This window comes from Excalfactoria chinensis, chromosome 2, assembly GCF_039878825.1.
Source record: "Excalfactoria chinensis isolate bCotChi1 chromosome 2, bCotChi1.hap2, whole genome shotgun sequence".
Lineage (NCBI taxonomy): Eukaryota > Metazoa > Chordata > Aves > Galliformes > Phasianidae > Excalfactoria > Excalfactoria chinensis.
In genome coordinates, this window is record NC_092826.1 from 101967256 (window position 1) to 102101412 (window position 134157).

The 134157-nt window shown below is 36.5% G+C and overlaps 1 protein-coding gene and 1 long non-coding RNA gene across 5 annotated transcripts; both read right to left on the reverse strand.

Annotated features, from left to right (window-relative positions):
* Positions 1–12606: 12606 nt before the first annotated feature.
* On the reverse strand, positions 12607–22136 carry LOC140247854 (uncharacterized). Its single transcript, XR_011902783.1, has 3 exons — positions 22028–22136; positions 14679–14773; positions 12607–12722 (listed from the first exon to the last, which is right to left on the reverse strand). It is a non-coding gene; the product is annotated as an uncharacterized lncRNA (long non-coding RNA).
* Positions 22137–34511: 12375 nt separating this feature from the next.
* Positions 34512–100345, reverse strand: ETV1 (ETS variant transcription factor 1). 4 transcript variants are annotated; one of them, XM_072329187.1, is made up of 13 exons: positions 100045–100345; positions 99477–99610; positions 98640–98727; positions 96863–96910; positions 87846–87899; positions 67849–67978; positions 66134–66322; positions 62292–62539; positions 50591–50659; positions 48075–48143; positions 44876–45045; positions 41159–41260; positions 34512–38637 (listed from the first exon to the last, which is right to left on the reverse strand). In XM_072329187.1, the coding sequence occupies exons 2-13, from the start codon at positions 99519–99521 to the stop codon at positions 38416–38418; spliced, it is 1434 nt and encodes a 477-aa protein (XP_072185288.1). In that variant the 5' UTR covers positions 99522–99610; positions 100045–100345; the 3' UTR covers positions 34512–38415. The 4 variants fall into 4 exon arrangements, with proteins under 4 accessions (XP_072185288.1, XP_072185286.1, XP_072185287.1 ...); XM_072329185.1 differs by having other exon boundaries at positions 100136–100344; XM_072329186.1 differs by lacking the exon at positions 100045–100345 and adding an exon at positions 99767–99999.
* Positions 100346–134157: the final 33812 nt, after the last annotated feature.

Here is a 134157-nt window from a genome sequence, read left to right on the forward strand (position 1 = left end):
TTCCTGAAAAACTCAGAACTATTTTTTTTTTTTTCAGGTACTATTATCTATGTTGTTGCGTGCCTTTTTTATAAGTCAATCAAAGTTGGTTTATTTCCTGTGATGTAAATTTCATAGTTCTGAAAGAATAGAACTCCTGTTAGAACTTATGTTTGTTTTATCATGCAAATTACACTTTTTTTTCTGACCTATAAGACATAGTTTGCAACAAGAAAAAACAGTCTCACTTTACCTTCAAAATGATTTGTGCTTTATTTTGCTCATGGTCATGTCCAGAGATGCTAACATCCAAAAAAGAGTTGAAGTGTAAAACAACATCATTCACTGGCCACACAAAATATGGGCAACTGTACTGTTAAGTCTTCTATCATTTCTGCTTTTCACTTCAGAAAATATTTACATACACAGAAAAATATACAACTCTTAGGTCATCCTACCCCATAGGGTAATTGAACAATATCAGTATCCCTGCAAATGAGTGGGCAGCTTCACAGATCAATCACCAAGTTGAAGAGTTTGCTCAATTTTTCCTCACTTTATTCCATAAATCTTAAATATGAAAGGGTTGTCATTTACAGTTTGCTATAGTATTAATCTCAGCTGTTAGTAGGACGAGGGAAAAGGAGAGGATCATCCTTCCTTTGAACTCTAAATTATGCTCATGTTCAATAAATTTTCCAGCTTATATATTTGTCAGATTTACCCAGAGCTAAAGCATTTTTATAGCACTTCAATAAATTGTGAAAAAAAAATTTCTTGTCCTCTCTCATATCCAACACTATTCAAACTACTGAACAGCTGAAAATGCTAATTCACATCTCTGAGCCATTAAAATAGTTCAAGCAAGTACAATGAAAAGGAGGTATTTGTCAAACATCAGTTACAAATGCACACAAAGGCCAAAAGGCATTTATATGCTTCAATTTTTGAAAAAGAATCCCAATTTCTATTCAAGCTTAATAAGCAGCAAATATTTTCAGACTAGGCCCCAAAAGTCCAACATAACTGTAGGCTCTATTAGCATCAAAACATTTTACCTCATAAGGTACCCCTTCTTTCTTACCTTGGGCAAGCTACCATTCATGTATGAAGGCATAAAAATTTACACAGCTGACAAGTTATTAGGCAATGCCAACATATTGCACATTGCTGCTCTATCTCAACATTATAGGTTTTACACTTTAGTGTCAATTTCAAGACATGCTGTGTCTTCTGAAAAGATGATATGACAGGTCAGAAAAGAAGTCAAGATCAACTGTCTAAAAAACAGATCAAGAAGACTCTTCAGCAAAATGAACGGCATCCAGTTAGAATTTCTCTTAAATCTAGTGAGTGTTCTTTTCCTTTTTTTCACCTGCTCGTTTTCAGTCAGGAAAGGCAAAATCTCAGTGTCAGCTTTGCACATACTTGTCTGAAGCTGATGCAAATGAAACCTGTTATTAGCGCTGGATAAAGGAAACAACTTGACAAATAAGGTTTTTTGCCAACTCCATGTAAAACCTTTATCTGATATATTCACAACTGTTTTACATCTAGATGTACTTCTCTCCTTAAGCACACACAGTAGAGTACAAAACAAGGTTTTATTTTTTAAGGGACAATCTGCAGATGAATGAACAATTCCTGTGATCTTATCTTCCAAAATATGAGTGCTACATCAGACATATGACTTAATTTGGTCAAAAGAAGTAACTTTCTGCTCCTCTAGTTACCGAGTAGATGGTTGTCAGCCAGGTGCATTAATGTAGATACTACTGCAATGATCCTAGCATGTATTTCTGAAATCAGAAATCTCATACTGAGCAGGTTTTATCCCAGCAGTGGTTTGTATACAAGGAAATATCTGTTAAACTGTCATTCAGACCAAACCAGTCTGAATACATCCAGCCTGGTAAGTCTAAACCAAAATGTATAGGCTGATAGGAAACAACAGAGATTTCTAGCATTTTCTATCACTCAACCCACTGATAACTGCTACATGACAGGTTTTCAGCTCTGGGATAATTTCAAGTTTCATCTATCACTGCAAGTTTCTGTAGTACATTAGAAAGACAGATGAGTAACATATATATCAATGATATATGGGCCTCAAAATGTTTCACTATCACTTTCTTTAACAAACTATCTTTAAAAGAGGAATACACTTACAAAATAAATATAAATATAGCACTATTAATGAAGTCTTAACTAAGTATGGCAGTAAAAATGTGATTAACACAGAGTATAGCTGTTGAAAAAAATACTTCATAGTTTTTTATTAATACTCAACAAGTTGGAAAAATAACATTTGAACAATAAAATAGAATAGGAAAATAAGTTTGAAAAGGTATTGCCTACAACATTGCTTACTTCTAGCATTTTGAAAATTGTCTTTACTAATTATGTCAAAATCACATAGGTTATCCATGGTGATCCTAGTTGGTAGAAGAAAGATAAGCATGTACCCTATAGTGTTAGTCTAAATTAAAACCACTGTCATTGTAATTGGTAGAAATGTGAACACAGGCAAATTCAGCTCCCTGAAATTTAGAGCAATCATCTATTCAAGTCAGTGAGTCAGCATTAATTTTAATTTAAGCTTGTAATTGCAACGGATAATGATTTTTTTTTAAAAAAGAAGCAGAGAACAATATTACATGGTTAAAAGTTTAAATCCAAACAGATACATACAGCAAGCCCAATGTCACACTATCCCAGCTCCCCCTTAAAATCTATCCAACTCCTGTAATGTGTTCAGGTTCCCCTAGATGCATACACTCACTTTTTGTTGCTTTCTCTCTCAATATCTTGGCAGCCTGATGATCTTTTTACATATAGACTTCCCAGTCCACAACAACTGCTGACATAACAGAATTCCAGTAGTTCCTGAAGGGAAACTGACATCCAAAACACCTTGAAGGAGCTGATGGATAATCTCTTTTCTCCCTACAGAACTATTTTGTGTATCTATAGGCTACTACTCTTCAGCTTCATGCACCCTCTATCACTCTCACTTAAAGATAAAAAAAAAAAACAATAAGTAGTTCAGTTAACTTTAAATTGACGGTCGTTTAGACTATTTACTGGTAAATGCTAGCAGTCCAAACAATCACTGTTGTTTTGAATATAGTCTTCATACCTGAAAGAGAACAAGCACATTCAAACCCAAGCTTTGCTCCAAACAAAGCAGGGCTATCCTATAGGCCACAAGAACCCTACTTGGGCCAATCTACATATATGTGTGATTTAGAGAGAAAAAGAATTCAATTTCGTCACCCAAAATATAGGACTTCAGTCACCTTGATAGTGCTCTGTTTTTACCTGATTTCTGCTCTGCCACATAACTTCAGGGTGAGTATAGTTAAATTCATAGCCCAGACTGCCTCAGGTATCTTGTATTTAGAGCAGAGGCTGTACTTCCTTGCATTTGGAGGGTTAAATCTTTTGCAGCCAATCCATAGCTGTAAGCAAGCTGGACTGATTAAACATCCCTCATTTGCCTTGAGAGCAAAATAAATTAGCCAGTATGCAACCTGAAACTATTGCAGCTGGACTGCTCCTAATTCCTCTTTCAGAAGTAGTTCAGCTTCCTCCTCATGATGCTTTATATTCACAGGCCTTGCTACATAGGCTCGGGAAAAATATAAGACCTACTCTCCTGCTTATCTGAGATCAGCTGTTTGCCTTTTTTCCACTCTAATTGGAATTAGACAATGTAAGTCTGACAATTACATTGGTTCAGAGAGAACTGGCCCCCCACCCCCTCCAGTCAGCACCAGTGCACTCAAACTCATTGAGTTCAATGGAAATATTGCTGCTTAGTTCAGTGAATGTAGGGTCAAAATGTTATATTCAGATAAGTAATTAACAGATGAAGAATAAACTGAGGCACGTTCCTGAAGGCCTCAAGGAGAAGAATGGGAAGGAAGCATCTTTCACAGTTCAATTATCTAAGGTTAAAAGCTTAAGATATCTGATTTCAGGACTTCTAAGCCTCATAGATCTAGGACATACCTGCACATTAAGCAATGAGAAATCTTTTGTTTAATTGATCCTAATTAGACATGAAACATAGAGCTGAGCCAGCTAGTCGTTGAACTCTGCCCATACTGAAAATCAGAAGTCTAGTCTCATTTATCTGATTTTTTCCTTTTACATTTTACTTTCATTCTCTGAGTTTCTCCCTATCCACAAAGAAGTCCTAGCTCCTCTGCAAACTAACAGTTAGATGCAAACATCAGTCATTCCAAACTCAGACAATGCAAAATCAATTTTGCTTCCTACATTTGCCAAGCCCACAGACTATGTTTGTGTCAGCTTTTTAAATCATCTGACTTTTTTTCCCTGTTGCTCTGTTTGCAACACTGAGGGGCTCAGCAATTTTTTTAGGCAGGAATTTTTTCTTTGTGCTAGTACAATGTCTTTGATCCAGATATCTAGATGTGAGTACCAGCTAGTTATGTGTTATCTTTCAACAGAGTTATATCACTGGAGACCCTGGAACAGGTTGCCTAGAGGAGCTGTGGATGACTGGATGGGACCTTGGGAAACCTGATCTAGTGGATGGCAACCCTACCTATGGCAGAGGGTTGGAATTAGATGATCCTTAATGTCCATTCCAACCCAACTCATTCTATGATTCTATGAAATTATGAAGAAAATTGAATTCATAGTTGTAAAATATTTGACTATATCTGAGTAAGAGATCCTGTATGAACTGTATGAACTATCACCATTATCCTTACTCATACATTTAGGTAAACTGTTGCCCATTGTAACTTTCTCAACATTATTCATCAAATTATGAGTACAACTGGAAAAAGTAGAACTTAGCCATGAGACACACTTTATTGTTAACAAGGTACTGTATTTTGGGAGATGGAAGGCATTAATGAGGGCACTGATACAACCCAACATGAACTACAAATCTGCTACTTTCTTTTCTTCATTTCCTCATTTTTCTGGCAGAGACATTTTTTTTCTAAGCTTTTATATTCCTCTTGTAATATAGTGCTTCAAAACAAGTGTGTTGGAAAGTTAAAGTGCAGGAAGATCAATGAAGCTTTTTAAATGGTTTCTAAAAATGTGATAAATCTTTCCTCTAGTTTCTTCTATAATAAGCACAATATTTAGCAAAGTAGTTAAAGCAATTTTGGGTTCCTGTAAATCTGACTTAAGCTACTCTAGCATTAACATGGGGTGAAACATTAAAGAATTAGAGACATATGTCTTAGTAACTTTGAGTCTACAGCTGAATTATTCACAACCAATAAGCATATTGTAACGCACTCAAAGTTTTTTTTCATTTTGTTTTGTCTTAATTAGGGCTAAGAAAATGCATAAGTTAAATAGTTCGAGTCTCAGATTTGTAATCAATGTTTGGTAAGGTAGTGTGCAGAAAAACAGTTATCAGCAAGGGATTCACTGACATTCTGTATTACCTGCACTTCAGTATGTTTGTATCACAGTTTTGCAGTTGTTCCAGCTATCTTTTGGTCATTGCATGCAGAAATGCTATTAAATACAGTTAAATTAACACTACTTTGCAGACTATGTCATATGGTTTCCAAAACATCAGATCACCTGAATAGTATGAATTTATTAATGTATTTTATGACTGAGCTTTGTTAATGAATATTAAACATATTTTAATAAGGTTTTTTAAAAACCCTCAACATGCTAGGCTCAATAGTTAACTGCTGGAAAACTAAAATGCTTTTCTGTGCTTAAAAACAGAGTCATCTGCCTGTTTGTTACTGTGTGAATATGAATATTCTGATGAAACTGGTGCTGCTTTCTATTGCTCTATGTTACTGAGTGGTTTCAGAGCCTGGGAACAGATGGCGCACCACCTGACTCTGCACACTCTAATGTAAGATTCATTGTGCTTCACAGGAAATCAAAGATCAAGCAACATTGCAGAAGGTGAAGCAGCACCTCAGCAACCAGCATCACAGTATGATACATTCAAGTGGTGGAGTGAGAAAGTAGAAAGAGAGAGAAGGGGAGAGAAAGAGGGAGGATAGAAGCCAGAATGACTTAGCTTAGCTCTGGTAGTATGTATTTCCCTTCCTTTTCTCCTTCTTTCTTCTTTTCTGTTTTTTGTTTGTTTGTTTTTTCCTTTCTGGGTTTTTCTTTATGTTTGCATGGAACTACCTATGTTCCAGTTTGTGCCCATTGTCCCTTTATTCTGTTGCTGGGCACCACTGAATAGAGCCTGGCCTTATCCACTTCACTCCCACCTGTTAGATATCTATGAGCATTAGTAAGATCCTCCTTCATTCTCCTCTTCTCCAGGCTGAACAGTCCCAGCTCTCTAAGCTTTTCCTCAAAACTCTCTTTGCCTCTCTTTATAGTCTTTTCTGATTCTGCCCATATTCCACCTTCCAGTGTCATTCATGCCTACATGGAAGAGCAATAGTGTGTAGTAGTCTGTGCTCTTGACAAGTTTCATCACTCTCTCGGCAGTGTCCTGAATCTTGATTCCCAAGAGGCAGTAAATCCCTCAGGACGCCCAGTCAGGCCAGCAGAGGGGAGCCTCAGTGTCTCTTAATAGGGAGACATTCACTATAAGCACTAAGCATTTATTTTTAATACATAGACTGCAAGTTGCCAGTACAGTTTCTTCTTGCAGACCTTAGTCACAGGTGACTTGGGTGCCTGAAGATGTAAGAGCTTCGTGTCTGTTTTTGATAGTGAAGCTGGAGAGTGGGGACAGAAGCGGACCCCTGCATTTGAAGGTCACCAGGGACCAAGGTGCCTCCTCAATATTGTCTGCTGCAGGTGTATGATTCTTAAACAATCTGTCTTTCCCTCTCAGCACCTCTAATAGTACAAAGCTGTTTAACTGCTCCTTGCAGTTGAGCCTATTGTAAAAGATCACCCACCTGTGTGCATCATGTTCAGCTATTCACCTTTTCACTAGAAGCTTTAAGGCTCTTGGTGCAAATGACTGCCTGAAGTCTCCTTTCTTACCTTTCTGTCTGGGTGAATGCATCTGACATCTCCAGGGATTTCCCTGAAGGACACCAGACTTTACCCTCTGGGAAACACCCCCCACTATACTGGCAGAGATCAAAAACACTTCCCCTAGTTGTGAACCTGCAAGCAAAGTAAAGTGCCCGTTCTGTGCAAACAGCTGTGATAGAGTGCTACTCCCAGATAGGAAGAAAACAGCCTGCCTTATTCCCTCCCTGAGCACACTGCTGTGCCAACTGCCATGCTACACCCTACATTCATGCCATGTTTGCCCATCCTGATCACCACATTCCTGGGAGCTGCCTATGTTGGGGGGTGGGGGTTATGCCATCACTCCTAGCAATTCTCCCTGTTAGGTCAAAAATATGGGACCGTCAGATCACAACCAAATCACTGTGCCTTCTCCTCTTTATTACTGCCTTCCCTCCTTCTCACTTGTGCTGGTGTTTCTGTGACCAAAGAATGACCTAGATACGCAGCTGAGCCAGCAAAATACCACTTTATTGTAAGGGCTGGGGGAAGGTAGGCAGGTTTGTAAGGCCTAACAGCACCCTGAGCTACCAGGGTACACACCAAAGGTTTCAAACTTACCTGTGAATTTGCGGGAATTCATTCCTCATTATAGTGTACAGCCTGCTGTTTCAGGAACAGATATGAAGAGGAATAGGAGAAACTCTTCCAGAGACTCAAAAGTTAACTTTAAAATTATATCTGCTCTGATATTGACCAGTTATTCAAAAGTGGTGTTCATAACACCTTGTTTAATGCTACCAGCATGTCTGAGCTTATGCCTATTAGGATGCCTTGTGAATAAGTGCATGCTCTTTAACTAGACTCATTAAAAACCTATGGATTTTGAAGGATATCAGTAACTTAAATATTGAGTCAGGATCCCAAGTCGTCTTTGCTGTGGTTTAACCTGGCAGGCAGCTTAGCACCACACAGCCATTCACTGTCATAAAGACAACTCCCTACAGCTTTACAGCCCTTGCATGTTATTGCATCGTATGGAATATCCCCTTGGCCAATCCAGGCCAACTGTTCTAGCTCCACCCTATTCCTTCCCCCATCCCAGGTCCTGGTGTGTGCCACAAGGACAGCATGAGATCCCCTTCTCTATGCAGTACTGCTCAGAAACAACCAAAACATTGGTGTGCTATCAACACTGTTTTTCCCAAATCCAAAACACAGCATCATACCAGACACAATTTGAAAAAATCACCTCAGTCTCAGTTGAAACCAGGACAACCTTCTTAAAAGCAAAATATTTTAGAAAGTTGATGCCAGGGACTGCACTGTTTGTGACCAAGTTGAGAAACTTCAAGAAGAAACTCATTTAGTTTTTCCCCTTCTTACCAGAAATATGTTTATTATCAGTGCAAAGCAGTCTGCACATACCAGGTTCCAAATGAATACAGAGGACTGGACTTGGCAGGAAGAAGTTGTGCAGTTGTCACAAGCAGGGCTGTGTATTCAGCCCAGAGTGCTCCTTCTGCTTCATCTTTTGTTTGTACACATAGCAAGGCTGAAGCATAGAATTAACAGATTGCAATTCTTAGAAATCTGAACTGTACACTGAAAATAAGATCAAAAAACAATAGAGAGAATAGAGAGATCCTTTCACAGGTAGGTAGTATAATACTGCATCTAATTTTGATGTCAGAGAACTTACTTTGGTTATACAGTTCTTGAAGTACTACTGCATAGGGTGAAGTGATCAAACTAATGAAGAATTTTCAGTGAGAGGATTTTAGAAATTTGGATAGGAAATAATAGTGGGTTCTCCTAATCTGAAGTTACTGTTAGATCATCTTTACAACAGCATAGCTTAATCTAACATAGGAATGCTAAAAAATGAGTGAATCAAAAAAATGAACTTTCTGCATTCAGAAATGCTTCACAGGTCTTCACTATTATCTTCTTGACACTCTATGGAGTAAAAAATATTGAAAACTCCAGAATTTAACCCTCATGAATCTTCACGTTCCATTCTCTATAATGACTTCCACTTTCCCTCTTTCCTCCTACTATTATCTCTTGCCTTCTCTGTCCTCCTAGCTCTCAACCGGTAATTTTTTGTGTTCTGCCCACCTGTCCTGCATGACTTACACAGATTTCCTATCTTCCTTCATATATATCTCATCATCCACACCTTATTTGTCTTTCTCAGACAAATATTATCTCACTCCAAATATTTGTCATTCACTCAATCAAACCAAATAGCCTTTCCGATACCCTGGCCAAACTCAGACAACAACAGCAAAGGTACACCACTGTTCTCACTCACAGAAGGGGTTGTGCACTGTAGGTTTCCACCTACGTGTCACTGCACATGTTACCTCTGTAGATCAGATTAGCTCATTGAAGCCAGTGCTTCAGAACACCAATTGTTCCCAGAGGTTCAGGACAATTCTACATCAGTCCCCAAGGAGATTTGCTGCCAGCTAAGCATTATCAACAAGTAGCAATCTCTGCCTACTAGGAGGCAGTGAGGAACCTCAGCACTCCTGGTGATAGAATCTTTGTGTTGGCCCTCAAGCTGAAATGCCAAATGATTGCTACCATGCTGCCAGATACTAGGTACGGCATATGCATCATTCATGACTCACATACTTTTTATTGCGCGAACCAGAATAGAGGAAGGTGAGGATTTCAGAAGACTACTCAGTGTATTTTTAAAATCTATTTACTAATTTTTAGGACAGTATGGATCTCTCTTTTACATTTTTCTTCTTGGAAAGAAATTACAGTAAACGAATATGGGACTAACATTTCAGGAGTCACCGGAACATACCTAGTGTTGCTTCATATGAGTGCAGACAGATTGAGGCCTCAAACCAGAAAACAGTAAACATGGAGGAGTTGCCTGTTTCTCAAGATTTCTCTAAAGACAGCTTAACAGCTCTGCCTTTGTGAAGGGATGAATTTTATCTGCAGAGAATTGATGGAAGTCACAATACCAAAAAGAAAAGACCTCTTTGAGAAAACAGGAGCTTCTTCAGAATAAATCCAGATGAGATATTCTTGCTCCAACTTCTTCTCATTCTGGCATGTTAACAGCCTTTGTAACTTTCTGCCATTCAAGTGAACAATTGCTCAACAAGGAACTTCTGCTTCATGAACTCCAAGACATGGCAGCACTGCAAACCTGACTTATGTTCATATTTCAGACAACACTTTTAGAGCTAGAGAGAATGGATATGATAATGAAAGGTCACGACAACCTGCTGTTGTTGTTGTTGTTATTTTATAAGTAATTTTCATACTGTCCTTGGAAGTTATAAACAGAAAATAGCAACCAATAAGTCATTTTTCTGGAAGTGTTTACCTTCTGGAACTCAAGATTTAAGTTCTGAGTTTTCTTGTTATGTTGTCAGTCTGTTCACAGAGCAAAGTGGTGACTTGCCAACTTTGTTTCTTGGAGGATAATGAAGTAAAGCAGCTGAACATCAGAAACAGAGCTCATGATGAGTTTGTCATTTGAGTTTAACAGCAGGGGTCCTGCACTTGGTAATCATTACTACTGCCTAATCTACTGCATGTTTTCTTAGTCAGTAGGGATTACAGCAATAGTCTTCAGACTCTACTGGGAATAGAGCTAAAAAGGAATCATGAAAATTATGTGTAAAAATAAGAATGTATAATATTACACATGTTAATATTTTTTTGCTGAATGTTGTTGTCCTAGTAAAAATGCTGCTTCCTGGAGTCCCACCTTTGGGATTTAACTGCAGACGTTAACAGCAAAACAGAAACTGGGCTTTTGAGGCTTCTATAAATTTAGAAACTCATTGAGAACACTTGCCCACATAGGGGGAAGTTTTCTAAGTTACGTGGTTGTGATTGGGCTGCATGATTGCCAAAAATGTTAATGGGAATAATTTATGTCTCTGAAAATATCAGCCTAACTTTGTAACAAAGTAATTTCCTCCGCTATTGGCTTAAACACTTCATGCCATATTTCTGACCTCATTTACTTATTTGAAATCCAAGGTTGTTTTTTGGATTGGTTTGTAATGAATCAGAGCCTGCAGGCAAGAGAAACAATTACTCAATAACATTTGGAGACATCCAGTATATCCAGGGCTAATATTGTCTGCTTCTAATATATATTTTTCTACCACTCCACGAATAAACCACCAGTAGGGGACATTACGTGCATTATAAATAGAAAGCCTAGGAAATACCCTCAATGACAAATAAATAAATAAATAAATAATAGAAAAAAAGGTATCAACTAAGGAAACTGTGAGAGGAATGAAACCAATAGTTATTAAATATTTGTTTCTGGCCCTTTTCCATGGGGCTGGCAGAGCTGTTCAGTGTGACATACAAGGAGGCTAAAATGACAAATGCCAGAATTCCAGAAAGACTGGTACCTCTCAGGACACTGTGGCTTACAACCACATCGCAGTGAACCAGCCACTGGCCCACTGGACCACCACAACAATCTACATGGGCTTTGAGAGGCCATTTTGCTGGTCTAGAAAAAAGTTCACTAAGTTACAATGTCTCTGACAGACCAGGAAGGAAAGGTTTTGAAAGATCTTTAGGAGTGGAGAGATCCTCTAAACCCAGGAGCCTGTATCAGAACTTATCACAGCTCTAAATGGGTGAAAACTTGAAACAAAATTACTCACACAGTATAGTACAAAGTCTTTTTTTTTTTTTTTTTTTTTTTTTTTGTGGTACTGAACTGAAGATATTTGCTTCTCATCACTTAATTTCACCATGATACTGCATTACGGCAAGCAGATGTGAAGTTAACAAACATTTTTCCTACTATGGATCTGTATGTCTAGTTTGTTTATGCCTCATAGAGCCATGTGGTATCTTCCTAGTCTTTTTGGATTTCTGAAGATGCTGCAATTAGCTGGGATCAGTGGAAATCCACATTTCAACCTGGACAAAATAAATGCTCTAAACTGTTCAGGCAATGTGAATATCAGCTGTTTGAACAATCATTACCAGGATGCTAAGACAGAATATTGTTTAATATTAAACTTATCTCAGGATAAATAAATTTTACTTAATTTAAAAAACAAACAAACAAACAAACAAAAAACCAACAACAAAACACACACAAAAAAAAAAACAAACATGTTTTTATTGGACCATAATGATACACGTAGTTTTGATTTCACCACCACAACCATCTTGCAAAACTTTATTCATTCTTTGTGTGACAATTGCATTTTTCAGCAGAACTGACATTTTAATGAAAAATATCTGACTAGAACTAGTTTAAATCCTATAAGCATTTTAAGCATCCATGGTGCTGAGCATCCTGGCCTTTGTCCAGTGAAACATAAATATACTTAAATTTAAACACAAGAACAGTCCAGAATGATACTGCACCTGCATTTTTTTATAATCCAGTCTGGTCTCCATTCGACCTGACATTTCCCCACCAGTGGAAGTACATTCAGTAGGCTACAACACATCCAGGTCCCCTAATTAACCACAGATACCTGTTCAAGCCACAGATGCTCCCTTACTTCCTGTGTATAAGTGTTCATCCCAAAGAAAGCAAGAGTCCATGCTTATATCCCATCTCAATATTGTTGGAAGTATGCAGATTAAGGGACATGCTTGAGAAGGAGCATAACATGTTTACAGTGTAATGACATTTCCCAATCATTTCAGTACAACTTTGTGTTAAACTACACTAACAGTGTATCTTCTGATTAGGGGAAGCGGTGACAGACATTGTCCCTGTAGCAGTCTGGGATGTGTTGAGAAAGGTTGCCCAAGTATTCTTGCAACTGCCAAGGGAAAAACAAAACAAAAAGGAAGTCATAATGCCACACATAAAAACAACGAAGCTATGAGGGCTGCTCCGAAAGTAATGCCTATTATTTTATTGACCCACAATATCAGGAGTGGATGTTGGTGATATGAGAGTAGAGGCTGAACCTTCCCACTAGTATTCCCTTACATTTTGTTGCTTTGCAACAGATAGCAGCAGAGGGGTAGTCTGACAAAATGGCATCTGACATGGAAACGAGTATGAAACAAATGAGCTGAATTTAATTCCTCCATGCAGAAAAAATGGCACCCACTGACATTCACTGACCTGCTGAACGTTTATGGAGACCAACCAATGGATGTGAACACAGTGAGGTGGTAGGTGGTGTGTTTCAGCAGTGGCAACAGCAACAGTGGGTCACTTCTGATGGTGCAGACTTTTATGCAGGCTCTCGTTCATTGCTGGTCAAAATGCATAGCTGAAGGTGTTGCCTATGTTGAAAAGTAGTGTGTTGCAGTCAAGAATTTGTATCTGTTTTAGCATTTAGGAGGTATTACTTTCAGAGCAACCCACACACATTGCAGTGGAGGAGACACAGAGACAGGTTTTAGCACATGTACTGCACTGTGAGACTGAGATGAGGCTGAGATACACCCAAGAGAACAAATAGTTAAAGATGTCATAGATTATCGATCAGACAGGAGCAATTGCTGCAGTGCACACAGTTACTTGGAATGGAAAGAAGGTCCTGTATTTATTATGCTGTTCAGCAAAATGTCAATTTGAGAAAATTAGAGAATTGGCAAGAATTAGAGTTAGTAGCAAGTTAGTAGTACTAAATTTGTCTGCTGGGAAATTTGCCTTCTGTCAGTTTCCCAACTAAAAACTGTGAAATTGCAAGTTGACTAGACTGAGCAAAGAAGAACCAGCATTTCCAAAGGGGGATGTTGCCTTGTATCGGCTGATGAAAGACTAGATCTTTGGTCTTCAGTCTTTTTACAGTATGTTATTTATGGTGTTCTCTCATGTCAGTCCTTTTATCTCATCAGGTTTCACATGAATTATTCACAGAAGCTCTGGCTATATGATTTGATTGCTCTTCTAGAATGTATGTTAAATTTAGTTATGCTGCACTTTTCTTAGTGAAGCCTTATTACTGAAACTCACAGTTTAGGAGGATTCAGTCCCCTCCTCCCACTTTCCAACTGTACTTTTTTTTTGTTGTGCTTTTTTTTTTTTTTCCCAATCAGAATGTCACCAGCATAGTGCTAGACAGATCCTCCATTTATACTCTGAGGATGCATTTTCATCTAGGTTTTCACCTCTCAAAAGGTCTCAAATGTCTTGAACTGTGTTCTATTCAAGTGTATTTCTTGTAGGATGCCAGCTGCTTTCCTGGCATTAGGCACAAACGTTGCTGCTAAATTATGCTCTCTAACACAGTTGCTGACATCTTGAATGCAATCTTTATAACACTGACCCCTTGTCTGAATTGAGAGGCATGATGTGGATTATTTCTGTTCTGGACTATTCTTTCTTGCTTTCACTTGTATTGTGTTAGGTAACTGAACTAATTTCTGTGACTCAAAAGTGTCACAATTTTGCAGCTCAGGTTTTGCTATGTTCCTTCCAGGCAACTGGCATCATTATTGATGTTATATGAGGAAGGTTTTGAAATAAGGATGAATTTAAAATATTGTTTCTAGCAGTGAATAAAGAATGTTTTTTGGAAGATCTCTCTGCAAATGTCTGCCTAATGAAAATTGTATAGTGTCATATAAACATTTTGTATCTCTTTCTGCTCATATTTTCTGGACTATAACCCAAAGACAGAAAAATATGCCCTCTGTGAAAAAGAAAAAGCTTTTTGCATAACCACTCATTCAGATGAGGGTGGCCAATAAATTCTGTTTGTAAATCTTAAGACTTACTCAAGTGCCCTCACCTCTGACATTAGTGGTGCTTTACATACCTGAATTTTCTATGCCGGCAAAGCTTGAAGCTTCTTTTTCTGACCCAAACAGTGTGGAAAACATGGCACTTCACAACACCTTCAGTCAGGAGTGCCTTCCAAGAGAACGGATATACAAAGGAAATGAGTGATTCATATTAATTGCAGTAGTGCTTCAACATTTTGATTATGTTTGAGTTTGTGTGCTTATGTTGTCCAGGATTAGCAAGATGAAGAAACAGTGTTCTTATCAGGAACTGTAACTAACTTTCTTTTAAATGATTCAATACAACTTTCTTTTGTTTATAATTTCAGTTTGAAATCAAGAGCATCTACAACCCCAAGCATCAATGCTCTTCAATATCTAATTTCACAGTTTTCTTAACACATATCTCATGTTATTTATTATAGTCAGTGTCATCCCAACACCTTTGTCTATTCTTGCTATATTTTAAATGGCTTAGCTCGTAAGCCATCAATCATAAAACTTGAAACATATTTTAACTTCAAGTAAGATCGGTTTAGAAAGAAAACAAGTCTTGTATGGCCTAATTGAGTACATTACTCACATCTCTAAGTGATAAATGCCTGTTCTGGAAAAGAAAACTTTATTTTTGGAGTTTTGATATATATCAATAGACAGAAACAAAAATTTCAGTTTCTTGATGGCCCAGAGCCATGCAAGCTTTTGATAATTCTAGTACTTTTAATACAGGAAAGGCTCTTCAGAGCTGAGTATCAGTGTTCAGAAGTATCTCAATTGTTTAATCAAATGTAAGTATTATGTTTGTTTGTTTTATTTCAGTCAGAAGTTGAATGGAGGAATGATCATAAAATCATGTAATCATTAAAGTTGGATAATACCTCCAAGATGATCTAGTCCAGTGGTTCACCTACCACCAGTATATCCTCAATAAACTACACTCCCTAGTATCACACCTACACATTTCTTGAACACCTCCAGGAACAGCAACTCCACCACCTCCCTGGGCAACCTGTTCCAGTGACTCACCACTTTTTGAAGAAGTTTTTCCTAACATCCAACCTGAACCTATCCTGGCACAACTTGAGATTTTCCCTCTTCTCCTATCAATATCCTATATCCTATATATCCTATCTTCTATCAATATCCTATTAACTGCTTTGGCAGGGGGGTTAGACTCAATGATCTCTAGAGGTCCCTTCCAACCCCTTCAATTCTGTGATTCTGTGATCCTATGACATAACTTAGGAAAAACAGAAGTCCCTCTTCTAAGGACATTAAAAAAGTCAGAATCAATGTTTTCAATTACTTGGTATGTATTAATGCCTCCCCTCCTATAAGCTACCATACACAAATATTTCTTCGTTTGATTTTCTCTGAACTTGCTTCTGACGCTATACAAAAACAAAGTTATTTTTAAATTACGAACAGATATGTGAATTGATCATGTGGTTCTGCCTCCCTGTTATTAAGAAAAATAACAGTACATCAATAAAAAACCCAGTATTGAAAGTTATGAAAAAAAGAAACAAACCAAAAACATTCAGCTCCGTAGTAAAAAGTATTGAAAACATAGCAATCATTTTTATAATGCAATTTTAATTCAAAAGAAAATAGACAATTTTACTTATTCCATCAAGTCAGTTGTACTAGCCACATTTACCAGGTGATGCTCATTTCATTTTACAGGTAATTTATTGCAACTGCAACACTGACTCTGAGACTGTTCACAAAAATAATTTATCTTAAGTAAACACCATTTGCCACTAATGATGGGGCAAAACAAACTTGCAGAGCATTTATGAACAGTAACATCTCTCTCTTTCAGTACACATTTGCGAACCGATCTCTGCTGTTTGCAGATGAATTAAGCATGGCTTGAAGAATCATTAAAGCCATCTGCTTTGATGAGAAAAAAAAAAAAAAAACAAAAAAAAAAACTGCTGTGATCATTTTATTGAACTGACAGAAGCTAGAGACAATTTTATGTTATTTTTTAGCATCATTTACCCTAAATTTGACATCCTGTCTAAAAAATGAGCATTGTTATCAGTTCTCACTGTACTTATTTGGAAGCACATTTTCAGAGTAGGCAGCTTATACAGGTGAGTCAAGGTATTTGTTTTGCTGGTCTGCAACAGATGGATGAGCCTGTTTTTCAACCATTAAAATCTGTAGTTACAACAAACTAAATGTTTATGAGTTCTGTGGAAAGCTTAATCTTATTCTGAAATGATAAGTACTAATAAACATAAAAATATCATCAATGTTTCAGTTACAAATTAGTTCGCATGGTCCATTTAAATATATTATTTTCCACAGAATGCTCTACAGTTACACAAAGGGTAACAAATCAGTATGTTAACATAGCAGGTTTTTAATTTCCAGGTACATACTTTTAGACTAAATCCATCTCATTTATCTAGCACCAGCTTCTAACAACTTTCAGAATCATAATACTTCCCTTTTATAAGACCCTTTTTATGTTTTAAATACTATGTTTTCAGTAGATTTTGTCTCAGAGAGCTTTCAGTGGTATTTCACTGAATCCAGTATTTGACTTATTCCACCAAGACTGACTCACCTGAAAAACATTACATTATTCATAATAGCAGCATTCCTCAACCACTAACAACAATGACTTATTCTGTGTTTAGAATTTCTAGGATTGAATCTTCTGTATTTAGGATACATTGCTTATGATATGGCCAAATGCCTTCTCACATTAGAAATTATATGTACTATAATGCTCTTATCAATTACACAAGGAGAGTGGTGAATGTATCTCTAGAAAATGTCACTTTTTTTCCTTTGGGATCCTAAACAAATAGTGAACTTCAGATTTTTTTTTTCCTCTAATTTTCTTTATTTATATAGATTTGAGGGTGTTTTTTGTTGTTTGTTTGTTGTTGTAGTTGTTGTTTTCATGAATAAATTCAGCTTTGCTTTTCTCATTTTTCACTTTATCCTCACACTTGTCAACATTAAAAATATAAATATCTTTATCGACTTACTTATTCTTCCATACTTTGTGGGCTTGTGGTCTCATATTAAAGGATTCTGAAATCCTTTCTTATGAGCTCCTCTCATCCTGTCCTACCTGTCCAGAATGTCACAGAAGACAACCTTTAACTTTACCTACATATTATCCTCTCTATAATAAAATTCCTTAGTTCCTCAGGCATTCAGTTTAGTAATATCTTTTGCCTCTGGAAATGAAGAATCTTCACTACAAATCTAGTTTAGCTTCTTCTTTCCTTAGATCAAATGATATAAATTTTTGAGGCAAGTTGTCTTTTAATTACCAGCTCTTCTAAGACATCATTACTTTTCAAGTGTAAAAGAATAATAAAAACAAAAAAAGAAAAAATAATCAACATTCATTATTTAGAATAACTTAACCTTGATTTTTTGCAGCTTTTTCTTCTGCAGCCTCTACTCAAAAGCTTAAATCCTTTAGAATTTGGATTTTGGGGGTAAAAAATATTTCAAGAGGACAAACTATGTTTTGAGATGCATTAAGCACAGCATAGCCAGTCAGTCAAAAGAGGTGATTCTCTTGCTATAGACTCATCTTCAATATTGTGTGCAGTTCTGGACTCTGCAATATAAAAGTGATGTTAAAATACTTGAAAGTTTCCAGAGGAGGTCAGAAAAGGTCGTGATAGGGCTGGTAGGCATGTCCTATGAGGAGAAGCTAAGGGCACTTTCTGTTGCAAGGCAACTGTATTTCTTTCTTCAACTTCCTGAGGAGGGGAGGCTCTAAGCTGTCAGGCAGTTGGACTTGGTGATGATATCTGTAGGTCCCTTCCAGCTGAACTATTCTATTCTATTCTGTTCTATTCTATTCTGTTCTCTTCAGTTCAGTTCATTGGTCTGTGTAGATTAAAAACATTAACCCAGGAATGAAGATGGCAAAAATCTGTACAAACTTTGTTTTTAATTTCAAACATGTGCTGTACACTTTCCAAAATACTATACCAATATATTGAAACAGAGTCAATCTGTCAAAAAGTTCTTATTTCATAAAACCATTTATCATGTAGTAGAATATCCCATAAGCTTTTCCCACTACATTAATCCTTATCTCATTTTCACACTTCTCAACTTTTCCAAGGGTTGTTAGAACATGACTGATGTTCACTTGAGCACTTCCATTTTTAAAAGCTTTGACAACTTCTGATGCAGCTGTAATGTATTCATTCAGGTGATAATTTGTCCCAACACGAAGGACAACCAGTATCCTGAAAAATAAGGAATGCAATCTGTATTCTATACAAACTGTTGCAAAGCTAATGGTTCGGAAAGAAATTAACAATAAGGAGCATCTGCCTCTAATTCACTCACATCTCTTAAGTTTGTTTCCCTTCATTCTTAGTCTTTTCTATATATTCTCCTAATCTCTACTACTACAGTAACCCTTATACTTCCTTTAGCTCTACTCATAGAACAATCCTCTCCTTCTTTTCTTCACTTTATTGCCACTTGTTCTACTTCTTTTTCCATTTGTTTACCTCTTCAGTATTCTCAAAGGAATTATACATATCCTTCTACTTGTCCTCTACTTGCCAGTCCCCTACTTTCCCTTGTGGTCACACACTTCTACATCTTATGAACACCAAGAAACAGGCTCCAAAAGTTGGTAAGCTTTGAGTTTTCAGTATTTCTGGGATGCTTATTTCTTTTCCCTCAATATATAGGTGGTGGAGTCACCATCCCTGTCAGTGTTCAGGAGGCATCTGGATAGGGAGCTAGGAGGTATGGTTTAGTGGTTTTCTGTAGGTATGGTAAAGGGAGAACAGTTGGACTAGATGATCTTGTAGGTCCTTTCCAACCTTGTGATTCTGTGAAATATGATTCTATCTAGAAATCTGTGGTTCTCATAAAAGGCTAAATAATTAGTTTCCATGTTTAAAAATAATACTTTTCATTTAGGATTATCAAATCAATGCACATTTTGGAGCTACAATACAGAGAAAATAATACCATGACCAGCTCTGTGAAGTAAGTCAAATAAGACTGGAATGAAAGGATAAGTCTCTGGGAACAAGAGCATTGAAGCTCATTCATTTTTCCTAGCCATCTGTAGTTCATACAGTCATAGAATCATTAAGGTTGGAAAAGACCTCTAAGATCATCTACTTCAACTGCCCGCCTACCACCAATGTTGCCCACTAAACTATGTTCCTTAGTACCACATCCTTATACTTTCAGGGACAGTGACAGTAATATCCAACCTAAACCTCCCATGATAGAACTTGAGGCCATTCCCTCATTTGACAAATTTTTCACACACAGAAAAGAGTATATTTTTCCTGGTAAATATTAAACAAACATCATCTGTTCTTTCATACTAATGTAAAAATATGCGAACCATTACATATTTAACAATTACAGTAACTATTACAAACTATTACACTGTGAAGTGTGAAAACATTACATCACTGATAACATCATGCCACCAAAGGAGCTAAACTGACAAGGAACACAGCATTCCACCTATATGCACTGGGTTAAGAGCTGAGCCCTTGGGCTCATTCATTTCTCATCTTTTCTCATATGGTTGACCTGTAATTTCCAGCACTCTGCCTTCCTGTCGGAGAAATATATTTGCTGATACAAGATACAGATCTTTGCCAGGTCCTACAAACACAATTGTGCTGTATTTCTGCTAGTGCAGAGGGACTAAAAACAGATCATTAGAGATGTGTTTGATTCTGTACAAGATTATATGAAATATTTTATGAATGCATGAGAAAAGATTTGACATTTATCTCAGACACGAAATAGTATCTGTTAAATTCTATGCAGTATCGCCTGTGCAATCACAGCTCATTACCTAGCTCTCATTACCTATTCCATGATAATTCTAAGAATAAAACAATATATTTCTATAAGAATCTTTTCGCAGTTACTCAACAGCATTATAAAAGACAGAGCTGGATGTTACATAGTGACATTTTTAAAAGAGTAGAACATATGTGGCATGAAACAGTCAAACAGCAGAGACTTAGGTGAGATAAACCATGTACAATATTTTTATGTCACTAATTCCATAATTTTTATAAACTTCCGTGATCAGGCATCTGTACTCCTTCAGTGACAGAATTATGCTGTTGATTACTAAACATCTTAACTTGACTTTTAAAATTGACTGTTTCAGTTGAGTCAAGTGCTTTAGATCAGATTTATCCCAAAATATAGGCAACTTTCTCACACATAATCTTTCTTCTAGAAACTTTTCAGCTTGTACCATATATACATATAAAACAACACAGGCTCTCGTGATAAACTGAAGGTTCTTGCACAAGATTTGCTCTAGGAATAAACTGATCACTTTGCTACTATACCACTGTTCAGTTAGACCCTTTTGAGTGAGCTTACCCTGCCATTCCCAAAAAGAGCTGCTAAAAGGAAGATGAGTACTGAACTATTATGAACTATTATCTCTGTCTTACAGTAGAGATTCACACACTTAGAGGAAAGAGTAGTTGTTCCCTATGTATAAGTTGCAAATATACAATACATAATATACAGTATACGCTACTCAAATAACTTTATATGCATACTAGCCAATCTCAGAATTTCACTTCATCATCAAAGCATCAGTAAAAACAATTTTTTTTTATTCTGCTATCCAATGTAATATAAATATTCTGTATTCTAACTTATGTTAGATCCAACACTTTCCAGCTGGTTAAGATTTTAAGAAGAACTGCCAATACTTGCTGATTCACAAAGTCATGTTACTCATTCTCTCTTTGCCTGTCTTCCACATTTTTCCTACTTCTTCTCTACTATTTTTCATTAGTATTGTACAAAAGCAGCATCTTTTTCTATGTTTGTATATTTGTTTTGGAATAAAAAAATAGTGACTACATTATATCTTGAAATACATATTTCAGTAAAATTAAGATGCTTTTCTTTCAGCCTCACACCTTTAATGTTCTGTACAAACAAGAAACTTACTGAAGATTTATTTGATTTATTTTGAAAGGCTGCCATCTTTACATCAACACTGTTTACTTCAACATCCAACAATTTTCATTATTGTGTTCCTTTATTCTTCACTTTTCCCAACACTTGAGTTTTGGGAATTGAGTTTTCCTTGTGTTAAAATGCTGGGAGAAAAAGCTGCAACTAAAGTTAACAAACTAGGAAAAGTTAGAAACTCCAACTATAGGTTCCACAGTAAAGCTCAGTATTTCCAAAGAACATTACATCACTGTTATTTTTAGTGCAGCTGTAAAAAACAGATTCCAGACCTCACTTCACAAAATACTGCATAAGTGTAAAAGTAAAATAAAGCTGTTACTTCAGAAATCTTATTAACTCAGACCAACCTACTACAGACGTCAGTGGAAACAGTCCTAATAATTTTATTTACCTTCATGTTGATTTGTCCTTAATCTATAATTTGCATTACAACAGCTGCAACTCAGCATATTCTTCCAGAAAATACAAAAAGCTTTTTGGTAACTGCTAAGACAAAACAGAGGATATTTTACATTAGGCAACTAATTTATGGATGTGCCTTGTCAATGCTCCATCTATAAGTCAAAGCAGAATAGCAAGGATTGGAGAATTACAATGACTGTCAGCTGTGTGACAAAACCTCTGTTTCTCTCACAGGCTTGTAGTAATACACATGAAGAAAAAGAAGGTGACATTTGCAATTACAAGGGGAATAGAAGAGGACATGATATGTGGATTGGCATGTAGCTGGGGTACAGAGCTTGTCTCCTCATGGCATGCACAGCGAGCTGATTCATGATGGAACTATGGCTCCTGCAGTAGCCAAGCAGATCCAGCTGTCAGTGATAACTCAGGGAGGAGGCATCACCTTCTACAGGCATGAGAAACAACAAATGCACCATGGGCTCTTTGGAGGAGCTGCTGGAGAAGACATTTCACCATAAACCAACAGAACTTGTGCCTGAAGGATGTAGACTTACTTAGAAGGAAAAGATTTAATCACCTTGTAGAAAAGCCCAAAGGAACAGAATAAAAATTTTATGTCACATCCAATGATAATGAGTACAGTTATGCTATTTCTGAAAAATATGTTTTTTCAAAATTTATAAATATTTCCTGTTGTGTTACATTCCAACATTCTCATATTACATTAAAGCTAATAGAAACATAATGGCTTCAAGTCTGCTAAATTCTACAGGGATATTCCATATGGAGAACTACTATTATATTGATCTGTGATAAACTGTAGGATTATTGTAGTCATTTGGCCATGAGTACGTATATAATGCATAAAAACACACATGGTGCTCAGTGTTTTTCTCTATCCAAATTTGAAAGTTAACCAGTGAGTCATTTCTTCTCTGTGAATGTTTTACTTTGATAAATGAAAGAAACACTAAACTTCTGAGCAAACACACAGAAGACAAAATTCTAGGAACAATTTTCTATCCAGTGACACAAATGATTGAAATTAACAACGTTCACATTTTTGTGAATATAAGGAAGAATTTGACTATCTTGACAGAAATTGAGAACTCTATCTTAATCTGTTTCTGAAGATGAGCTAATTTAATTCCTGCATGGCACTGATTTCTTTGGTATTGCACAACCTTACAACTTACATAAACCTTTTTCAGTTAAAGTGTTTTGGAGTTGTTTTTCTAAAGCATTAATTGATGCTTATTGGAGGCTAAGGGGCTGATCTTTTACAGTTGTGGTTTCAGATGTGTCTTGCTTGTGGGTGTTTGCAACATAACAGCAAGTACAAAGACTATTAAAATCTCTTTGTGAAAACACAGAGAAATCAATCCTCTTCCACAAGGAGGTGCCCTCCAGCACAATCAATACAAACTGGTACAACAATACCTTATGACGTTTGTCAGCTTCTTTAAACCTTTTTGCTCAGTAAAACTCACAAAGTGCTGTTGCCTTTCATCTCTGCTGCATTGTGCCAAATGAAGATGTATTTCTAAATTAGTTGCAGGGGCAAATGCTACCATCAGTTAACCTCAGCTGCAAAGAGCTTTAAATTAGCAACATTTTAGAGGCTTGTATGCTGAATTCAACTTGGATTTTGTCCAGTATAGTTAGAGAAGATGGATTTGTTTACTGCTTTGAAATTTTTATTTCCTCCATTTTAATTACATTACTGGTCCTTGTTGGAGAGTTTTGTTCTACATCTTGATTCTTATATGTTAGAGAGACCAGAACCAAATGAATCTGAGTAATGACAATCAACAGCTTTTCGTCTGTCTTATATTGTTAATCAATGTTAATAGCTCTGATTACAAATCATTAGAAACAAATTCCTTGAAGAACTCTATGATTTGATCACATGAATGTATACCAACAAATATAATTTTGTTTTGTCTTTTTTAGGGTGGTTCCATGTCTGTCACCAGACCTTTAACTAATGTCTCTGGGAAACTTCTGCAGCAGCCTCTTGGAAATCAGGTATTTCACTAGATCACCATGAAGCCAGGGCAGTACTAGTGGAGCTATTTGGCAGCTAATGCTTGTCATCTAGTACAGTTTTATCTTCTAGTAAGCATTCTCTGAAAAGAATCACAAAGACCAGAATGATAAAAAGCTCTAGGTTTATCTGTGCTGCTAGGTGTTATAGAGAGGAAAACACTCCACTAGCCCAGGACAAGCAAGTACAATTAATAAATTAAAAATAATAATAATAATAATTTAAAAAAGGCTACTAATAGGCTTGTTGAGTGAAAAATTAAAAAGTACTCTCTGTTCTTTTGCTGCTTTTATTTCCGCAATGAAACACCAAACACCCGGTCTGAAACCAAATCCCATAAAATCTTGTTTAAACAAGACCAGTCGAATGAAAATCCTTTTTATGGAAATTAACCTTCTGTGAGAAGAAAACTCAACCAAATAGGCAGCTGCATGACACTGTAAATTAGTACATTAGCCTTTCAGCCTTAGGAGAACAGAGTTTAAGTTCTGGCATTAGGTGCAAAAGCAAACAAATTTTGAGGTCTCATATGAGCTGTGCTCATGCTGTATTTTTGATAGTTCATGTCAAAGAAAGGTCATTGTGATTTGGTTGGATCACGTGGTAAATCTTTACCTCCTGTTTTTATTAGCTATTAAATTCATTAATTAAAATAAGAGTGAAAAACAAAGGGCTGCCCTGAATTTATATCCTTTATGAGTAAAAACTGTGCTAACGCAACAGAACCCAATTTGTGATCAGGTATTGATAATAAAAATGTTTCTTCATCATTCCTTTGACAAAATACCTTGGTAAAAGATGGTATTGCAGGAGGACAAAGCAGCCTCCTAGTAAATGCAGAACATATCTGATGTACAAGCACAGATTTATCTTTTCTCTTTTTAAAGTTACAGTTTCTCCACAACCATTAAGTTTATTATTTTCAACTGGTGGGAGTTGTCATTAAAGGGTCCTGTCCCAACAGATCTACCCCAACAACAGCTCTACAGAACTCAGGGAGCAGACAGTACAGCAGGTGCCAGATGATTAGGACTAAAAGAAGAAAGTGGAGGACCTGGCTCCCCAGATTCCTTGCCTCCTTTGGCTTGAAAGGTAAAACAGTTTAGCAATCAGCATACTTTCTCTAGGCCTGGCAAAATCAGCACAGGCTTTAAAAGGTTCTGCCGGTATGTTTCAGAAGGAAGGATATATCCAGTAATGTATAATATCCTTGTATAGACTTACAGTGGTCTTCATGCTCAAATATCTCATATATCAAAACATCAAAACCAAATAATGAATATATTTGCTTTTTTTTTTTTTTTTTTTTTTTTTTTTTTTTTTTCCAGTGTTTCTCTGCCACAGTAGTCCCTGTAAGATGTGTACATATATTTGAATAAAATGATGTGTCCACCTTAGCTTCCTGAAAAAGGGGATTTTCAAAATGGAAGAGGAAAAAAAAAAAAAAAACAAACAAAAACAAGTGAAAAATATAGAATAAACTAGAAAATGAAGTTTCTAATCTGAATAAGTAGCAGATTACAGTGTATTCAGTATAAAGAATAAGAAGCAATAGACTGTTACAGCTCAAATAAAATAGAGAAAGAAAGATTCTTGGATGCAGAAGACAGCAAACAACTAGATGCCAGAGCCCAGTTCTTTAACTTTTGCTTTCATTTGCATTTGTGTTGATTGGTTTGACCTTGCTAGATTCAGACCCTTCACACAAGTGTAAATGTATAACGAATGAGCAGATCCAGGGTGAATCAGTGCCCTCACATGAAGCAAATAAATTAAAAAATAAAAGCATACAAGATTAACTTCATCCATATGATAATGAGGTAGAGTAGGGTTATCTGGGGCCCTGTTCTGATGAATTCAACTAACTTCAGAATTGTTTTATTTAAACTGCAGAAAAATTCTGAGGCCAGCAGAAGATGACAAAACCTGATGCTTCCGATTGTATTTGGCCCTTAATCTTCTTTCTCTTGCAGTTCAGGTTTCTACCAACCCAGAGAATGTCCACACATTCAGAAAATAATACATCAAAAGACAGAAGGACATAGACTGCACACACCTTAAGGCAGACTCAGAGAAATCATTTGAACTATGTATATTTAAACATTGTGACTAAATACTCACTGCTCTACATTCTTTGGACATTCACAATCCTAAAGTCTCCATTTACCTGCCATTACTATTATATTTAACCTTAAACTCACGGATTATTCTTTTCCTAAGTCTCGTGAAGATGTTTTATTTTACAGTTCTCAGAGGAAGCTGAATATTTTTTTCTATTATTATGCAGAATCATGGACTTTCTTATAAAAGTAACAGAAATCTGTTAAATGTTCTTCCTCTCAGAACTGCTTCTCCATCCTTTCCAAATCCACTTTGAAACTGAACAAAGGAGAAAGCAAGAGTTTTACATGTATTACACTGAATACATTATGTATTGGTACAGTTCTTCCTCTAGTATTTTCCTAGACATCTGACTTGTCAGTTTATTTTACATTTTCCTTGATAAACTTCTGTATCTTTTCAACCTGCTTCACCAAAATGAAGTCTGTGTGCTCCCTTTCTAAGGAAATGAGACTGGCTGCTTCTGAAATAGAGTACAGTTTTATTAGTAGATTTTATGTACTGGGAAAAATTTACAAAGAATTTACTCTTTCTTCTCCTTCTTCTTCTTCTTTTTTTTTTTTTTTTTTTTTTTTTTTGCCTAATACTGTCAGGCAGGAAAAGTGTTTTATGGGGATCACACTAAGTTGTACTTTACAGGTTCAGGATGGCAGGATCATTAATGACATTTCTTAATAGAAGCACTTATATATTAATAATGTATGTATTAATTACATGGCTATTATATAAAGTGCCTATAGAGTCTATGTACATGAATAGTATCCACGTAGTAAATCAAAAAGCTATATGTCAACTATAATTATCCATACATTTTTAACTTTCTTTTTTCCGGCTCCATTGGGCAACCTCACATTCCAGCAAAATGGATAACTTAGAAAAAAATAATAATCTGATAAAATTTCCCATTTCCATCCATTTCCCACAAAATCTGAAGTTCCCTCCCAGGTTACAACTGACTAATGATCAAAATAGACTAATTTGGTTAAAGCTTAAATCCTATCTAAACAGCTTTTCCCAGTGAAGAATAACATTCTGAATGTTAAAACTGACATCTTTGTTCTCTTAGATCCTGAGATATTCAGATAGGAAAAAATACAGTTTAAAGTCTTTTAAGTCATTGAGGACTACATTCTCAAGTCATTTCTAAAGCTTTATGATTTATCCTGATATGTTTCTAAGATGAGTTGGTTATTTCTGAGTTCTTTCACAGAAAATAAATGCTCACACTGCAAAAAAGAAATCTCCAAATCCCCAAATCCCTTATCCCTTCTCTCTTTTTTTGTTTGTTTGTTTGTTTGTTTTTTCCCTTTCTTTTCTTTTTTCAGATATACAGCTTCTTTCATCCTCCTGTCTACGTCTTTGTACAATATAACTGCTAAAGTTTGGGACTGTCCTCCTCCTGAGAAGTCCCCAGATTTCCTCAGACACGTTGGATAACCCCATGACAAGAGAGATTCAAAATCGTTTCTGTTGTTTTAGCAACACTGAGCAATAAAACAGCTAGAGATAGCTTCAACCACATTAATTCACCCCATACAATTATTAGCTAACACATCTGTGCTGCTTCCTTAAGCCACTCTTTCTTACTTGATCTCACTTCCAAATCCTTTGTCAGGACTTGAAAATTTCTGTCACAGTGATTGACCTCACGTGCAGATGAAGCCTACACTGTTATTTAAAAATTTATAAATGTTCTAAGAATAGGGTTTGTTTGTTTGTTTGTTTGTTTACTTTGCTTTACAGCACCAAGGCAGACCAAAAATAGCCAATGCTATGAGAACATTGCTAAAAAAGCCCATTTTGGGGAGGATGAGAAGGGGGGGGCAGCTGTAAATTGTACTTCTTCTGCGCAACTAAACGCCACGGTAACAACAAGCAGCTCAGGAATGAGTAATACATCTCCTTCACATCAGTGTCAATAAAAACATTGTACCATAACAGTCTACTATGTATTCTATAATTACGATGTAACAACTGCATTAAGTAAAACTTGAGTCACAGGTTTCAGCTTAAATCTTAATTCCATCTTTCCAAGAACAAGAACCATGAAAAAGGTTAGGAAGCTTGATATCTGTTGAATTTTTTAGGGAAAGATCATTTTTCCCTCATAAAACAAGGTCATGCAACAACAACAACAACAACAACAAAATATATACATTATATATATATAATCTCCTCCTTGCATAAACTTTAAAAAATATATATTTGAGGGACATTGGACTGGCTTGCTTTTTGATACATATATAAACTCATCTAGTTCCTTTTCCTCAGCAATATCATTGCTGTATTTTCTATGTTTTCTTTTATCTATCTTATCAATAAGGGTATGTGGTTTTTAACAAAATGAATATGTAATGTATCTAGACAAACATACTGGCTTTGTCTCATCAAATTTGATATCAGTTCATACAGAGCAAAAACTTTTTTGGCTTGAGTTGCTTCTGTTTCCACATAGAATGAGATTTTGGATGTGTAGTCCAGCACAAGTTATGCTCATCTCATGCCTTAAAGGTTGCCAAGCAAACCATTCTGAGCTGAATTTTACTTCTCATGAGTTACAATTTACTGCTTGCAGTTGCCAATTTGCTACAACTACAACAACTACAACATTCTTCTCTTTTGCTTAATGCTCTCGGGAGTCTTTCTCTGTCCTTCCCTACAAGATGCATACATATGCATCACAGTGTTCTTTTAATGTATGAAATGGCTGTCTTTTAGGACTTATATGAGAATGCAGCTCACACTTGCTGTGATATTTTAGACTGACACCATTTTGGGACAGTGAGTCAGCAGGTCACGCTTCTATAGCAAGATACTCATATAAATTTTCAGAAATACTGACTTCACATTACATTTTATGCACAGGGTCACCACTAAGTAATACTTAAATCAGACAAATAAACCTGCCTCTTGCCTTCCATAAATATTACTAAGTAAAGACACTATGCACATAGAATTTCCAGAGCTTTTTCTTTAGGGTCTCTTGCTGTCAGTATTTGTTATAACCAACCCCTCAAAATCCAAACATCTCATCATGAGAAATCTCTGCATGAATCCGCACCTGCTTTCAAAGAGTCAGATGCACTGGTCTGTTGATAGAATTGATATAAATGCATGAAGTCACCTACGTCTTTAAGAGTCCAAGTCTGATGAAATTAGGATATGTACTGCTTAATGTTATCTGTTGAGGATAGAACTCAGAGCATTATGGAATATGCTATTGATAGAGTTAGCGGTAATATGAGAAGGGAAAGATGTTCATTTGTGGTTTCTTCTCTCTCTCCATATTTTGGGGGGTTATAATTTCTGAGACCTGCTTCAATCCTATATATTATTAAGCAATCTTAGTTTGGTCTGCGCAAAAATGCCACAGAGAGAGAAAACATCAAAATGTTAGGCATTAAGTGGCAAGGCAGTAAAGTGGACATAACACTCACAAATTGATCTATTTGTGTGTGTGTGTGTTTTCTTTCTTCTTTTTCGAAAGATGTAAAGTTCCTACTTGAACACAAATGCTGCAGTGTTTCTCTTCGCCCTCTAAAAATAACCCCGTCCCCAAATCAGCAGCTTAGTGATCACGCGCAAGTTGACAATAGCCCTTTATAAAGGATGTGCTTGCTAGACATGGAAAACAAATTCTAGAAACAAAGAATTCCAGGTTCAAATTTATAGGTTTTGTGTAGAAACAAACTACTGAAGGCAGTTTTGTCATACACTTCTTTTTTTTTTTTTTTTTTTTTTTTTTTTTTTTTTTTTTTTTTTTGCAGTCACAGGGCACAAACAAAATGCAAGACACTGATCACCACCATGAGCCTACAGAACTTAGTGCCTTTGTTTTAAATAGTACTCACTTCCAGGAAATACCAACTCCTCTTGTTTAGCCAAAGATCTGTATGTCCCAGTATAGACCACAGTCAGTGTTTAGAAACAAAGAATGGTAACAGGGTGGCACATCCTTTGCGGGGCTGATACACTCTGTGTTAGATTCCCTGATTTGGAGAGTTCAATTTCCTCATCTCTGTGGAGAATCCTTGTTAGCCATTTCTTTCATATTTATTTCTAAGAAATTTATCTTAATTCATTTAAAACTTGTGACATCCCAAACAGTTCATGTAAAAAAAAAAAAAAAAAAAAAAAAAAAAAAGTCACAAATTAATAATGGTGCAGTGTAACAAAGTACTTCCTTTATTTTCTTTAAACGCCCAAATTGCTTTTTTCTATTACCCCCAAAATAAATTCTTGTCAGTAAATGATTCTTCTCTGTTTTACCCCCAGTGATTTATGGTACTGCAGACCTTGATTTTAGCCCTTCTCAGCTATCTGTCCCAAGGTGAATCTTTTTAAATTTCCACATTTCACAAGCCTTGCTCATTCTTAAGACCTCTCTCAGTAAAGGTCTCCCATAACCTAAGAAGTGGCGAGCAGAACTGTAGCAGCAGTCAGAAGGACTGTTTTCCCACCATTTAGCTGCCATTAAGCAATAGTAAGCCAAGCTTAGTTTTTGGAACTGGTTTTGCCACAGCCAGGCTATGTCACTTACCGATAAGTAAGGGTCATATAAACTACTCAGTTTAATAGATCGTATAGCTCCAGGAACTGACCTTTCCTTATGGGGCAGTGCTTCTTCAATCACTACAGCTAGATTCACACAGAAATGTTAGGTACTGTGAAGTAGTGTCTAACATAAATTGTTACTGAGTTGAATTTATGCATTTGGAATCTCATGCATTTGCAAGAGTTAAACACCAAAAAACAAATACATTAAAGACTGAATCTTGAACAAGTACATGCAAGCACTGTGTAAAACTAAGAGTCTTATCCTAAGATTAGGCATCTATTCTGGGTTCCAAGGACTACTTTAACTTCAATGAGCAACCTCCTGCAGTGTCATGCTGAAGCTCTTCCTTTAAAATAATAACACTAAAGTTCTCATCATTTTATTTCTCTGTGGATGCAGATCTAGGTCTTCACTCATTTTGTGTCTCTTTCCCACATTTCATTCCCAAAGGAAGCAGAGAAGCCCTGGTTCATCTGACCAGCATTTGAAAGAATTTTTGGAGGCCTTTAGATATCCTAACACTTACAGCTGATCTCACAGAGCCTTGTAAAATGGAGCAGAGCAGTGGCTGAAATTTCTTTGACAGTCTAGCCTTGTACATCTGCAGTATACATGAAATTTTATAATCCTGAGAATAGCTGGAAGCTTAGCGCACTCCTTAAGACTTCTAAATGGCCACAACATCTTCACAAAGAGCTAGAAAAGCAGTCTGACCTACAGGTCTCTACCACTGTCACAGAGGCCACCTGTAGCAGGGACTCCAGCACATACATTCTGTGAGTATTTGTCACAAAAGGCCATTGTAATATAGGGATGCACAGAGCTCCAGTGCAGAGAGCTTTATGTAAAAGTGGTGTGAGTTGTCTGTATTGGCAGAATTCAGAACACATACATTTTTTTTTTTTTTTAAATTTCAACTTTTTTTTTTTTTTTTTTTTTTTTTTTTAATTGGTCTCATGCTACGCCCTAGATCTTGATCATTTTCATCTCCCTGAATATTGTAACAAGTGAAAGTGTCCCATGTAGATACCACATCTAGAAAAGCATGCACATTACTAATAACAGGCCATGGACATGGACTCTGTAACTAGGACCGAGTTACATAGCTTTGCCCTAACTGTACTGATTTACAGCAGCCCACAATGTGATCCATTATCCTTGAAAGTTGTCCCTTTTTTTTTTTTTTAATATAGTGGGACAATAAAGTCAGTACATTTATAGCCCAGAACACTCTCTGCATATTCCAATATCTTGTTTGCTCTTTTAACAGCTGCCAAACACTGTGCAGATGGTTTTACTGAATTATCAACAATCACTCCAGAGGCAGTTCTGATATTCCTATCCTTGGGGCTGAACTAACCAGGGCCAGCCCGCCCTTGGTGCAGCCTTGTTGGCGCAGCACATTTGGCCCACTGACCACATAGTGCAATGCCTGCAATTACCTCTTCTCCTCCTCTTATCTCAGTTTACTGACTCTGTACTTATCTTGGTTCCTTACTTCCTTATCTAAAACACTGCAATCTTCCAGGTCCCCTAATGCAGCTCATGATTTGACTCCTGTTGTTCTCATCTAATATTACTGTCCCTTTCTACATTTTACTTTCTCTCTTCCTTTTCCTGAAGCACTCCCAAAAGCACTGAGGTCTTAAAAGTCATTGCTGTTTACAGAGTTTATTACTTTCCATCATATCTTATGATTCTCCTGCAGCTTGTCTTTCAAATAGTTATCTCCGTGATTTATTCTTACGGTCATATGGTAACCTCCTTCCTGTACAAATCAGCTCCAGTTTAGTTAGTTGGTAGGACTAGATCATGACTGACAGGCTTTCTCCCATTTCTGTGCCTCTCATGGGCATACTGGGATCATGCTCCTCTGCACTTCTAAATACATGTAGACCTCATCAGGTCTCTCAGGGCACGTTCACTGCAGCCAACTAGGCAGCAGCCATGCCTGTGTATTTGAGCAAACATCTCAATCTCTGAGGAGCTGGTACCTCTACAAAACCATCTCTTTCTGCCTCTGTTGGGTTGTGTAGCCCTATGCCTATTTCCCCATCCCAGGGAAAACTGCCTGAAAGCCACCAAAGACAGCTTTGATGGTGTCTCTAAAACATTCAACCTCAACTCCCATAACTGAGCTCCTATAAACTGCCACTGTTCTAACAAACACAGTCTTCACTAAAATCCTAACATCATGGAATATCTTAAGATGGGAAGGATGTACAAGGATCATGGAGTCCAACTCCTGTCTCCATACAGGATCACCCAAAAATCAAACCTTATTTCAGAGAGTATTGTCCAAACGTTTCTTGAGCTTCAGCAGTTTAGGTCTATGACCCTGGGGAGCCTGTTCCAGTGCCTGAACACCACCAAGTGAAGGACCTTCTCCTAAAACTGAACCTGACCCACTCCTGAGACACAAATTCATGCCATTCCTTTGAGTGAAGAATTGTTTTCAAATATCTTCAAATGGATCAGCTCAGTCAAATCACAGAATGGAGCAGAGAAATTGGTGAAATCATCTCTACTTTTTTTTTGGAGCTCTTGCAGCAAAGAACTGGCACAGCCTACACTACAGATCAAACAGCAACCATTATTTTGGACCCCTGGTTATCTGGAGTAAGGAAAAAGACACATAAAGGTAGCTGTAAAACAAAATGAACCAAGCTACTAGCGAACCAGCAAAAATAAAGATAATATCAACAGCTGTAGGAACCTCACTATGCTGCAAGCAAAAAGCATAGACATGAGCAGAAATGTCCAGAGAGCTTCGTAAAAGCAAAGATTGTATTTCATCAGGCCTAAACACCTGACTGTGAACCTGCCTCAGAGATACCGTCCTGTAACGTCTATTAACATCAGGAAGTTTCCAAAAAAAATCCACCCACTCTTGGGGTAGGCTGTGTTCTGTTGAGGTTAGTTCAATGAAAGTCTGAAGTATGGGTAATACAGCAGCAGTATAGAGACATCATACATTTCTAGGATACATGGTGCTATGGTTTTGGAGAACAGTATTCTTATCTATCCCTTCTTTTGGTGATGTTTTGGGTGTCATTTTCACACATAAAAATAGTTATTCGGGAAAATGTCAATGAGATTCTTCATGGGAATTTTGAGACTATTACACAAGATGGCATAAATATTTCCTTCCCACAGAAATTAAATTTGTATTCAGTAGGAATCCAGTATTTCAACCTCCTGAAGTAAGACATGAAGTTTCTGTACCTATGCTACCTATATGGTCATGAAAGCTGGGTGTCCATTAGCCCCTTGCCAATATTTTTACGATTCTTAGGGATCTAATAGATATTCCCCGGGTAAACCTGTAGTTTAAAATGCTACTGACCTTATCTTTACATTCCGCCCCCTCCGCCCCACCAGAAATTATCACTCCTGTAGCAGAAGCAACAGAAGATGAGGCAATGAAGTCCCCTCTCTATGTAAGAACAAGGAAGACAGTGCAGCCATCTATCACACATGCTCCAGTTCCTAGCTTGGTATCTCAGCAAAATGCAGGGGACTTTGAACTGGAATTCCTGCTCACAGCTGTTACCTTTCTTCCAAGCAGAGTAAACTCAGGATTAAAATAAATAAATAAATATTTAAATAAAATAATAATAATAATAATAATAATTAAAATATATATCTCCTGGACTCTTACAGCTAGATTCAAGTGGGGTATTTCAGAGTGGTGATTCTTAAGAAGGTAAAATACCACATTAATTAAGACTCCCAAAACATTTTTGAAGGAGGTTATTTGGAAAAATCCTCAGAGCTATTAACTGAACACTGGGTAGGGTTGTTCAGGTGTGCTATTACCTGTAGTATGTAAACTGAAACTAATAATCTCCAGAATAAAAAGTATAGCTATTAATAACTCAACAATTTCATCATAATACTCTTTGTACACACAGGTCTATTTCCTATTAATAACAAGAAAAATAAATACTTTTTTTTTTTTTTTAATAAAAAAAAACCAAAAATGTTTACTAGATGATATTGTCACATGAAGATGAATTTGCAGTACAGTCCAGTCCGATGTCCATACAACTCTGAAGCACTAACCCCTGGAAAATGGTCTCAAAGCACAAAGAGCCCTGAGCAAAGGGTTCTTCATGGGGAAATATAGGAGTAAATGTTCCCATACTTTCATCCGTCCTCATTGCCACAATATTCAACTCTAAAGAAAACCAGGCAGATATGGTCTGATCAGCATGTGAACTTCATGCTTCTAGAGAATGCGCTGTTAAGAACTGCACCACAGTTGTAGTATAGGGCTTACACTGGTGACCCTGGAGAGAAAAGACTTTGGCTCTCTAGCATGGAAATCCATATTCCTAAGGCAGAATTTATGCTACCAGTGTAGCTGAACTGCCACAGCAAAGGAAGAACGTTTGAGCACCTACAGCCATGACACTGTGCATGGGACCTGCAGTGATGTTTCCTAGGTTAGCTTCACAGTGGCACTACCTCATGCTGTCCGATGCTATTGGCCGCAAGCACGCAGAAGTCAACACGCACAAGCTTGTTCCTTTACAGTTTCTCCTTAAACAGGAGCACAGTTGAAGCCTGTGTTTTTCCTCCTGCTAATATACAATTGAAAACACACACAATCAAATTCAGTAGGATATTAAAATGCTCTGTGAAAATGTGTATGAGTTTTCAGTTGTTATCAGTCCCCTAAATTTACGTCAGCCATCCTTCTTTCTTTTCTCAGTAAAATACAGTGCTCTGTCAACCTTAATTCTATGACTCATATATAACTACAAGTGATTTGTATGTACTCCTCATTTTTCCCTCTTCCTTTCTTCCTGGGAACAGACCACCATTATCTCCTCTTCCAAAAGGAGAATGTTACTGTGCCTCTCCAGTCCAAATGTGTAGGAATCCAATACACAACAATCTTGCAGGAATCAGCTGCCAGATTTATTATTCTACCTGTAAACCCCAAACAAATAAACAAAACAAAACAAAAAACCCAAAAGCAAAAAAACAAAAACCAAAAAAACCTAAAAAAAACCCAAAAACAAAACTCAAAGAAATGAAAAAGTGGAATAAAAACAGACTTCAAATAAACATCTTACGTACATTTTAAAAAGGGTTAATCAGTTCAATGAAAGACTTTTATATCTTCTGCTGAGAGATCATGGTAATGTTGGTCTGATTGCTTGTTTTTTCAGTGAGTCACTACCGTATACAGATATATATATATATATATTTCTTCTTAAATATTACACATTTTATGCATTTTTTCCTTTTTTTTTTTTTTTCCCCCTCTCTTTTTCCTTTTATTTTTGCCCAACCCCTCTCCCACACCCACATCCTGCCACAGGCAGGAGGCGCTTGATGCTGACGTTAAAGAACCAAAACCAATCTATGGATTTTTCATCAAAGCATGTTTCATTCAAACCTTATTTCAATAGAAACTAGTTTTGTTTTGTTTTCCTTTAAACAATCGTACTTATCCTTTTCTCATTCCTTCTTGCTAATTCTGCAGTTTGAGACTTGTGATTCTGGGTTGATCACTGCAAATTTAAGTGCCATTAAGAATTACAGATGACAGAATTAGGTGACATAATAAGGCATATACACACTCCCATTAAATATGTTGTCTTCTGGATCTAACTAAATTAAATATCCGTTCAAATGTTTTTTACGCACCTGTGGTTTCTAGCGATCACTACTTCTTTACTTTTGATTAATAGCTTATTAAAATATTCATAGCTTAACTGATGTCTTAACTGACACAGGATGGAAAATTTACTCACAAACAAGAATTGCCTTTGAAACCCATCCACTGTGATGGAAATTACTGTTTTATGGTTATATGTTCATTTTCCTCCCACTTCTCGAGAATATAGGAAAATGATGCACTCCATCTAACACCTGTTTAAATTTCACCGGGCAAAGAAAGAAATCCTGATCTTACCAGCTCCCCCTCCCCTCAAACTAGGATATATTACGCTTCAGAAAAGGTGCTCATAAACCTTTAGAATTTTTTTCTTCCTTTGTCTTTTTTTTTTTTCTTTTCTTTTTTTTTTTTTTCATTGTACAGACAGAATATTGTGTGTGGCTTGTATTTAAGATTACCCCTCACAAAACACAAAACAAACCCAACCAAACAGACCCGATTTAAAAACATAAACAATGGGGAAAAAAAAAAAAAAAAAAAAAAAAAAAAAAAGAACTCAAAATTTGAATTGTCTTCCGAGCATATCTGATCACATTTACATTTAGTGTCCAAAACAAGTTGATTGGTAACATCAGTGCCAGCACTACAATGTCATACAGCGACTTCATGGTATTGACAGTTTGTCTACTCTCCGTTCCACCGAATATCACAAAAGGTTCTGCAGAGCTTTCCTCAGCAAGCTGAAGCTTACTAGTCATTTGTGGATGCGCATAAAAGCTGCTTATAGCACAGCTATGGCGTAAGCTATTTTCTAAGCAATAAATGGTTCAAGTCATCTATTTTGTCCTGAAATGCTACCTGTAGTTACAGCATTGCTTATAAATGGTCATAGTAAATTCAGCATCAAAGAGAATATTACAGAAAAAGACAGCAGCAGAAGCATTAGCATTATCTAGTATTTATATATGTTATCAACATAACACAGCAGTAAAAGGTTTAAATGCATATTAATGGGTACCATGTCTAAAAATTACTAAAGTACCTATTTAGTGTATTGGATATTTTTCTCAAGGAGTGCTTGCTGTGTCTAAACAGCATAATTAGATATGTGACTTAGTACAGTTAATTCCTATTGATTAAATAACTTATTTATGTACCAAAGGAAATGGAAGGATACGAAATGTTTTCTCCGTCCTGATCATGATCCAGTATTTAATGCTGACATGATCATCAGACATCCTATCACATGTAATTACTACCCTCAAATGGATCTTGGAATGTCCAAGTGATAGTACTGGCCATATATGTACAGCAACGTGACTTCGGTTACAGCTTGCAGCTTGCAGTCTGAAGTCAGAGATTTTGTGACTTAGTCCTTGCTCTTTAGGCTACTCTGCAAATAAGTGGGATTTTTATTTATTTATTTATTATTATTATTATTATTATTATTTTAGGCAACAAAGTAAAACTCTAGAGATATTTGTTTGCTTTTGGACACAAGCTGCACGGTCCACCACTTCAAACTTCTAAATTAAATGCTGCAGTATACGCTTTGCTTCTCTTTTATATCTGCAGAAAGACAATTAAGAATGGCAAGAAACAACTGCCTTAGGCATGCTGTGCTGATATTATCAGCAAGTGGTTATTTTGCACAATGAGAATTAACTGTACTATGGATACCCAGAGAAAAAGTACAATATCTTATGTTGATATGAAACAAAACAGACATGATATAGCTTTTTTGTACTTAAAACCTGTATGTTCCCTTCCCAAACTTAATAAAAAGCAAACCCACCCTTTTCCTCCTGTTACACACAATAATGTTTAGTTTCCAACCCTCCCCTTTCAAATAAAGTGCGCTGTCCATGGCAGACCATAGGAATAATGCAACAGGAAAAGCCCCTTTTAGTGTACTATTTAAAAAACAAACTGAAGTCGATTCAGCTTTCCTCTGGCTCTTGTGAAAGAGGAGAAGCCTAAGAGAGGGGGAAAACACCCCCTTTACTGTCAATGTTGTTAATAGACATAGCCTTCATTATATGGGTGGGTGTTGCAGCAGCCACTATCTTGCATGTAGACCATGCTCTCGTCAAAGTGAGACAGGGGAACAGTGTCCTCCTCATTGATGTGGCGCTCCATGTCAGTCTTCAGTAAGGGGCGCTGGTTGTCTGGAAAGGCCATGGAGAAAAGCGCTTCAGGGTCGCAAACAAACTTGTAGACGTATCTTTCTCCAGCAACCTTAGGATGATAGAAAAAGGTAGTGTAAGTCTTGATGTTTTTGCAACTCTACATTCAACAGATTTCTAAAGAACTCATCTTCATTACACAGTAAATAATGAGGCAGCAGAATGGTTAAGGACAATAGTAAAGACATTAGGGATCTGCAGAAGCAGACTATGCAGAACTGTCTTGATTCTGAAACACGTGATATCCTCTTGGAAGACATACTAGCTATTTTACTTTCCAAATTCGTTTGTGGTTGTTTCCTATACTTGCCACAAATGGAACTGTTAGTATAGGAAAATGTAAACAAATTGTCACTATAGAGGCAAAATAAAATGACTAAGTCCAACACTGTGCAAAGTGGAAAAAAGAATCACATTGCATGATAGAGATCTGAATTTCACTTTACGTAGATTGATTCATACCTAAGTATAAAAGCACTTAGTTGCACTGCATGCTGATTGTACAGAGACAGCGTAAGCAAATACGTAAGCTAATATGTACTTAGCAATTGCTCATGCAAAGCCAGGGACATTTAGATTTGCTTATGGAGTGGCAATTTGTCCAACGATCCTAGTTTTCCCTTATTCAGAAATACCACTAAATGTCTGTGCTTTGTCCACTTAAAAGTTAAAGAATGCTGTTTAAGAAAAACAAACCTAAACAAAACAAACAGAATTACTGCCTTACTAAAATGAAAAGAAAAAAAAAAAAAAAAAAAAAAAAAGCTACTCAATAGTGCCTCCTCAAATGCCCTATTTAAAGAATTACAGTAAAAAAAAATATGAGCAACACTGCTTTCTCATCACTAAAATTATTTGAAAATAAAAATCAGAAAGATTATTGCCTCTTGCAACACCACCTAGCAAGGCACTGAAAATGAATGAATGAAGGTGGAAAAGTATTTCAGACTTAACTGGATTCTTATGAGTGCAAAACAGTCCGTACCATCTCCTTAAATTTTCATCTTATCTTTTCTACGAATACAATGTTTTGGTAGAGACTGTATCTGCAGGAGAACTGAAGTCTGCATTCAGAAGCAGGATATTTACACAGTCTATTACCAGTGCTTAACTTAAAACTAAAGGGGGAAAATGTACATGCAGTAAAGAAACTTGCTATGAATTTATAAGCCCCATTAATTTTAGCATGGACTAAACTGACAGATAAGATGATTCAAGGGAAAGTTTCAAACATTGCTATGTTAGAAAAGCAAGCAATCAAATTAGTTTTTAAAATATGTATTAAATATGCTCATGTAGATAGTAAAGGAGTAGTTAAAGAGATAGCAAGTTAGTTGTCAGAAGAACTTTCCATATTAAATGGATATGTTCATATTATATTCCTATCCTCAAACTTTCAACTTATTGTACAATCTTTGCTGCTCGTTCTTGATTCTGGGCTGCCTCTGAATTGTCCATGCAGCCAAAACTATAAACTGCAATGAGGAACACCTCTGTCTGCAGCAGTACCCAGCAAATCCAAGCATTTCTGCTTCTCCCTGACTGGACCTAGTTTCTAGTCCACTTCACGGAAACTAAGTGCACAGGTAAATGACACAAAAAAATGGATAGGGCAGTGCTGTTGAAGTACTATAAGCACAGCTTGTACAAGCTGACCCCCAGAGAGTGAGACAGGTGATCACTACAATAATCCCTGAGTAACAGCAAGAGAACCTGTAGTAGGTAACTCCAAACACAGACTTCAAAAGCCCTACTGGAAAAGCTACCCAGCAACTTGGGCTGAGGGCATTGTTTTCACTCATGCAGCTGGCCAATGGAAGGTTTAAACATGTTAGTCATCATGGAGAACAAAATGAATGTGCAAAGATATGGAACAAATACATAACACAAGGTGTTCATTGTGATCTTTGACTGTATCTTATAGTTTCCTAGAAGTAGGAGGTCTCTCATGTTGTCAAGCTACCTAACTCTACATAGGAAAATTTTAAAATGTACACATAAATCAGCAAACCATGGAAAAATAACAGGTTGAATACTGTCAGCAAGACCAGGCTGTTTAAACATAATTTTTTGTTAACTATTTCTCATAGTGCAGTATATTATAAAATACTGAATTTCACTTAAAAATAGTATTATTACAAAACTATTATTACAAAAATTGGTAAAATAATTAGTATTTTAATAGGAATCATTTTTCTCCCTTAACTTGCAGTTACAAAAGTATCTAAGCACTGGTCAGTTAATTAAGAACTGTAAAATATTATTCTTACTGTACTCTGCTGTTTGCCTTTCCCACGTTCCAGGAAGCTCTGTTGGATATTTTTGAATGTTACCTCTTTCCCTTTGATCCTAACATTCATTGTATGAACTAAAACCACATATGCTTTTTACAAAGAAAAAGATATTGTGATGCATATACTAGATGTGGAAGGTGAAAAAAAGAGCCTAGTGTTTGTCTAAAGAGATGAAAAATCTGTCTAAACAATGTAGTTATAAGGCTTACTCCTTGTAAACTGACTTGTGGATTAATATTCAACATTTCAGTGAAATTTAATACAGAATTAGCTGCTCACCTTTTGCATGATTCCTTTTTCATAATAATAGCGAAGTGATCGGCTAAGTTTATCATAGTTCATAGCTGGCCTATTTTTCTGAATCCCCCAGCGACGTGCCACCTGCCACAAAAACGGATTAGCATTGATTTGTTAAATGCATTTCACAAGCAGATCTTATCATCAGATATTTTATTTGGGGATTGAGTGGGGGAACCCTGCAGGTAGAATGCATAAATAAAAGAGAAAACGCTGCTGTGACCTGAATTTCCCATGTACTAACACAATTTTTAATTGGACTCACCGTCATCCATTAAACTTGGAATAGACCTATTTATTTGCAAACCTAGCGATGGGCTGGTTTTCCTTGTTGCCATTGTTTTGTTTTGTTTTTTAAAGAAAAACTATGAAAAAATAGTCATATAAAGATATGATAAACATGATAAACAAAAAAATATTTATCAAGCTTCACTGGAAAACTTTAAAGAAAGATGAAAACTCTTATTTAGTTTGCTATAGGAATAACTGCACTATTTTTTGTTTTCCGTTAGAAAGCTAATAAATTATTAGAAAACAAACAAACAAACAAACAAAAACATACATACAAACTTAGTCCATGAACTAATAGAGGCCGTAACTTGGAATAATGTCAGTGCTGAGACCATTAGAAGATGAGAGTCAAAAGTAAGCCCTGAATACCACAAAATAAAAAGTAAATAAGAAAATAAGTAAATAAGTGAGGCAGGATAATCACTTGGAGGAACTATATGGCAGAATGATGAACCAGACAGAAACTACACAATTGAAGTTGTGTAATTTCCCTTAAAAATAACATCAAAAAGTAGACACTATCAACTAGCGAACCATTCCAGAGAATGATATGGCTTCTGTTCCTATGATTTCTACTTGCCTTTATTCCTCCTGTTTTATTGCCAAAGGTAGTTCTGGAGAAAGAGGCTTTTTGTTTAAAGAGCTTAACAGCTTATTCCCCACCCAAAATTATAACTGGTCATTGGCATCGTATCAATTACTGTTTGTACAAATGACTACCCATGTCAATGGAGGAGAGAAAAAAGAGGTGATGAACTCTTTAAAACACATTTTATAAAAATGTTTGTGAAGTTCATATGCATACAGCTCTGAAAAAGGAAAGAGTAACCACTCATCTTCTCTGCAGACATCTCTACAACACTTTCCCATAGGTGTCTGGTGTCTTTTGATGCAAACCACAGGCAACATACAGCATTGAATAATGAAGGGGACTAAATAACAACAGTAAAACCCATGACTTTGATCTCCATCTGGACAGTAATTATTTAAAATTTCTTTTTAAAGCATTATTTCCTTTCTATAGTTCAGATCTTCAGGCTTAAGTAAAATATCGAGGCTTTGCTCACTTTAGCCAAGTTTTAGCTGCATTGAAACATATCTCCAAATCATGTCAATTTATACCAGCTGTAGGTTTGGCTTAGATATGCAACTGTGAATCTCCTATTCATCCTTGTAACACATGCCTACATCTTTCTTTCTTCATTTCTGCCAAGTTTTTCCCTACATTAATCACAGTCCTAAAAATCACCATTGTATCAAGTTTGCATAATACAGCAAGGTGTTTGTAACAAAACCAATCATCACGATCATGTTAAACTGTGTGTTATTTTAACACACATGAAAAGGCAAGAAAGTCCAGAAGTAGCCTCTGTAAGCGAGTCTTCCTGTCCTTCATCTGCAGAGCATATATCAAATCATGCTTTGGGGAAGTGATTTGGGGTTCTAGCCTTCCACTTCATCTCATTGCTGAAGGTTACTGTGTCTATGACAAGGCAGCAGAAATGGCCCTATGCCAGTTCTAAACCACCACTATTTACAGTCACATGCTTTCTGAATGAACTATGATGCCCAAAAAGTTGATACATACTTGTTTCTGTCATCACCCCTTCTATAGGGACATAAATCTGAAGAAAGGGATGAGATACAAAGGTCGTGTCATTGACATCCTAACCTGCCACAGCTGAATCAACAAGCTCTTTGACTTCCCTTCAATTTACACTTGGCAACCAACAAAAGTGTGCAACTTCCCACAGGCTATTCTTATTTTAATCAACAGTTTCTGTTGGATCCATGGCATTCATGTGAAAACAACTTAGCCTCCTTTGTACTCACAGAGCACAGAAGAGCAAGTTTCAAGTCGTCTGCCTTTTCCAGATCTTAAATGCAACACTGCTTGAAAACACAAAGCAACTGCTGTGCATGCTGTGCAATCACACAAGCAGATGATCTGACTGAGTTATATCTATCTCTTTGCGGTATTATGCAATAAGGAACTTTTTGTTTTTTTTATTATTATTATTATTATTTTCCTTTCCATATCTAATAAAATCTATAATGTTTTTGCACCATCTGCTGGGAACCATTTTTCAATAAGTTTTTTTGATCTTTAGAAAATGTTGGGTACTGAGATTGGAGCAACGGATGTTCTATGGTCAAATCCTCAGATGCACAGTGTCAGTTATATTCAACTGCCAAGTTGAATATAAGTAGCATTGGAGAATGCCTGGAAAGAACAGAGCTGGCACATGGGTCTCTGCAGCAGCCTGCCCATCAGCCAGACCATGTCAGGAAGAAAAGGAGCATTAGTACTGTCTCAGACTCCAGCTACCCTTAGGGCGGTTGATGCATCATGAAGCTTAAATGCAAGAAAGCTATCAGATTGCTTATGGCAGCAGATGGATGGCAAATGGCAGAAATAGCTGGTAGAGTGAAGAAGCTGCCTTACACCCCCAAAGCTTCCTACTCAGCTCTAACTCAGAAAGAATCTGGAATGAGAATTTACTGTGTTCTCTTCTGTTGCTCAACCCCTTCCAAGCTGCAAAATGTCAACCAGAATTATATTGCTTTTCTACAATACTCATCACATCATCCACATCAGTACTACAATAAAATTCAGACACACAAGATTTTCTAATGGTTTTCACTGATGCCTAGAACACAGGATAGATTATTTAATGTTAACAAGTCAAGAAACTTTATGCAATAAAAGTTCAATTTATTCCTGTTTATCACACTAGTGAACTAAGTCACGGTTCAGCAAATGTTTATGTATACAAGTAATTTTATCTACCCCACGAGTCCTTCATGGTTCAGGGAAGCTGAGCATGTGCTAGAGTTTTTGCAAGAGTAGGATCTAAATGTGCAATAAGCAATCTAATGATACAGATAACCAAGAATACACTAAAGAGAGAGCTTTTAATATTATTTCAGTGGGCTTTTACTGCCTCACATTCTTAAATTTCTTTGTCATCTGTTTCAGACTTGGAGACTTTCATTCTACAGATAAAAAGTTCCAACATCCTACACCTTTATAGTGAAGAGTATTTGATACTAAAAAAACTATTCAGGTACAAGTTTTCAAAGGAATGTAAAAGAGGACTCTTCCTGGAAAATAATTCTGAAAAATTTGGGCCCAACAATTAGTACTGAGTATTTTGAAACTCTAGTACTTGCAATATATTCATTATTTCACGGGACTAGAAAATTAAATCTAAGCTCAAGCACACCTTTGTCTCAACACTCCCACTGTGAGTTCTTTCCATTACCCTTTTAAAGTGCTAAGAAATGAAATACTGAAATAAAACAATGCTTAACAATGAAATTAAATTTAAATGTTAAAATTACTGGAAATGTTAAATTTCCAGTTCAGGGCAGTGGACATCAGGACACTCTGTTTATCTAACCCACCTCCTCTGGCTCAATCAGCTTGAATTCCATGCCTCGGCCAGTCCATGCTATGAAGTGGGAGTTTGATGGGTCATCAAGAAGAGCTACCAAGAACTGCCACAGCTGAAGTGAGCCCCGCCGTTGATATGTAGGTCCCTCACGGTACATGCCTGGTTCCTGTTTGACGTCACCTGCACAAAATAACAACGTTAGCTTAGTGATCCACAAAAAGCATCATCACTCAGTTTGTCGGATAGGCTGGCAAGGCAATCATTAAGGTTAATAAAATTGAAGAAAAGAATGCTTACTATCCAACTGTCCACAAATGCAAGTCTTCTTTCTCCTGCTATTAACTGTAAACACTCTTACAATAACATATTCACATGCAAACAAGTACCTAAATTCAGTCACACTTTATGGTAGTCTCCCTAAGCCTATCCCCATTCACTTCTGATACATGCAAATCCTGCTTGCAAACTGTTTTGTAGCATCCTCTATCTGGAAGACCTTGAAATATTTTTGCAAGCAACCCTGATGTCCAAAGAACTCCATTTGTGTACTATACTTCGAACAAGCCCCAGTTTTGGAAATTCAGTGAGTGCTTCAAAAGCTGCAAAACTCTATTGAATGAAAATTCTTTTGCATGCAAATTCTCTAAAGGAAAATTTGATGAATTATTTGACTTGGATTTAAACAGCATATGCTTTACATTTAGGTATGCAAATCCTGCAGATACGTGAGTTCCTCTGTGGCGTATTGGACTTGCATATAAGCACACATTACTTTTGCTTGTATATACATATTATGTCAGTATTCCCCTGAAAAGAAGTAGTTTTTCTAAAATTTCAAATCCAGATGAAACTATTAAAACCAATAATATTCCACAAGCTGCCAATGAAAAATTGTTCTGCTTCATCCATACTATGTCCCTCTTGTTTTTACATAATATTCATACGAACAACTCAGACACCAACAGCTGAAATGTTTGATGCTGATTTTCTGCAAACAATGACAACAATCCTTGAAAAACTGGCCAAAAAAACCCCCAAACCTTCCTCATTTAAAGTACCAGACCTGCAGCCCGTGTGAATAAACAAATGACCTGTTTAGTACCAAACCACAGCATTAGGATGGTCATTACTGAATGGCTCCAAGTAGTGAAAATAAGAATAATAATATTAAAAATGGAGCACTTCCTTTTGTAATAAGGAAAGAAAATTGAGTCAATAGCTGTGGAAAACAAATAAATCAACACAAGGCTTTTTGGTTTATGTGAGGTTTAAACTCCAGTCCTGAAAGGCTCTCTTTTACAAGGACAGTATTTTTCTTTTAATGATAGCTAAGCAATGCACAAACAGCAAGTGCAATATTACAGAGTAATTTGTCTGTGTTGAGCTTTAATTTCAAATAAAGCAGCTAAGAATCCAGTTCTGAAACATCAAGGCTAGTCCTGAGTTTAACCCATTTTAGTTTTACAGACCAAAACATAATAATGTACTTGCTACATTTTCTTCAAAAGTCATCAGGCTACAAGTATAAACACAAACATTTGTGCCATGATATCGGTTTTCCAGAGGACAAGGTGGTGTCTCAACGAACACTTGTAGCAGCTACTAGCAGACTTAGTGCTTTGCAAGCACTCAAACATTTCCAAATGTTTTTATTTTTTATTTTTTAATTTTATTTTTTGTTAATTTTATTTGTATTTCTTTCCTATTTTCATTCTTTCCTCTTTACAAAACTCAAGCAAACAAAAAAGCTTTTCAAGAAAGCAATGCACAAGTACTCCTCACAAAGAATTTTAACTTTTTCTAGAACAGGGTCTGATCCCATTCCCACAAATATAAATATAATTTTGTTACCAGTACTGAAAACAGATCAGGCACACAATGGTTTGGGGAAAAATGAAAAACTAAATAAACAAAAAGACACAAACCAAAGCACAGCCACGTGACAGGATATGCTCCGTGGAAAATAAACAAACAAATAAACAAAAAACATTCCAAAGACAGCATATAAAGCAAACATCCAAATAAATCACCCTTTCAGTTATAATAATGGATTAAGCAATCCTTAGAATTAGGTGAAGGCTAATATTATTTAAATTTCTCTATTTATTTCCTACGATTCCTTACCAACTCTGAAATACATGATACTTCAGGTTGAAGAATGTGCAATTCTTTAGATTAATTTCACTTTGGAATCTCCCGTTCTTCAGTAACAAATGCTGGACTACAAACAATAGTTTTGTGGTCTACCTACGTAATTCTTGGGGAAAAACAAAAAAAAACAAAGCAGAAAAAAAAATAAAGGGCAGGAGTTCTCCAGCTCTCCTTTAGCTATGGTCAGAGAGCTGTTCACAAGTTTATCAGAAGGTATCTCACCCTTCCTGTTAAAATAAATAAAGCTGGACATACATACAGTGACTCAAAGAAGCCACTCTAGCAAATTTAAGTAATTGATTTCCAAATTACTTCCCAAAGTTGCAGACTAACAGAGTCATCGGCAAGAAATACTGAGTCCATCTACTTTGTCTATAATGAAATAAATCTGAAATCAACTGAGTTACATCAGGAAACTCATTTTACATTGGAGTAACTGAGGATAATTCAGGCCATTTATTTTACTTGACCCCAGAATCCCTCTTGAAAAAATTCTATAAGAATAGGTAGTGGGTAGATGATTTGTTTGTTATCAGTCCTACTGAGAAGTAAGTCACTAGTACAATCCCTAATGTAGCACAAAAATAATTATACCAAACAAAAATGCCCTATATACTCATTCCCTACTACTCATCTCTTCACAGACAAGAAAAGAGGATTAATCTACAGTAAAACTAAAACTGTTGCTTTCTCCTCTGTTTTGTTAATTATAAGAGATGCCTTCACTAAACCTCTAACAAGAAGAGGTATGTGATCATCAGTGCCATGGAAATCCTCCCATTATTAATAGTACAGGAACTGTGTTCCTCTGAGCCAGCTTTGAATACAGAATCCTTCAGTGGCAAAATCTGAATAACATCTCATTGAAAACGAGACTTTGGTTGCAAGAGACAAAGGTCAGCTTTCGTTGTGTGCACTGCAAATGGTGTGCTAATAAATCCTAAATTAGAATGTTACTGACCTTTTTTTGATCAGCAATAGAGAAAGGTCCTTCATCTTTTCCTTTTTTTTTTTCATCTCCATACACAAGAAAACAGAGGGAGATGTGTCATACATACCATCAAACTTCTCTGGAACAACGCAAGTGTCATCATAAAACTGCCTAGGTCCCTTTTCATACATACAACCTGTAAGTTAAAGACAAAGAGGTGTTTGTTTAAAAGATTCATGGAGAAAGACGAGACCATCGGCTTAATGCCAGAGGGAACACTAAGTCATACAGGAATCAGATTAATATCCCACATCCTTTACACGCCACCCAATCACAACATTTTGGCCACAGTACAGGAGTGCTTAATTAACGTACTCATTCCCAAAAGACTGCTAATCGCAACCTGAAAAAATGAAAAAGCACCCATTTTTCTTTATGATTTATTTCAAAATGTTTGCCTCATTTCCTATTTGAATTATCATGGCTTAAACTTTTAACCCTTAGTTCCTGTGTGTCTTCTGTTCGCTAGACTAAAGCCCAACTCGGGATTTTTCTCCCCATCCATGCAGAAGACAGGCATTTGCTCCAATTCAGGCAATTCTATTAAATTTACTTTTGTCACTAAAAGACACTATAACTTTGCATTCTTTCTAGCACTTTCATCTGTGTACACTCCTACCTTGCAATATTATTTCTAATGTCTTGACTAACTAGAAATATATTGGATGCCAGTATCACCCTTGCTAGTGCAACCTGGTGAAGCAAAACATCCCCTTCTCTGGCCCTCTTTAACTGCGCAAATCTTGCACAAGGATTTTTTGCCATATGCCAGCAATATCAGCTCGGGCTGATTGCCTGATGTGAAGCCAAGGAGGAGGTGGCCAATCTCAAAATCTTTTTTTCCAATACACTGTTTCCTGATTCCACAGGTTTAGTCTATGTTCATCATCATCATCATCATCATCAAAAAAAAAAAAAAAAAAAAAAAAAAAAAAAAAAAAAGAGGAAAAGAAAAGAAATGAAAAAAACCTTTTTGTTTAATGCGTCCAGATTACCACACAATTAAATTCGCTTTGTGTGATTGCCCTGTCCTGCCCATTATTTACTGCCATGCCATAAAGTTATCAATTAACTTTGTTCCATATCTTTAATGAAAATATTGAATAGCAACACTCCTGTTTTCTACAACTGTAACAGAAACAAATCCATTCAGTGATGGTTGGCCAATGACAGCCACTTTTAGATCTGTCAGTAAGCCAGGTCTTAATGTATTTAATGTTTACTTTACTGATACTGCCTAGTGCTAACTCCTTAATCAGAATGTAATGTAGTGGCAAACTGAATGCCATTAAAAAAAAAATAGGACAACTATACAATACAAGAGACAAGTATCTTTACCAGTCAAACTTTTAATCTCAACAAAGAATGAAATCAGATTTCTTCGACATGACCTTTATGTCATAAAATCATGTTGACTGATTACTAAAGACCAAGAACAAATATTTACCATCTCTTTTTTTTCTGCGTCATTCATAACAACTTTACCGCTTCCAAGTACTTATGAGTGCATAACACAGCTAAGACTGTTCTTCCTCAGTCTAAGCTATGATTAAAACTTAGGTCTTTTGACCCTAGTCCTGCTTTTGTGGTCTTTTCCCTAATGTCTTTCACCTCCCTTAGCAAGCTTACATATTTCATATAATTTAATATACCATCACTGTTACAAATTTCCAGCTTCTATTTCACCTTTCTTGTTACACACCACTTTTTATTTCTATTTTCTTCCTCAGCAGAAGCAGGTGAATTTTAGCAACTTTTGTCACCTTTCCAGCTGTGTCTTTTCACTAATGAATGAAGTCTTACTAGAGGACTTTCATTCATAGATCTGTTTGAATTCCCATCAATTTCATGTTTCATTGGGTTTGTGAAATTAGTTCCTTGGAGGAAAAACAAACCAATTCTAAACAACAGAAAAAATCATATACTGACAAAAAAGATACATCAAAGCAGGAGAGTGGAAGTCATAACCTCTTTCTCAGTGGTCATTTTTTGCTTAGGTCTGCTGGTCTTCCTAATATGTATAAAATGCTATTACTCTGAATTATTAATTTTGACAATGATTTAAGCTCTGCCTTACTGAAGTCACTAAGAGCTCTGGTATACACGAAATGGCTTTACAAAATGAAAATGAACCAGAATACTGAATTTAAAAAATCCTAAAAAAACTGGGGGGGCGGGGGGAGAAAGCAACAAACAAACAAGCACTGAAATTTCTTAAGCACAAAATGGATTACTTAACAGTTAACTGAGTCTGTCACACCAGAAGTCTGCAAAATATCATTTAAGCAGAAGGAGTTGTATGGACAAGTTTTTAACTGTCTCTTCCTACCAACAGCTGTAGCCCTTGAAAAGCAGAACGAGTAAATTCATAATAATGTTGGTTCTATTCTAGTCAGCTTCTGGCACTAGAATCTACAAAACCTCATTACAGAAGAAACTCAAAACTGGGAAGTGAAAGACGACGGAGTCTTCCGATCAGTAGAATTAAACCAGTGAACCCCAAATTCCTCCAGGTTGTGTTCCCCCCCCCCCCCACCCATTTCTCTCATACAATACAGAAGCAATACATAATAGAAAACTTAACTTCTGTTCTGTTTGGGTGCGCCAGGAAGCCTTCTTGCCTCATGTAAATGGAATGGCAGCTAGGCACTTCTGAAAGGAGAAGACAATGCTGGTCAAAAGACTCTAGAATTAAAGAGTACAGGTTATCAATGAGACAGACTGCAGGTAAAAGAGCAACAAGGAAGATGCATTGCAATGAGGTTGCAACACAGTCAGTTTTTCAGAGTAGCATGCACAAGGCATGGTGAAAGAGAATCATAAAGTGAAGATCAGAGATTGCATTCAGTATAGGCAGTTAAACACAAGCCTATCTACCTACCTATCTAGAAGCTGAGCTCTGTGACATGTACATTTGAGATAATTTACATACAAAAAAATCCACACAAGGCAGTACGAGTATTTTAAACCTTGTTCTTGTATATCCATCTTTCTAACTAATTCAACACAATAATTTTTATCAATTACACAGTTAAACCTGCCCTGCCAATCATATTAGACACTTAAAAACTCTATAAATGCAGTCTCATGAATTTAAGTAATGTCAGGGTGAATCCGAAGTAGGCTACTGATTTTTAGAAAGTTGAAGACATTTTCTGGAATTGCTGTGCATTTAAACAGGAATTCAGCTACATCAGTTTCATCCTCCACCTATGCATGTGCACAGTTAACCAAAAAATAAAAAAATAAAAAAATAAATAAAATCTCCTAAAATAAGAGATAGTGTACACATTCTAAGTAATGCAAAAATCTATTTTCCATTCCACATTTCTACTCAAATATGCAGGAAGATAAACAAGGGAAAAACAACAACGACAACAACAAATCAGAGAAATTAATGAAAATTATATTCTTTATATGTCTTTGTTGCTGCTTAGGGACAGTGCAAGACACAGGGAAAGAACAATCTGCGCACAGGGACTTGCAAATATAAATAAACCATACATGTTTGCCCTTCTAGATCACGTTTAACTCACTACACAGATATCAAAAGTCTTGTTTAACTCAATCTATTAGATCTCATGATAAATTTCTACTTTAAAATATGCAATCTGTTACCAGTAACTTGTAACTCTAAGAGATGTAAATCATGGTTGAAAGAGCAGACATTATTTTTCCAACACTGCCTAAAAACTATTCCAGAATGTCATTCCAAATTTCACAGTTCAATGACTAGCGATGAGTATCAAAGATATGGCAGGATAAGAAAATAAGATTTTACAATGGCTTCACAAAACAAGTAAAACACAGGACAGCAGTAAGTTGACTCCAACAGTCCCTGGCTTCTCCTGAACATCTGTGCCAAACTCTTCATTACCTCCTCTCTCAATGAAATCCTCAGTGCCTGACTGCTCTCTAATGTCTCAGACAGCTATTCTGAGCAGCCACACGTTTCAACAACTCAGCAATCACAGAAGTCAAGTATAGCTCTGTAGACTAGAAGTCAAGGCTACAAGTAGTGGTTCACCTGCAAAAAATCACTCATCTTACCAAGCAGACTGAGTTTTAAGGAGAATGGAAAAATCTACGTAAAAAAAGAGGAAGCTGAAGAACTGAAACAGATGCTATTTTCTATTTTAGGTAAAAATTCCCTAGTATTGGCAGCAAAACCCTTTTTGACTCATGAACTCCACTCCTGCAAAGTGATACAGCAGAGTACACAGAACAAAGAATTGTGTATGCATCCAAGAAGCTACATTTTTAGCCAGCTTGGGGTTTCATCTCTCATGCTCCTAAAGTCAATTACAATTAACATCTGGAGTCTTTTTAAGAAAAGCATTGTTTCTACCAACATTACTTAATCTTTTGGTTAGCTTGCACTTAAACAGTCCACTGAGGACCGAAAAAATACAGCAGGCAAGTTTATTTCTCGTAAAGTAGCTAGAGTCTTGTTATCCTAAAGTGCTATCAGTTAATTTATGACTATCAGAGTGGGTCAGACTCTAATCAAATTGTAGAAACATTTCCAAAGTGATTATTCAATCAAATGACTAACATGGTTAATTAGGAGCCATAAACATTGCTCTGAAGTTCATCAAAGTAATGACTTGCCCAGAAAAATTACTGCTAATTAAATTGCCTGCTGCTTTCATTTCTACCTTATCTAATAAAAAGTCCAACCAATGAAATTTAGCATTGCAGTTTTAAATTGTACTAAATGCTTGACTAAAACCCAGAAGTATTTTTACTAGCTAAACGGAGCTACTTCAAAAGAAAACATTTTAGTACAGAAATTACAGAGCAATTACATGTTTTCTTCTTCAAGTATTGTTTCAAGACAACAAATGAGACAGAAGTGGGCATAAAAAACTGCCAGAGAAGGATACAAGCATTTGAGTGACTGATTTGACTGCCTTTTAGCAATCTGTATTCTTTGAGGAAGAATGTGCCAGGATTTAGGACATGCAACATGCTTGCTTCAGACTTCCAATGAACTGGTTCATATTGTGAAGTTGCAACATCTCAAGAACAGCCGAATCCAGTTTTCATTAAAAAGCAAACAAAAAAACAAAAAAACAACAACACACAGACACACATATATATTTATTTTTATAATTAATTTGAAATACTTAAGATGTTGTTCTTCATTTTTCCTCTTGATAACAACAACACAACAGTCATCTTAAAACACTGAATGTGACATTATATCATGTCGGTCTGAAATTTTTTTTCTCCAGGAGGTGTTATTTTAAAATTACTTGTAATGTAGACACTGCAGAAGTACTTTTGTCCCTGGAAATGTCACAGAGAAAGTACTAGAAATCAGCAAAAAAACAGAAAAAAAACAAATAGACGACCACAGGACAAGAAAACTCTGCTGTCAAATTCAGCCTATACAGGTTCTAGATATAATCATTGAATAAGACACTTGAGTAGACCTTGGTAAGAAAGTATTTCATGTTAATTATCATGCCAGAATTTAAAGGATTAGGCTGTCACAGCTCTGTATAACTATAACTGAGTAGGAAATTTTTAAATCCCCTTTTCTGATTGTTATTCAGAAGCAAGGACCAGATTTTAGACCCACAATCACACCCTGAACAGAAACTATTTTCTGCCAAAGTCACTTGCCAGAGAAGACGCTGGAAAGATTAAGCTTCCTCGGGTATCAGAATGAAGCAACTTTCCTCTCCTGAATGAAGCAGAAACTAGGAACCTGAATCAGGATTTCCTCTTCAGCTGCTCCTCCAACTCTGACATTACACAGCCTTCCTCGCTAAAGAACAAGTTGTCACTTTGTGCTCTCACTCTGAACTACTTTTCAGTTCACTTTAACAACAGCACCCTAAGATCTGGAAGTCAGGGGCAGGACCCATGTACATGTGAAGGAGCAAAGTGTGACATGAGTTGCCCCGCCACAGAGAGGCAGAGAGCAAGGCGCAGTAGGGGTCGTAGGCCAAATCAGAGTCACTGCAAATGCCAATGGTGCCAAAACTGGAACCCTCCTAACTCCTGCTCATCCACTTCTTCGATTTACATTTTACTACCAGCCCGGCCATATTAACAACAGAAGCAATTCTCAGGAAGTTTGGAAAGACTCCACTTGCAGTGGATACAGCCACCCACGTAACTTAACTTATACCATACCCTTCTGAATTGTTCTCAGTGCGGTCTGAAAAAGAAGTACAGGCACTTTGGCTCCTATTTCAGCGACTCAGTGTTGGTGTATTTCCATATACACTTTAATATGCTGTGCCACTTCTCTTCCTGTGGGCAAGAAATACAGCACGTGCAGGCTCTCACTAGTGCCATGGGGCACAAGAGGGCAGGCACAAAGCCCTCAGGTGCTGCCACGCGTGCCAGACCAACCCTGCCACTAGGCCTGACCAGCCCATGCTGCCAGCTGCTTTCCTGTGCTGCAGAGTCTCTTCTCTGGTACATGCAGAGATAGCCAGGACAGTGGGAGAGATTTCTACTGAGTGGAGAGACAAAAGTAGCCTTTTTAAAACAAAACGATCAAGTTAAAACACATCATACTTTTGGCCTCAAACTTGGTAACATCACAATCACGCTGCAAATAACTGTTCTGTTCATGAATTTCCAAGAGCGCTGACAAACTGTTTACAAAGAGATGCTTCATGCACCACCAAAACCCTTTCAGCCTCATGGTGGAAAGCAGCTGTTACAGCCACTGAGAGGCTCTGACCAGCTCAGAGGTGAAGAGCAATACACAGAACACAGATTTTCAGGAAGGAATGGCAGTTCTTCAAGCTATATCACATCTAAGGAAAGCTTATGATCTGTGTTGCACAGGGAGATGTACCAAGCGATTCTTTTCGGATACAAAACACGCAGAACACATTGAAATTAAAAGTCTTACATATCCGAACAAAACAAAATTTCTGCAGAAATAGAAAAACTAAAGATAGTTTTCTTAGACAGAACTCACTTGTGCATGTTCACAACTCAAAAGCTGGTGGATTGGATTTTAGTCCAATTACCTTTGAAAACACTACCCTCTCAGAAACTACACTGTTACAACACAGCTCCACAAACTGGTAAAATCTTGACAAAATGAAACTCGGCATTACTTTCTCATTAGCAAGGGCAGCACACAATGAAAATGCATGGTAGTTACAGAGATTAAGGAAAAAAAATTAAAAGTCATTATTTCCTATAAAAATCCATCTGAAAATTAAGCTTGTTTTTTTCCAAATCATTATGCTACTTAAAAACATTCAGAATGGAACGTTTTGCCTGAGTTCCATGACAAACAAAAACATCTACAAGTACGTGCACTCAAAGATAGAGACAACTCCTTTTAAAAGATTACTAATTAATATTTCTTATTTTCTTACATTTCACTTGATAAAAATCTACCAGGTTTGGCCCCAACAGCTCACTTCTAAGTGCAATTATCACACACAGAAAGAAAACCTTAAGCAAACAGCTTCCTTTCCACAACTTTGGTTTTTAGATCTATGACAGCATCTAATGCATTTTCTGAGACCAGATGTCAACAGCCTGTCTGGGCGATGTGTAACTTTTTATACAGCAGAACAGGAAAACAAAGGCTCATACATTCAGCACCGAAATGAAATTCCACATGGAACCAATCATTTGAGCATACTTTAAAATCACGTATTTGCTTTCATTAACCTCAGTAACTGTAAAATGTATTTCAAACATCGCTTCCCTTTGAAATTAAAAAAAAACAAAAACACACAGCATTATTTTTTCCCCCCTTTCTCCTTTTGTTGGTAATATTACAGCAAAAAAAGTCTGCGTTGCTTTTTCTCCCCCGCCCCATCCCCTGCCTGTAGAATGAAGTTGGACAAACACTGCACGGCTGAAGTGACATATTTGAATGGAATTCAGACCAACCAGTTCCTGTTTATGTTTCTGATTTGAGAATGTAGCCTTCCCATTCACTATACATTAGAAACACACCAAGGCCATAAATGGTGTCAAGTTACAGGCAGGCACAGCCAAGGAGCATTAATCATTACTTTAAGGCAACTGGCAAAAGCAGCAGCTGAGGGAACACTACACCCTTCAGCTCCGCATAAATGGACATTCCAGGGTTTGGTGTGGGTTTTTTTTTTTTTTTCCCCTTCAGCATCCATTTTATGAATGAAACTTCAGGCTGCACAGAGTCCATTCATATAAAAGCTGTGCTCACAGGGCTTGGTCTCCCGGGATCAATTGGTCTTGGGTAAGGCTGATGTGATTGGTTTAAGGCAGGCTTCAGCCTTCCATTACTGATTTAAAATGCAGCCTGTGTCCATTTGACCTGCTTTAATGCACAAAGAGTAAATCCAGACTGTGCTCTCAATCCTCAAATCAAATCATTAGCCAGTGCCACTTACTGTAACTGTAGATTTAGAGGATATTTATCCATTTCTTTGAAAAAACAGACTGCAGGACAATTTTTCAGATCATATTGTCTGCTTTGAAATGAAAAATAGATGTATGGCCTCCTGCCTATATGCTCTAAACATAGTGTTCAGATTTTCATTTCTTTATAAAGACAACATGACAAAATTAGTTTGTGTAACTGCAAACTTCTTTGAGACAGAATTACTGAGTAGAGGGAATTGGCTAGATGTGAAGCTAGAGAAAAGTTAAAATAGTGCCTGCCACAGCAATCTTCCCAAGTCCAGGTTTCCCGTGTTCCTTTCCTCATATGATATTATTTTCTACTGTTGTGTCATCCAACAGCAGATTTCTGTTTATGCCTTTTAGGAGCAAAGTGCAGCACAGCTTAACTGAATGAAATCCATGCTCATTCACTGAAACAGCACAGCAAAGACAAGCCCCTGAAACCAGAGGGCGAAATATTTTAAACCACAGAAGCGAAACTCAGGAAAACAGCAAAACCAAGAACAAGGAGGGGAGACTTCTTAAAATTCCTGAACTCGAGAGCAAACCTCTGGCCCCTATCCACTCCTGCCTTTATCCAATCCAGATTTTCATTGAGAACAATTCAGTGTGTAAAAGAATTTTTTTTAAGGTCGTAAGGAGTTCCAATTTCAAGGTATGCATACTGAAGTACTACATCCTGAAAAAGAATAAAATTAGTTCTTTTTCGTGTTTTATAAAATTATGTTGAAAGTACTTCAAATATTTGCAGCCTGTGCAAACACACACACACGCAAAACAAACAAGAAAGAAAAAAAAACAAACACCAAAAAAGTGGAAAGAAAATGAAAACCTGGAGAGAATTTGAGGGAAAGATTAAGAAGCTAGAGGATTTATGCAGCAAGATCTCAATGAGTCACATAGACAGGCTAAGAGTATGCATGCAAACTGTCTACAGAGATTTAGAGGTGGTACGTTAATACCAAGGAATTGTTTAGGATGAGCCAAAGAGTTGCAGCTATGAGCAGTGCAATGAGACTGATCAAAGGGAAAATTTAGGCTTACTATCAAGAAATATTTCTTAAATGTGAAGTCTATTAGTCTGTGAAATAATCTCCCAAGAGAATAATTGTAGTAATAATACTTAGCACTCACACACTTTACATTTTCAAAGCACTGTAGGAAAATTAGCCAATATAATTAAAAACAGTAGAAGAAGCACTGTGAGTTGTCATTTTAAATGCCACACTGGTCAAGGCACTAGAGAATATCCTGGAGAAAGAAAATCTGCAACGATTCTGACTGCCAACTAAGATTTCCTTTTTTCCTTCATACTAACATCTCCAAATATCTAAAGTGTATCTCCAAGAGGTACAATATAATATCCAGCTGTTGCAAAGAAAAAATCTGCAAACAGATATACTTGCAAGAAACACATTTAAAATCTATTTTTGCCTTGAAATTTTAATTCAACACATTCTCTAATGCTGTTCTTGCAACTCCCACATTTCAAGAGATGTCAGCTGATCTCTAGGGAAGAATGTGCTACTAGGAATCTTTTGCTTTTTCCATGTCAATTTGCATTTATTTGCTTTTCAAAGAACACCACATCAGGTATTTGAAAGGACTCCTGCTTTTATTCTGTTCCTGGTCATTAGGTAAATATGTATTTCTAACATGGATGGTAGAATTCTAACAACACCCTACACCTATACGAGGAAACTTTGATGGTTAAGAAGTGTCATAATTACAGCTTCCTGGGCAACTTTGATACAACTGCTTTGTTGCTAATGAACGCAGCCTTTTGACTCAGGACTTGCCTCCTGACTGAACAAATCAAGCCTGTTAGGGGGAGGGAGACCGGTTCAGTGAACAGATTTGCAGGTGGAAACTCTGCTTCATTTGTGAGAGGCTAGAAGTTCTACCATTAATGAGGCAGAACATTTCAAGAAAGGAAAAGATGACCTTAAGATTAATACAGTGGAATGGCCAATTTTAGGACCTAACATAGGCAATTTCAATTTTGGGGCAACGCAGCCCCAAGGTTTGCCAAAGTAGTTGTTAGCTCAGCCAGATTTTCACATTATTTCTTACTTTTGTGATGCTTTGATGTTCCTGTACTTTTTCACCTAAAAATTCAAAGGAAGTCATTTGAAATTAAGCCTTGAACTTAATGTAATACATAATGTTCTTTAAGAATTTTCTAGTCGTAGTTGGGCACCTAAATAAGTAGGTATATATCCAACGTATCTCAGTCATCTCAATCATTCTCGAATCCCAAAGATATCTGTCATTTGTGAGGCCTCAGGAGTTTGAGGGATGAGCAATGAAGAGAGCAACACATAAAGCCTCGTAACTGTGTCTTGACAGTTTATTACGTAAGTAACGTGACTCAGAAAACGTTCAAAGCAACAGGGATAGAATCCTAATTTTCTAGTCTTTTCTGCTGTATTAATTGTGAGACTACTCTGAGATGCAAGAATAGCCCTATCGATGCCTCCAGCATGGCTCTCTATCAACAGATAATTTCTAGCAATCAGTAATATATAGAAGCAGTAATTCCTCTACTTATCGCTGACTAACACTAACAGGTGACAAATTTCCAAGTTCTTAGTCAAAGACATAGGCAAAAAAGAACGTTCCAAACAAAATAACTAGTTCAATCAGGTAAAACAGAATGTGAGAATTTAACCTGCAATTTAAGATTTCATTGCAAAGCATTTTTAGTATTAATCTACATGGATGGTTTAATAACACAGTATATTAGCAAATACACTAATTAAAATAAAAAGGATTAAACCTGCAAGGGTCCTGCTTCAAAATAAAGCTCAAAATAGATTAAGCAGCTCAAGTTTGGCCTTTTCAGTTAAATAACTGAACACATGAACTGAATTATAGTAGTGGTAACAGTACAAGAATGATCATTATTAATTCTTGTAAACAAACATATTGGAAAGACTTCTGGGGTCAGTCATTAATGACATAAAATCCCAAAGTCCTACAAGTTCTTTGCTACACACAGAATCAAGTACTAACACCTGCAACAAGCAGCCAAAAAAAGAAAAAAAATAGTAGCAGAAAATGCCTGACTGAATGTATATGATGCACTCTGACTTCTAGAAGTGTGGAAAGATAAGAAAGACTTCTACTCTGTTGACATTTTTCTTTTTCCATTATCTCAAACATTCTGCAGTAGAAATTGCATACCTGCAATTACAATTACAACTAATTGATCTGCCATTTCCCATGTCATAATTAATGTCATGTTTTAATAGAGTTATAATCATTCCATAATAATGCTTTTCATTCACCAGCCTCCCACAAAGTATAAAGTATAGTGCACAAAAGCAATGAACTTTTATGAGGCTCTTTCAAAAACATCCCAAAAGGAACATCTTGGTGTATTACGATGAACTTTTTAAATACGTTTCTATATTCTTAGCTGAGCTGCAATAAAATAGCATGCAAAAAAAGACTTTTCGCTCTGGCACTCCTCCTTCCCTGAACATCCATAGGCGAAAAAATGAAATCAATGATTCAGTGACAAATACATTATGTTTCCTAAGGGCTTATTTAATGTACTTTTAGCAAGGATGGAAAATGATGGTTTCTAGAGAACAGATGGTAACAAGACAAAATATCAACAGACCACAGTTGTTGACTGCAATTTATGGAGTGTACAGATGTGTCAACTTAAATGCAGTGATTCTGAGGCCAATAAAAGTACTTCCTGATACCAACAGATTAATTTTTCATGACCACTGGTTACAAAGCTATTACATTTTTAAAAACTAATTACTCATCTGCAAAAGAAACAACAATTTTGCTTAAATGTCATTACTAAAAATTGAAATGTTCTTGTTGGCACACAAAAAAATAAAAATAAATAAAAAAAAACCAACAAACAAACAGACAAATAAAAACATGATAGGATTGGACACAACTATGCACATCTTTTTTTCAGAATCAAAATTGCTTTTTTGCCATAAAGAATATTCCAAGGAAAGACGGATGCTAGCAGACAAGCCAGACTTAAAGTAAAAGCATGCAATAAGGAGATCCCACTTCCCAGCCAAACATGAAGCATGCTTACAAAAGGGTCTTTTTTCACCCTTTAATTTAGAAGGATGAATAACGGTGCTTGTGAAGGTTGCAGGGGACTGGCAGTGCCTGAAGCTGCGGTCCCCTATTAACAACAGCCACATTAACTTTGCAGACAGTCTCTCCCCTGCTCTTTGCTAATACTAAAGGTACACAAGTGCCAGAACCACATTATCTCAGAACCTTCATTAGTGAACAGATTTAGTTCAAGATCTTACAATCTAAACCTATTTTCATGTTGTCATACTTCAGTTCTGAAGTTCTTCCTGTATATGCCTAACACAAACTATCTAAGGATTGATTTTCTTTTGCTTGTGAAGAATAAGAAAGGCAAAAGCAGCTCTGCTTTCCAAAATCACCTGTACTAACATGGAGTCGATCTTAAAACAGGCACATTACACCAATGCTACCACATAATATTTTACTAAATAGGTAATGTAAAGATAGCCGTAAAAAAAAAAACAAACAAAAAAAACCATAAAAACAAATTTTCTACTTTGTCAATTTGCAAGACAGTTTGCCATGGATTAAAATTTCAAAGGAGATCTCAACTCAGCAGCCATGCAGCTGCTAGAAACAAAACTGCCAAAGCATCTAGCCAGAGATCGAGCCAGGAGGAAAGCACAGGAAGAGCATTAGACATAGGTCAGTGAAGTGTCATCCATTCTCCCTGCTCCAACTCAGAGTGACTGGTGAAAGCAACATACCTTGCCTTAGGAGCACCATGAGAACTTGTTGAAGTCTCCCTTATGTATCACTTATGTATGTGTTGCATACATAAAGCAAGACAGAGACAGTGATTGAGGAGCTGAAGAAATCATTTACATAGGAACTGAAAGACATGTTTTGAGGGCATTTTCACAGCACTATACTTACCAAGATGATGTTTACCCCATTCACCTCATCCATTCTGCTCCATGCTGTTCTAATCTCAGCTTCCCTCCATGCCACCCCTCAGCTTCCCTCTCCTCTTTACCTGCTACTCAATGCTAAACTCTATTTCTCCTTCCTTATTTTTTTTTCTCCTTTCCTAAATACAATATAAATATTTAAATTGTAGCAAAGGAATCTAACATTAATAATAATATTCCCTTGATTCACATTTTTATCTTTTCTGACCAGAAGCTATTCAGAATGGGCCACCACCTCCTCTATTTCATACTATCTATAGAACAATAAGGCTTCATTTCTGTTGCCCTACAAGCACGATAATAATAAACATTATTAATAGCAATAGTGTATTCTCTACATCAGCAACCTGGCATCACAGATTATGTACCTCTACAAAACACACGAGTATGCACAAACTGAGAAGCTGACACCAATTTGCCTGATTCTTCTCCCTCATTGGTTTTATAGCTGTATAAACCCCACCTCAGTGGAGTTACTTCTGATTTAAGGTAGTGCAAGCAAGAGGGGAAAGAGTCCTCTGCTACTGGCAGGCAAATAAAAGAGCTCGTAAAATGGAACACACAAATTTAGAGGTCAGAGTTGAGATAGTACAGAGCAAGACCCTGTTTAAGTAAAGCTCAGTTTTACACCCACAATTTCTACATTGCTGGCTTCTTTAATTTGTACAATGTCAGGACAGAGAGTTCTAGGAAGTGAAATTTTCTGCTGACCAAGACAAGGAAAGGGTGGCATAAGACACATGGTGCTACATGGCAATCTTACTATTTCGTGAGGCGCACTGGACATAAATTACTTTGAGAAATTTAAAGTCAAAAAAGCAAGTTTCAATTAATATGATCAAAACACCAATAGCACCACCTTGGACTCATTTACTGATTTACTATGCAGAAATAAATAGAGTCTCACCTACCTGAATCATATGCAAAATCTCTAGGTTCCTGTTTAATCATCAGAGGAGGGGGGAAATTTTGACTGGCTGCACTGCCAACCATGGCATTGTGTTCATAAACTGGATCATGATACTCCTGCTTAAAACCTTGAGGCGGGAAGGGGATGTTAGGCTCAGACATCTGCCGCTGATATATTGGACGTCCTTCCCTCGGCATTGCAGGCAAAGGTGGAAAAGAATTGCAAGGTTCAGAGAGCTGGCGGCGAAATCTAGGACACAAGTTAGAGAGGTCATGTAAAGGACTTAAGCTACATTCCATTTCACAAAGATCTCCACAGATTATGGTTAGCAGGAGGGAATGGCTTTATCACTTTCTCAGTAGCAAACATTTTGTTTATGATAATGCCAAATGCTCCCCACCAGGATTATGATCATGGCAGTGCTGCAGAACAGCAAGAAGCAAAGAAATAAACCCCCCACTTACTAATACCAACTCTAATACCACCTGCCCCCACCACCACATTCCTTGCCTTCAACATCTCTCAGCAGAGGAGGCCAACCAGCAAAAAGATTGATGTTATACTACAACAGTAACATGGAGTTATCTGTTCTTTCATGAGCATGAATAGCATATTGCTTGTACCCTAATTTACTCTTGCAGTTTTGTTACACAGAAACTATGCTGACCACTACAACAAAGAATACTGTCTGTCCCAACTCCTGGAATCATGCCTGGGTAGAAGCATATGATTCTGATCCCTTGAGGACTAAGGTCTACCTGCAAAGGTGGCACTGCATTTTGGAAGGGAATTTAAGCACTCCAGAAAAAGGATAGGGTACAGATTTTTGCTAAGAGAAATAAAGCATTCTTGCCATGATTATTTCTACATGAAGGAAATAGTCCATGCAGGTCACACTGCCATTCACTACTCCAAAATGCTACTCAGTACACATAAAATCTGATCATTCAATTATAAATCAACTTTATTTCCATGCAACACTACTCATGAACTTGCATTTGTTGCTCTCTTCATAAGACTAAAAGTTTTGAATTTAATTAGTTGGACATCTGAGGGTTCAGAAGCCTACAGAATACAAGAATACTATTTTGCCACCCTGCTCTGATGAGACCCCCCAGTCTTCTGTGATCTACAGATTACTAGACTGATGGTAACTATCACCACCAGAATTATGCCCTTTCTAATCCACAGTAGGTGCAACAATGTTCTTGCAACAAAGTGCTTACTGGCCCTATTAGCCACTCATTATTCCTCTTTTTTAAAAAAGAAATTAGTCCCTTTCTCTGCAAGCCACACTAAAAATGAAGAACTAGTCATTCTTCAGCTTCTTTTACTTTGCAGTGGAACTGACTTTGGCTCATGCCAGCAAAAGCAGGCATTCTCTTGGACAAAATGGAGCAAGTGACAAAGAAAGCAGGGTTTTGACTTCATAAATAACACAGTCCTTGTAAATCATCTTGTATGTAGTACATGTTTCTGAAATAATTGAAACCCTAACATCTGTCGAAGTACTCCAGTGAACTTAGTCTGAGAAATATTTACCATCATAGCTTAATTACAAATACTATGGGAGCTACAAGGATAGAAACTATTACAATGTAGTACTAGAGACATTTTATTTATTTATTTATTTATTTAATGCTGCTGTAAATATTCGATTCTGTAGTACAAAGAATATTACACTGCAACATTGGTTTTTGCAATTCCACCTACACCTGCAGAAAATAAACTTAGAAACTCAAATGTATTATGAAACAGTTAGGCTGACTGGCACTGCATTCATTTCCCTCTTTTCCTTTTTTCATTAGCCAAAAAAAGAAGCAGAAATTATCATTAAGAACTGTCAAGGAGTGAATCAGAAAATTGCAACTTGAAGTTAAAATAAGAAACAGACTCACTCACAAAGCCTCAAAGGAAGTTAATAATACTTGTTGTACTGGAAGCTTTGTATGGAATCAAGTCATTTGTTTACACAAGTGGATTTGATTCCTGTTGGTACTTGTTAGGACCACTTATCGCTCATATATTCATGCCCAGTATGAAGATGTATGGGCTGTATCTTCTAGATACTGATTCCATCTTTTACACCAATGCATGTTCCAAAGAAATATGCTTGGAGTTAAAGATTTATATACGAACTTTCATAGGTAGACCATTTGTTTAAATGACATTTTCTGAATGCACTCGTCACAGCTACCATCTTGTACATCAGGAAGATTTGAATTGGACAAAAATATGAAGTGTACATTTGTTACAAAGAACAGCAAATGAAAAAAATTCAAAGTAAAGAAGGAAAAAATGTCTTCCACTACAATTGCACTTTTCTTTGTAAAGGTTGAAAAAGAGATTTTTGCTCCAGCTAATTAGATATTCAATAAAATGTGATATTTTATCACAGAAGGGAAGGACTAGTGCAACATTCACCAAAGAAAATGAACTTCAAAGACACAGGAAAAAGAAAAAAAAACTGTGCAAAGAACCCATAGAGCTTGTGTAGAAGAATTATTACAGTTACAGAAAGATAAACTAAGGGCTATGCAAACCTCTATAAACATTCAAATTCAGACTGACAGTTTCAGCATTCTCTTCACAAATTGCTCTAAAGTAACAGTTAAATAAAATAATTATTTTTAAAATCCCATAGAATACTCTCTTACACAGAATCCACTTATCTTTGGCGGATTTCAGTCTCCTGACAATACACAAAGACTTGGGTGTATATAGAGAAACACATTTTATCACACTCCTGCAATCAGAACTGCAGCCTGGCTTCACCAGGGGTCAACTTGGTTAAACTACAGTGCAAGGAGGGGAAAACTATACACACTGCAGTCGAAGGGGCCAATTCAGTGCTCCTTCAATGCTAGACACGCCTATAGGAACCCTGGGTGATATTTAATATCTCAGTAGAGCACAAAATAGCAATATAAGCCATAGCAACCTCCTTCAGAAGTGATCTGCGCATATCCCTGGAGATAACAGCCCTTATTAGAGAAGAAGCATGCACGTCAAACTCCCAAAATCTGTGATTTTCTTTTCAGGTACAGTTTAACAATTTGTTAACAATTGGTTAAACTGTAAGCACTAAGACAAGTCCCTGAACTTACATATCTATATATAGCTGAAAATCAAAACGCTCTGAGAAACTGCACAATTAAGCAAACACAAACAGGTTCATGTAACAATGGATAAAATGAACAGAATTTCACAAACAAGTGTCTGGTCTCAAAAATAAGGGAAATGCACTGAGCATATTTGTTGCAAAACAGAGCTAAGAAAGACAGTCAGTTGTCTAGGGATTTCTAACATCAAAACAAAACAGGGTGACTTAAGGACAGTTTAAGCTTTAATTCTAGTCTCCAGCTCTTGTGGCTTTTACTCAGACTAATGTTATTTAAGCGCAGTTTATGTTGGCATCTTAGTTTGTTTGAAATGTTATATTTCAAAAGCAGTTGGAAAAACGATCCACCCTTCCAAAGAATATTCTCAAGCAGTAACATCGTAATACAGCCACTTATCTGTTTGTAGGTACATTTCTTAGGAAGATGCAAGACACTTATAGCAAGGATCTTGTCTGCCAGTGACTTCATCACCTCATGGGGCTTACTAGCCTCAAGTGAGCTGCCCTCACAAGGCAATAGAACCAGCTCATTAAAACTGTGTCAGTGTCAAGACCAACTTCTACTGAAATCCATCAAGCAGATTGCCAATCTTTTACACAACACACGTATTTCTGACATTCTGAACTTTGCTGGCTTAAAGCCAGAGCTGCCCTATATGAGAGACATGCAGCCACCACTGAAATGCCTTCTGGACAGGTCCTGTATATGTTCTGTATTTTACCTGTGATCCATAGGGAAGCTGTTGTCTTGAATGGATTGGGATGGAGGGAGATGGGCAGGGAAAACCCGGTCAGGTTTAGGAGTCTGAGCTGAATTTGGGGAGGCATGGTGCAGTGGTGACACAGGAGTGCTGGATGGCGTTGGTGGGTTGGAGGGCCTCATTCCCACTTGTGGCTTCTGATCATAGGCACTATCAGTAAAGCAAGAGGATGGATAGTCAAGTTATTTTCTCAGCAAACACAAGAAGCACATTAAGAGAATAAAAAAAGAAAAAAAAATAGCATCACATACAGGCTTTCTATTACAGATACTTTATTAAGCAGTTTAGGGAAGGGAAACTCTTTACACTGAGAAGAGAACAGAAAAAAAACCACTTTGGAAGTAAGTGGCTCAACATAGCATTTTCTTCTCTGGAACCTAGAAATGTAGTTTTAAAGGATTCAGTCTTACAGTGACATTCTAACAAGGGATACATAAAACACGCAATTGTAAAAACACCTGGACTAGAGCATGAAGAGCTGGCAGTGCCTGTCAAGATGCTTTTTAGAATGTGTACAAACCACAAAGTGAGACAGTAAAACAATGAATGCAGCTAGAGGGAAGGGATCTGACCCAGAAAAACAATGCTATGCTGGCTTTGCTACCCACGTAGGATGTCAGTAGCCTCCCTTGACAATTTTTTTTTTTTTCCCCTCTCAAAAACAGCATTTGAGTCCTGCAAATACAAAGGTGTCCCAAACAAGAAAAGGACATGAGCACACTTTGATCATTCCTGTTTCCAGCAATAAAAACACAGATGCGAAGCAGACAGTAAGCAAGAACTTTCATACTTTCCTATGTCAGGTACCCCAGCATCCACCAGATCCATTAATACACACATTTGATTTTTGTAACCAAAACCATTCTTGTATGACTGGTGAAGATATCATTCTGTTTTTTAATTTTCTTCCACACATAAAAAAGTTACTGCAGATTATTTAAGCGTTTTTAGTTTCGGTAATACATAAATGTGAACAAGAACTCACCAGCTAGTTTAAAGATTCGAAAATAGACTCAATTGTCAATAAGAAACCCTTCATTGTTGACACTGAAGGTAGGAGTGACATGTAAGTGCAAGCCAAAAGAAAATCAATAAAGAATGCAGTCATATCAAGCCCCTTAGAATTATTAAAGCTTTTACTGTTTACTCATATAAAAGATGACAATTTCCTTTTGAAAAGATAGCAAAGATGCATATTCTAATGAAATACTATTTCAAATTGCAATCATCCTTGAATGTAGGCATATGTCATTTCAAAACATGTCAAATATCTAAGGTGCTGCTCAGACCTGCCAGTCTGTTACACAGAGCTTACTATCTTTCCTAATGTATGTCATGCATCTTGAAAATATTTTCAACACAACTCACAGAAAACCAGACACTCCTTCCATTTCATGCTTGCACTATAGGTTTTAAAATTCTGGCTATCTCCCATGGAGAAGGATTGGAGAATATGCATTTTGATGAAAAACACTGCTTTAAAGTGGTTATGTAAGTGTTTCATACAACTGTAAACAACATCATCGGTGTTCATCAGCTAAAAGCATTATCTCATCAGTCTGTTATCTGCTGAAGAGGTAACTTTTATAAGATCTCTATTATGGCTTTATTACTCTTTAGTCAGTCCTCATTTAAATCAGCAGTTCTCACTGTAGACATACTCCTGATTGCTTTACCTGACATTGTACAGGCACTTTTCCCCATAACTGAACTTGAATGGTTGCTCTTGACTGCAAGCAGAGCCAAGTTCTGAACATGGGCTATGGGGTTCCTTCTTGATTTTCACAGGGAGACCATGAAAAGCCACTGGAAAGAGAAAGAGAATGTAATTAAAAACCAAATACAATATTAACAATGAGCTTTCTCGAGTAAACTAGACACTGTTAATTAATCACATGATTAATTAGACCATTGCAATACTAAAAACAATATAGGAAATAAACATTTCAAGCATTTCTTTGGGTATCTGAAAACTACACACCAGAGATCCCTTGCATTGGCTATTAGCACTTTTATTGTTTAATAGAATGATGGCCAGGATCCCATCTCATTAGTAGGAAAATAACAGCCCACATATATTTGGCTTAACTACTGTAAATGTTGTCAGAGGCAAAATACTTCCCAGGCACCAAATGTTTCTAAGTAATATTTGTGAGGTAGCTTTTATCTATAAATGCAATAGCAGTTCACTTCAATGAGTGCCACACCAATTTTTCCAAAGTAAATTTCTCATGTATATGATCCATTATCTTTTTGTCCCACAGAAGACATGCAAATTTGTAGTGAAACTTAGGAAACTGGGTGACTATATTTCTTTAGTTATAAGCAATAGCTGAAAAAATACACAAGAAACGCCTTGAGTAATTTTTCTCATAAATACAAAAGACAAAATTCTGGCCTCACCAAAGTCAATATGAAATGGGATGCAGAAAGAAATGGAGAAAAAATTATCTATATTTTTTTTACATGTATATATAGCAAAAAGAACAGAGGGAGTATGACAGAAATGCACTGTCAAAGAAAAGCACAAGTTGGTTTGAATTAAGGAAAAGGACAGAGGTAAATATAAGGTTAACCAGCAGATTAGTTTATGCCAGCCAACATTCCTTATTCATAGCCAACATTAACTAGAATTAAAGCAGAAGAAAATTCAAAGTTCACCTAACACAAGCAAATCTAAATTAAGTGGCTAGGAGGACGAAGGACTAAAGACAGATATTTAATGGTGTGATAACACATCCTCCAATTTTTAAATAAAATGAGGTTTCAAATCAATTTTTGGACTCTGAGCAGCCCAGAGTTTCGAGATGAACTCTTATGACTGATTTGCGGTGTTGTCACTGAGATACCACAGCTCAGATGTCGCACTGCAGCCTGACAAAAGCATCTGTGTCTCTTGAGGAAGCTACACACATGCAGAACACCATTAGAGAATCTTCAGCACAAAATTAAGTCCCTGTTACATACTGTTATGTAGTATCTTGTCTCTTTCCTTGCACCTGACCATAGGAAAGACAATTGGTTACAGGCTATTTTTTACTACTGCACAGGCACAAACATGGATATGTTTGACTGGTAAATCAAACACTACAAGTAAACATCAGAACCAATAAACCCTTATTTACAAGTATGTTAGAGCTTGATTTCTGATTCTCACCACTGGTCTTCCTGCAACTGGGTGATGCTCAGAGAACTCTCTCCCAGACAGGTCCTCTTCTACCTGCCTATTTAACACCTCATATTATTAGCTCTCAGCTGAGACATCATGTGAGATACATTATGTTCCCACATATATTCACAAAACTCATAAGTATCGTCTCTAAGACCTCTTCTCAGTTATTATATTTGATGAACAGCAGTCATTCATCATGGAAGGACTGTGTGGTAAAAGAAGAGAGCAACGCAGACACGGAAACACGTCACAGTAACTTACAGAGGTAAAAAGTAGTGAATATCACAGTAAGAAATCTTTCTGAATGAAATTATATAAATTTGCAGTAAAATAAAACATTATTTGGCCTTCCTGAATAAAGCTTCTCAAATTTAATAATAAAGCAACCCTCAGTCCATGGTCAGCTTTCCACTCTCATCACAAATCAGGCTGACCCCCAACTGTTTGCTTCAGGTTTTCATGAGAGAACTTTCACTGCTGGCTATCCTCATGTGCCTTGGTCAGTGCTGCATGTTTCAGAGTGGGATGGAAGCTCTATCTCCAGAACGACGGCTTTAACACAGAGGTCGGCAAGCTCCCTGACTTGGATCACAGAATTAAACCACAACTGTAACAAGACTCTTCTCTAAAGCCAGTATCACATGTTTGCACTAAGGCCACATGCTGCTCGACTTTTTATTTTTTTTTATTTTAACTTTGCTACTTCCTCAAAGTTAATCTGTTATGAAAAATTACTTCCCTTATTTATTTTTAAATAACGGGAGTACAGAGACTCCCACACCACAGCCCTGCGCAGAGAACTGGCTGGGTATTTCATCACGGCGCTGAGAGCCTGAACGTCTGCTAACAGGCAGTTTTCCAGCTCACTGGCACAGGCACAAGTGAAAGCAGCACATTCATTTTGTGCAATTTGCTTTACCTTCCCACATGGAGTTGGTGCATGTAAAAGGCTGTTAAGTACTAAATTATTCCTTATCAAATCACCATCATCTGGAGTCATGATCAACACTAATTAAATTACTTTCACTGAACACGGCTCCAGCCTGCTGCCTCGGCTGTGAGGTACATTTTTATTTTGCTTACTGTACAGTCCTAGCAAGGTACAGGGCACGGTGCTAGGAGGCATCTGTGCTGTAGTTTTAATTAAAGTTTACCTCACCTTCCTCTCAGCTTTATAAGCCAGGCTAAAGTGTATCAAATCAAGTAGGTTAACGCCTTCATTTTATTTAAGGAAAGCATTACAGTTCAAAGTGATTTTATATTAGATCTTTATCTTAACTATGGCCAGAAAGATAATGTAGCTGTAAAATTTAAAGCCTTCTCCAGGCAGTCTCCTGACACAGTCACCATGCTAAGCTTTATCTGTAACTTTTAAGTGTACACTCTTAGAGGAAGAAAGGAAAAACACTTAGTACGCTTTGGGAGGGCATTCTCAAATGCCTCTTGACCTTTAAAACCACATCTGAAGTGTGGTTGAAGATGACAGGCTTATTCCAACAGTAAAATTTCAAGCATTCAAAACAGGTCCTCACATCGTCACTGCCACCTTCATCCACTGCTCTTCATTTTAGTACAACACTCGTTTCATAGACTACTGATAAAAACAGTTTTTAAACATACACGGTTTCACTAAACTGGATTTCATATGACTTTTTTTTCTATCAGTTTTCTACTGATAAGAGCAAGGTTGCTTATTTATACAGTCTAATTTTAGTACAACACCCCCAGCTACCAACCCATCCAAATTAAAAAATCCCCATTTTGAACACCCGGCTCTTCACCACTTCATTCTTCTTGATGGTAAATTCATTTTGCTTAACCCCAGAACAGTCTGAACCCTTTTACAGTTAACAGGTACTCTACTTAAAAACAATCTTTTTAAGAAGTGACCAAGGGCCAGGATTTTATCCCAAGTGATTACTTACAGATAACTACTTCCCAACTTGATAAGCAAACAACCTTACAACCTGTATTTAGATGGCCAGCTTCAACACTTCATCTCAAGCACTGGAAAGTCAGGCGTGTCAGCACCAGAACGAACTCAAAGCACAGACCCTACCTCTGAAGTCAACATGCAGACATAAGGCAAGCAGAAGGACTGCTACCATCTGTAGCAAACCGATTATGCTGTAATACATATAGCATACTCACTGTGTATAGGTACATCTATCTAGATCTGCATAGTAGAAGAGCTTGCATGTTGTATCTAATACAGCATGTATAGTCTTACGTTAGCTTTCTGTGTTTTTAAATGTTTTTATGTACTTAGGTTTTACACAAAGCAGTGACAACATCACCATGTAACAAACACGCACAGAACACGCAGATACCCCTTGTTTTCAAGTGCCACTCTCCTTTGACGGGGGATTTTGCTACTGACAAGTAACAAACACTTTGTCCATAACACTCAGTTTAAAACCAACGAGAACACTATTATTAAGAACTCGGAAATTAAAAGAAGGAATCTGTCTGTCTTTGAGGAGACTTTGTGTGATTCCTAGGCTGGCAAACAGGAACTGTACTATCTCCATACAGACAGAACGGAGACTACTCTTTTGAGAAAGCCTAAGAAATGCACTACATCAAATATTAAAGCCAAGACTCCACAATCTTTTCTATTAAAAAAAATGATTATTCAAGAAGAAGAAACAATACATATTTTATCTGGAATTGCAAGGCATTTCACCGTTGAACAAAAAAAGAAGATATTTTAAAATTTTCAAACTTCAGATTCCTACCAAGAATGAAATATAACATCAGATTTTGCTTTGTGAAGAACTGATTTAAGCATATTTTTAAAAGGCATTAAATAATACTGGTAATTTTATGGTGCTGGCAAACAGCAGGTCTTAATTCCACAGTCCAAAAAAAGACAAAAATGTCTTATTATCAACACTTGTGTGATAATTTATTATATAAAATCAGAAGCAAAATTGCTTCTTAGTTAAATCCAGTGACCCTGGAAGTAACACTACATTCATCTGTTTTAAGTCTGAGAACTTTGTATAGTCGCAGAGAAAAGGATGCAACAGCGAGGTCACTAGAAGTCATCATGCCTTGAACATTTCTGATTTACATTTTTGATTTGCTTTTCAAATTTATGTCCTTACACCACTGTCTAAACCCAACTTTGCTAATAAACTGATTCATTTTTATGATTGACTGAGACAAAACTGTTAATACGCAATGTAAATATAGAGAGATTTCATGAACATGTTTGGATAGAGGGGATTTTTATAACAGCAACACAAAAAGTGAAGCTCTGAAAAATTTTCTGAGTTAATACCACCACAACTCCAGCTGCTGAACTAACCAGGGTAACTCAAGTTAGAACTCAGTAAAATTTCCAAAGCAAGAAAAGCAGGCCCTTGTACTGATAAAGCCAATACTGTCATACTTTAAATCTACCTCCCAACACACGCAGAAATGCAGCAGGCACTCCAGATACATCAGTCTCTCAAAGATTCTTTTCCAGTACATTTACTTCTGCCAAGCCTTCCCCTTCCCCCAGCACACAAAAATCCATTACTAAAGGGTCTAATCTCAGCTATCAGCACAGAGTGCCTTTTATGGAGCCATTAAACCATTTCTCTTGTTTACAGTGCCTGAAGAAAGATGTGAATTATGTCTGTGACAAAACAGGCGATAACATTTCTAAACTGCTATCAAAATGCAAACTGAAATACACTTAAGGACAGGGACCCTAATACGTGTTTTTGCAATTTTCCTCGCTCGGTCTAACTGAGTAGCACTCACCTGATGATTCAGAGAAATTATTTATGTTTTAAGTACAACAGGTAGGCATTTTCATAAAGGAAAAAAAAAAAAAAAGAGACAAAATCTGGAACTGTTCATCCAGGAGGGTAAAAGCTGGTTACTTCTCACCTGATAGTAACGACTCCAGATGCTCTTATTTATTTATTTATTTTAATGTCTGCTACTAACAACAAACACAACATTGTGGTCTCATCTGACACCTGAAATTCTTTAACTCTCCAACAGTAACTTACCATTTAAACTGCTCATTCAGTATAGGTATTTGCAATGAGCTAAAATACTAAACACTTCCTGCATGGTTCCCAGGTGGGAATGTCAGAATTTATATATATTTTCTATGGAGGTTTCAAAAATATGCATTTATCTTATGAAACAACTGCCTTCTGCATTCCAGAGGTTATTTATTGGGTCTTTATTTCTATGGGATTTTGATTTAAGCTACATGCCTTTGCAGACAGATACATTCTGAATTTTAACAAACATTTAATAGGTATCAGGCTAAAGACAAAAGGATTCCAAAGCACGGTGTTTTTTCCACTTATCTCCACTATATACTAAGATGAAAAGTGTTACTGGCAATCTTCAGGATGTATGGGAGGAATTAGCTGAAACAGGTACAGCTGACCACTCCTTCATACTCTGGAGGTTTCTGCTGCTACAGCTGAATGCAGCATTCAGCGCAGCATAGGAACAAGAACTTAAATAAAAACACCACGCTGAGGAAGTGACAGGTGAGGAGAGGTCACAGGAGAGAAAGACAGTTAAGGGTGGTAACTGAGTCTTTCCCATTAAACAGTGCCCAGTGATTTTCAGTGAAAGCTGTGTGCACAAAAGACTGCAGTGGCTGAAGACAAGTGACTGTAATCATGGATCAAGACAAGATCTGCAATTGCTTTCACCATATGCAATCTCTTGGCCAGACAATGGCAAAAAAAAAAAAAACTTTCTGTTTCCGACCACTGGAACAGCTGCAAAGAAAAGCAAGACTATTTCAAAAGTAGCTAAGCAGATTACATCTACATAAACTCCACCAAGTTCTCCACCATCTGATCTATCAAAGTCACCACTATCAGATCTTAGCTGAGTTGCAATCAACTGGATTTCATTAGGTCCCACTCTCTGCCCCGTACTGGAAGAAGCTGGTGACAAATTGGATATCTGACACATAGATGTGTATCATCACTGTGATTTCAACTCAGCTTGTATAAAAAGTGAAACTTCAGACAAGAGACTTCAAGGAACTTAGGCAAGAGACCTGAGCTGCTAGCATCTCACAAACACAAGATGCCAGGAAAGAGGAAAAAATATATTCCTAAGCAATTTTTTTTTTTAAAGAAATAAATGATCTTGATATGACATTATTGCCAATCTTAAGCTTGCAGCTACAAAATCAAAAGTACAGAAAACATAGAATTTGTCCCAAAAGACAGCTGACCTCCATCTAGTCCCACTGAGTAGTAACCGCTCACCTGAATCAGAGCATGCATGCATGTTTGGGTGTCTGTGTGTGAGCAAGGAGAGTCAAACAGAAGCAAACATACTGAGTGTGCATGGATGCTTCTGCAGTGATACATTAAGTACGGTCAAAACAAGCATAATGCTGCAATAAAAAGCAGTAATTTTTTTCCCTCTTTACATAGATATTTGTAACTAAGGAGAAAATAAGGTAAGAAACACACAGAAGAGAGAAACAGGATATACATGCAAAAAATACATTCAACATTAAAAAAAAAAAAAAAAAAAAAAAAAAAGCTCTTTCCTACATGGGAGCCTGGCTATAAGTCCAGGAAAGGAAATCTGAGGATAGCTGGTATCACCACGGATGCTCTGCCACCCCTTGTATTGGTACTCTTTCCCAGAAAGTGGAACTTCCCGACTGGGCAGTATTTGGCAAATGTATTAGATATGATTCTATCAATTCAGTCTTTGCCTTGGCTTCAGATCAGATCCTTCCAGCCCCTACCAGCTCAATAGATAGAAACAGCATGGGACCTCATTTTTTGGAAGCTAGTTCTGAACGATGAGCCCAATCACCAGCTTTCAAAGCCAACTGGCAAGAATAGAATACGTGGGCAAGATGGATCTATTTGAGAACCTTGTTTAACAAAAAGAAAATACCAGCTTTGAAGTAATCTGTCACCTTTACTGGAAAATATGCAACTACAAATGCACTTTAATAACAGAACTCATTCTGCAAAATGAAGCAAATTGCTTATTTTCTTTTCCAGTCTAAAGCATACAACACCGTGCATATCAATTAACCATCTACTTGAATAGTGCATTGCAAGAATGCTACGTAATAGTAGAGTTTTAACATCATCAGGGGGTGGAGAGGGATGACAAAAATCAAAGAATAAAAGACAGTCCAAAATTGTGGAATTTTGCTCTCAAAAATCTGAGTGCTATGAATGTGTGAGAAGAAGAAAAATATTGATTCTGAAACTGAAATAGGAAAAATAGTAAGCAGGTAAGGATGAACTGTACTGAAATCTGAAATTCATTCCTGCTTAAGACTATAGAGTTTCAAGATGGAACATAAAAGTACATTTTCCTACAACTGATACTGCGTAATCCTGGACCTTAAAGTCTGCAGTAATGCACCCACATTGACAAGTGCTGTTTGCAATAATAACTTATTTTTATTTTTTTTTCCCCCATCAAACCACAAAGCAGTCTAGACTAAGGACTAAAAGATAAGAAACAAGTATTGATGAAAATAAATTTAAATTAATTGAATTGCTCATCTCTAGATAGTGTTAATTCTATGTATCAACCATAATTATTCCCTATCTTTACTATGATCTGGCATGAATATAAAGCCTTTGAGAATAACATGTGAGATCTAAAAGAAGGCTGAATCAGAGAACAGGGATGGGTTTGTTGTACCTACAGCACATCAAAGTTGTGGCAAAGGTTGGATCACTATCTACAGAACACAATTACATTAGAGCATTTGTACATGGGGAAAAGTGATCAGCAAGATTATAATGATATCATAGATATATTCTGCTTCCCTATGGTACAGCTTATTTGACTCCTAAAAATGGTGTTCCTGCCTCTTCTCAGGCAAGAAATTCTGCCAGAACTGCAAATAAAAGCCACTCTTTAACTGAAACATGCTTTTTTTAAAAGCACTGTGCCTGTGTCTCACAGAGTCTGTGAGGTCTCTGGAAAGTTTTTTGCTAGTTTAGCTATTTATGGGTAGCTAACCCAGGATCCTCCATGACACATTGAATGCAGCTTTCTTGAAGGTGCAGGGTTCCTAGCCAGGGTGGCAGAGAGGGTGCAATATTGGAGGTTGTACCTATATAGCTTAATAACTGTTTCAATGATATACATCCCCATTTTCCACACAAGATATCCTTCATTTGCTTGTCCACACAGTTGCTATTTCTGAAATATTCATTAGATTTACTAAGGGTACCCCTGCAGCTTTCTGATGCTGGCAGCACTGAAGACACCACTGAGATAATTTGGATATTTGTAGCCACTTGGCTTCTCATTTAAGAGAACCATGTAGGTTGAAAATTGAAGCTGCAAATACATTCTGCTTATCGAAATAAATAAAAAGCCAACCCACCTGGCTAGAGAAAGCAGGAAGGTGGGAGAAAGAAGCTTTCAGAAAATATCAGTACAAAGTTATTTCCCAAACCCTAAGTGCAATTACAAGGCAAACTTTTCAACAGGCTGCTGGTGAAGACTTTGCTAGGGCACGATAGGTCTTTAGGCCTAAACTTATTCTTGATTTGGGCAGCTGCTAACTGACTGAACTGCCTCATGGGATCAGAAGACTGTCTGTACTCCTCTAACCCAAGCAAAGGGCTGATTTGACAAGATTTTGGCCAGCTGACTCCTCCACCCCCAAAGAAGATTTCACCTTCTAGTTAAGAATTGTCCAGAAAGTTGCTTGTTGTCGTATTTTTGTTTTGTTTTTCAGTGAGAGCTGCAATTACAGACACAGTTTCTCAGCCTCCAAATGCAAGGTCTCACAGAAATGCTGTCATGAACACTGCTGTATACAGTCCCCTCCATGCAGTGCTCTCCTTTCAGACACTGACTCCAACGAGGCTTCATTGCAAGCCGCCCAGGGGAAAGCACTGCCTGAGGAGCTAAGGGCTCCCACCCGGACCTCTAGGGCAAAAGTTAACTTGCCGATAAATACCAGACATTGAATAACTCTGAGAATAATACAAGGAAATTTGCAGAACGTTGGTGGGAGGGAGAAAGGGAGGATTAAATTAGGAGGAGCAAACTGGCTAGCTTTGATGTTTGAGGAGAATAGGTGAGGCAGGAGGAAGAGATCGCCTGCCCCCAAAATAAACAGAGGCTCAGGCTCCCTGAAGGAGGAAGCTGTAACCTCATAAAAATTAAACCAGCTGGGATCTGTAGCAATTGGTGCAAAACCTGTGGACAGCATAAAATAATTGTGAAGGGCAAAGAAGAAAAAATCAGAATAATTTTTTAATCCCCTTATGCTGAACCTGCAGCCTCCAGGACCCCACAGAGCAACGTGGTTGCTATTCACCTGCATTAGCTTGAAGCATTACAGTCCTGGGAGATCGGAGCATTTATTTCTGCATTTACTTATAATGTGTGTGGCTCCAAGGGCTCCCAGGCAGGGTGCAAGGGGAAGCAAATCCTCCTTGAAAGTCTTAATGGCCTGGGAGAAAACTTAAATTGTATTCCTACCTGGGAATTATCAATACAGTTAAATGGGAAAAGAAGAAAGCTGGCCACTAAATCAGGGTCTGTGTGCTTTTCTGAGGACAGGATTTCCATTTGCAGCAATTTCCAAAATTTAATTTAAATTCTAAGAGGTAATGGCTAAGTACTACGTAACTTCCATTACTAAAATATCCAAGTAAGATAATATCCCAGCGTTTTACACACATACAATTTCCACTTCAGGTAAATTAGCAATTTAATGTTTTCAGATCTGGATTTTAAAAGGAGGCACAGACACAGAATTATGAAGAAGAGTACCTATGAGAAGACAGCTGACCTTGTACCTGCAGCTGGACTTTAAGTAAAAGAAACTGGATTTAATACCTGTCTCTGACACTTGTTCATAACCTAAATGACTTAAGGTGCTAGAAGATTGAAGGTATCTCAGTCATACAAGCGTACCTTCAGATATTGATAACCAGTGTATCAGTTTGTTTCCTTGTAAAGTAGAAATGTCCTCATAATCAACAAGGAACATAATAATAGATTATTTTTAAAGATAATTGTGCCTGTCTGTCAGTAAGCTACTCAACAGTATGTGAAAGCAAGAAAAGCCAATGGACTACACAGATAGCTCTCTATCATAAACTAAACAACTAAATAAAAAGATTACTTATGATTTGTTTTTATTTTAACAACTCTCAATGATAAACATTATCAGGAACAAAACTGCATTTCATGAAAATTATTTTGAATTTGTATGTGCCTTTACCACTAAGAACACATACACATTCATAAAAGAAGAACACACTGACTGAAGGTAGCTAATGAGATTTTTGTTTTGCTTTGGTGGAAGAATGAAGCTGCCACCACACCAAATGCATCTGTGTCCTTCACACTGGAATGCTAAATTTTCTAGAATGCTCATCAGTAAGACAGCTCTAATGATCAATAACCTAAATCTTTTTAAAAGGGAGGCTGAAATGTACATCTTTACCAAATATTTCACTACCAGTTTCACACTGGAAAAGGTGCAGGCCATTGAAATGAGTCAACAATAATACTCAACTCACAAGTTTTTATCACTAATTCAACAAGGAAACAAAGAAGTCATTGACAAAAGTGGTTACCTCTGGGAACATAAAGTCAGGACTTAAGTCGCTCAATATTGAAAAACTAAAGAGCAAAGTGCTCTTTTGGAAGCTGGTGGAATTTTGACCACCTGCAATCTGGCTTTGATTCCCTGCACAGATGTTTAAGGCTTTTGCCACTACTTAAAGCATCCTTACTGTATGAGGGAATCACAATGGAATACTCAGAACTACTATATGCATTATATTCTTTTTCAGAAGCCCATTTTTCCTGACATTGTATGACTGTTTTATACATTTATACAATCAACAAGACTGAAAATTACATGGCATGTATATTTCTTATTTACACAACATAGATACGCAGATGCAGAGCATACACTCTGTATAAATCTAGCTCATAAATTCTACTCCCAAATATTTGAAACATTTGGTCTTTACTGAATTTTTTTTTTTTTTTTTTTTTTTCCAGTCTGTTTTGTCTCCATTTATATTAGTGCTTTGGTCATGTAAAATTCTCTTTACAGACGAGTTAATAAGAAAATATTGCACACAGTTTTAACATGAAGATATTCAAGTAAAAAATGTCCTCAATGACTACTCATAACATATAAATTTGAAGACTACAACCTAGCCAGTCAGTAACCTTCCTATTCACTGACTGCCGGACTTGGCAGTAAATGTCATTGCTAAAAAATATTTCACTACATTAACTTACTGGCAACCACATTTGCTGAATAAGTTCATAAACAGCCACAGGAAAGGGAAAAAAAAAAAAAAAAAAAAAAGACAACCAGAAATAAATTTGCTAATGATTCACTTTTTTCTAACATGCATAATCCTCAGCTTACAGAATAAATAAATACATAAGAATAAAGTTAACCTTCACCAAGACAGTTCACTTTTCGTTTCACCTCAAATCAAGGTCAAGCTGTAATCCAGAAATAGAGAAAAGTAATGTATCAAAGACAAGAAGATCAAGGAGAGTAAGTAAAAGGAAAAAAATCCTTCTCAGGAAAAAGACTGGAATACATGCCTTTAAAAAGGAACCCGTTTTCCATTCACAAGTTTATATGAGTTTTAACTCATTTCTAGGAAAAAAAAAAAAAAAAAAAAAAAAGCATTGACCAGTTCTAAAACTCAAAAATCTTGTCTACTTAGTATGCTGAGCAGGTAGTCTAACAAGTATCCTTATTTATACATATCTACCAGCTTATAAATTGTTCCACCCAAGTACATCTCAGCACTGATGTGCATAGGACCACAACAAAAGGACACAGAACCTAAACTGAGGAGCATATTTTCCTGTTTACAGAAGCTAGAAAATTGTTACTACATGCCATAAATGCACCACAAACTCTCCAGTGCTTAATTGATGTTTTGAGGACTGTCACTCTCTCCTCCCTTTTTTCCCCCTAAAGCCTGTGAAAACTTCTTGGCAGTCTGTGGGAGAGACTTCTGTCTTCAGTTGCTGAGGTAGCAAGACAAAAAAATGACACAGACTGTAAATACATTTTACCAAAGGAAACACATGAAAAAAACAGAAGTGGCTTCCACTTTCAGACTACCTCTTTATTTTACGCCATCCCAGAGCTTGTGGATTTTCAAATCGTTATTTAGGCCACTTTTAGAATACAAAAAAACATTTTGCAAAAACACTGCATGAAAAGCAGCTTCAGGAGGATGACTATTTTGTATTAAACAATCATGAAGACCCTTCAATCTGCCTAGTTTGGTTTTGATTTCTCTGTGAAAATATAGCAGAAGAAAAATTCTGCATACTTATTAAATACAAATGGAGCTTAACAGATGCTCTAATACATATACATGCTCCTGATGAAATTAACTAAACAACTATCTGTTTTAAAACAAAAATAACTGTTGTGTTAAGAAAATACTGCCGTGACTACAAGTTACAGCATCAAGCTTGCCTGTATTTCCATAGATTGAATCTTCACAGAGTCCTTATGTGGAGAGGAGGAGGGAAACTTCCTTTGAGAGGAAATGGAAAGTTTTTTTCAAAACTGAAAATTCAACATTTTGAATAAAATATGTGTAATTCTTTTTGTTTTTATGTAAACAGACCTCAGGAAGTGATCTGACAGCCTTAAGAAATTACCATTTGAAAGAAAAAAGGTCTACATGCTTCATCTTTGATCTAGGAGACAGATTTATCACAGGACAGGATGACTGAAGTTTATTCATTAGCAGATAACCTCCACATGCAACCTAAGCCTTTAATCTGCAATAAAACAGCAAATGAGGATGGGGCTCTCAGGAAAGAGCACCAAGTCAGCTTGGTCTGGCAGAGACATGGGAGTGGAAAGCTAGGGGACACACAGAGTGGTAAAAGTCCCACAATAACAGCCCCATCCAGTTTCTTGGATTCCTCCATGCAACAGCTCTGGAGATCACCAGGTTCCCATGTGACCCAGTGCAGTTCAGCCACATCTAAATAACATGTTTGCTCTATCACTGTTGGGATGCCTGTGGTACTTTTCACAATAAAATTCCCATCACAGCATGCAGAGAACTCTGAAAGGAACAGCTTCAGCTGTTTCAAGATGCAAAAGCCACAAGTTTGATCATGTCCTGTCATCCTTTCCTCAGTGCTGTTGAGGAATATTGCACAATTTGGGCCTTAGTACTACCAGTGTGATTTAGGAAAACTTAAATCCATGTTCCTTCAACACTGGGAATGTAGCAGAAAAATACAGGCAGAAAAGCAAATAGACTAGTTATTAAAGCTAAGAAAAATCCACAATTTTTCTGCCATTAAGGTCACAAGAGTTCACCATTTGCATCTTGGTAAAACATTTCCAAGAATTAAACCTTTTGATTACGGAACAGGTCGCAACAACAGCAACTACTCTAGAAGAAGTAGCAGGGGAAAAAAAAAAAAAAAACACACACAAAAAAAACAAAACCGTGTTAACATAGGCTAATGCCCAGCAACCAACCACAAAACAAGCCCACAAAGTTTTCTGAATGAAGCAAGTGCTTAGGGACACAACAAAAGAAGTGAGTCTATCTAAGGCAACTGTGAAGGGAGATAAGGTGGACGGCATCAACTCAGTCTGACTTCTCCAGCTCTTACAACAGCAATTGCATTGGACTCTCTTTGTGAAATGCTTTTGAGATCTCTAGATAAGTGATAATTAAGAAAGCTGTATACCTCACAGCAAAGTGATACATGCATTTCTGCACCTACTTCAAACTGAGAAACAAAGATGTTAAGCAACATGCCCAAGGTCATGCAAACATACAGTGCCGCAACTCTCACAGCCTTTAAGAAGAATCTCTTAGCAGAGCATACTCTTAAACAAATAAATAAATGTATGTGTATTTGACAACGCCTGACCTATGAAAGGAAGTAGTTTTAAAGTCGAGTGGCAAGAAACAAAGCACAGCTGTAGCAGAAAGCACTACCAGCTGAGCACCAAGAAGAACTAGTATCACTCTGCAGGATATCTGTCAGACTGTGTTCTGCAGTACTTCACTTGCAGAAATACTTAAAGGAAAGGTGATTCCAGCCACAGACTCTAAAGAAAAAAACAACAGCGGAAAAAAATAAACCCTGAAAGCACATAGAGTGTGTGCATCTTGCCACACACAGAAAACCAAAACACTACCAACTGCGATTTCTAGGACATTGTGCACTACCAAGATATGACTACCAGATGCCAATGAACTGAATCATCACGTTAAAAATGTTGACAGTTTTTTCAGTCCACATTTTTTTTCCCTAGAAACTGCAAAATCAAACTATTCTATAGCACAAACAAAAACAAACCTATTGAATAGATCTCCTTTTGACTTCAGTAGATACATCAGAACTTATGTTTTTGTCTAGTATTTTCTACTCTGTTCTAGTTGTGTACTTTTCCCCTCAAAATATGTCAAAATATGTGAAAATTACCCTTTGCCAATTGCTCACCAGCTCTTGTTATACTGAAGCAAATATGAAGTGCTCTTTCAGATGGTATAACTCATTTTTGAAATTTAAGTCACAGAGAGAAAGAAAATAAACAGCATTTTTCACTTCATAGTGTGAAAAAGCTGCACATGATTTTGCATGCTGCAAACATGTAAATAAATATTAAAGCTTTCCCTCATTTAAACTGCATTTGGAATATCCTAAGCCATTAGTTAAAGTGACAGAAGAATAGAGCTACCTGAAGCCTATGTAAAGAATCTCTCTTTAACAGGCTTTTAAAGATTGCAAGCCAGAGCATCTAAAAAGCACATCCCTGAATAATTTAAGGCTGCTGGCATCCACATTGAAAGAGCTCTTTTGCTAAACTTGGAGGGAAAGAAAAAAAGAGGAGAAAGAATGAAGGTCTTGAAAGATCAGCAACAAATTTACTACTAAAAACTATTTTTTCCTGTCTTAAAATTTAATCAGACATTGAGGAGAAGGGGTTTTGTAGCCAGCCCTTTCCATTTATTGTCAACAGTTGTGGTCTAACATTAACATTTACCACTTAGCAGCGTTAAGACTGTGATGGTCAGGGAAATAATATAGACACAAAATGAGAGAGCAGGAAGGACACTGATCAAGAACACAAAGCACAGCACAAACCCTCATGAACAAAAATTCAATAATAAAAAATAAAAGGCTAGAGTTTATCAAGAATTTTAAATAGATAACCTACATTTTAGGGCAAAAGAAGAAGGGAAAAACAAACAAACAAACAAAACAACAACAACAACAAAAAAAACAGACCTAGAAGAACAGATCACTTATAAATATAAATTATTTTAAAATAACAAAACATAATTATGCTATAAAGACTCAAGACAATCTGGTTTGGTGCAGGGTAATCACCACTTGTAACCAATAGTGCCAAAGTCAAATTACAAATCAGTGTACTGTTGACAAAACCAAGTTTTCTCTGACAGCTACATCCTTTAGACATCAGCAAATCCTACCTACTTCCTCTTGTGTCTGTCAAAGAAATCATCCAAACACTGTGAGCAAGCAATCTTCACCTCAACAGCTATTAACTTCTAGCAAACTGAACCATTTATTCATTTTTACTCCCAGATCCCAGCGTCCTTGCAGTTCTACAATATCTGAAAGCTTTGCCACTGATGCCAGCCAGTTCAATATCTGGCTCCTCCTCAATATATGAAAATGGACTGGCAACAATAGGAAACCTTATCTGAGGAAGTTAACACAGGTTATCCTTCTTTACATGTAAACAGAGACTTTATACAGACAGAAAACAGCTTAACTAAGTCTTGGGAATGAGATAAGAATTCAGAAAAAGAGTCACACTGAAATCGGGTCAAAGAAAAAAAAAAAAAAAAAAAAAAAAAAAAAAAAAAAAAAAAAAAGCTGCTTTTTTGGAGAAACAGACTACATATTTCCTTCATGAAATTTTTGACATAGTTGCTAAAAGGAGAGACAGGAGGAAGTCACTCAACAATACATCAAACAGATTGGTGGCTGCAGTGGATTCAGAGAAGGCAAAACATATACAAGTCTTTTAGTGAAATTTGCATTTCTTTAAAGAAAAAACATGAAAGGAAAGAGTAAGAGAATGACACTAATTAATACGTAATTTTTGTAATTTTTCCTTTGTAATTACAAGCTGAAAACATCTTTTTTATACACATTTTTCTCCAATAGAGCTCTCAAAGTTTGGTTGCTGCAGAAAGCAGAAGGTTACAAGAACATAAACAGTGATTTGTTTTTCAAATTTCAGCAGAACAGGCTGTTTATTACCTATTCTTCATTCTACTCACCGAGCTAAACTACAAAACAGTTCTTTGTAATACATACTCAAGGATAAAAGTTATATAGCAAGAAGATAATACAAGATAGGTCTTTGGACATTGCGAAAAATGAGAGGTTGGAAATGTAAACATGCCTAATATTTCTCTGCGAGGAAGGCGTATTTCATTTCTCTTTCCAAAGGCATAATAGAGTAACAAAATAACTTTGAACAAGTAAACTTAAGTTTAAGGCATTAAGAAGAAGCTCAACTAGCTGGATCCCTAGCTAGTAGGAATATATATAACCTCAGCAACGTCAGTAATATGACATGAAGTTATGCTAGCTGTTGATCTCACTCATAATATCTAGAGCCCACACCTAACTATAAATACATGTATTATGTTTGCTTTTTTAAACTGATTGAAGCTTAATAACAACTCATATTTGAAATATTCATGGACACAAGTTAGCTTTGAAGTTAAATCCTTAAGTGGATAAAGTGGACTGTATATCTAATCTAAACTAAATGTTTCCCTTAGTTACTAATACCAGTGAAGTTTCACTAGTTAAAATCGTTATTACTGAGAAGAAATGCAAAGCCTACAGCACGTTAAGGGACATTTAATCCTGCTCACTGCCAGGACATAGTACATGTTCTTGGCAGTATCAGCTCCTACACTATGTTCCCCAACTTTGCTTCAAGATTTGACTAACAAGATGATCGCTAGGCAAGATTTTAACCACTGACTCTGTTATGACTTTTCTGACTTTCTTACTTCTTTCAGAGTTGCAAGTTTCAATTTAAGACCACAAACTTCAATTGTAAAGCCCATTCAGGAAGGAATGAAGTTAGAAGTGAGGTTTCATATCACTAAGACTGTTCCTAGGCTATAGTTGTTTTAGTGGAGCACATCAGTTTTCTTTACATATTCTGCAAACCACACTCACACTCCCTCCCCTCTTATCTGCACATAACACCATAAATGAGCTTTGTTTGGAAAATTTAAATGAGGCTAGAGAAATAAAATGCACCCAAAAATGCCAGTGGATCACAGTTTGGTTGCCTCTGGAATAGGAAGTAATCACAGCTTCCTTCACTGGTTTAACATTTGTGTCCATCACTGTCTTTTTGGCTCAATTGGCTGTAATAGAACCTACACAGGTGCACATTTAGAATGAAAACTCACCCATCCTCTCCCATGTTAAAAAGCAAACAGCAAAAAAAAGAAAATAAAAAACAAAACAAAACAAAAAAAGAAACAAAACAACCACCAGTAAGTGAATAAAATAAAAACTAAATTAAATTAAGAAGCCAAATGTTCCTGCCAGTAACAGGGTATGCACTGTGTAGACTTATAGATTATATATAGTAAGTAATTATAATACAGTTTGAAGGCAGGTTTAGATCCTAGAGAAAACAGTCACTACCGTGACACTTCTGTACCAGTAATTTCCCCATGGCTTTGGTTATGTTCATCCCCATTCCTGTTTAGCAGAGCCCACAGCCACATACATTATATCCATGTGTATGTCTGAAACTCTGTAACCTTTGCCAGAATAACTCTCCAGGAAGCTCTTCTGACCTTTACTTAAGATAAAGAAAGTAAGTGAAATGAAGAAATAAATGTTCCTTTGATAATACTGTGTAAGCTGTGGCTAAGGAACTTTGAAATACATCAGCATTAATAAAATAGCCATATTAGGAGAATTTCTTTATCGCCAAAAGCAATGGCAAGCTTCAATGGGGCTTTTCATTCACAGTTCACAAATTATTTTCCAAGAATCATTGACTTGTTTTGTAACGATAATTGTGAGTTAATAGAAGCCCTTAACTGTACTTTGTACTCTTACACAAAGGATGTATGCATACACGACTATATCTGAACCCAGCTCCATATGTAGGATAAGGTATTTAATTTTCAACATATAGAACAGTTTCACTTTTCATATTACAGAATTTTAAAAAATAATAATTGTTTAGGTAGATATTAAAAAAAAAAAAAATGTTGTAAAGGGCAACTCTAAAAGTGATTACACTTGTTGGTTGGTGTTTGTACAGGAACTTGTAGAGAAAAACAAAAACTAAATGGTTCTTCTGCAGGTATATTGTTAGCATCCTAGAGAAGTCATATAAATATATATTCCCTACTAAACGTCTTATTGTTTTAAGAATATTTTTTTCAGAGTATATATCTAAGTAACTGGAAAAAACAAACTGATACAAACTGATACATAAGAAAATTCAACAACTCCAGTTTTGTTTTCTAGAAGTTAAAGACCATTGTAATGCAATTCTTTCTGATCTCTCTAATTTTAATCCCAACATATCAGTACAAAACTATATTTAACAGCTACCTGGTTTAGCAAGCTGCAGTAATTTACTCTGATAGGATAAATTATTTGAGTTATTTAGCAAAATGGAAAGCTACCACACATTCCGCTGCAGTCAGCAGACGCTGCTGAGAAAAGATCTGATGATGAAGAAAAGACGTGCCGCAAGGAAAGATGCACGCAAAGCAGACATAAGAAGTCTGTGACTTTGTCACGCAGCATTTCTGTTCCATATTTTTAATGCCCCTGCAACCACCCAAAAGCACAGACAAGCAGGTACAGTGAAGGAGAGCCAGAGTTTAACGGAATAGCAGCAGTTCAAGGAATAACAAGCAAGATTTGAGGGGTACAGAGTAACAAAATAACTACAGGCACTTTAAGTGAAGTAGCAAACAACACAAAGTGTCCAGCTTAACATAACTACTGCTTTCTCCTTTTGATTCAAGACCAAGTTTCATTTGAGTAGCAAAATACCATGTTAGGATGACTTTAAAATGCCCCAGCAGTGGCTGTGCTTGACTACATGAAGACTTTTCTTTATTTATTGATATACAAAATCTGTTGAGCAGGCCGATTTCTGCCTGGGACAGTTGTCTGCTACAACCCCTCATCCAGCATCCTTCTCTTTATTCCGAGGGACAGGAAGAGCCCCTCTACCCTCAGGTAGGACCTCAATTCCTTGGGGTTGGGGAGGACAGGAGCTGGCCCCTGCTAAAGGTTACACCTTCAAGCAGTCCTTTTTGGCTGCATGTCAAATCACCACTTGCTTTATCTGTTCATCCCGCTGATGTCACTGCCCGGCAAAAGGCACCACCACATGACCGCAGATGACACAATAAATAACAAATACAAAGAGCCAAATATAAATACACAAGGACATATTTTTAAGAAAGCGATGATTCATTCTGTACTTACAACTTTCAGCCTGATAGTCTGGCACAAACTGCTCGTCATTGTCAGGTACCTGAGCTGAAGAAAGGAAAACAAAAACAAAAAACAAACAGACAAAAAATAAAAAATAAAAAGAAAAAAAAAATGAAGAAAGAATTAAAAGAAGCCATTAAAGCATAAATAAAGATTCTCGTGCTTCATTTGAAGCATGGCCAAGATTAAAATCAGAATTTTTGTTTCTCTCATTGTTGGCCATGAAAATCAGGTATGGAAATCAGACAAGCAACTTGTTTCCATACTGGACAAGCTGCAGGGTGAAGCTGTGTGGTGCGCCCTGCAACAGGGTGCTGGGAATAGGAAGGCTGCCGCTGGCACCACACTTTGCACCTGCTAAAATCCTACCACACTCATTTGCAAAACGTCTGCACAGAAAGCACCAAATCCTTGTGTTTAACACCTATGCATCTTTAACCCCAAGCTACTGCATCTTTGGCAAACTTAAAAATGATTCCAGTTTTTCATGGCAGCTGGCCAACTCAGTAGGGTTCTTTTTGTTGTTATTTTAAATACTCAAAAAAAGCTATTTTACCAGACCACAGAATTACTGGTTCAAAAACAACATTTCAGACATTGAAAAAAAATATACTTATTTAAACAAGAATCGTCATTAACATCCATTCAACTTTTCTGAGATCATCTTAGCTTTTAAGAAACTTTCATTGCAAATCTGAGCCATAAAATACAATCGCTTCATGATCTGCTGATATATAATATTGCTTCTGCGGTACCATGGCTCCTTCTCATTGTGTACCTAAGACATTAGCCCTAGTGTCTTGTAATCTCATTAGAAGATTCGGAAGCTGAAGATTCATAAGCAAGACTCATAAGATGAAACACCACCTAATGTATATTGTAGGTGAGCACATTTGGAGACTGGCATCCTCAGAGCACAACCAGTCCTTGCTACATCTTACGGAGATCCAGCTTACCGTGTCTGAACTCCGTCATCCTTTGCTCAGTGTACACTAACTGCATGCATTACTACAAAGCTTCACAAAGTTCTCTGCTAGAACATATTTTAATTTACACACTTCTTGTCTAAAGAGAAGCAAATAATTCACATGATCTTAATTAAAAGTTAGCATCTGCCATGATCTGCTTATCCAATAAGATTCAAGAGATAAATACAGGTTATATAATACATTACTGAAACAGGAACTATCGAACCAATAAAATCTAACTTTAATGCCTTTCAGACCTCTTTCCAGTTTAAGACACGGATGATCTCCTTTATATTTATACAATTGCTACCAGCTTTAACAGAATTTATTTGTATTTTAAAAATACATATTTAATTACAATTATTTTCAGTGTGCTCTACAGTACTATTTGTCGACCAGATCTCTTACTCAGGAAATGGCTCTAATCACTTAACTGGGAGAATTTTTTCCCTGGGTAAAGAGCTCAGATTCAAGTTCATCATGCTGAAAAATTATTTGCTCTCAGTTTTAAAACAAATGTTTAAAGTCTTAGTGTCTTAATTGTAGCAAATATCGCTTAAGAACAAATGACCTTGGGAGCTCTGCAAACATCAGCCTTAAAGGAAGTGAAGGTAAGATAAATATACGAAGAGTAATTGATATTACTTGAAAAACAAATAAAACTGCATTACTATTGTTGTTTTGTTAGTGTTTTGTGGTCAACTTACAGTGATCTACTTTCCTAGCAGAAGTCTGCCTCAGAGGCCACATTCGCTCCTCAAAGTTTGAATATGCGTATGTAATTTACCAAACTGAATATTTCTAGTATTTTTGATGCATTAAATTTCTCTTTCCAACTGGGAAAACACGGGACTTTTACCAGAAATTAACTGAAGAATCATACTAGCCCAAATATTAATACAGTGCAATTTTTGACGTTTCATACAGTTCACTACATGTGCACGTTAGACTTTTTCCTGACAAAAATGCTAAATATTTGACTGTCATTGAAGAATCCAATTATGAAATCAAGTTCTACTTAAAAATCAAGGATTTTTCACATTTCCAGTTGTTTTCAAAAGATTTGTGCATACATTCACCGTTAAAAGCAATTCCATCAAGTAATTCCTTGTTTACAGAAGACACATCCCACACACTGTTCTTAAGCCAGTTATCATTTTCACATGCAACAAGGAAGCTAGAATGATTCTAATTTTGTTATATGCATACAAGAGCATATGTATATGTATGTATATGTATGTTAATTTGTGAAGCCAGGATATATGAAGAAGGCTAAATGAAACAAAAAGCTCATGCTGAAAGCAGGAGGCTTCATTTAGTGATCGCAGAACTGGGACAGCAGTCTTATATAACTTTCTAGAGCATATTCTGTGCATAGGACTGCTTCACGGTGATTTATTCTGTTTCTAGCAGTTTAACCTGACTTACTTCAAGCAAATCTGGTATTTAATATATAGTAAATGAGGTCTGGATTAAACAAGGAAAATATATATATATATATATTATTTTTTCATAGATTCCCTAAAAATTATGAGGATGTATTTAACAGAGATGTTTTTATCAGAAAGAGATGGTGACTGCTGTCAAAATGAATTTTAAATACAATATTGACATACAAGCTATCCAGCTCTGTCTAGATTATTACCAAAAGTTTTCTTTTTTCTCTTATTAATGCTATAATGTCTCAAGACCATTTGGGAATTGTACAAAAATGTTAATGATAATCTTGAGGACATTATCAGTTTAGATTTTACAGCTTCACTACCTACTCAGTTAAATTCAGTTTGTGAAAAGCAAATGTTTACAGCATAAAAATATTTAAGACTTGTTTGCAGTTTTCAGAGTTTTAAAAAGCCTTTAAAAAGCTGAACTGTGCCACAATTTGCAGAGGGAAAGAAGTTCAAAAACAGGGATAAAAAAAGTTTTAAATGAGGGCCTGTTACCTTGCTTTCCCTGCAAGTAAACAAAAATAAAAAGTCCCCATGAACAAGCATCCAGGACAAAAGGAGTTAATATTTAATTAAAACCAGCTCTATCCACTGTAACAATGACCTGGAGCCAAACAAGGCAGAAGATGTATGAGTCATTCTTTCTGCCAGTGAATGAGACAGCTGATCTCCGAAGCAATTCCTCAAGACAAGCAGTCAGAACTGGAGTTCTGCCTCCATTCACAAAAACACAGTCCAGCACGAACCATGTGGCCCCAACCGCAAGCTTTTCATGTCACACCCTTCCAGAAAGCTACAGCAAAGTAAACTTGAACTTTAGGCATAAACACACTGATTTCACTGCTTTGTCTCAAGACGTAGCACAGACCTGCTGAGGAACATATTTAATAAATGAAAAGTTAAGCGAGCTATAAAGGGCTTAAATTTAACTCTTCCTTCTCCCAATTACAAACAGCTTCATTAAGCAGAACTGCACTCCAGGGAAAGGTGTTCTTGTTTAAAATCATCAATTATTTTACTTTTATATTTTTTTAAAGAATATGAGGAGCTGCAAACCTTCTCACTTGGCTTAAAACTTTATTTGAGTATCACGACACTTCCTCTGGTGCTGCGTTCTCTGACCTCAAGCTACACTTTTGGAGCTAAGAGTCATTCATTTTAAAATATCAGAGATTTATTCAAAGTGCCAAAAGAAATTTAAATTGACAGGAAATTATACATGGCCAGTAGTGTTTTGGCTGGAGCTAAAATAAGACTTTCAGGCCTCAGAAGTAATGAGTCTACTGAGTTTTGAGTTTTCTTTGATTGTCAGTTCTGAGTATCTGAAAGATTATATACATTCTAAATATTCCTGAATGAATGGGGTGGGGGAGGTGGGTTGGTTTGCCTTTTGGGTTTTGCTAGCTTTTTGGGTTATATTTGCTTTCTTTTCTTTTTTTTTTTTTTTTTTTTTTTTCTTTCTTTCTGTTTTTGTTTTTTTTTTTTTCCTTTTTTTCAGAGGAACAACTGTTTCTAACAAAGGAGCATTCAGAAGGCAACACAGTGACAAATTTCAAGATGATAAAAAAAAAAAAAAAAAAAGGAATTATTTCCCATAAGCGCTGGTTTAGCTGTCAAAACAACCCCAAACCCTTTTTACATAAGTGAGATGCTCTGACTAATAAACTTAAATGCAGTTCAAAACTATCTCCAGATCTCAAAATTCTTCCTTATGTGAATAATCCCTAGGAATATGAAGATGGGGTTGCAGAATCTGTTCTTCATTTGGTGCTATACTAAAAATGAGGAAAAAAAAAAAAAAAAAAAAAAAAAAAAAAAAGCTTATAAGGAACACTCTCATTTAACACTGTGACATCTTCTCATCTGCAGACCCAACTATGCCTTTGAAAATTATTATTTTGAATAAAAGGAATTTACTTTTCCAGCAAACAAGAAAAACCTTAGCATGTTTATTACTATACAGACTTTCAGACTTGTAGATTTCTGGTGGTTTTATTTGTTTTGGATTTCTCATTAAAAGAAAACACACACACCCACCCCATTTTGCCTAATCTCACTTTTCCCCATTTTTTGTCCACAAGTACTTAAGAGTTATGAGTTTCTGAAAGCCAAATCTGTCGGACTACTAGAATCTATAAAAGAAGCCATTCTCTGAATAACAAAGCCCAAAACGAAAATCTTTTCACTGCTTTTTAAAGTATGCCCGGTCGGGTAGATCTCTGCTACGATGGCATTAAGGCATCCTTTCTTGAGTATTTTTTACTCTTAGAAAAACATGGATAGTTCCCAAACATGGATTCGTAGTATTTGCTGGCTGAATTTTACAACTTTCTGACAGAAAGCAAGTTAGGCACATTAAAGCGCTACACGGCTTCACTGATTTAAATGAAACCATTCAACTACGCAAATATTTGATAACTTTATTTTATTAAAAGTGACCCTTTGAGAACTATAAACTGTCCATTTTCATACCTCCTGATTGAAGGAGTAAACCAGAAGTCAACACTAGATTAGGCATCATCACTACACTGGAGCATCCTCCACAGGCAAACAGAGGGCAGAAGCTCATTTCCTCAAGTTCAGCTCAAATGTGGGAATTAATTATTTGGGAGAAATAATTCATTTTTAGATACCAAGAACCAGTGCTTAAATTCTGGTAGCCGGCAGTAGCCATCTACTCACTTTAGCTAAGCTGTTGTAGTGGCATGAACCCGTTACCTGTAGCCATTATTATTTCAAACCATTTACTGTTCATTTGAGCCTTTCATATTTTTTCAAGCCACACAACATAAAATTTTATTTTTATTCAGTTTATTACTACCCGAGGAATGGATTATCTACCACTTTAGGAAGCACATCTACTGCATTCATTTCTTATTTGTTTTTGCTTGGGATGCTTTTTACATATCTTTAACACAGTGTAGAAGGAACTTATATCTGAAAGAGTAATTTTTAATAAAAAAATTGTTTCTTGTTTAATCTACTATTCTCCCAAAACTAAATGCCTTCACCATGCAAAGGAGGCTTTCACTCACTAAGAATTTTATTTCTCTCTTCTTTCTGTTCCAGAATCAGAACTAACAGCTACCATGATAAGATAACATTAGATTAATATTTCAACAATTTTTTTCAAGTCACTGAACAATTGCTATCTGCCATACCCAATCTAATTCCAAATATACGAAATCAATAAAGTCATATTCTAATTTTATCATGACAAAATGTTGCCACTGAGTTATTTAAACATAAAACTAAAGATAATATCTGAATAATATCTGTCTTGGTTAGCAACAGGCAGTTTTAACTATTTCCTTTCAAGTTTGAAGGTTGAAGCGATTATTAAAGGCTTCCAACTTTGCATTTCTGGCACCAGAAATCACTATCTATTTTTGATCCTGCATGACAATCGACATGAAGAAACCTTATTTAGAGTAAGTTTTATATAGAAATAGCTTAGATTCTTACTTGTACTCTTAATACTACAAAGTAAAATGCAAAACTCTCTTCCATAAAGATGTATGCAGCTAGTGGAATGCGTCTCTAAGTTTTCTGCAAGTAGCATTCAGATTGTTAATTACAGAGTAATAAAATATTAAAGAGGTTACTAGATTGTTTACATTTTGCATTAATTCTTTAATACACGAGAGCCTTCACCACTTTCAGTAGGAAAACAATACATTTTTATAGTGTTTCCTACCAACTTTTCACAGATGACAGTAACTGTAAATACAGGTGACTTTAACTGATCTCCAGGCTAAATTATGTGTTACAGCACGGGTAGCTTCAGGAAAAATAAAAGCAAACAAATAAACAAACAAAAAACAACAACAACACAAAAAACAAAACCAGCAAGCATTCTTTGCATGTAATAAAATGCAACTCACTTTCCTCTCCTAACTAATAAGTAGATGTTTGACCTGGTTACTCCCCAGTGGGGATCTGAACTCGTGGGAGAAACCTGGTCAGCTGCCACCACTTTTCTTAAAAAGGGTCAAGATGTTTTAAAATTTCATGGTCATTTCCCTGGCTCCAGAGCATTATGAAAAGAAATATGTAAACATTACTGACTCTGCCAAATTGGCAGTCTTTTAGCCTATGAAGGTCCAGAAGAACATAAATGGACACATCAAGCAAGGGGTAAACAAGTCTAACTTCAAAATCGGTTTCCTGGCTAAGCTCACCCATGTAGACATTTAAGCAGAGCCACAATATTCTCAAACACCAGGATGTTATAAAAACTATCAAAACTAGTTGGTTGGCTTTTGTGTGTGTGCCTGTGTTTGTTTTCCAGTAAAACATTATGCTCAAGTTAATAAACCAATATTTGATTTTCTGATCTTGATTTTTTGGGATTTTACCTTACCCTTAAGGAAAGCTGTGAAAAAGTTTTATGCAAGAGATAAAAAACATGGCATGGCCTTAAACGTACAGATTTTTTGAAAATGAAAAGTTAGCAATAGTTTTAGTTTATGTTGTTAAAAAAACACAGTTATAACATTTTATACATTAATGCCGCTACACAAGAAGAAAACTTTTTTCTGGTGTTTTATTTTTTTTTTTAATTTTCTAGTATTTACCAGATGATGCTACCTGCATTTACAAAGGTTCATCCTCCTAGCTGACATAGATCTAGATACCTTTCTCTCTCAAATCCTATCTAAATTTATTAAGTAAGGCAGATCCAAAGGGAAAAAAAGAAGGCTTTGAAACAATTCATTCTAGTCTAAAGTAGGAAGTGCTTGTAGAATAAAAATTGCCATTACGGTAATTTATGTACCTATAGAAATGATTAAATCAATTTTAAATTTCATATTATTTTTCAAACTTACATTATTATCTGCATATGCATTATGAATCTGCCTGTATTTTTCTGACTTATGATCAAAGAAATCTAATCATTTTCAGAAACAAAAATGTCCATCCCAGTAAAAAAAATCAAGCTAAAAGTTCTCCTCTCCATCAAAAAAATAATATCTTTTGAATAGCATTTTAACATACTTCTGGCTATTTAAAATGAATGAGCTGCTATAAAATAAAGAGAGCCTTAGTAAAATTACCATAGAGATAGCTACAGTTGTAGCTGATCACTATACTAGAAAAAAAAAATAAAAACAAAAAACTGTCTTCCTGTAGGACATTCTGTTTGCAATGATTGGGAAAAAATCTTACTAATTCATAGAAATATGACCTCTGTTCCATGAACTTTAAAAGCATTTTTTACTTACATACCAAATAGCTATATGCTAAAAATAATGCTAGGAAAAAAAACATCAGCAAAATAAACAGTACCCCACACCTCATTTGCAGGTTAAAAACTTGACTAACTACATATAAAGCTGCTAAAAAAAACCCCACAGTCTGAAACCAAGCAGTCACCAGCAACATTTCTCTCTTTCTATGAAAAGCAGCAGCAAGCAGCTCACCCCAACGTCTCTCTCTTCCAAAGAATCTGAGCATCTACTCTATAAACAACTGCACATAGTACAGTGCATAATAAAAATTAAACATATGTGAATATCCATATCCATTTAGATCAGGATAAATTTGGAAAAATTATCTCAGTTTGCATCAAAATCTGATTTCAGAAGTTTACATTAAAATTTCACTCAATAATATTAAGAAGAGAAAATGCATAAAAATCTTTATGCTTAAAATAAATAGTATTGTAAATATAAAGGACAAAAAAAATCATGAAGCATTGCAGAAGAGAACAAATGCACTTTATAAGCAAAAATCTCCCTTGCATTTTGTTAAAGTTCTCTTATAGCAGCAGTTCATCTTTTTTCCTTGGTAAATTAATCTCTCAACAACTACTCTAAATTCACATTTCTAAATTATTGTTTTTAAGCTTTCTCTCTTCGGCAGAATGTGCTCTGAAAGGTTATTCAAAATACTTAAAAGCAGAAACAGGTGCAAAAAAGACCGATGTCAGTTTTATAATCACCCCATACACAATCTCATAACTACAAATCAGAAGAAAAATAGCATGCAGAATATTTAAAAGCAACAGGAAAAAAAAAAAATAAAGCAAGAAATAATACTTTTTAAGTATTCCATACACACCTAATGTTCTGTGTTGTGAACAAGGTGGAAAGAAGACACTTGCACTTAAATCTTGAAGCATCCCGTCCCGATGAACCCAGAGAAACTAATTTCTGCCATCAGAAAGTACTCCACCAGAACACCAAATAATTATATGTGCTGCTCTAAAGGAAACAGCAAGCCCAGTTCTGGCTGTATGTAGTCTCTCGAGGTACAATAATATAAACCTGATCAATTGCAATTAAAATCTGAACAGAGGCTTAGAACTTGAAGTCTTGGTGCATTAGTTCTTGCCAAAAGCAGATGTGATTGTGAGCTGGAAGCAATTTCTCCTGGTAATTTGTGATGACACTGGGTAGAGCAGCCCCAGAGTCCCCAAAGACAAACTCATCAGAGGCTCTAATGTATGCATGACACATGAGGTGGCTCTTTTAGAGCTCAATTAATTGGGCTGAACATTAAGACAGCAAGTTCAGGAGTTTTTTTTTTTTTTTTCCTTCTTCCCTTCAGAGTTGTTTTTCCTCTTTTTACAAGCAGTTTTTTCCCTTACCTTCTGCAAGCCACGTCTCCTGTAATTGGCTCAGATCTTGAAAGAGTTCTGCAAAAAGATGAAGACAGGGATAAAAGACTCATACCTTTAATCTCTTCCTAGGATTAAAATATACTCAAAAATATCTTTTTCCTGAAGATCAGCGTATATGAATTCTATTTTGGTAGTCAAACATATAGACAAAGATATTTTCAGGTTGCAGTTAATGATTTTTCTACACCTCTATAATACTTACTGTATTATTTTCTCAGTTCTTGAAATAATAACCAGAATATTAACCAAGTTCTACAGTGCAATCGGCTTATTCAGCAACACAGAGGTTAATGCTGCTATTCTTTCTAATACAGGTGAACTATTTCTACTTATATGACCCAGGCCTCCTCCTGCAATATCTGTCCGGATAAAGCTCTCTTGGAATTCAGCACAAGTTCTCCCTGTCCAGACTGAATATTTTTATTAGCAGGGTTGCGCCTATCATATAAAAATTCTGAAGCAAAGACCTGGGGAGCTGCAACAGCAAAGAGAAATGGAAAACCTTATTTCTGTACTTCACCTTATGTTTTACTTTGTGTGACAAGAGAACCAGCACTATTTCCTGCATACTGTACTTACTGTACTTATTTAAAGTGAAACCACTTTCTCCCAAGACTGCATTTTGCAGAAGAAAAACCTTTCTGCAGTTCACTGAAATGGGTTGCTTATAAGGGTGCAAACAAGAGCAGCATTCAGATCATTTGCAAAGCCCTGAAACGCAGTTACGAAAATTCTGTTTATGGGCAACGAAGTAGGATATTTGAACTGACAAATGGTTTATTTTTAATTTACTGTATTTTGAGAGTGACTTCCTCTTTTATGAATGCTGACAGATAACTATTTACATACACTTAAATGACAGAGACTATTCATTTTTCCTCTGTACTGATACCTCATGTTAGGAAATCTTTTAACTGAAAATCAGGAAGTTGTTTTCTTTTCAATTTGGATCAAAGAAACAACAACTTTTCCAAGGAAGTAAGTAGGGTTTTTGAAAGTATCTCAGTGTGTCCTCACCCTGCTGCAATTTATATGGAGGTATTATTAGCCTCTGAATGCTCTCCTATATGCCTATCCTACTCAAAGGGGTGTAAGAGAGTATTTCTATTGACCTTGTAACCTAGAGAAGTGATAACCAGACTACAGATCTTGAGCCCTAGTTATGTGAGCAGCTACTGATGGGAACAAGTTACAAAACTTTGGCTCTCAAAACATCTTCCATCCTAGTCTTCCTTAACTCAGCTTCCCTGGGTTTTTAACCCTATCAGTGTTATGCAGGCACCACAGCAGCAGCTCTGCCACAAGGCAAGAGTGAAAACAATCCACCTCCACACCGGCATTTCTGCTCCTACTCTCACCAGTGGGCATACATCAGTGGAAAGGACTGGGGGAATGTGGAAAGGTCTGAGTCTCATGAGGACTGAAGGAGATAAAACCAGGTGCACTCTGTCCACGACTTGTCTGAGATGCTGCAAAGGCTTGGCCTCAGTACATGACAGTCATGTGCCGCATGCGCAGCAATACCTAAAATGCAACAGGGTAAGTCAAGGAAAGAATATCAACTTTATCAGTTTATTGCCTTTGCCAGTTTGTTTTGCAACAGTAAATGCAATTTTCTTGTCTTGTTTATTCAGATTGATCTAGATAAATATATTTCCAAAATAAATAAATAAAGAGCTCTCAAAGAGCTTCTCTGCATTAGTAAGTAAGGGGGGATGGGGTGGGAAGAAGAACAAGCCCTCACCTTCTGAATCATGAGCCAGGTCTCTGTTAATGAATTTTCTTTTCCTGACATTTGTCGGTCTTTCATTACAGTTTCTCCCACGCGGATTCTATAAACAGGAAAGATCAGTTACTTTAGAAATCTGAGGGTTGTTTTTTTGTTGTTTTTTTTTTCATTTAATCAAGAATACTCAAAGCCAGCATGAATTCTTTACATTTTCAAACAAGGAAATGATCATCTTACAGCCTCAAGCTTCTACCAGAAGATAGTGCTGAGCATCTAACATCCTCCTAAAGATTCCTGTGTCTAAATGCAACATATTTCTAGCTATCCATGTAGATTTCTATTTGTGCAGACAAATATGAAAGCAATACAATACTAACCATGTACTTTTAGCATCTAACGTACACAAACCTAGACAATAGCATATAGATCCTCTCTGCATAATATACGCAGGAGAATCCAAATACTCTGCTCTGTCTTTCCCTCCCCTGTCACTTATAAAACTGTCTGCAAAGTCCTGAAAGCAAGGAAAAAACAAATGTTAAGGTTTGACTCAATTTCATTCTTCTGAGTGCTGGATGCAAACACAGCCAGAAACTTTGGATGCAGTTGCTGCTCTTGCCTTTCTGATCCAATGATTATGTTCAGGATTTTCTAATCATCCACAAACTGTCTGTTAAAGAACACTATGCTTTACTGGAATAATGGGAAGATAAGCTTGTCTCGCAGGCACAGCTCTCAGATGAAGAGTCACCCCTACAACAGCAACAAAGCAGATACTCTGCCTGCACAACTCCCCCACAGAAACAAGTCGGAGTCAAGTTTATAAACACCAACTTTAAGCTGATCACTCACACTGGTGACCATGTAAGGCACTTGCTGGTCATAAAATCCATCCATCCTGTGGCTCTTCCACGAGTCTGAACTCAGTGTTTTATTTACTGGGCATTGGATCTGGAGATTTCCTCGGGATCTGGACTCCAATCAGCCTGGAGGGGAATACAAGATGGCTTTTAGATTAAAAAAACCAAACAAACAAACAACAGCAACAAAAAAAAACCATGAATGAACTGCTTGCATTTGCATAGCTAATTAACCTCAAAGAGTCCCATTCATAAAAACAACACTCCCTTCTCTGCCTTCACCTGGGCTACACGCTTCCGCCAGGAAAAACCGGAGCAAAAGCACTTCGGGGTAGCAGCCCAAAGCCGGGAGAGAGGCAGGGGTTTATGTATCCTCCCGCCGGATCCCCCGGGCCATCCGCGCAAGTGGCAGCCCCGGCTGGGGCCGTGTGCTCGGCTGTAATGGCGATCGGCACCTCACGGCAGCGGCGGCAGCGCCCGCCGGCCACGGCCACGCACACCCACACGCGCACACACACACACACACACATAGACACACACACACACACACACACACGCACCCCGCCGCCTTCTCCTCGGGGATCGCTCTGGCCACCCTCCGCCACCACGCAATCTTCCGGGGCGCCGGACAAAGTTGCGGGGAAGACCCACCTGAAGGCCACGCGCGGCGATCGGCTGCAAAAAATTTCCCTCCAAATTTAATAAAAACATTAATTATTCCCCGGCACTTCCCCCTCGGAAGCAGCGAGCGCCACTGACAGAGCTCAATCCCGTGGTTTTTCCTCTCCTCCTCCTCCAGGGGCCCCCGAGCCGCGCCGGCGGATCCCCGCCGCCCATTGGCTCCCCGCGCCCCCCGCCGGATCGCCGGATCGCCGCCCGCCCGCCCGGCTCCGGACCCGGCCCCGGCCCGCGCCCCCTGGCCCGGCCCGGTCCGGCCCCGCTGCCGGCGCGGAGGAGGAACAGCAGCCCGCGGCTTCTCCGCCGGGGGGGATCAGCAGTCACATGCGGCGCGGTGCCACCACATCGACCCCGCGATCCTACTGCGGCTCTTACACCCCCGGGTGCCCCTCCGTCCCCATCCCCTCTGACTCCCAATAAATAAATGAAAATAAGAAACGACGTTTAGCTTCTCTGGCTTCAGAAAAGCAAAGAAACAAGATCCCCACATGCACACCCCATCCTTTCTCTGGCGGCACAGCAGTCCCACCAAACTTTGCAGGAACCAGAGCTGAGGGCACCCGGAGGCTTTGGCCACAGCTGAGGCTTCATGCTGCTCCACCACGATCTGGTGGTATCCCAGTTTGTTTCGTTTTGTGATGTTATTATTGTTGTTGTTTCAGCCGAATCATAGAAAGCAGTTGTTGCTTCTACTTAGATGACAATTTGTTAGCTTTTGGGTCAGCAGCCAGACACCAAACCCAGGGGTTGATTTTTGGTGGCAAGGTGTGCAAGCTCAGGATTTCCAAGCCAACTTGCATTCTTCCTCTGCAGAGTGTGGATGATAGGCCGGCCCCAAAACTCTGAACTGCCAGCACGCAGCAGAACAGCATTTTGGTTTCACTCAGCATCCATCCTCGTCCACGCTTTGGGCACAGAACAGCAGGTAGCTCAGCAGACAGGTGGCATACTTGGGTACTCATGACATGCTGTGAGATACAAAGTTTCAGATTCTTATGATGTGTTGCAGCTCCACAACCGACAGGCAAATCCGTAAAGGACAGAATACTGCTTTGCACTCAGCCCTTTATGAGGGCTCTCATCATGGCTAAGGGTGTAACACCAACTAAAGAAACGACTTTTGGGTAAATTACCTGCAGGGTATTAACAACATTCAGGTTGCTTCTAGACTAGTTTATATTGATAATTCCAGTTATTTTGATATTCTGGAATATATTTCTTTCTCTCACAATCTTTTCCCCTCTCCCTCCATTCTGGTTTTGCTGTTCACACTCACATTCTACTTGTCTTGGTCATAAGGCAGCCTCATTTTCCCACCACACCATCCTTCTCATGCTGCCATGTCAGGGTAAATGCCCTCCACCAGCTGCTAGCTTCTTTGTGCTTGCTGTTTCAACTTCCCAGGACACGTAGAATTACAGGAATGTACTCAGTTTGATTTTAAATACTGTCTATCCCAGTGATAATTGTAATGTGTTCTTGCCTAAATCTCAGAGCTGCTCCTTCTGTACACCACTTCTGTAATGTAATAGGGAAATAAAACCCTAGAGGTATGAGTGCAGTTTCCTGGATAATTATTCCATCTTTTATTATTATTATTATTATTATTATTATTATTATTATTATTATTATTATTATTATTATTATTATTAATATTTATACCCAGATATAAGCAGCTGGGGGGAACATGATGGGCTTGGAAGAGTCTGGCCGCAGGAGTGCATGTCTTAGCCCACAGACTCACCAGGTCAGCTTCCTTCTGCAGAGCTGATAGAGCCTTCCAGCTGCCCATCCCATCCTGCTGGGTGTGTGTCTGAACCACTCATCAACTGGTCCTCAGAACGTGGGACTCTAATCTAAATCAAAACCATGATGAATGTTGTTTTGTTGTTGTTGTTGCTTTTGTTGTTGTTTTGTTTGTTTGTTTGTTTGTTTTTCTTTAAACAGCACACTAAAGTTTGTTGGTGTTTATGGTTCCCAAGTTGATGTTCCTGAGGGACTGTGGCCATGCCAGGTGTTCATCACCTCCTGTGGACTTCTCACGGCTTGATCCCATACTACTTCCCTATGCTTCAGCCTGCACCTTGCTGATGATTATGGAGCTGAAGGAGGCCTGCACCTCACTGTTGCTCTAGCACCCTGCAATGGCTGTGCTCAATGTGCCAGGGTGGGCTGTGACTCTAGGAGAAGCCCAAGAGTTCTGGCTGGAGACACACTGCCTGCCTGCTGCTTCTCCTCATATTGCATGTCTCTCCTCTTCCTCCTTTTCATCTCTGGCCCTCACAAATGCTAGGAAGGGAAGGAGGAATAAAGCTATTTTGAAATATCCTCCACTCTGTTCATCCACTGTGCTGAGAGGTACTCAGGAAATTGTCATTAACTATTAAGAAGTCAATGCTTATAGAAAAATAAAACAAAATGAAACCTTAACATACATGCCACCAACTCATTCCAGTTTCTATATGCAGAAATGTAGCCTTGTACTATTATCAGCCATAACTGTCTTATATGTAAACTAACGCAGCCACACTAATTATTTTGCAATTTTGAATTCTTGTCAAAAATTCTCACAACTTTGCTTCATGTTTGTAATAAAGTTTTAATGTTTTAACTACTATTTCTAGGTAATAAAATAATAATAATAATAAATTTAAAAAATGAAAAGACTGGACAGATTAGATCAAGTTGAATATATTCTAGAACAAAAACCATGGTCACAACTGAAATATATTAACCAAGTAAATTTAAAAACAATACAAAGTTAAAAAAATAATAATCTTAATGTGCTAAAATTGTTATATGAACCATTCCTTCTAGGCACTGTATCAGTAAATGTGATGTACTTCTGAACCTGGTGTACAAAAAAGGAATGCCATGAATTAAGCAACTATTAAACAACAATATTTAAAGCATAGTCTATAGCAGACTCAATAAAATAACAACTAAATATGTGACTGACTGCAGCAAAACCATGAAATCCTAATGGATTTTCTCTATAACAAATTAACCTTTGACCACATTTTAACCTACTGATGCTGAATCTCCCAGCATGTTAACAGCAGTTATTTTATCATAGTGCTATTGGCATGCAAATAACACATAATAACAAAATTAAAAAGAAAAAACAAAGATAACTGAACATGGCAGCCTGGCTTTTCATAAAGCCTTTGGTTCAGATGCAGCACCCAGGACTGAACCTTAAATTAGAAAAAAAAGAAAGTACCGGTAGGAAGGAAACACACAATAATTATATCCATATGGTAAACCATCAGATGTGGGACTAACAGTGCATGCAAACAAGTGTCTTCAAAGAAAGAAGGAAAGAAAACAAAGAAGTAATACCGGTTAAATGATATTTAACATGTGGATTAATAACACATTTCATACATCACTGTAGTTTAGAATCAGCAATGCTCTAACCTAGAAGCCTCCTTAGGTAACTGCATTTAAATGACCTTTTCCCTGATAATGCAATGCAAGATAATTTTCAGGTAAATATTTATTTACTAGACACTTACGCTAGTCAGGAAAACAAAAAATTAAGATACACTCCACATGCAGTTCAAGAAACAAAAAGCCCAAACAACTTTCTTATTACAGGTGAAAAGTGAACTCAGCTTAACAACTTTTCAGCCTCCTTAGAAAAGAGAAAGACTGGCAATTCTTGTAGACAGGACACTGTCCCAGAGCAACAAGTAGCTCAGTAAGCTGTCTGGTTTCAGCTCATCTGGCAGTCTGCTGGGTAATCCCCACACAGGCTGCCCATGTCACTGCAGTTTTTTGTTCCTGTGAAGAGGGACAATGATTCTTTCTTCATTTGAGATTTATCACTGAAAATAATACGAAGCCTATTAATAGAAAGTGTATGCTGGCTACAACAAGTACCTTGAATTGTCATTATCTAGCTCTGAATTGGTAGAGGAAAAAAGTCATGTTACACATGCATAGTAACTTCAATAACACTACACAACAGAAGTGGGTCAACCAGACCTCTGAACTGACGCTCAGGAAAGAATACTCAGCTCTGCACCCTGTCACAACCAAAGCAGTAAGCAGTCCTCTGCCACAAAATACCAGAGAAAAAGTGAAATGACAGTTTGATCGGCCTGTATGAACCATCACTATCTACTCCAATTGAGTCAATCAAAATAAAAAAGTTATTGGCCTCAAACTAAGCATAGAGTCACTGGTAGAACAAATCCAGTAAAAACACACACATGTAAATTGGAAGGAATTTCTTGCAAGCTCACTGAAGTTCCTAGCTTGCTGCCTTTGCCTCATACTCACAAAATGGCCAGCCACAATGAAGTAGCCTAGAAGTCCTTTGGATATCAGGCGAATCAAAGAATTTGTGCACAAACCTTAATCTCACAGATGGCTTTAATCTGCACATCCTCCCTTATTAATACTGAGAGAGAATCATGCAAACACTTCAGAATCCTTTGCATATTTTATGTGAGATTTTTACCCCATTATAGTTCATGAGGGAAATAGAAAACCTCAAATCTCCTTATGCAGTTATAGTCTAAGACAAACACAGAAGAAAGATAAGGAAGAGAAAAGTTTGTCAGCTGTGTTTGCTAAATTTGCTAGAAAATCTGCTATTTAAAAGTTGTTCAATGTACATTAAATGACTTTGGTTGTGATTCCATCCTTCCTGACAGCCTGAAATCCTGAAGACACAAGGACAGTATAAAAAGCACTTTCAGAATTATAGACTCACTCAAGATCACTATTGGACATGCTCAGAGCTTGAGCACAGACTCGAGCAAGAGACTTGCAGAAAAGAAAGTAATGTCACTTATTAGATGAATGGCTATAAAGAACAACAATAACAACAATCAAACAACAATCATTAGACGCAAAGGAGGGCTTGTGTGCCTTATGTTTGGAAGAAGAATATACTGTGGAGGGGAAAGATTCTATAGGGGCAACTAATGAACTACATTCACTGATTAACTGACAATCCAATAATTATCATATCATATCATCATAGTATCATAGTATTGTGCGAGTTGGAAGGGACCTTAGAGATCATCGAGTCCAACTCCCGGAATTCGAGCCTTCTGTGTAGCAGAGTGGCACTTCTACCACTTGCACCACAGGGTGGATTCGAACCCGGGCCTCCAGCGTTGCAAGCGGTATTTCTACCACTGTGCGCCACTGGGGCACACAGTTACGGGACAGATTACATGCTAACACCTGTAGACATGTATTTCTTACATTTTTAAACTCTATATCAGATCTAGATGGATATTTTCATCCATTTACTACTTACAAGTACAGACATCTACTTAAGATTCTACAAGGCTGGTGGCCCCAACAAATGCAGATAGAAATTTTCACAGACTTGTTATGCACTCTCTTTTTTTGTAGCTGCATCTCTCTATAAATGTTCATTCATAAATTTTGTCAGTTACAGCAATGTTCAAAATTACTACTACCAACAGGCAATGACTGTGTTGATACTACATGATGTTACTGATATGGTTGCACCTCCACTATTAATGAACCAACTGTGTGACTCTCTCCTTTGCATGTTCTAGTCTCTCCATCTGGATTACTACACCTATGAAATCAAAAACACCTGCAACCATTAAGATGTAACCTTCTGCCTTTGCATGCCTTAAACCCAGTCGTGTGACTACAGCATCTGAGTTTTCAAAGTAAAACAATGCTAGTAACAGAGTACAAAATCTAAGCCCAGTTCCAAGCACGTAAAAATAGCATGACACTGAAAAGCAGATAAAGATTAATAAGAAAAAGAAAAATGTAAAATTTGGAAAATATGGTATGCTTATTCTTTCATAAACAGAAAACATCTCAACAGCAGAAACAAAACATACAGACTAGGTAAATCACACTGGCTGAAGTGCATATTTATAGTAAATACTGCTTCAGAAACAAACTGACCCAAGATAGGGTTAAACTGGGAAACTGTTTTGCTGGCAAGAAGATGGGAGGTATGTATTACCATTTGTGTTGAGGTGGTGAATTAATTTTTGTATGTCTGTTTGCAGTAGGGCATATGTATTTGTTATAGAGGGCTAAATGTGAGAGAAAAGTACAGTGCTAACTTCTATGAGGATAATCACATCATACACATTCATTTCTCAGTTTTGTTGTATAGAATGCATGCTGTAATTAACAGTTACTAAGAATGCCATCCTTGCAGCAGGGCTTCATTGTGCCAGTGAAGATGCTAAATAATGATGACTTTCTCATGTCTTTCATCAAGCAAATGAAACTGTGCATCCCTTGTTCCCCCCAGACTGGTACTCTTAAGAGACAGAAGTAATAAAATAGGTAGCAGCAACATATGGTTTCTACCATCGCCAAAAAAAACCCACACATTTTTATCACAGGTTGAAGGAAGCATTTGAAAGAAAACAAATAGGTTCTTGAGCTTTCCATGGGAACTTTTCCCGTACGGAGCAGAAAGTAGAAAATGCACAGCACTGTAAGCTTTCATTATTGCTTGAATGGCTATTACAGCTATTAGACAGCTATCTAGCAGAGAATATCACAGCGAGGGTAAACCACATTGTCAAGAGCCAAAGATGATGTGTTCCTAAGAAAGATAGTTGAGAAGAGCATGAGGGCCAGGGGCAACAAGAAAAGGATGGCAACACAGGCAAGAAGCAAGTCTTTGATAGTGTTACAGGTTGTGTGCAGACAGAGATGCTAAAGAAAAAATGAAGTTCAGATGTAGAAAAACTGCTGGCAAGTAGTGACTAGGAAAAAAATCATGTTTTCTTGTAAGGAAGCTTTATACTGAGGCATAAACAATGGTTTAGCCATACGATCAGTAAATTCTTCATTGAGAAAGAATTCCAGGTGCAAAGAAATCCCCTAAAAATGGATCCAGACATAGAGCCCTACAGACAGATGTAGGATGTAGAGCCCTCCACAATGTGTTGTGCAGAACTTCATAGAATTAATAAATGTCACAGAGGATATACCAACACAGTAACTCTTAAACCCTCAGAATTATAAAACATAGCAGGCACCGAACATTTAGAAGCAGGAAGTGATCTTTTTATTTGGTGAATTTAATGTGCTTAAAACCTTTCATTTGCACCTCCCAAAATCTGTTAGCAAGACAGGGAAGCATAATTACCCCTGTTTTTTGAAAGAGGAAAATGTGGCTACTGCGAGTACACCAAGGATCAATAAGAAGGACAGATGTTGCATGCTGGGAGGATTTCAGTCATATTCAAGGACTTCATTGCTTCTCTGACCTAGCTATATTGGGTCAGCAAACTCAGTTCTGATTTCAGAGGCTTCTTCCACACAGAGTGCACAAGGTTACCATTATTTGGAACTTTGCAATTCATTAGGTTTCAGTGTTTGAAAAAGAGGGGAGAAGGGAAGGACATCTATCTTTGAATGTTAGAAATTTCATTTTTCTTCAACTATCCTATTTTAATAAGGCTTTTTTTTTTTTTTTTTTTTTTTTTTTTTTTTTTTTTTTCTTTCCTCCTATAAATTACTGGTTCATATTGGATTTCATTTTATCATGTTTTAGTCTGATTCAAATAGTAAATTATATTTAAAATCCTCCTTCATTCAAACAAATACAAAATAGTACCTGGAAAGCAGGAGATGAAATTGAATCTCCATTTTATATGATAAGGGCCAAATAGAGCAAGTATGGTCTAGCCCTACTTGCTACTTCTGGTGTTACAGCTATGGATTACTTCAGTGTAGGGAAGTAAACAGGAGGAAATGATTGCAGAGTAAGAAAGAGAATCTGATCAGAAAAAGAGTATTTTTCTCTCTGAAATGCATTGTTATGGACTCACACAAAAGTGGTTTAGTTTTTTTAGGTCTGCACAACCTTGGAAGAATTCAGCTGTGGCATTCCATTATTTTACGAAAGAAAAAAATGGTTCTAGCTAAAAAGGTGCGTCTTCTGAGAACAGGCTGCAGCCTAATGAGCAAACAGTCTGTATGGTCCATAAAAAGTGAGAAAGATTCCTGTAGCATAGTGACATTTCATGGTCTTATGTCTCTTTCTAACACAATGCAGACTGGAGAAATTAATCTACTGTAAACATTAAAAGCCTTTTTTACATAAGGAATTCCTCACAGGAATGCTCCAGCTATTTCCTTGTGTTTATTATTCTGACAATATATTTTTTGTCATTATAAAAGTGTAACTGAGTGGTAGATAAGAGATTTTAAAGCCAAAATCTGTATAATCTTCTATTTTGTTCCTGAGGAAAAGGAAGAAGTAGAGATATCACTGATATCATTTACTGCAGATTTTTTATTTTGACTTTATTTTTAGCATGACGTGGTGTTAAATTTTTGGCACCTGCTCTACATATGTATTTGGAAACATCAAATACTGTGAATCACAAGTAAATGAAGTTGTGTTTTTTTTTTTTTAATTATTATTATTATTTGTTTTGTTGTTTTTTGTTTTGGTTTGTTTTGGTTTGTTTTTTTGTGAGGACTTTTCAGAGCGTCTGCAGAAGAAAATGTATTATTGTGAAAAAGAGGCAGCTGCTCTTAAAATGTCACGGACAGACACAGAAAAGGTTGCACAAAGTTTCCACTACTTTTGAAAAAAGTGTTAAAATAAAATAATAATAATAATAATAATCGGTTTAACAAATGCCAGCCAGCCTGAATGGAAATTTTCATTTTGGCAGAATTTCAGAAATAGAATGGCAGAATAGAGACAGAAGTATTTGACATTTATTTGCTTGTGTTTCGAAATCACATCTTGGTTGAGAAAGAGGGAAAGAGAAGAAATAAATACCTCTTAGAAAAACAACAATAAAAAAAGTACACTTTATGTTTGGTTGGAGTCAGATTAAACAATTATATTATGCCAATCATATCATGATCTGTTTTATTTATTAACCTAAGATTTAAAATATAGTAATCATGTTTGTCTTCTGTACATATTAGTCTTCACTTGCATTCGTTTTTTCAATCTTTATTGTGATTTTTATTCTAAGTGCTAAGTTTAGCTCTCTTTCAATGTTAATTGCTATGTTTATTTTTCTTTTTAATTTCAGAGGCCTGCAGTACAGTTTGAACTGGAGATTAATTAAATTCCTGATAAATCACATTCTAACAGGAAACCCTATTGTGGACAGGGCCAGGCTATATTTAAAGAAATATAAATAATAGTGATAATAAATCTTCTCATTCAGTTAGAATCCAGTGCAAATAAGAACAGAAGTTCAAACTGGCATAACACTCCTCAGACAATAAATTTGCCTTGGGAAACACATGAGAGTGTAGGACTCCTTATATCTAAGGCTAGAGTCTCTGAACTCTGGTGCTTTATTCATAGCGTTCTAGTTACAAACTGTTGACTTCTGTTGTCGTCACTATGCTTATGATGATGGCCTAAGGGAGAAAGTTGGTTTCTACTCATGTCTTACAGAACAAAACTCAAGCACAGTCCCCTGAGCCAATATATATATATATTTTTTTTCCACTGAAAGGGAGAATACAAAGGAAAACATAACTGAACTACAGGTTACTTGCTTTCTCTGTGTTTAATTGTTTTATCAACTGTGATTACTACATTTTGTAAAAGCAGACCATGGAAAAAGTGCGTACTGATTATATGAGGAATACAAGTCAGAAAAAAAATAAAAATAAAAAAATCCTTACAAAGACCTACACTTCTTCTTAGTTGATATAATGAATTAGTTGTCTCATTTCTTGGACTATATCCTATTCTTTACTATCAAAGTTCTCTCTATAGGGTGTACAAAATCCCAAGGACATTTATGTTTAATCATCACAAAGATACCATTTTTGGTAGAAGTTCCTTGGATGACATGGGTATAAAGGTGCAGTGATATACGCCAAGACGCATCTATATAGGAAGACATGTAAAATTATTCAAGAAGTAAAAATTCTGTTAACAATTCCACCCATAGGAGAATAAAAATGGTGCACTTGATAGATAATGTTCAGTTTGCTGAATGTTCTTGTACTGTGCTCAAAAGAACCTCATACTACTGACAATACAGACCAGTTATGAACCAGAAACCAAAGTAGTTCAAAAAAGTTGTCAATACCTTATGATAAAGTAACAGTATGTCCCAGTTAAAGCAAAGAGAAAACTCTAAGAACTGAATATAAACACTGAAAAGTACAAAAAGTAAAAGTTAAAATATATATATATATATTTAAAGTGTCATCACTCAGATTAAAAAAAAAAAAAAAAAAAAAGAAAAAAAAAGCCAACAAACTGATAAATGATTATTTTGAAAGCAAGGGAAAATACTCCTCAGTATTATATATTTCCACGTTTATTCCCACAGGAACAGATTAATACCTTTCTATTACTGCATGGAACTGAAAGCTTTCCATAAGGAAGTTCTAGAATAAATACGTCCAAAAATAAGTTTTCCTGATTTCTATTGTATAGGACATACAGAACAAAAGAGAGAAAAGAAAGAAAAAGCCTGAAAAAGGGGAGAAAAAAAACCCAAATATTTGATGATGTGAAATGTTTGGAATTGCTGAATAATTGAATGCTTAGAACCTATAAAACCTCTTTCCATAAATCCTAGTGATTTATATTTACATAGTTTGTTTCCTCAAAGATCTCAGTCAGGAGCCTTAAACTCCATGAGATTTACTTATGTTGTTAGAGTTTATAAAAGAAATATTCCATTTTTTAAGGTCTGATAAAAAATAAGAGCTCTTTTTTCCCCCTGTAGTCCAAAACACCCTCAGAAAATGTAGAGTTATGCAAAATGCTAGTAATAGTAGTTATGATTCATTAGGAGATCATCTAAATTTCACATTTATCACTGTTGACTTTTATTCTTATCAAAACCTCTTTTGATACCTTAATTAAAAGCAAGATGACTCCATGCTATTCACCATTTTTCAGCTAATAGTTGCTTCCAGGGATTTTTGATTCTCCAAAAGCTGATAATTCAGAACTAGCTTCTACATAAACTAGCTTAGGGTTTTCAATAATCTTTCTATGCTACTTCACTGCAACAGCACAGTAAGTCAAGACTACTAGGAATAATTTGTCATAACTTCCAAATATTTTTTACTTATTCTGTGGCTCTTTTTAGCAAAAGGTCCTTTATTGAATATGAGGCAGTGAAGTAAATTTATTTTACAGGGTTGTACAGTATATGAAATTCTGCAAGCTCAATCAAATCCCTTATCAGTGGATAAATTTGAAGCACATACACCTCCATCAAATACTCCTGGCATTTACATGAAAACAACAGCAAAAATACATCTTCCTATAAGAAACAGAGCTTTAGGAAAATACTGCAATGGCAACTTCAAGTATCCATACTGTGCATTTGAAGAATAGCATGTTTATGTTAGGTTTAATATAGCAGAGAAATCTGTGCTGCCAGTAGTGTCTGACAAACATCCCTCAGCTTCTGGAGGCAAAAGTGTTGAGAGTTGAGTTTTTATGAGCTTTTAGGCTCAGGCTTCTGAGCAAAGACTGTCAACAAGGAAAGCGCTCTTGCCAACTGTACTGGTGGTTTTGCAAGACCACTAAACACAATTTATTTTTTCTGTCTGAATATAGCATTTTTTATATTTGTCATGTTTTCCATATGGATATCATCTGCTGTTCTGAATGTTTAATGGTGGAATATAAGTATATAGAAACATGTTCAAAAGCCCTCTTATCTGTATAAACATCTCCAGAATAAGCAATTACAAAAATACTGCATAAAACGTAAGAACAGAACACCAAATGTAACTCACCTCAGCACGAATACAAAACCATATTCATCCTGTTTATCACTGTTAAGATAAATTAGTAAATATGAGAATGACAACTACAAAAAAATAAATAAATAATGTAGTTTTCTTACTTAGAGTGATGATGACAGTGTCATATGTTGTTTATTAATAGAAGGTCTCTTTTTTAAACAGTAGTATAGAAACTGTTCTCCAGAGAAAAAGAGCCATCAAAAATGTTAAATGTAAAATCAGCCCCATGTAGCAGTCCTGAGAAGAGATTTGAAAAACTGTAATAACCAACTGACCTCATAGACAGTCAGATAGACAATTGATAGATAACTTTTGGCATCATCTGTAATGATTCTCTCACTCAGAAAAACAGGCTAAGAAGGTGGTTGTTTTAATTGGACTTATTTTGTGAAATGCCTCACATTTCATTATTCAAAAATCAACATTTTCCTTCCCAGTACAAATCTGATACAACAGCATTTATTTTCATTTTAATTATCAATAGTAATTTGATTTTTTTAGCCGAACTCATAAAGTTTGTGGTTGTTCTTAAAATTGCCATAGAAATGACAATTATGGTCTCCTTGGAAATGCTCAGCATAGCTAACACTAATAGGCTCTGGAGGTCTGAGACAGGACTAGAAAAGCACATACTTGTTCTAGGCAGTTCTTTAGTCTTGTACTGAATGACACAGGCAAATCTTTAAATTTTCTGTAGTACTTATATTCAGTAAAACTACACAAAGGAATAAAGTTGTTCTGAAAGGGATTAGTGGGAGAATATAACCTAAAGAGCCCATTCACAGGAATTGCATATTTGTTATTCCTATCACACTGGAAAAGGAAGAGCACACAGAGTTAAAAATAACATTATCACAACAAATTTAGGCAGTCTGACAGAATGGATGTGGACAAAATAAAACATACTTAAAATTTTTGGTCAGAAATTTTGCTCAAAACTTCTGTATACACTTCAGAACTTCACGGAAGGGTTTAGAAAGATTTTGATGGAGATGGCATGAAAAACTTATTCCTGTATTTCAAATCAAAATGAATTTGGATGTTAGATCTCAGCTCATGCACACACCATGCACTACTGACAAGGTGGTAGCAATCAGATCTGTTTGTCATAGAACATTATGTTAGTTATAAGTTCCACTTCATCTAATTTGCCTAACATTTGGAGTAGATGGTTTCCTTAAAATGAAAAGAGAACATAATTCAAATATTGGTGAGATTTTTTTATATAATACGCAATATTTTCCTTTTACTGTTTGACAGAACAAGTGGGTTTTTTTTGTTTGTTTGTTTGTTGCTGTTGTTTTTTTACTGGGGGCTGGTGGGGGGGCAAGGGGAAGAACAAAAAACAGCAAAATGCGATATAGTTCTCTTGACCTTATTGAATCAAAGAGACTCTCAGAACTCAGCTGTGTTTCCCTGAAACAACACCCACACAAGGAATACAGACTAGCATGCTGAGGAACCAAAGCTGAGGCCTCATCACTGCAAGTAAGAATCCTCACAGATTCACACTCTAAGTGCTTCTGAGAAGATAGCTTAGCTCTTTGGTGTACCACAAGAATTCAGGCATTTTGTTAAAAAGTCCCAGCTGTATAGTAATCAGCACACATTTAATCCATCGCTTCTTTGCTATGAGACTGCAGTAAAGCAGAATAGATAATTTTAACAAGCATCCACTGCATTCTGTTATAATCTTCACTTGAGCTAGTACTTCATTTTTGTTGGTGATAATCTAGTATGCTGCACATAATTCAACAGGTCTTTTCAAGTCTTGGACCTCTAACACAGATTGGACATGAGCAACAGAAGGCATGAAAGGAGAAAGACCGTAAAAAATGTCACCCATATCCAAAAATAATATTCATAATTATGCATTTTATGCTGCATATCAAGAAATATTTGGAGAATTAAAACCATAGGTTGAACAGCTATGGAGGCATTGAAAGGAAGAACTATACAGCTTGTAACCCCTACTGTACTTAATAGAGATTATGCATTGCTAACATGTCCAAAAGCCTAAAGATTAATACAAATCTACTCTTAAAATAAACTATTTTGGAAGAAAACATTGTCATAAAATATGTGTGTGAAAGTGCATGTCAAAATTTGCAAGGATTTTGAGAAACGTTACAAGAAATTAAATGGAAAATAAATAATGTTTATTCTTCATGTCAAGACACATACTGGTCTACAAGACTGATGCATTTATGGAATTTGTGGTACTGCTAATTATTGTTAAAGCATTTCTCTCATTTCTATTCTTCTGATTTGACTACACTTCAACTAGAGGAGTACTTCCTTGGGAGTATTTTTGTGACATACAACCATAAATACCTGGCATCTTTTCCAAAGCACGAGCTGTGGTGAATCTTTTAAACTATACAAGCATATAAACTGCATCTTGAGATTCTGAAAAGTGCTTAAAAATCAATAATTGAGTGTTTTGTATGAGTATCATCAACTTTCTAGTGATGGCTTAAGAGGACTTTAAAAAAAGGTCATTGTGTAATACTTGAAAAAGTATAACTCCTCTCACCTTCAGCATTAAAATACCTCTTCATTTTAAAATATAATTGCATAATAATTGCATATGAAGAAAATAGTTTACTTCCACATAAAGATATTGTGTACCAAAATAGCATTCCTTGCAGAATTACTAAATTTTCATCGTAGTTATTTGATAAGTATACATTTCACAAGCTCAAGGAAAAATTTAGTAACATGAAGTGGTTTGGGTTGGAAGGGTCCTTAAAGATTATCCAGTTCCACCTCTCCTGCAGTGGGAAAACCTCATCTGCAGGGAAACCTTCCACTAAATCAGATTGCCTGAGACTTCATCCAGCCTGACTTTGAACACTGTTAAATGCCTTTAGACAAACATGGTAGAGAACTGGGAACCTGTTATTTTCAGCTTTGGTAATGAGCACTTCAGTTACATCCATTTTAAGCTACCAAGTTGTTTATTTGATCTATCCCTTAGATGTTCATGTAAAGCCAAATTAAGTCAGTGAAAACATTTCTGTTAGCTTCAGAAAATTTTGATCACAGTGAAAAGAAGCCTACAAATTTTCCATTTTTGCACCTTTCCACTATGTTTTCAAAAGAGTATTTATGCCAATGCCACATACACATATATAGTGCATATATATGTTATTTGCCTTACTGCTATACTGAGTTTTATGAAGGAATTAGTATAAATCGTATCTTCACAAGTGAGTTTTAAATTTGTAGGATGACTAAGAATCTAGTTTATTACTGTTTCCCTGTAAGACAGGACTAAACAAAGGTTGTTTTAGACAGGGATTGCAGGCAATCTTGCAAAGTTTTTGGTGTTTTGCACAGTTGCTATCCTTCAGGCTGGCTTCAAGACTTAGGGCTCTTTGTTTCATTGGGCATTTCCATAATGAATTGCTGAATATATGCAGAATAAAATGAATTAGATTCCACTGAAAAACTTATCTGGGGACCTGAAAATACCACAGGTGTTAGACACATCTAACAGATAGACATATATTTATATATTAGCATTGTTTTATTGTGTTGCAAAATAACAGTCACTACAGAGTATGCTAAGTCAATAAAATTCAGTGCAATTTTCAACATCTCTGCTTTCAGCACTACATTTCTCAGCTTTCCATCAGTTATCCTAAAAGAGAGCCTCCAAGAAATATATTGTGATATACTGATGTACATAGGTAAACAGAATATAATTTATTTTTTGATAGATACAGTGCTCAGTAACACATGGCTGTACAGAAATGTGCCACAGTAATTCATAAAGCAATGCTGCTTTGACATCTGAACCTCTGCTAATTTCAACTGCAGAGCGACAGGTTTCCTTGGAAGCTTAAGCTGTACTAAAACAACCAAGTGTCTGTAAAGTAACCATCTGAGGTAATAGGACTTGCTAATTGTAAATAACAAATTTACAAGAAGTTCTATAATTCTTTATAGAATCTATAACAGACTGCACTCAGTTTTCAGGTGCGTGAATGCCTAATGGTAGTGTTGAGCTTCTACAGTCATTCTGCACACTGCAAAAGTAAAATCTTATGCACTGAAATTTTATTGCTAATGTAAATATTGCTAATGTAATTACAGACTGCTATTGTAAATATATGATGCAAGCTGTGCCTAGTTCAGGCATAAAAAGAAAAAAAAAAAGCCACAAAAAAACAACTAACAAAAAGCAACTCAAGTATCTCTGACTTTCTGGTGGAAGGAACACGTAACTCTTTGTGCCTGAATTTAAGATTTACGCCTTCAGTCCTGAAATCAGAGAACAGAAACTTCTACTGTGAGAGACATGGAATATCTCTCACACCACATAATTTTGATAAGCTTTTACTCAACTGTCTTAAGTTAATGTTTCTATTTTTGGAAGATAATTTGCTTTGACCATTTTTTGTATATAGAAGGAAAACAAAACAAAAGAATATATGAGGGGTCATTAGGAAATGCTTTTCAAATAATTGATTTACAAAATATAAATCAGGTTTCAGTTGGGATCCTTCCCTCCCCCCCCCCCCCCCCCAAGGTTTTTCTAGCTGGCAGAAACTGTTCTTAACTTTTTCTTCCTTTTCGGTTTTCATAGGGCTACTGTACAGTATAATATGTCTGTTTTTAAGAATTTATAGTAATCTATGCAAATGACAGTAGCTAAAAATAACTAAAACTTCTGATAATTGTAAGGGCCCGAATCAACTTTGCTTAAACTTAGAGGCCATGGTGGCTGTGTGAAACACCTTCAAGGAGTATCTAACACCAATTACATGCCACGAGCCTTCTACACTGAGAGATTTCAGGGTGACAAAGAAGCACTGACTAGATCACTGAAATGTTAAATGGATGCATCCACAAAAAAACACTGTATGAATGGAAGAGCATGCTTACACACTAGTTACCTTCACAAGGTGTGTTCCAAAAATAATACCACCTACTTTATTCTGTCAGTGCACTGCATCAAAAATGTGGATGTTGGTGCTACAGCAGTAAAGACTGAACATTCCCAGCATTATTAAATCCTATTGCCATGTGACAGATGGCAGCAGAGGGGCAGTATGAAAAAATGGTGTCTGAAACAGAAGTGTGTATGAAGCAAAAGTGTGGAAATGGATACCTCCATGAAGAAAAAAACTGCACCTCTTGACATTCATTGATGCTTGCTGAATATTTTTGGAGACCAAAGAGTGGATGTGAGCACAGTGAAAAGGTGAGTGGCACATTTCAGCAATGTGGTGACAGAAACATGAAAGAAAAAGCTGTATTCTGGACGGTCATACATAGCTGTCATACCATGAAATTACAAGTGTCTCAATCATCTCACCCACATGAGTTTACAGATTATAATCAGGGAACTATATCAAAAGCTGAATATTGGCTTCAATGCACTGATAAGAACAGAAGCAACATTGGAATACTGCAAAGTTTATACCAGGTGTGTCCCATGAACGCTCACACAGGAATAGAAATAATATTGTATGCAAGTTTGTCATGACCAATTGAACTAATACAAAGATGAAGGTGACAGTCATTTTGACTGCTTTATTAGCAGTGATTATTACCATTATGAGCCAGAGACAAAACAGAATTCCATGGAGTAGCAACATGCAAATTCTCCCCTGAAGAAAACATACAATATATTCCCCTCAGTGAGTAAAGTGATGTATATTGTCAATAAGGATAGGAAAAAGGCGATCCTTTTGGATTTCCTGGAACCTGGACAAACCATTATCTCTGACAGATATATTGCAATGTTGATTGAGTTGAAGGCTCAAACCTCCAGAATCAAGCCAGAGAGAAAAACAACATTTACCTCACAGCATATTAACATCAGGACCCTTGCCAATTTGAATATTGTGGAGCACACCACCAAAGTTGACTAGACTGTGCTACCATACACAACATGTAGTCCTGCTTTGGCATCTCCTGACTTTCATCTGTAAGGATCGATGAAAGAAAGACAGAATAGACTACACTTTACTAGGAATTACACCACCATAGCAACTGTGAAACAGCAGTCACTTTCACTGGTGCAAATTTCTAGAAGAGTGGCATGCAGGGTCTTGTTAACCTCTGGAGAAAATGCATAGCTAATTGTAGAAACAGGGTTATATAGCTGATAATTCACTCTATTAAAGTGTCATTGTGCTCTATCTGTTCTGCTTTCTTTCAGAGCAACCTATGTATTATTGCTCTGCAGACTGAACAAGGTGAGTTTCTTCTTACCAGGTCAAATTTAAGTAACAAAGGAATTAATATGTAAACACTTCAGAGAGAAAAATATGGTGCATGATAAATAACTAGGAACAATTTAATAAAATAGATTAGGCCACAAAAAACAGAAGTCTTCCTTGAGAAGAATTAAGAGGTGTTTGTTGGGTTAAGTGACTGTAATTGTTTAGATAGATTTTAGTAAGGGACCTCATGCACACTGGAAGCTTAAGAAAAGAAATGGATAGCTAGGGTTGGAATTCACCTCAGGAGGCTAACTAGTACACCTCAAGTACCCAAGAAACATGACAGAAAATCTACCCTTAATGCTTTTGTCCAAATATTTTTCTAAATACCTCCAGCAGTGAAGACTCCAAAAGTCTCTCTAGGCAAATTACTCTTGTTCTAAACTGTTCTTTACAGTAACATTATTCAGAATGGTCACACTACCCATTGCATTACACAGACAACAAGGAGCTTATTCTTTCCCTTTCAACATTTTACATATAGAAGATCCAAAATTTCTCTGCAGTTTTCAGTACTAAACCTCAATTCGCCATTTTTATATACAATCCAAATTTTCATTGTAAAGAGTAAAAGAATTGGGTAAAATGTGAGGGAAGGTATTGCACATAGAAATTTAAATAGTACTAATTTCAATATTTCCAATAGTCTACAGTTGTGTACTGAGGTATGCCGACATTACCACTTAGCAGATTTAGTAGAATCCTATAAAAGCTTTTCTTTGAATCAACCTTAAAGGTAGTCCAAGGAAAACTAACAATTACAGTTATGTAGGGAAGGGGTCTTCCATAAAGATAAAAGCAGATCTATTTAAGCATTTTATAACCTTCACAAAATATTTATTTCAGAGGTATAATCTCCACAAAATGGCACATATATATATGTATATATATATATGTGTGTGTGTATGTGTGTGTGTATATATATAATGATATTAGCAGTTTTCACATACAGGCATTTATGTCTACCTGCATTGAAAAGATCATTAGCTGTGCACAGGATTTTAAATAAAGTAGCATATAGAAAAAATGCTACATTCTACATTTTTTTGAGAACAACACTCAAGATGTAATAATGTAAATAAATGAAAATTGTTATAGCAGTTGTGAACTAAAAACAAGAAACTGCAATTTGAAATTATAATTCATACTAGAAAAAACTGTAGGCAGTTGAACATTCACGAGATTTTTGTATTATCAGCATTAACCTCATCATCATCTACGAAGGTTTTGTTCTTCGTATGTCAGTTGCATTAAATCCTAAGAAGCCAAAATCTGACACGAAAATTGTTAGCCAAAAATTGAATTTTCTTCTAATTATGATTGTTTTCTATTTCTTTCTAACTTTCCAACTGCAGACAATCAAGAAAAGTATTATCTTTACTTTGAGTGTGTTGCTTAAAAACACAAAACATGACCTTTCCTTTCTCTGCTTCATTTATTGATCTTCTAGCCATAAAGCACTACTGCTGGTTACTGTATTTGGGAACTGGTCTTGCAATTAGCCTTATTCTTGTGAGTAGTCCAGTTAAGGTCCACAGAATTAATAATGCAACTGAACATAAAGTGTTCAAAATGTAATAAGGTCCATAAATCATATAAAATACACATTGCAAAAATTAACATTTAAAAGAAACCGAATATATACAGATTGTAGATATCCTTACAAGCTTTTACACATTATATGATTTACTTGTAAAAAATAAAAAATAAAAATGCAGTAATGGTCCAAGATGACATTGGACTGAGTCCACCCATAGATGTATTTCATGCATACCAAAGAATGCATCTTACACTTCTGTAAAGTGACTTCTAAACTTCCACTGAGGATGCCAGTTGATGAGTTCCTACTCTTCCAGTGATATCATAATAGATCAGTGTCTCCAAACTTTCTTTTAACCATTATGATGTCAACAGAAAAGTCTATACATGATTTGTCTACAGAGAAGGAAAGAAAAAGTGCATTTTTAACATCTTCTTTCATATTTAAAATGTGAATATTCAGCACATTTTTGCAGTGTTACCAGCATATCTAAATGATAGAAATGGAGTTCAGTACAGAATCTCTCCTTGTATTTCTAATGCACTAGTTTCTACTTGTCAGTAGCTGGTTCTATTATATATACACACATACATATGTATATATATATATTTTTCCCACCCAGAAAATGAGCTTTTTTTTGTCTTTATGGTACACGTGCTGAGTAATAGTCTGTAATTTGGATGACATATACTAAATAATGCATGAATAATGAAGGTAATAAATACTTTCTCCTACACTCCAAAGCCATTCCTAAACCTTTGTTTAGGATATTCCAAAAGTAAAGGGCAAGAAAGATTTTATAACTGATATTTCCTCATCCAAACAGAAGGAGGGAAACAATAACAGTTTCCTGTTCTGAGTACACAACGTCACAACCCACTTGGAGTTGTCATACAAACTCTTTGAAGAAATGAAGAAATTCTACTTTCAACACAGATCCATTTCAAGCTTCTACTATGTCAAAGACCAAGTTAGACACAACTGTTCTTGCTTAAGAGCTGCAGGTTACCCTTGAAATACCATGTGGCAAATTTAATTCTGAAACTTTTCACCTATTTTGGCCTAAGTGAGATTTTTAATTTAATTTTACTTTAGGGTATTTTGCTATTTAATTAAATTCTATGTGATAATGTAGAATATATCTTTCGTAATTACTTAGAGCACCTGTCTCTCAGATGCTAATAACTTGTTCAGTACGCATCAACTTCCAGAATTTCAAGATTGTGAAACAACATACGTGGAGACAGAGGTATGACTGAAACCTGAACCTTCATATAGATCTGCCTGCTTCCTACCTTAGTGTTAGTTTTCATGTCTTTTCACTGCAGGCTGTATCTCACTTGAATTTTACTTTCTTGCTATCGATGGAGACTTTGAAAGCCTAAAACCACTCTAAGGGCAGGAAATGCAAAGTGTGGTCACTTTCTGCAACCTATTATAAAACAAAATTGCTCAGCATCCTTTGTGTAAAATGAGGTTTCATTTATTGATTCAGAGTAGCATCATCATACCAGAAAATTCCTTTCAATAACAAACACACAAAAGAGAGAAAGGAGAAAGAAAAAAGTAGCTTTGATCTTCCCTTAAGTCTTATCTACACCACGTGGGATACAACTGCAACTGCAAATAGCCATGAATTTTTTGTTACTGAGAAAACAATTTCCCTACAGATAATCTCCAAAATAGAACCTATAATAGATTCACCCTTTTTATGTGGTGGAATGTGGACATTACTGCATTTCCTACACTGCCCTTCAATGGAGATACTACTACTTATATCTGCACACATGAAAAAATTAGAATAAATATATTTAATTGAACCATTTCTAGGTCCAAGTTAAAATAAAAATGCATAGAAACAACTGGATTGTAATAGTTGATAATAACATGCAAAACATAAAACCATCTAATCTTCTCTTAAACAACCCATTTCAAATGGCAGATATACTTGCCTTTTAAGAAGACAGTTATCTTCTCTCTAAATTGCCTTCCTCTCTAGGTTAACTTTTTCCCACAAGATATGCTTTATAACCCCTGAAGATTACACACCCAGAGAATTATAATATTTATGAAGACAGAAGTAATTAATGACTAAATGATACTCAGATATTTTAATTGTGTTGGTTCAGGGAATATTGAGACTTATAATTCACTCCTTTCCTACTCAAAGAATTCATGCACTCTTTTTCCTCTCCATTTCTAATAATGATAACTTACATCTTGGGGATTCCAGTTCCTGCCAAAGACTACAACAAGTTTCTAACTGCATGGAGGAATTATAAAGAAATCCACTGCATGAACTTTGGTTATGCATTTTACAGGACTTGAATTCAAGTTTTATTTTGATGCTGGTGTACATGGATGTATCAGGAATTTTCTGTACTTGAAAATAACATTTTACACAATTAAATCACAACTTTCTGTATGGAAAAACAAAGTTTAACAGTCAAGAAGGCTGCCTAGGAACAAAACTACACTAATTCATATTCTGCTGTCCACAATTTGCTGAGAACAAAGTAAAAATGGGTAAAAACATGAGAAGTTTCTGCAAACATTTCAGAGATGGACAGAAATGCCGTTACATCATACACTGTTGTTGTACTGCTAACTTTCCAGGAAAAACACAGATGAGTTCTAGATAAGGTTATATTTGGTACCTATTCCAGATAGATGATAAACAAGGATTTTCTAATACATCTTCTAGCCAGATCAAATGGCTGTGAACCTGCCTCATTCTCAAAAAGATCTCTGGTGTGACTCTATACTACAGGAGAAGAAATTCAGAATTGTCTTTCTTGCCTTGATTTTTTGCATCATGGAGGTTTATACTTATTTCTGTTGCCAAGCTTAAATTCAACTCTGAAAAAAAACAAAAACAAAAAAAACCCCAAAAACTACAACAACAACATATGCCTGTTATCTGTCATAAAAAAAAAATAAAATAAAAAAAATCAGATTTACTGCATATTTACTACTAAAATATTGCTTTTTCTTGTAAAGGTTTTTTAAAAAAATCAAAAATAGGGAGTTCTACATAGCCTAGTCCAAATTACAAGCTGATTTCTGCTGTTACTTTTTTATGCAGTAGGTGAATAATCTATTAAAGTATGGTAAGGCATAAATATCTAAGAGCATATTACTATGAAAAGCATTTTGGATTTATAAAAACAATTCTGCCACACAAAATGCAACTCACTATAAATGTCTAGCAAGAAAATATCTATCTTGCTTTTTAGTAACTGAGAGAGATAAGATTTTATAAAGAACTAAGCAAGACTTAGATATTGCTACTCATATCCAGTCTCCAACATTGCGAAGTGCTACATGGGATTTTAGTATGAACTCTCCTAATGGGGTAGACAACTGCCTAACTTCCAATGAATGATTTGGCTCTAATTCAGAAGGCTTAAAAATATTTTGTTTAGCCTTCTGAGTTTTCTGTTATCTTCACTACCAAGGTATAAATTAATCAAGACATTCATTGTAGTCTTACCTAATATTCAGCCATTATTGACTGACATCCTGAGGTTTTATTGATGTACGGTATTTATTTGCTGAAAAGTATAGTAATAAAGCAATAGTTGTGGAACTGTCTTTCTAACTTTAGCAGAAGAAAGTGTACATATGCCTTTCGAAAAAACAAGACAAAAAACTAGACCCTTTATTCTTTCCCACATTAAAAAAAAAAAAAAAAAAAAAAAAACAAAAAAAAAAACCAACTGCTTTGAAAGCAATTGATTTATTTTCAAAGTCGGGTATATTTACATCACTCATATAGCTTAAAAGGTATATTCAAGAATATAACTTCTGTGCTTGTTAATAGGAACTGTACACTTAATTCCCTCCACCTCCTTTACCCATTGCACATATAATGAGAGAACATTAATGCATTATGCATGTCTGTCAATATTTAAGTATAAAATCCGTATAGATGGTAAATAAGTATTTTAAATCTCTTCATATAAAATACACACTGAAAGTAGCAGAGTTTTGAGGAGTAAAAACTTGCAGAAAAGATGACTGTTTCTGATACTGTGACAAAGGCAAAAAAAGTTACTGAGCACCAGGCCCAAGGAATTACATCCATTCAGATGATAATGTGTGTTAGGTCAGTTGTCTTTTTTCAAAGAAAAAGGCATTTGACCCTTCTGGTGAATGAACTTTGCTAAATTGCTTCCTGTTTCAGAATCTGAAACCACAGGGTGAACATCCTCAAGAAATCAGTTTAGGTTGAATACAGCCAAAGAGGATGCTTCAGGAGCTGTTTGTATTAGAGAAAACTTGATTTTCCACTGAGTAGGGGTTGAAAGATCAAAGATCATGAAACATAGACAAAATAACAGTACAGGCAATGACTCTTCTGCTTTAGAAGTTACAAACCCCATAGGAATGAAAAGGTGTCTGGATTCACCTTCTCTATCGTAGCAAGAAAGATATTCAAGTAGAATATGCTCCCCTTTGAACGAACAAACAAAAAAAAACAAAACAACAACAAAAACAACAGAAAAACCACTAAGAAGCATCAAAAGAAATAATAAGCAGAAAGCAATCAGCCTTTCTAGCCTGTTGCTAATTCTGTAAAGAAAAAAAAAAAAAAAAAAAAAAAAAAAAAAAAGGTTTGCAATAGTAATTAAAAATCTGTAAATGTATAAGTGCTAAGCTTTCAAAATAAGGGAAGAAGCAAAAAACAACAACAACAACAAACAAACAAAAAAACAAAACAAAAAAACCCACAACCAACAAAACGGGCCTTTTTGAAACTGAAGAACTGAAGTTTCTTATGTTACATATATCCTTGGGTTTGATCACTTCTCTTTGTCTGTTTTGAAGTTCTGAATGGGAACCATTGGGTGATAGCAATTAAAACACATGGCTACATAAACACAGTGCTGGCTCATACTTGGTCAAGTGTCAACCAACACTCCCAGGTTCATTTCTTCCACACAGTCTTTCAGCCACAGATGTAAAGAAAGCATTAAGAACTTCAGCCTTTCCCTTATCTTCATCAGGCATGTTCCCTGCCACATCCAATAAAGGATTGAGATTCTCCTTATTCCTCCTCTTAATATATATATATGTATATGAATATATATATATATGTATATGAATATATATATATATATTTGGTTCTCTTTTACTACAGTGGCTAAAATCAATTAAGTGGATATTAAAAAATATTGTAGAATTTAGGAATTTTAGAGGTTTGGTTATACTGCAAAATAAAATAAAAAAGATGAGGTATTGCATATTAATTTTGATTAGAATATTTGGATCATTTAATCAGTATCATCATACAATTATTATCCACTAATAATCCCATATTCTTCTCTGTGAAGCTGAAGGTAGCCTTCTCTTACAGTCTCTTATGTCTTCCCTGTCTTACACAGCAAGTTGCCCAATTACATCTTTAGGTACATATATTAAAATGTAATAAACACACACACAAATATTTCTTTTTGTTGAAAAACTATAAAAACTAAAGGGGAGATACAAACAAACAAACCCAATCTGCCAGCAATCCAGTTTAATCAATGATCTTCTCCTGAACTGCTGAATGAGATTAAAACAGATGAATTGGCTAGCATGAAAAATGTAGACTGCTGTTGACAGGTAAGTCTTTGTTGTAAATAAGAGTGAACTATATTAAGTATGCTTCAATCAAATTGACTGTCATTTGTGTATGTGATACACACAAGATATTGAGAATTTTAGAATTAGACAATTAATTTATATTAAAAAAAAAAACACAAACATGCAATAAAATGCTTCCTTTGTTACCTATAGCATATAGGAAACAGTGTGTTTTAAGCCATTAAAATAATAAAAAACAAAAAACAAAAATAATCCCCCCCAGCATTTAAAGTGAAAGGAAAAAAGTAAACAACAAAATGCTCATTTACCTATGTCAGAAAAAGAAACAAACAGATCAAAGATACACTGTGTTCTAAATTAAGACAGATGAGTAAATATGCACTTTTCTGGTAATTGTGTTGAAGGAAAAATTTGAGAAAGAATGGTGATCATATTTGGAAACTGAAAATTCATTAATAGATACTAGATTAGAACCATTGAGACATTTTAAGTAGAAAGATGTCTGAAGTGCTGACATACTTAAAAAGACAAAAATTCTAGTACAGACTCATTTGCTACTTATAAAGCTAGGTGAACTGTTAAGCCCATTCTGTTGCAATGCCAGAAGATGCATGAGTAAGCACCACATGGTTGAGCCTATCTACCTCTATTATTAAGACAGCAACAGTCACTACTGCTCTCATGGCATCTGCGTCTGTCCTCTCCCCGAACCTGTGATGTGTCCAGTTGAACTTCTAATTGTTCAGTGAAAGGAAAGCTGCTTTTGTGATTTGCTGAAAAACAGCAGAAGATAAACCCCAAACCACATACACACCATCCCCAAAACTAAACAATCTTGCCTTACCCCTTCCAGCCCCAACTAGAAGTCAACTAGCACAAATATCTCAAGAAACAAGCGAGCAGCATACTGTTTTTATTGTACTCCCTACCTAAGCACTCCCATTTATCATCCCGACTTGACAGAAGTTTAGGCCAAAGATCTTTGCGTTTCTATAGGGCCATTCCCATCCTTCCCTACTACTGGCTGTACTTTGGTCATGCTCACTTCTCCTCACTGCCTCAAATACCAGGCCAAATACAGTTAAACTTGATCACATAAAAAGGCTGTACAATGCTTTCCTACCACGCTGTATGAGAAAACCATGATGGGCTGCACTTAGCTGCCTATTTTGTAGTGAGCTAAGATGCTCTTATGTTGCTAAAATTGTATAATTTTTATTTATTTTCTAGATATAAATTACAAAAAAGAATAAAATCCAACAATTCTCAACCTGAAGAACTCTGCCAGTTACCTCACAGCACCACTCCCTTTTCAGTTTTAGCCTTCTTTTTATGGGGGGAAAAAAAAAGGTGTACAAAAAGGCAAGACAACATCCAGACTGAACTACACAGATTAGCCCTCTTCTAGGGACCAAAGAAAACTCCTAAAATTCAGAGCAGAAACAATACTGAGTCACAGAATAAACAAGCTAATCAACAATTCTTACAAATTTACTTGAGGAAAAAGAAATAATCTGCAGCTGATTCTGAAACAAAAGAGATGAAATAAGTAACAGATAACTTGTAGGATGACTATTCTTACTCAGTAGTGCTAATGATCTTCTGCTTTCTTGTGGGAGGGAGGCAGTAGAGAGGGCATGGGGTGCTGGGTGGGGGTGGAGCCAGGACAGATGGTTTGGATTGGACAAGGGGATATTCCATACCTTGTGACATCATGTGGAAGGCCATAAAGCTGTGGATTGTTGGCTAAAGGAGGTGGCTGCTGCTCAGGGATTAGCTGGGTATTACTGTGAGTCAGCTGGCAGGTGGTAAGACTGTGTGTATGTATATATATATATATATCTACACATACACAGATACTTTTTTTTTTTTTTTTTTTTTTAAACCTGTCTTCATTTCAAATCTTTACCAAAACCCACAGGTTCTATTCCTTCTCCCTCCCCACCTATTCTCCCCTCCCATAAACTGCATGGGGAGGCAAGTAAGTGGTTGCCTGCTTGTTAAAATTATAGTACTACACTGTTGTTATTTAACAGTGTGAAATTTAAGAAATTTCAGACATATTAAAACCTGAGAATATTTAATAGCTATTTTCTAAGAAGACAAATATTTTATTTCTTCAAAATGCATTGAAAAAAAAAAAAAAGTTCTCAGACTATTTTGATGTTTCTGAAACCATAACTCTTCATACATTGATGAAATTAAATTATAAAATGGCTTGCGTTCAATGTGATCTTAAAGATCATCTAGTTCCAACTCCTCTGCCATGGACAGGGTTGCCAACTGCTAGATCAAGTCTGACCAGGGCCCCATCCAGTCTTACTTTGAATGATTCCAGGGATGAACCATCCACAGCTTCTCTGGACAAAACGTTCCCAGTGCCTCATCACTCTCTGAATAAAAAAAATCTCCTCCTAATATCTAATCTAAACTTAAACTACTTCAGTTTAAAGCCATTAACCCTTGATCTATCGCTACAACTTCCAACGAATGACAAAGCATGCCTCATTTTACCTGATCTGTAAACAATTAAGTTTAGTATGAAGAAAACAGACATCTTTAATGAAATAAAAATCACATAGGAACAGAAACAATATACTAAACAGTCACAAGGGCAGAGAAATTCTTAGCTTCAGCAGTGAGGACTACAACACCTGGAATTCATTTGCAGTGATTAAATATCTGTGTTGTTACGCAAAAGTGAAATCCAATTCCATAACTTTTGCAAAAAATTTCAAAAAGCCTCAGATTTATTCTTGGAAAGACAAGGAAGCAGAGTGCTCGAAGACTGACAGACTGAAAGTGATGAAAACACAGAAGGTAATCTCAAAGTTTTATTGCCAGATGTTTTTGAATTAAAGGGTTCCAGACAGTATACCAGACAAGCAGCTAAAGAAGTAAGGACAAGAACAGAATAGCTTGTTCCTACCCTTACAAAAGCCTCACTTTTCTCTCTGATCTTTGCCTTATTATTTTGCTTATTTGCTTGATTTTTACTGACATGGACTTGCAAACAACACTGAAATTCTTCCAAAAGGCTCTTGTCCATCTTAGGATGGTTTTCTCTTAAAGTTTTGTTACTATTCAGTGATGAATCAGCTTCCAGAAGATTAAAACCTTCCTTATGCTCTGACATCTCTGGACATTCCCTGCATTTCTGATTAATCCAGCAGGAATTCCAGTTCATCAGGTTGGGATAAGTCATTACTACCATCAAAGAGTTAGTAAATGGAAAAGGTAGATTGAAAGCATAGCATTTAGGTAAGAACATTAAATTAGCCTAATGATTAACTTGTTTCCTTCATTTGATTGCTGCTAGATGAATGTAATCTGTCTCTCCTACCTGCACCTAATAACCCCATTTAATCTGTTTAACAGAACCTAGCTCCTTTGCTCATCTGTTCAATATGTATTCCTATTCATCCTTTGCACCTGACCCACAGATATGAAAGTTAAGATAAAAAAAGTGCTAGTTCCTCCCCCTCCCTCCCAAGTTGAACTGTGAGAAAAATTATTTCCAAACAAAGCCCTCAAAGAACTCTTTAAAACTATGTAATTTGAGATAAAATTAAACTTAGTAACAGTTCGCCAAACCATAAATCCCTGGACTTTGAAATCCTTGTGAAGAAGTTGATAGAGGAATATTTTCTGATGATGTTCACTAGACTCACTGTCTTCGATGGATCTCACTTCTGCATCAACGGCAACTACTCCCTCATTCATACAAGTAAGCAAATAAAAATAGCTAATTGAGCTATTTCCTCTACTGAAGGGGAAGAAAGAACTACTGCTATTTTTATCCATAGTAGCTCAGTACCTTCTGATTACTTAGAAAAAATGGGTCATGAAATTTGTCTGAAAGAGGAAGCACATCACAGCAGAATACCTGAAAATACTTTAAACTTTGTGTGGAGTTAGACCACTGTTATCAATGAAAGCATTAATGCACTTAAATGCACTTTGAAAATCATCTACCAAGCTACCATATCCATAGCTAGAAATTTTAACAGGCTGAAGATATATTTAATATTTTATCTGAAGTACTGAGGAGAGAAAACAACCTGAACAAAAGGGGGTTTTGTGAAATAGCAGCTGAATTTTCCACTCAGCACAGACAAATGATAAGGATATTGTCATGTCAGGACTTCTTCCAGAGTTCAAGAATCCTTTGGAAATATCATCTATAATGTCTGTTTATTTAGAGGCTCACAAGTGAAGCTTACACTTGTTAAGAATTGCAGTCAACTCTTGCCCTTAGACTGCTGTCAGTCTTTGCAATATAATTGAATAACTCTACCTTTTTGCTACTCCAAGAGATCACTCATTTTTGCTAGATGTTCAGCAACTGCTAGGGTGAAAGCTTTGAGCTGTAGAATGGATAAGAGGAACATTAACACAGGGTTATGAAACTGCCATTTTTTGGTTTCTTCAAAATTCAGTTATTCTCCTGTGAACTTCTGTATGAAAGTATGTTAGTTTCTTCAAGACACAAACAACATTTTGGTCTGATGTTGTGTTTTGAAACCTAACCTGAAGCATTTTGTTTTTACTGCACCATGAGAATGAAGACAGAATTCCAATTGATCAAAAGAATATCAAAATGATTTATATTTTCATAAGACAAGAAATAATTAATAGAATAAAAGAAATAGAAATAAATAGAAATAAAACAGTAAACTCCACAAAGGAGCAATCCCCAGAGAAAGGAATCCTGCCTTAGAGGTAGTCAGCCCTTAAATGAGGACTGGGAGAGGTGGTGCCAAGCTCCACCCCTTCCAGTAGCACAGCTGAATTACCTTCACCTGTGCTTGCACATCTGACTCGTTACTTGCCTCAGATGGTTAAAGGTTCAGGCTGTGATCAAGTTTTCCATACAGCTAGCCTGGTGCAAAACTCTCACTGTTATGCTATATTCTGGTTCCTATATAGTCACATTGTCATTGTTTGTATGCACACCCATAAAACTGGTGCAACATAGTCAAAGATTACACTTTGAGGGGATATGAAAGAAAATGATTTTGTGACTGGTGAGCTGAAATAGGTAGATGACATACTATTTGATCAAGAAGTGAAGGTGGATAAAGTTTTCTTGGAACACCTTGAAGAGACCTCATAAGTGCATGCCCAATTTCTTAAGTGGGATTTGAATCACAGATATTGGCTAGAATGGGAACATGTCTGAACATAGGGAAACCAGACAATTCATGTAGTACATCAAGGACAATTTTTTGCATGTTGTGGAGATGCATGGAGAGTAAGCCTACTTGGCATAGCTGCTATTTATATAAAAGAATGGAGAACTGTGGGAGTTAAGGGTAACCTTGGTAAAACTGAGAATCAGACAGCAGATTTTAAGATTCTGAGAGGCAAAAGGAAGGTAAGTAATAGAAAAATTCTCAAACCAAAGGCTACTATCCTGAAGTATGTGTTCAGGAAATTGATAGTCAAAATTTCATCAGAAGTGACCTTGAAGGACAAATGGCCCAAAAGAGTTAGCTGACAATGGCAGTCAACTCAACGTACAAAAATCATTCATACTAATGTGTGAAAGGTCAAGCACAGAAAGCTGGCTTGGTTGAATGGAGAGCCCATGGTGCAAGGACAAAGCAAGGTACTTAGTTTGCAGGTAGGGAATTTACAATTAAATACTAGGAAGAAACCTCCCCAGTGAAGGTAATCAAACAAAGCAGAGGCATAGCAGAATCCCCATCCTTGAAAATATTCAAAACACAACTGGTTGAAGTACTAATCTAAATTCAGATATGGACCTTTGTGGGTCTTCAAGAATCACAGTATTTTGTGATTCTAAGATGCCAGAATATTTCATTAAAACTCCACTAAATTGATCTACATTAGTAATAAAAATGAAAATGAAAGACACTTATGAAAGCTTTTCAGTTAGCAATTTTTGAGAAGATTGAAAGTCCTAAAAATGTTAACAGTGAAATCTATTTAATAAATATAAAATAATTCAAGAAAAGATTCAACTACAGTTCCATTTCCTGTTCAAATGTTGTATGCACTGCAGTCTAATTATCATGCTGAAACTAGACAAAATACTGTCAAAAACTAAGGACATTACTCTAACAACTCAGTTACTGATAGCTTTCACCCTAACAATTTCTGTGTATCTAGGAGAAAAAAGATATTTGGAGCTCTCTTATGATGGCATAAAGGAATTTGAGATTTGGATGCCAACTCGCTTGGGTGCCTTTGGAAATGTGACTGTTTATACAAGGTTCCCCCCTCCCCCAAACTCCCTTTCCCTTCCCCTAAGTACAAAGGGCATTTCATAATGGGGAAAAAGTATCCCAGATTATGTAGTCAAACTGTTGCAAGTGACTGCTTCATCTGTCATTTGCTCTATCAGTTGGCATGCTTGCAGATAAAGAAGTTATAGTGCCATGAGATGAGTAAGAAATTGGGTCCAATATAGTATGCTAGCAGACTGATTTTCTCTCTCACACGCCTTCATATTGTGTGGGACTGCCAAACCCAATCCAGAAGAAATAGTGGTTTTGAATGTTAGAAGAGATGAGAGTTGGGGGTGGGGGAGTATAACAATATCATTAAAGTTGCCTGCAGTTGTAACTTTAATTCAAAATATGGATAAGCAGCTCCAGTAATTTTGGCATTTCCATCTTTTTTTTCTTTTTTTTTTTTTTTTTTTTTTTTCCCATTTTATTATTGTTATTCAAGATGAAAGATTTTCATTCTTATTTATGAAGGCAAAATCAGAACAGTAAAGATTATTTTAAAGGAAGGAAAAATTGGATTTAAAAGTGAGTCACATAGTTCTATTCACTGAAACTGCACCTCTTAATTAGATGTTACATCTACAGCTGCTTCATTTATAGAAGTTTTCAGTTCAGAAATACACTTTTATATCTCTATATACTTATGCTTCTAAAAATACTATTCTTTTGGTGAATATTATCAGCTAAAAAAAGGACCAGGTTCAGTAATCTGCAAATTTCTTGCAAAATGTTGACAAACAAGTACTCTCAAACCTGAAGAAATTAAGCTTCTCAGAAGCAATACCTCCCCATTTCACACACTGGAGCTCCTTTTATTAAGTTAAAATATTAAAAGGACAATGGTATTAAATACACTTTGAAAACTTTGAATTTCCCTATTAAATAAGCTATTTAAGAACATCGTTATATTTACTAGAGCATTTTAACATCAGTTGAGCTGTTGCAGGTTAAATGTAGTGATCACTTTGCTCCCTTCATACATCTGTTAGTTGACCTATCTGGAGGCCAGGGAGGCCCTGTGAGGTGAGGCTGGGTCCTGGTACAAAGTCCTGCTTAGCTTGGTGCATATTAACAACCTCCTCTGGTGTCCATTAGAATACTTCTATGAAACCTATCAATTCACTCTGAGGCTTTTATTCCCTAAAATAACAGCACCCTATTTACTAATTCCTTCCCAAGAACACTCTCTAGGCTTGCTCCAAACTATATATAAAGTGCAGCTTTGAAAGGACAGGGTACCCTCCACCAGTATATCAAGACTTGCAAGAGAGACCTCTGCTAGAAGCCAGAGTACAGAAGTCCCTTCAGGCAGAAAGGGTTTGAGGCAATCTCTCACCATGCAAGTGCCTTTAGCTCTATCCCACTCGATTATAGGGTTGACTGGTAGCTAGTTCTTAAAGTTTTATTTACAAAAAATAAACAATCTGGTCTCTGTCTAACCCCCAATCTCCCTATTCCTCTAGTTGAATTCTTTCTCCAAATTTTCAGTCTTCAGAAAACGGACCAAATGTGCCAAATGGCACACACACATTAAACCTCCACTCTGGTCTGTTTAAAAGGCTCATCCCATTTGTATTCACCATGAGTAACACACGTCCTCTCATGGGGCTGGGGCACCGCCGCTCCGGAGCTAGTCTTTCAGCTGGTAATAAATAACTCTGCTGACTCGGAGGCAACTACTCCTATTCACCTCAGCTAGAGAACTATCCCCAGTGCCAAAATGTCAATCTGATGATCTATTTCCCTAAAGTTCCTTCTGGGCATTGATTCTTTTCCCCTTCCTCCTTGATGCTGCTGCATGAAGCTGTTAGGCTACATTAAATGTTGTAGGCTGATTTTAACAATGAGCATACTGATCCTTTATATCAGCTTTTATGGGTAAAGTAAACAGTGATCATTCAGTATGAGAAGACGGTGTGTAGCTTATGGATAATAAATACATTTGACTGATCACCCAGTGTCAGTGCTAAGACTATTCTGTTAGAAGAAACTTAATATAGAGAGATCTCCAACTACATTTTCTCTATCTGCAAAAATTATGCAGGTATTTGATTATGTCAATATTTGGCACTGTAATACAAAAGTTACATGCTGTTTTAAAAATTATTTATCAGACACAGATATATTTCACATCTTATTTCAGTTGAACTTTACTAACCATTACAGTGTTTAATTTGGTGTGCATGTATGGTATAGAACTGGTATCCATCTTTTTACCAAAAAGCCGGAGGTGGAGCTTGGCCTCCTTTGGCAAGTCTTCTGATGAGGTTAATTATCTTGACATGGGATAATTTCTATGCACATATTAGGTTAAAACTTTTAATAATAGTGACTATATATTCTTTTTTAGTTCAAGTTTTTGGCTTCTCCCCTTGCCCAAAGATTAACAGCCTCTTTCTTTTTCTTCCTGCCTCACCATATATCAGTAAGACATGGAACATTTTCCTACAAAAACAAAGACATGTATTTTAGTGCTTATTTTGGAAAGTAATGAAAGTGCTCAACTGTCCACTGCTTCTATCAGATCCTTTAAACTAGTACAGACTAACCAGTGAAGCTAACAAGAACATAAGAAGCTATAAGTAGATGAACATAGCTGCATTTCAGTTATATCAGTTACAAAATTTTGAT

What these genes read in the sequence shown, in the direction of transcription:
- ETV1 (XM_072329187.1), bottom strand. Translation starts at nt 99,521, where the DNA reads ATGGATGGATTTTATGACCAGCAAGTGCCTTACATGGTCACCAGT. An exon ending in GGAGACGTGGCTTGCAGAAG is followed by an intron (nt 87,900 to 96,862) that starts GTAAGGGAAAAA and finishes TCCTTTCTTCAG; the next exon opens with CTCAGGTACCTGACAATGAC. An exon ending in TGTTCCAGAGAAGTTTGATG is followed by an intron (nt 45,046 to 48,074) that starts GTATGTATGACA and finishes TATTTTGTGCAG; the next exon opens with GTGACGTCAAACAGGAACCA.